Here is a 143207-nt window from a genome sequence, read left to right as displayed (position 1 = left end):
TTATGAAACATATAGAGAACTTGTAGAACTCTGAACTAAAATAATTACAAATTGGTTTGCAAAGTTGCCCAGAAAACACGTATGCAAGTCTGACTTAACTGTACCGCATTTGTGGCACATTGTACAAAATAACAACCGGGTTGAAAAGTTATGGAAAATATCTTATTTTTTTTAGTGCCCTTTCATAACACAAGTTGCTGAAACTTAGCCGTCCCGAATGTTACAATGTGGTATTTGTGATTTCACTTTTCTTTTTTTCTTTTTCTTGTCAGTTTAACGCTTGTCTGTTTCTTCAGTCTATGTAGCATTCATGCTTCAAGCTCAAGTAAACCAAAGAAAAACATGAGCCGACAACTATGATGGGCAGCCGTCTGCCTTAACTACAAGATTATTATTTATTAATTTTTTGGGGAAAAACAAAACAAAAAACACACTACTGTAATATAGTGTTAGTAAACAGTAGGGGGTATCTACGATATGGAAGAGAGTAATTGAAAACAAAAACAGAGAGAAAGTGAGGTGCATCATGGGAAATCTTCCAGTCGAGGCCTATGGCAGCAGCATAACTAAGGGATTTCAAAACAAGCCTAAGCCAGCCTCGACCACAAACCTTATCAAAAAGAATGAGTTTAAGTATGCCCCAGAAACAGAATTGGGAAGATATTGCCACAGAAGAGAAGCTGGAGCTCCACTTGCTGTCTGTGACATTTTAGTTTAACAATCAGCCATATATTCTTTCTTTTTTTCTTTTCTTTTTTTTACTCATGAGCATCTCTGCCAAGTCCCAGTGACTCACTTAAAAGTGCTGCGCAGCAGTCAATGTTTGGCAACAAGGTGATGCGTAATTATCTATTTTTGTGGCCCCAGATCGGTGGATTAAGACAGCAGCGGCCATCTGTTGGCGTCAATATTTAAGCGTCTGCTGGCAGGAACGTAATCACTTTCGCACTTTCAAACGCCCACCGTGAAAAGCTCGACCATTTTTTGCTTCACAGACTGTGCAAGTCGTCACGGTGGCTCGATGCGCCGGCTCAGTGACTCGGTCCCACAAATTGGGCCTTTTCAAAGATGATGCTTGCCACTCTCAAAGACGTATTCAAGTGGTTCTGGTACTGCAGCGCTCTAGCAAAAAAAATTGCCCCGACTTGCAGACGTTTGCATAGGTCAAACATATTTTGGTACGGACACCGAGGGCTTCTTGCAGTTGTTATCTGTGCCAGGCAGGGGCCAGATGGGACCCAACCTCAGCTCGTTTCCCACCGGGCATTCATTTTAGCGCTAATTAGCTGCTTTTTAGAAGCTTGCTTGGCTAGTCGTCTCCCCTTCCAGACACAAATAACTAAGTCTCTCCGGCCAAGCACTCTCACATTAAAAAAAGCACAGGCTGTGCCCGGAATATGAAATCTGGACTTGACGCCTGCTGGTTAACAGAATGTTAAGTGCCTTAATAAACCACATGTGAAGTAATGATTAATTCAAATCCTTTTTTTATTTGTATCATCAAAACTACAGAAGTTACTGTAAAATGAAAAATTCTACTTGCATTTTTTTTTTTTTTTTTTTTTTTTTTAAAATAAAAAAAAAATAAAATAAAAAAAAAAAAAAAAAAAAAAAAATTCTACTTGCAGACATCCATCCATTTATCTGCAACGACTTTCCTCACGAGGCTTTCTTAACATAACTTAACTTGGTTTGGAATTAACAGGGAGAACCTGAAAACTCCACAAGGGAAGGCAAGAGTACCGGTTTCGAACCTACGAGTGGTTAGACGATGCGCTAACCCGACTTGCAGACGAGACAAAAACACACAATCTTTTTTATGCATCTCAGTCGGAGCACCCTGGCATTCAGAAAAAAAGCTTGAAGGGTAACCCTCACCCTGCAACGGGATCACCAGTTGGCATTGGCTATAAATTCTGAGACTCATCCATAATGGATGGAATTCAGGGGGAAGCATGCTTACTATAAAATGTGACAAGCTCAAGCTCTGTGAAATAGTTGATCAAATAACAGGTTCGCTCTTCAATTCTCCAAGTGTCGATTTCAGATTTCAAGCGAGTTTAAACGCCTGCAATTGAAAATCATCGGATGACACCATAAAGACCAACTGTGAGGCACGACTTAGTCAGTCGATACGATATGAACGCATTTCAGACACTCATTTTTCGATGTGCCAGAAAAATCACCCGATTAACATACGACCAAACGGGAGCTAAAATATAAACTCCTCAATTCTCCAAGAGTAGATTTTTTTATTTCAAACAAGCTCATTGCCTGCAATGGAAAACCATTAAATGATATGATACAGACTATGAGGCACGACTTTGACACATTTCTGACCTGCAAACCGGAGCTAAGATGTAAACAAATGATTAAACAAGCTCTTAAAACACACACATACACTTGTGGATATTTTCATTGATTCAGGTCATTTGGTTCCCAGGGTATCGAATCGATCGCAACTGAAACGCTCCGCGGAAGACGTTCGGCCTCTCATCCGAGTAAGGCTCGGTTTGGATGGACCAGCCTTGTATCAACCTTGTTCAGAAAATGGATGGGTGGATGATTGATAATGGTTAAGGACACCGAGTTGTTGGTTCCATTGATGCAGGTGGCCTTTTCAGTCTCAAGTACTTGGTCTGCCTCACATCAAGGCACAAACTGCTTGAAGTCCGCCTGTAATTGGGCCACCAGAGCATCGATTGGAATGATGGATTATTGAGCCGATGGATTCTCAGCCATGGAAGAGGCAACACGTGACGTGTTCCGTTAAGACTGAAAAATCCATTAGAACCTCCTCCTTTGTTCAGCTACTTGTCGTCTACCTTTATCCATCAATCTTTATTACCTCTGCCAGGGTGGTAATGCTTTTGTTCGTGTGTTGGCTGGATAACACGAAAGCCTCTTAAAATAGTTTTACTTTCTTAGTCAGTGTTATTCTCGGGCCAAACCAATATGTTGGTGGATGAGCCACTAAAGAATCCGTCAACATTTGCTGCAGATCCAGGATCCCCATTTTTAATTGACATTGTCACAAAGGACATTTTTGATTTTCAACGTCTCTTGAATAAGGTGTGACGTCGCCAACCAGTCAAGGCGAGCAATATGCCAAACAAATCAGGCGGTCTTCCTTGGATTGCCGGCAGCTTGGCGTGAGTCTCAAAGGGCACAACTGTCCAAATAGCAAAAGGAATTGAAGAGCTTTGCAAACAAACAAGCAGCTGGAGACCGCTGCGAACCATCTAACCCGAGTCGTGTACTGAACACTGAAAAGTCTCACTTGTGTGTGTGTGCGTGTTGATTTCACTTCAATTGGGCTGTTGTGACGGCCTGACTGAATGCCCGAGGTGGCTCCTGTTAATGACTCTGGTTCAAAGGCAAGCAACGCTTTCATGTCTCCTCTGATTTGTCGGCTTGTCTCCGAGCGAGAGAGCACTTTTGAAAGGATGGTTGTATCCCGTTCGTGACCCTGGATCAAATGTACTGCTGCGTCTCTTGGAGTTGCAAAGATTCTTCAAATTCACACTGTTGCTATTTGATAACAGAGCAGTGTTTCCCAAAATTTGACCCATGGACCACTGGGGCAACCCCGTGAAACCGCAAGAGCATCTTTGTGGTTGAATTATTCAGTATTTGAGATTCTTTTGGAAACTATTTTCCATGAACGGATGGAACCATGGACAGTAGACCTGTTTACAGCAGAAGGTTGAATTGTTGTGGGAGGGGGTGGGGGGGGGGGCATGGACATATTTTGGATAGCCTTGCCTTGACTGATGATGAGCCATGAATTGAAACAAATCTTTAACTGTGTTTTTTTTCTTCTTTTACTCGACAGTCATTTATTATTCATAGTGAATGACATTGGATAAGATGACCATTTTTCTATGATTCCGTAATGACAAACAAAGCTACAGAAGTGAAAAAGTTGGTCTGCATAGACATAGTAACAGCATGAGTTATTTTGCTCTTTATGGAGAATCATGGAGCATTAGAGATGAATGGGACTATTATTAGTATTCTGGGATGGGGAATTAATATGGTAATGACTCAAATGAGAAAGAGAAAATGAATTATTCTAATGGTTAAAAAAAAAAGTCCTTTTAATTGTCCTTAGTTGTCCCATTACAGTAGGCTGCTTTCTGCTTCATGGAAAATGACAAAGACGACTACCATTTACATGATGTAATCTGTGGGGGGGAGGGGGGGGGGAATCCACTCCCATTCAAATGAGATAAAGGATACATTTACCAAATAAAATCTTTAATGTCCCCCACATAGTTGTAGTAACATAAAGTAGGCTCCTTTGGGGTTCATCGACAGTGATTCTCAAGGTCACTTCCAAGTTAGCAAACTAATGGAGACAGAAAGTCCATAATGTTGATTTGGGTTTCAAACCTTCAAGTGTTTTCGGATGAGGTCCCAATTTACATTCACAGCAGCAACACCTGCCTGGCTCCATGTGAGCTGAATTCGACTGCCACCCCGGTGCTCTGCGCTACGTTAGCGTCATCATTAGCATAAGGCTAGAGACTCACTTAGGAAAAGATAAATGACTTCAGCAAGTGAGACAAATTGATGGGTTTTTTTATGTGGCAGAGAATAAAGGTAGCAAAAGCAAAGTGGTGGAATAAATCGCTAGAAATGTTTCATTCAGAACTCGTTTTCCTTAGCATTATTTCACGCATCCTTTCACCGTGCGTAAAGTACGTATTATATGGCCTCAATGAATGCATGTTACATATACAGACCATACAGTTACAAAATCCCACGAATGCTATCAGTGACATGCAGATTTTCATTTCCATAATTTCCAAATGAGCGCGCTCGTAAAAGGATTGTTCCACATGACGTCGTCAAAATGTCTTTGCGTTACGTTTGAGCCTCAAGGAAACCAATTGGGCACGTTTCTGCTTGAGCAAGGTCAATGCGGGAAGCTCTCCTTTCAGATTCCTTTTGATAAACGTCCTCTTTAAGTAAGTCATAGAATGTGAATTGGCTACTAATTGGAATCAGTCAGTTAGCCTACTGATTTCGGCGGAGGAATAACATGCGGCCGTGATGACATTTGGCATCGTTTTATGGCGGTTACGGGTTTATAACGTCATTTTATGCGATATCACTCAAGCTACGCAAGTCAGACAAATTACCATGTTGATTATCATGAAATGAAAACGACTAAATTGCGGCGTTCTGAAAACAGTGTGTGGCTATTTGTCAGTTTTCTACAAACGGGATGTCATTGTGTTGTTGCCATTGTTTTCTTTGTCCTTGAATTATTTTCCGTTTCCAAAGTACAACTTTTAAAGAGCAAAGGTTTCATTTTTGTTCGAAAGGTGTAACCTCGTGAAAATGAAAAGAAACGGAAAGTCCAAACGAAATGAACTGAATTGATTGCTTCAATAACTTTATCCATCTTTCTATTCAGTTCTTGCACCTTTCACTTTCATTTTTGCTCCATCAGACTTGTTTTGATTTTTTGCTAGATTCAAGTAGCATCATCACCAAAATTATGAAAACGTATTCCCGATGGGCCCGACGGAATGGAGATTGATGCCTCGTTAATGGTCAAGCAGGCGTGCTGAACGTTAAGGGCGCGCCGAGGGCAGACCCGCACTCGTCAACGGGTCCCATTTTAAATTGGTCCCGTTTGAAAAGCAACACCTGCTGCCGCGCAGATCAGTCACTAACACCGATTGTGCGCGCTTGATTGTCTCCAAATTGCCGTTTTCTTGACTTTTCCCACGGAATGCGGCAGCTCAGGCTCTGACACATTCGGAAATAATGGCAAGTTATTCATGATAATGGGATGATATTTGACGATAGCCATGTGACTTTAGCCAATTCAAACTCCAATTCATATTCCTATGTGCGTGATGATCTGCGCCGATTTTTTTAATCATCATGTGTGGAGGGCCTCTCATATAAAAACGGGTATTGAATAATGCACCAGTTGAATGCCTCGAATTGTAACAATTACATTTAAGGAATTGGTGACCATTCTCGTGGGACACACAATGTTATCTAGCTAAGCTAACGAGGCTAACTGCGTGCTACTAGTTGCAATGTTTGTATAGACCCATTGGGGTTTGATTGCGATAACAAATAGAAATTAGTTGAATATCGTTCCCCGTATGTAAAGTAAAAGTCAAACTCATAAAATGATGTGTTGAAGGTAGGGGTGCACATTCTCTCAGGATGAAATAGGTCAGACCTGCCAAAGGTGTAATCTTGCCACGATATCGAGCGGAACGTAACGGACGAGCGAGTGAAAGATGTGCCGCTCAAACGTGAGATGAGGTCTTAGGAAAATGTGTGAAATCATCAGCGCGTTTAACGTCTTCCCAAAACATCGCACGGGAGCAACACTATGTGCAAATGGTGGGAATGGATCCCATTTATTGATGAGATTAAAATTCCCATCAAAACTAGCCAGTTCGGTCGATATTGATTTCACCAATCTTTTGATTTTCTTACATTTTTGTATGCACTTTGACGTGACAGCGTGGGCTTCACGTTTTTTTCTCAGCGTTTCCCTTGCCAATGAGTGAATACTCGTACTGGTATCAGGCAAAACATATTGACGGATAAATTGTGTCTTTTTGATGGAAATTGTGTGCGGAAACGTGAGATGCAAATGAGGCAAGACGAGGCTCAATCTTATTCACTTGTGGGGTGTCTAAAGCCGCTCCTTGTGGAACACCGTCCGTAGACGCGTGTAATCAAACTGTTGCGCCGTTGTTTCTCCTTGGGAACTATTGATTGTTGCTGGATTGACTCCCGCAGGAGAGTCCACAGTGCAGGCGCTTATTTATACACAACCTACTTGTAGTTATTGACAAAGCAGGAACGCAACATTGATCCTTCTTTGTCTTGTTAGAGGCCCAACACTGTTACAATATCCCAAGGGCTGATCTCTTCTCTTAGGGTCCTTTTTTTTTCACTTTAAATGAGCTCTTGTTATAGCAGTGTATTCTTTGAATGACTTTTTCTTGCCTCTAGCATTTTATAAATAAAACCTCATCATTAAATTTACATTAGCATAGAATCTATAGAATGTTGTTCTTATACAATGTTAGACGTGAAATGAATAGCTACCCAGACACGAGGGCCAAATTCGGAAAAAGTCATCATTCAAATATAAATAGCGGATATAAAAAGTCTACACACCCCTGTTCAAATAACAGATTTCCACAAACTGTGTTTCGACAGATTTTGTTATGTTACCATGAAACCAAGGTTGAACCTTTGGAACTTGATTTGAAAAGGTATGTTTGGCACAAACACCTAAGCAAAAGTACACCAAAGCTAACGTGAAGCATCATGTTTTGAGTAAGGCTCTGATATCTGCAGACTCGGGTCATGGGGTCCAGGTTTCAAAGCAAACATGGTGAAGCGCCATTAAGCAGTTATGCAGCACACACATGGAATAAGTTGCCAACAGAAGTGAAGTCATCCCCATATATAAATGCTTTTGAATTTAAACTACGCTTCTTCTTCTTTTTTTTACTTTTAATTAACTCATTCACTGCCATTGGCGGCTATAGACACCAAAAATTCATTTTAACAATTTCTATTAGTTTTAAAAAAAAATCCACTTTTGCTAACAAGAGTATGAAAACCTAGAATTTTTTTTTGTGTAAATTTAGAACAGATTTAAAATTTGTGATTAATCGTTAAAGTCATGTGATTAATTACAATAAAAATTTTGAATCGCCTGACGGGCCTAATTTAAAAAAAACAATCGTAATTAATCGCATGATAATTTTATATATTTTATAAATGTGCAATAAAAAACATTCTAGGTTTTCATAAAAAATGAAATGAAATTAAAAAAAATTCAACTAATAGAAATAGTTCACATGAATTTTTGACGTCTATAGTCGTCAATGGCAGTGAATGAGTTAAGGTGTCATAAACATGTTTTAAATCAATTTCACTGTACGGTCTTTCTTTCTTTTTCAATGTCTTAAATACGTTTCAATGATGTCAGTGTATGTTTTTTTTCATCACTTTAATAATACTTTTGTTCTCTTTGCCCACCTACTGTGCATAAATGCTTTGTGCTTCCCCATTAAGGACAAAACCCTAAAGAATTGCTTTAAATACTGACATTTTACACAGCATTAAAAGCCGCAATCAGCTTTCTCCGAGCTGCTATATTGGCTGTTAAGAGTGCTGCTGCTCGATGCTTGTCAGGCGTTAATGGCGAGCCTTTTATATGCGTATTACACGTTCAAAATCATCACGCCGTCCATTAGCTCGACAGCATTTCTCCCTCTGTGGCATAAGTGGCGGCCTTAAATATGCTTGTTTTACTCGCCGTTAATTGGGCGGCCATTTAAGCCACAAACATTTAGCATCTTTTGTTGTTTTACAAGCTAATTGGAATCGGGTTTAACTGCGTTTCTTTTCGGATGCTTTGAACGCACTGATGTTCATTCTTATTAGGTCGAAGGGGCAATTTTAGGTGTGCGTCTCTTGTCGTGGAGAGGGAAAGCATTGTAAGCAAAGTTGCGCAATTAAGTAGAAAGATAACTAAATTAAAGCAAACATCTTATCGTCCCACTGAGGCTCAGGCAGGCTGTTAACTCGAGAGGGCAAAAGCTGATAATCGTCTCTTGTTAGCTTCTGTTTTTATGTGGCTTTTTTTTTGTTTTTCAAATATACACCCAACATTTCATTTCATGTTTATTTTCTTAACTGTCGCAGAATTCAGCTAACTTTATTTTGTATACTAATTACTGTTACATTTAGCTGCAGTGTTACAAAACGAGATCTACCTCATGGTCATGAATGTACAATTGTGGACAGTCAATTACCGAGCATCTCCATGTAGCAACCTGTCCTGGTACGGTAATTACCCAGTAATTACACTCCGATTTGAATAGTTCACTTCAGGCAAGGTTTACTTCAGCATACAACCACCAACATCACCATATCTCCAGGGTGTGTATAACCAAAACAAGCATTAACACAACCACTGGGGTCACTTTGACAGCTGCCGGCATGTTTATCATCGGACGGTCAAAACATTACATCGCAAGAGTGACGCAAGACAAACCAACGCTGCTTTCATTCTGTGTTTAGAAGACTGATGAATTTTCGACCGTTTGGTCAATAGCGATCCAGCTCATGACCAGAAAATGAGAAACTATGACTCCCATCACGTCTGCTCGCGTGCGTGTGCGTGAGTGCGTGTGTACGTACTCACTGAGCCGTTTCCGTTTGGCTCATCAAAGGCCTCAAACTTGAGATGGTTTTAATGAGAACGTCTGGCAGCCAATTATTGGAAATGACCTAATTGCGTGAGATACTTCTGATGCGCACATACACACACACACACACAAGCCTCCCGTCTACTGGTTTGTTGATTTGCCTGTCGCCACGCATCCGTCTGGCTGGCTCCTCTGGCCATGTCATCATTTTTAATAGTGGGGTAGTCTTATCCTCGTTTTATCTTCCTGTTGCAACAAACGTCCATCTAGCGCGTTGCTTTCAATGAAGCCAGCTCTAGCATATGCAGTAATTTCTGGACTAAAAGCCGCTACTTTTTTCACTTGCGTTCGACCCTGCGGCTAATACAAAGGTGCGGCTTATCCATCAGATCACAAGGGGGGCGCAATATAAAGGAAGCACAAGAGCGCCAGCCAGAGCAAAACAAACCAAGTGAGACCAAATACAGTAGGAGAGAGAACGAGACAATTTGCACCCTCGTTATGGAAAAGAAAGTAGCGGGAACCCGGAGCGGTAACATTCAAACACCTGTGGCTTACAGTCAGGTGCGGCTTATATGTGTAACAAACTTGAGTATTCCCCAAATTTAGGTGCGTCATATAGTCCAGAAATTACTGTATACATCAGACACAAATTTTAAGGAAAGGACAAAGCTTGTACTTTGACAAATTCAAACTAAGGAATTCATTCAAATGAACATCGATAGCGGGTATCCAAGCTAGATAGTGGAGGCTAAATTGTCAAGTTTGATTGCCTATGCGGTCTAATTTTGCTGGAGCATGCCGTGACTTAGCTTCTCCTCAAACAGTTTAGCAACTTGGTGGACAAATCTGTTGCGAATAGGTGATTTGAGTAGCAAATTGGTCGTTGAAAACGAAAAACTCAATCAAAATGTTCTAATTCGAATCAGAATGGGTGATAGCATATTGTCATCAGAGGATAGTTTGGATGACTCTTACGTCTCGCTACGTAATCGGTTCATTTCATTCAAGTAGATGCTTGGAAGTAGTGTGGGATTATTTGGCCGGATAACACCTCACCGTTGTCGCGCAACGCTAAGCTATCAACAAACAAAAATGAGTTTGCAAAGTTGTGACGCTGGACCTGAGAGAAACAAAGACTGTGTGTTTATGCACTGGTGTGGGCTACACCCCGATATACAAGATTTGAAGATGACTTTGTAAACATACGATCAAGGTAAGTGCACTTATCATTTTGATGAAATTGGATTTTTCAATAATTGGACTATTCAAGTCAACACAAACAGCAAATGTGGATCGAGCTAGAAAAACCTGCAGGCGCAAATATATTATGTTAGCTCAGCAAATTATCCGCCGGCAGAGCAACATCGCCTGTCACCAAACATAATGACTCGCATTGCTGCCCGGAGTGACGAATGCCTCGTACGCGCGCTTTCCGCGTCGTACTTCTTAAATCATGCGAGAGAGAGAGAGAGAGAGAGAGAGAGAGAGAGAGAGAGAGAGAGAGAGAGAGAGAGAGAGAGAGAGAGAGAGAGAGAGAGAGAGAGCAGAGCAGCTGTACTCAACAAACATCTCGAAAAAACGCCACGGCGAGCGGCCGGGAGTGCGGCGGGATGAAAAGACAGCGAATGCATCAAACACGCACAGAAAGAGAGAAAAAGAGGCTATTATGCATGCATGTGTTTGGCAGAGGCTCGATCCCGCCCGCGCTCTAATTTGCTGTATGAATACGCGTGACAGATATGTAAATGATCTCGGGATGGATGCGAAACTCGAGGCAAGCAATTTGTTTTAAGTGCGCGCTCTGCCGTGATTGGAGTGCAAAGACAAGAGGACGCGTATGAAGGTATAGCTTTAAAAAAACAAAACAAGAACTTTAAAAAAGTATTAAATGAGTTCATCCAACTGAAAGGAGCAAGAGCGCAGACCTCCACAAAGGCACAACAAATACAAGCTGTATTTGTTCCTGTGCAGCCTGATGGGACGTACACATCTGAATATATCTCATCATTTCCCATTCGCATGAATGCAAATGCCACTGTGCACACATTAGCCAATAGGGGGCAGTATAACACGGACATATAGAATGTATACCTGTGAGTATTGTTTGTCTACGGGTTGCTACACCGTTTGTGGGCCATGCTAGTTTTGCTAGCCCACGTTTGATGTTTCGCATTGTCTGATAGCATTAAGATAGTGTCCATGTTTGAATGCCCAATGTGGCCTATATTGTTTAAACTAAATAAACAATATATAATTAATGTGTCATTTTTGATTAAAAACTAGCATGATTTTTTATTTTTTTTAAAGTCTCCATTTTGGCAATTGTGTAGACGATACAAATGTCTGTGTACTTTCCAGCTTGCTGTCTTTGCACATGTAACCAGCAGTCGGCGAGGTCACGTCAACATCAGCAAAAAGCAGTAAACAAAATGTTGATTTTGTTTATCAGCGCATTTGAATATTTCCCCCATCTGCTGTTTCAGCCTCTGTCCTGCCTTGTTCAGGCTTTCGGCTGCCATTCGGCTACACGCTGCACCCGCATGGACAAAACATATAATAACAATAACAATAACAATACCCTCTTCCAATGACCTCAGGAGAAAATGCCGTATATTGCCATTGAAAAATTAAAAGCATGCATATCCAAATTTGGGATTTTTTTCTTTTTAATCGCTCTTTGAAAGATATCCTTGTCGTTGTCCTATGAAAGCATATTTCAAAATTCTCTCTCTCTCTCTCTCTCTCTCTCTCTTTCTCTCTTTTCAGCCAGTAGTAATTACGAATTTTCTTCCAAACACGTTTTTTTAGGAATACTCAAAAGCGGCGAATGCAAGATTCCGCTAAATCTGCTGTGACTTAATGAGCGTGCTAGTTGCACCATCCTAAATGTAGGACGTTTTGCGTTTTGAGGTCTTTGTTTGCAGACTAAAGATTGATCACAGTTCCGATCGTAGGATCAGCCGACGCGACAGGCATCATCAAAGACTGACTTCATGTCTTCTCCACACACATTTCCAAGTTGTGAAAAATGGATTTCATTCACCTGCAGAAGAATCGCATACGCTCCAAATGAGGAAGCAATAATATGTCATGGCTATGTCAAGAAAGTGAAGGACTAATCTTAGTCTGATAAATGGGTTGCATGCTCATAAAAAAAAAAGAGCTTGGGATCTCTTTGGACATATTTCGTGAGGGTCTGAAAGGACTTTGCTATGAGACTTCAGTGGCAGGTTAAATCCCGCTATGGATCAAAAATGGAGAAGAAAAAAAAAAAAAAAATAATAATAATAATAATAAAAATAAAAATAAATAATAATAATAATTAAAAATAATAATAATAATAATTAAAAAATAAAATTACAAAAAATGGAGAAGACGTTTGAGCAGCTTTTCTATGCTACTTTTCCTGTTCATGGTCGTGGGCAGCTGGAGTCTATACCCCATCGGATATCGGCCAAAACGGGGGGGGGGGGGGGGACCACCCTGGATTGGTCACCAGTCAATCATAGAGCACATATACAGACAGACAAGAAGTAACATCACATCCTCTCCTTCAACATTCTCCTTGAACCTTCCGTTTCATCTTCTACTAGGGGACCACCCTTCTCATATTGGCTGGGTTTTAGATCGAAAAAAATCCCCCGATAGATCATTACAGGCCTTACCTTGCCTTCACGTGCTATGGGAAAGATGGACCGTACCACTTGTTGTTATAGCAAAATTGTGTATGCTACGTAATTGTGTATATTCTAAAACAACCTGCTGTGCTAGCGGACGTTAACGTCCTTATAAGTGTTCATATTTCTTGCCATTCACAAATCCTTCGGCGCGCTCCGCCATGTTGGAACTTGAATAGTTCTTCTCTCAACTCGGAAAGTCGGGTATCAAAATAAATTCCCAGTTGTCCAGTAGAAGATACGACATGAGGGGGCGTTCACGTGCAATTTTCTACTCGACGTGTGTAAATTACCATAAAGTTGATATCGCATGAAGGCAGCATTAGTCTAAGAACTGGAGTTGGGTAGCACCAGTGATCATTTCGTCGACCCCAAATTTTCGGCATATTTCTCGAAAAGAAAATTTCAGACGAAAATGAAACGAAAACTAAAAAACGAAGCCATACATTGAGACGATAACTAAAACTGACTGACAATGTCGTCGAAAATGAAAACGCCTCAGTGACTAAAATTCACACAATCCAATCAAAAGGAATGAAACGCGGTTGGGAGAAAAGAACCACTCAGAAACTGTTCACTGCATTTTATTTTATTTTTTTAAACATGTTTACATTCATTGTGCAGCTGTAAGATTAATCTCAAGCAATGATGCACTTTTTTTTTATTCAGGTAAAAACTAAGTTATATTATTGTCAGTTCAACATGTTTCATTGAAACAATTAATAAAGACACCGTTGGATTAAATGTGTCTCGCGCGTTAAACTACAGTTACGAATAGGTGTGTTATTTTCTGTATAAAAGTTTAAATGTATGCTGAAGGAAAATATCGACTAAACTGTCTATTTAGTCGACTAAAATTGCTCTTTTCTTCGTCGACTAAAATTGGATTATAACTAAACAGATGACTACCGGTAAAACTTTTAATTCATTTTAGTCAACTATAAGTAAAACTAAATAAAATTTTCTTGTCAAAATGAACACTGGCGAGCACTAGCTTTGCGTTTCCCGCATTCTCACATCACCCTGGCAGTGTTTGAAGATTTGATAAAATCTTTGATTTCTTTGCGGGCCCCTTTTCTTTTCTTTTCTTTTTTTTTTCTTAGTAAGACGGAGAAGATGAAAGCAAGGCAGAAGTGGGTTGATGATATAGAACCATCCAAGAAATGGAGAGAGACAGCACGAATGAAAGCAAATGTGCTCTGCAGCTCGGCCCACATCACGTCTGCCAGGTCGAGCGGAACGTTCATCTCCTGACTTTTTCACACATACACACAAAGATACACACCACACAAACACACGCTACACTTTTGACATCACTTGTGTTGCTTGCAGTTGTCGCCATGATAGAAACCAATGTCGGCTTTTGTTCACGGCCAAAGGGATTAAAAGCCCTCCAACCTTCCTGATTGAATCCGTCGATTGTCTACGATGCTTAGCTGGTACTTGTGGGAGATGATCCGCAAAGCGCACGTATGCTTAAAACAAAGGATGTCTGATTTGATGTCTGATTTGTTTTTTAATCGTAATTAATCGCATGACTTCAATAGTTAACTCACGATTAATCGCAAATTTTCTATCTGTTCTAAATGTACAATAAAATACTTTTTTCTAAGTTTTTATACTCTTGTTAACATAGAGGTGGAAAAAAATGTTAGACTAATATAAATATGGTTGCATCTTTTAGTCATTGTTACAGTAATTTCATAATAATTAAGAGTTAAAATTAAAAACGTGCTGTATTGTAAAAAAAACAAATGTGATATTGATTTGTGTTGGTCATTTTTCTGCCACTAGGTGGCATAATTGCATTTGTACGATGTTGGTGACAGCTCAGTGCATCTTTTTTTAATATTAACTCATTCACTCAGTCATTGACGACTATAGACGTCAAAAATTTATTTGAACTATTTCTAGTTTTCCACTTTTTCCACTTTTGTTAAAAGTATGAAAACCTAAAAAAATTATTGTACATTTAGAACAGATATAAAATTTGTGATTAATCGTGAGTTAATTATTGAAGTCATGTGATTAATTACAATTTTAAAAATGTAATCGCCTGACGCAATTTAAAAAAAAAGAAAAGATTATTAAAAATTAGGGGCGTCAGGCGATTACAATTTTTAATTGTAATTAATCGCAGTACTTCACTAGTTAACTCACAATTAATCACAAATTTTATATCTGTTCAATAAAAAAATCTAGGTTTTCACACTCTTGTTAACAAAAGTGGAAACAAATGTTAAACTAATAGAAATAGTTCAAATGAATTTTTGACGTCTATAGCCGTCAATGGCAGTGAATGAGTTAAGAGCTATGAAGCTATGTTTTGACGTGGACGCGTCTGCTGCAGTAATTGCACGTAAAAAAAATACGTGGCGTTAAGCAATATTAACTCAAAATTAACACACTAATTTTGACACCCCTAGTGTATACATGTATTAGGGATGCATATATATCTCTAATAAAAGACGAGTGTATACGTATCTTGATATATGGGGTACGATTCAACTCAAGGACGGCTCAATTTTCAAGTGGAATGATTGGTTTTAATTTGATGACGATGCAATACGATATGGCTCAGTTTGAGATCCAATTCGTTTCGTTTTGTCATTTTCCATGCATATTAATGAACTTGTCAGTACTGTAAATGTGGCGTCTCCTTCGATGACAGCCTATACTTCTCCAATAAAAGACTATTTGATACGTATCACAAAATATTTTCAAGTGGAACAATTCAATTCGTAGCACAGATTCAATTCGTTCTTTGTTGCACCCTAAGTACACACGTTTTGTGAAATTAGGGTCATTAGTGTTCGAAGGTTCACAAATCAAAAGTTGACATAAAATGGAGCAAATTACGATTCACATTGTTTTCTTCTGAAACTAATTGATCTTTATTCAATTTGTCACCATTTCTAAGTGAATCAGTTTTATTCCACAAGTTAGATGCTGCATGTTCTCACCTCTGTCTCACCAGTGCGCTTTTGAAATCCGAGCCTGAATGTTTTTTTTTCCCCAATGAGATCATTTCGGGGGGGGGGGGGGGGGGGATGAGCGCAAGCGCACTCATCACCTGTGGACAAATTATGCACTCTCGGAAAGCAGCCAGATGGAACAGCAAAGAATTGAAGCTTGGTCTTCCCATTTGGTTTAGTGGCATGACTACAATTCCAACAGAACCACCAGGCATCACAAATGTGCTCGGTTTGGTTTTGATTGACACCATCGGAGACATTTTTGTTGTAAAATATGTTTTTGATTGTGACGGTGGAATGGTACTGCATCATTCTGGGAGACTTTTGACGTGGAACCTCCAACGTTGGTGCCTTGGGTGGAGGTTGTGCCTTTTAAATTTAGGGTTGGATTTCTTTTCCTTTTTTCTATAGATAGATTGTAAACTTTTTGAGCATGTTCCCACACACCGGTTTGCAACATCTCGAGATCGTGCCAACCAATCACACGGTAAAAAAATTAATTAATAAATAAATAAAAAACATTCACACTCACATTCAGAACTTTAGACAATTTACAAAGTCTCATGAATCTAAACCCGTTTGGTAGGAAGCCGTGAGACTTGTAGCTTACCTTTTACAAATAGATTAAAAATAAGCAAATAAAATTAATGAAAACTAAACTGACGCATTTTCAACCCCCCCCCCCCCCCCCCCCCCCACACACACACGCCCCCCCACCCCAAAACTAACAAAATCCTGGCAAACCACCTTTTAAAAACTGTGACAAAAAGTATAACGTGAAATAATGATGACTTCATCTCAATGTAATTATTGTGTGAAATGTGCGCTTGTTTAGTTTGACACAAAGCTATTATTCTGCTATGACATAGGTTAATTGTACCCTCTGGCATCTGCTGAAAAATCATTTAAATGTGCCTCCAACTACATTTCACTGGGATGCATCCCAAAAAACATATTTTGGGGACCAAATGCAATTGGATGTTTTCTGCATCGACTTCATTAGGTAATGCAGGTGTAGCCAGTTTTGTGACTGATGAGATTAGAATTCTGTTCCGTCTCTCTGGCCGTATTCAACATTTAGAAAGAGAAATGATGTCGCCCTGCACGGCCCCCATCTGAGTGCTGTTCCCCGAGAAAAAACTAAAACAATGCGTCGAGCCATTGTACCACATGAGTTTTGGTAAACAAGCTCCCTAATTAGGCTAATTGATTTCACACACCTGGCTGAGCCTCCATGATGGATGGACCGGCCGACTTTCCCTGCATTGTAATTCCTACTCGGACCGCTTGTGTGATGCATGTTGGCTCGGAATAGAAAATCATGATCACAGCCACACGCATCTTGAACCTGAACATGGTCACTTGGTCCATTTCTTACTTTAAAAAAAACATTTTTTAAAAGAAGCTTTTCTTCAGAGTGTCTCCATGATGAAAGTCCAAAAATCAACTAAACTAGTCGGCTGCCGCAGCATGCAAACGCATCATGTGTGCTATCAACAGTTCGGGGCTCTCTGCAGGCCCACTTTTAATGTCAAATGACGTCACACGTATGAGCCAACAAGAGCCCGTAATACAAGCCATCATGCTGTAAACAAAACATCCTTGTTGCTAGGCGGCTAATGCTAATGCTATAATGGTCAGAATTATTTTGCACATGCCATGTTTGAAAATCATCTGTTATTATTATTACTATTAATGCTAATAAAAAATGTTTTATTATTATTAATACTACTACTACTACTAATAATAATAATAATAATAATGATTATTATTATTAAAAAAAATTAAAGGTTAAAATCATTAAAAAAATAATAAAAAATGAAATGAAAAAATAATTGCATTCAAGTTCCCGTTGGCATATGGCATATGGAAAAAACATATGGCGCCAACTCATTATTGGCCTTTAATTTGGCACATCTTCACCAAACCCGATTTTCACAATCTTTTCTCCATTAGTAAACATTTGTATTTGCAGGGGATAGTAAGTAATTGACTCCGCCCAAAAAAGGTATATGATTGACTACATATGCTACAAGAAGCACTATTATTCTTATTTTTCTTTTGTTATACAAAGCTATAGCCTGACTCGATGAATCTCCTCCCCTCACTTCAATATAGTTGTCACCCAGATGACAGCAAAGCAATACATTAATGTTAGACATGGTTTTGGCCTGACAACAGACAGCAAATAGTCGAGTATAGCTCAATTTCAGGCCAATTGTTCGTACATTTAGACCCTGTATGACTGTCTTCTTTTAATCCTCTGCTTTGGAAACTACAGTATGTAAACATATCCATATTCACTGTCGATATTGAATGCATTTTAAAAGTAATTCAATGTCCACGTCATACTGCAAAATACATACATACATACATATACTGTTTATATATTACAGCTGTCAGTCTATTGCAATTATCAAAGTTAATCTCATGATTTCCATAGTTAACTCGCAATTAATCGTAAAACTATTCTAAATTTACAGTAAAATGTTTTTCAAGTTTTTCATGCGCTTGCTAATTAACATACAACTGGATAAATATGGATCCCAAATAAAATGTGTGGTTGTATCATTTAGTTCATTGATACAGTAATTTTATAGTAAATAATTCATAAAGTTACATTTAACAAAAATTAAGTCATAGATTTGTGTTGAGTTAATTTTCTGCCACTAGATGGCATTGATGTTTCATGTTGGACATTGGTGACAGGAACACTACCTTTTTCTTTTCAAAATCAGAGCAACTGATATTTTGAACGACTCGTGGAGTCCAGACCATTTTGTTCATTGTAAATTACTAGTCACCAGTCCGCACGAATTATTATTATTTTTTATCACATTGATTATTGCTAAATTATGTTATGGTGTCTCTGAATAGTGTACATAAAATAAAGCATGAACAACAATTGCATTTCAATTTTTCATGCCTCTCGACATCTTACTTAATGTGTTTTAATGCCATTTTAAGGCCTCAATTTAATGCTTTCTAATGAACCGCGGAATTCACTTGAGTTACCTTCGTCAAGTCACTGTGCGTTAAAATACATTTTCCCAAACTATATTTACATCTCCTTCTTAGAGCCAACCTTTTGTAAAATTCTGGTTTATTTGCGCAAAATCTCATTAATTCTCGTGAACACTTTCCTGCTTTGAAAGTTCATGAACTTTTTGCCACCCTCACTCAGAGACAAGCATGCATTTCCCACGTCGCATTATCACCTCGCTTTTTCCCCTTCCCAAATGCGCTGGCGACCCCCCGGCGGCCATCTTACTGTGAAACACAAATGAAGCATGACACGCGCCTTCAGAGGCTGCAACGCTTCTCACACCCTCATCGAGAAAAATACTCCAATATAATTGAACACCCTCTAGTTGATCCCACGCACTCACGCGGCGGCCATTTTGAGGGGAGGTAGGCGGTCCACTGTGTGACCTGGCGGGCTTCACACATGGCTGCCGCCGTTGAGTGGGATGCCAAAAGAGGCGTGTTGTGTGCTACGCTGCTCACAAGGGCGCTAATGGAACGACAACAAAATGTTGACAAAGCTCGGGGCTGGAAAATATTCTTTTGTTGCTTCATTCAGTTGCTCAACAGGAGTCTTCATCAGACGGGGAGGGGGGTAGGGAAGTAGGGGGGTGGGGGAGCATTCACGTCACGTCACTTGACAGTTCACTTGTTGGGGTCATGATGTGGCATGCAGAAAATCTCCACCAGCTTTGTAGATGCGAAATATGCATCCATATTTCATGGCCATGCTCGGCTGCCCTTTAGCCCAGCTGGGATCGGGGAAGACAGCCCGTCGTCTTCCACACTGTCGACATGAAGTCATTTGAATAGACACAAAATTAATTTTTCCATCACAAAAACTACTGTCAAATATATATTTATAGTTTTTCACATTTTAAACAATCGGTCTTGGGTCAGGGATTTGTAGCTGAACCGTTTTATTCCTAAAAAGTGTATTTAACTCATTCACTGCCATTGACGGCTATAAACGTCAAAAATTCATTTGAACTATTTCTATTAGTTTAACATTTTTTTCCACTTTTGTTAACAAGAGTATGAAAAACTAGAAACAAAATATTGTACATTTAGAACAGATATAAATTTTGTGATTAATCATGAGTTAACTATTGAAGTCATGCGATTAATTACAATATTAAAAAAATAATCGCCCTGACGAGATTATTATTAAAAATTAGGGGCGTCAGGCGATTACAATTTTTTATCATAATTAATCGCATGACTTCAATAGTTAACTCACGATTAATCACAATTTTTATATCTGTTCTAAATGTACAATAAAAAAAATTCTAGGTTTTCATACTCTTGTTAACAAAAGTAGAAAAAAAACGTTTTAACTAATAGAAATAGTTACAATTATTTTGGGGACGTTTATAACCGTCAATGGCAGTGAATGAGTTAATATTGTTGTAAGCCATTGTAATATTTTCAGTTTGAATGTTAACACTGTTATAAGAAAATTGGAAACCATAACTTAAATAATGATTCAATTAAGATGCATTGTACATGAATCTTAAATAAAAATTGTACCTAAAAAAAAGTTTTTCAACAAACAGTTTTTGAAGATTTAATGATAATTGAAATACAACTCAACTGTGCATGGGCAGCAATTATTTTGTGTACCACTAGAGTTAGCCCGCTATTAATACACAAAACCATACTTTAAGAATCATAGAAAACGTTAAAAAAAATAAAAATAAAAATGTGCATAAAGTTTTGCTGCATTCTTTGAAAGGAAAAATATAACGCCATCTGGTGGACAAAATTAAAATTAAAAACTGGAACACAGGTAACTTGAAATCTTGGTTATGAAATTTTTTTTTTTTTTACATTTTATTACTACATTGATTTGAATTATTTTTATTTTTTTACTTTGTTAAAATATTTTTAATTTCTTATTGTTTTGTATATATATTCGGCCTAAATTAAATCAAACAAGCCAAAATGAGTTGGATTTTTTTGGGGGAATAAAATTATATATTTTGTGTGCTCCACTTTTAGTACACTATTAAAATGAAGCACTAGATTCTTTTTGCAGTTGAACTTGTCTCTCCAACCCCCGGCAGGCTTCAGTGCCGGCACACGTCGCCCCCTGTGATGGCCCTCCAGTACTACAATCATCCCAGCCAGCTGTGGCGCAATTCATTTCTCATTAGTGTAGACAATGACGATCACACCACCTTGCTTGCAATCTTTTTCTGTCTCTCTCTGTTTGCCTAGGCACCCCCCCCCCCCCCGAATAACCTCGACCCGCCCCCCTCCCAATCATCATTACCGCCGCCGCCGCCGCCGCCATCAGCGACACCCTGCTGGCGGGAAGCGTCGCCGGCAAAAGAGAAGAGAAAGCAAACAACAATTAGCTTCCTGTTGACACAGTGAATGGTAGACGACACTGTACAAATGAGCTCTCGCTGAGGCTCAGGCAACGGGGACTTTCACTTCAGGTCTTCCATAATTAAGCATCTTCACTTCCTAATTTGTTGACATACAGCCTTTGCATAGTCATCACCTTCGAGAGGTTGCATCATTGATAACATCCCTCTGGCAACCGCACTTCCTGCTTGCTCCTATGTGGATTTTAGTAATGCTGCGTGTGGAGTTGGGCGCTTTTTAATCGAGTGCATTTGTTGATCACAGTTCGGTTGTATTTGACTTTGAAGCATACGTTTGGACTATTAGAACACTTTGATGTATCAATTTAGGTATGGTTTCATTTATCTTTCAAAATCGGATACATTTTAGTTGACTGCAAGTACTTTTTTCTTTTCTTTTTTGAATTATCTTATATATATTATATTTAAGTTTGACCTGCTGGTTGATTTTCAAACCAGGCAGGTTTGTGTTATTAGGCCATGAATAGTCCCCTGTAACTTGATGTGACAGTCCACATCAAAGATGCACCGAGCCAAAGATGGTCTTGTGGATGGGAGATTGTAATAAACTTGAGGCTACTGCAACATTTGGGGATACGGTCAGCGCCGACGCCGACTTTGATGGATCGTCTCTCTTCACGGGCGTTAAAAGCGCCATTTCAGCAGTGGCGGCGGCCTCCGCAAAATATCCCACGGCTCAGAGCTTCTGCTATCTGCTTAGCGAGCAGATGGGCATATAATAGAAGATTGTGTGGTCTAAATTGTTTTGCGAAAAGGAAAAGTGCAGAGCGCGCCGACCCGACACCTGGGGAACGAAGCTATCTCATTGTAGGGAGATTCTCAAATCGAGTGGCATCACATTAAAAGCCTGCGTTTCCTCAGGCAATCACTTTTAACCTTGTCTTTCAATTCCTTGTGTACAGCTATCAATATATGTACATGGTAATGTTCCTATCAGTTGCATTTGCACTTGAGGGCGTACTCACACGAGGCCAGTGGTTCCAAAACTTTTTAAATCAAGTACTGCCTAAGAAAAATACTGATATGGTGCTTCAAAAACCATAATGACCAACATAAGAGTCGAGTAGAGTACTGTTGTGTGATTGTTGTCTTACTCCAACTATCGCCCTCATTTTAGATCAATCTCAAATCAACGCAGACAGATGAGCAGATGGCTGGCGACAAATGTACAAGGAAAGCTTTTAAGCTAGTAAATCAAGTCAATTAAATAAATAACGTATTTAACACAACTCGCCAAGTGTTGAATCATCACATCGTCATAAATTATGAAATAAATAAACATGTTTGGACTCAAGTTACAAAATGGCACAATATTGATATTGTTAGTTGCACAAAGGTATTTTATTTTAAGCAGATAAACAGCTTTATCATTCAAGTTTGTTGTTTTTTGTATGTATCTCAATACCATGTGTAAACATGTTTGTTTGTGCAGCTTTGGCTTCAAAGGCTAGTTTAGCTTTAGTTTAGTTTAGTTTAATAATTTAAATAAACAATAGCAACACTTATAATAAGCTTTATTTATTACACAAAAGATTACCAGAAGAATGCGTGTGATATTCCTAAAAGACGTGCAGTATATTTGTGTAGCTTTCGTTCTTGAAGCTAAATTAGCTTCCACTAATTTAACTTTAGTGTAAACTTACTATTTAAAAAAAGTGATACTACTCAATTTGTTTTATTTATTCAGCAGAAATTGGTGACTGTAAAATAAATGTTACGATTTCTTGTTTTAATGGAGCAGTGTTTTGTTTTTGTTTTTGGGAGGCTTTACTTTTGGTGCTAAACGAGCTGCTTAAGCTAAAGCTAGTTTGTTTAGCTTTACTATTTTGAGTAATACTACTAAATAACCCATTGCACACACAGCATCTATCATTATTTTTGCCTTCTTTCCTAGATTTTGCTACACTTTGGGAGGCAATATACAAAAGAATAACCAACACATTTAAGCCATTTTTTATTAATTTTGGATGAGCATACTGTATGATCACTGATGGAAAGAAACCCCTTTACAACAAACTTTTTTAATATTTAATGCAGCAATCTAAACAATTTTTTTTTTTAGAAACAAACTATCTGAGTTGGCAATACCCTGAGAATTAAATCTGAACTCTTTCATTTCAAAAAGTTCATTTAGATGTCATTTTTCTCTCTCAATTTTTTTAAAAATGACTTCAAAACTCTCTGTGCGTTGATCTTATTCCTCATAAACATGTGAATAAGCAACATTGGATTCTGGTGCAGAGAGCTAGTGTTAGGATTAATGCCATAAATAGGTTCCTACCAGGTAAAATGCAACCGTTAACGTTTGCCTCTTTTTAATTAAGGAGAGCAGAGATGCAAAATAAAGCGACTAGCAAAAAAAGAGGGGGGATTATGTTGACAGCACACAGTAAAATGTATTTTACGGGCATGCTTCAGAGTCGTAATTCCCCTATTCAGCCGTGAATTACGCTTGAAACCCCGCCATGAACATTTGGGATTAAGCAATAGTGTGGCCTGGACACACACTCGAGCGTTAAACACACTTCCGTTCACTGGCTGGCCGGCTCCCCCCCACGCCGGGTACGAGCGCTGGGCAAAAATGGCGACTTGCCGGCGCAGGCCTGGCACCTCTGAAGGCCGTGAGGGTAGCAAGCCTGGCAGCGCAACTCGTTGATGGACTCGTTGAAGCGGTTGGCCAGCATGGACAGCTTGCTGCCGTGACACAGCGAGCACGGCGTGCGGCCCGAGCCGCCGCAGACCTGGCAGTCGCCCGGCTCCTGGGGGGCATGGGGGAGACACGTGCGAGCATTAAGTGGCGGGGTAGGTGGAAAATACAAGTGAGAGCAAGAAGCAAATTGATTTGGGATGAAATTGAAGAGGAGATGTAGCACGATGACCTACTGGTTGGCACGTCTGCCTCAGTTTGGGGCTCAAATCTCAGCCAATGCTTAAATACAGTAGCTAGCTAGCTAACAATATATCTAACTAGATAGCTAGATACAGTATATATACATACATATCTAGCAACCTAGCTAGATATACATCTATCCAGAGCTGGGGTCGGAAGTCCTGGCGTCGCTCAAAAAGTCACACCCTCTTAATGGCACACATCACACAAATACTACAGTGTGTGTGTTAAGAGTTTGAACGACTAAAGATTTTTTGAAGGTGACAATAAACGTGATGAAAGTCGAATAGGCTACAGATAAATTTGCTAATTTTACAAGCGACAATGCTATTACAGATGTAACTTTTTAAGATTAGCAAGAATTGGATTAGTTGAAGCTGGCGAGGCTAGCCGCTATTCTCATTTATTTTGTAATTTTCTGACCCGCGCAAGTGGATTAAGATTGTGTTGCTGCTCCAGAGTGTTACGAGTCCAGTCAAGTCCTCTTCTGAAAATGAGCTAACTGGAAGAAGATTTGTGATTGTATATGAGAGACGTTCTGATTCATAATAAAAGCAATTAATTTATTTTTATTCTCTTTTATTATGTTTGATATTGTCACACTTCAATTTTCTCTATAAAAAACCAAACACACCCCAAATTGTGCGGCACACAATTGGACTTTTTTTCTAACCCAACAGGTACCTCGGTGTACTTTTTATTTGCGTATATGCCCACGTCGCTGATGTTCCTTGCTTCAGGTTCTACTTCCAGCAGCTGCCAAAATTTTGCAAGCCAAGCAGTAGCTAACATTTGTGTGTACTATATATACACATTACGATAAGGAGCTGATGTGGTGGCCCTAGAGAAATGTAACTCCACAAAATGTAAAGTGACTGCAAAGCTATTGAAACTCGATGCTTGGAATGGAGAATCGCAAAAGAAGATTAATTCCTGGACTTGACGCAGGCGAGACCAAGAGAAAATTGGCAACTTGAGGGGGGGAAAAAAACAAGCAGAAATCAAATTTTTCTTTTCTGAGAAAAATGGGAAAGTAACAAGAAGAAGGATGAAGGCAAAGAGACGGAAAATCCCTCAAGCAGATGATGAGAAGAAAGGAACTAAAGCACACATACCAACAATTGGGAATAATTGGAGAATTTTTCCTCCCGTCCAATAATAGTCAGAAAAGGCTCTTACTGATTATCATGAGTGATTATCCTGTGGTGTGGAGTGTGTTAGGAGTGATTCTTCCCTTATAATCTGCTCTGAAAATGGTCGAAGCCAACAATAGGGAATGTTAAACCTGCTCACTATTTACGATTTGAAATCCTTATGTGTGCGGTGAAACGGAAAACCTCCAATTTAAAGTGTAATCGTAAATATTAAACAAGTTTAGGATTGTCGACCAGATCTGGAAGTAAAACTCCCTCTTACACAACGCCCAGCACAGGATCATCACTCAGGATAATCTTTCAGAGAAATCCGATAATCGGGCCGATATTATCGGTATATGAGTATCCCGCTTTCGTTGTGGGCTGATGTCAATCGATCTGAACTTGTAGTATGTCACAATCATGAATATAACAATTTGCGATCATAAAATCTGAACAAGCTCAACATTGACGAACGTCGGTCCGGAATGTTTTCTGAGAAAATTAGGGAGGGAAAATCTTAAAGAGAGAAACGAAATGAGAAACACAAATAAAAATGTTGGTAGTGGATGATTACCTGCGCGCCCACATGCGTCGCAAGAGCCTTGGCTCGCCTCCTGCTGCCGCGCTCACGGGCCTGTGGGTAGCCCTCCGGGGACGCAGGGGGCGCTGCAACGTGGCGCAACGCGTCGGCCTTCCTCGCGGGCGATCGGACGATGCGCAGGTTGCTGGTGTAGATGATGATCTTTCCAAAGTCCAACGTCGACGACTGAGGGGAAAACTTGCTTTAGGATATCTATTTTATATATAATACAGAGTAAAGAAATCTCAAAAACATCTAAAGGGAAACAGGAAATATGAATATGTTTCTTTCATGTGTGTTTTGTATATAATGAGTAATTAACACAGATGACTATTTACTAGGAGTGTCAAAATGAGTGCGTTCATTTTGAGTTACTTTAAAGTACCTTTAATGTGGCTAATTTTTTGAACGTGCAATTAATGACCACCTCACAAGTTACTTCATGTTAAAGATTAGATAGCTCTTAATGCACTGAGCTGTCATAAATGTCTTACAAATGCAATTATGCCATCTCGTGGCAGAAAAATGACCTCAACACAAATCAATATCAAACCCGTTTTTTGACAGTACAGTACATCTTTTCAATTTTATTTTTTTCCCCACTTTATGTTAACAAGAGTATGAAAACTTTACATTTAAACTGTAGATTTAATTGTACATTTAGAACAGATATAAAATTTGCAATTAATCGTGAGTTAACTATTGCGATTAATTATGATTAAAAAATGTAATCGCCTGACTTACATTCTGATCATTAAAATTGTACAGCTAACGTGTGCGGTATTAGCATCAGTCAAGCAGGGGTTTAAAAACAATGCCGTCTGTGTATGACTTCCTATTACTTATCACTTCCACTTCCTTTTTATCCGTTGGTGTTCAGATATGTGCAGCCATTTGCATTTTTCAAACATGGTGAAATCAGATAAGGAGCATTCATTGTGCTGCAGTTCAGTCTCTCTTTTGAAAAACGAGTGGGGGTGAAGGGGGGGCAGTCAAGTCCCCCCCCCCCCCTTCTCTCTCTCCTGTATAAAATCCACATCACTGTCGTGCGCTGATAAAGGTGATAAGATTGCAGCGTGTCAGACAGCGCGTGGCGTTTTGTGTGGCGGATGACATTGATGCTAAGCCAACAGGCCTCCCTGATGTTGTCGTCTTCGAATGGTAATTGACATATTTTTCCCCTTCTCACTGAAAGTCACGTTAATTGCACAGGGATTTGTCACCTTTCCTATTAAAGGTCTCTTTTTTTTTTTTAAGTACTCGAAGCGTCTTTATGAAACATGACCGTTGTTTACTGATGCTGTTTTAAGTCATTCTATGCAGGACGGAAACATCTAAATACAAGCAGTGTTACAATCCTAATATGATTCCTTTTTTGTGATTTACATAATGAAAATACAATGAGACTATGCAGCTCAATTAATGATGGTTCAAAGGTCAAACGGATCATCAGAATCCTCAGTCATCCATCTTGTGATTACAATTGTTGATTTAAGTACTGTACAGCAAAACTTACAATTTAAAAATTATGATAACTGTAAATATAATGAAATCAAAGAAAAATAAGCCAAATAAAAGATAATAATTTTTTTAAAAAACTATACAAAATATGTTATCCTAATATTAAAAAATGATGAAAGTTCAATCAAGGTCAAGTTTTTGCTGTAACATCAATATTAGTCAATAGTTGTGCATGTGTTCCTAATAAAGTGGCCATTGCATAATCGCCAACAGCGGCCCCTAGAGGTTGAACGACTACTTTTTTTTTATCGCCTCTAACGTGATAAACTACAAATCAATTACAAAAACACGCCCTTAGCAATTAGTCAGCTTCAAAGCTAAAGTCGACTTTTAGACTAGTCGACTAATCAGAGTCCATTTGAGTAAAATCCTCTTGCCGATAGTTTCCTCCCCTTTCTCTTGTCAAAAAAAAAGTAGTAATTAATGATTTCAATTTATAAATGCCACTGTCTACATTGTAATCTGCTGATGCTCTTGTTAACCAAAAGAGCGGAACAAATTAGGTGCAGTCTGCTCAGCATTGAAGATGACGAGCGCTCCACAATGTCGCGTGCAGTTAAAACTGATGAATACATTTCACTTGATGTCACCGGTGCTTACTTTAGCGTCTCCATCTGTTTGTTTGGTGTGGCCCGCAGCAGCTTTGTAGCTTGCCATTCCTCTGTACACGTTGATTCTCTGGGCAATCAGCCCTGTTGGAGGCTCCGCACCTGGACGCACAATAACAACATGATGTCACGGTGGCCCCGCTCTCATTCAATTAGCAGTTAATGATTTTATTTTTTTTTTTTTAATAATCTTCCTTGAGGTAAATCAATGGATTATCATTCAAAACGATCCAGCTTTCTCAGCTGTTCCAAAATTTAATTAGATAAAGTAATTAATTTGTGTGGAGCGTATTTAAGAGCAATTCACTTTTATTTCCTGAAACTAAACTATTAACCTAAACCGCTCTTGTCATATCATTATTTATGGTTGTTATGTCCTTACAGCAGACTATTCAGTGCACAATATACAGTGGACACCCCCCCCCCCCCCCCACACACACACACACACAGAGTTTAAAAAAGATTAATAAAATAAAGTAAAAAGCTCAATTCACTATTTTCTGATAGGCCTACTGGAAAAAAATATTTAAAAAAAAACATCACTAGTATTTTCTGATACTATTTTGGGGGGGGGGGGGGTACAAACAAAACACTTTTTTCCCAATGCATTTTAATTGGTGTCAGTCAGTTACATGAGGATTTTGCCTATTAGCCTGCTGGCCCAGTCCCTAAAAAATATATAATTAAAAAATTTTCCCTAAAGATGCCTTTTTAATTGATGCCAGTTACATGTGGATTTTGCTAGCCCAGTCTCTTAAAAAAAAAAAAAACTAACTTCACTATTTTCTGATACTTATTGGGGGGATTAAAAACAAAACACCTCTTCCCTTTTAATTGAAGTCAGTTACATGTGGATTTGTTTTAGCTATTAGCCTGCTAGCCCAGTCCCTTAAAAAAAAAGCTCACATCACTATTTTATGATACTTTTGTTTTGGGTTTGGGGGGATGGGGGGGGGGTAAAAACAAACGAAAAATTCCCCAAAATGCCTTTTAATTGATGTCAGTTACATGTGTTTTTGTTTTTGTTTTTTTAGCTATTAGCCTGCTATAACCTTGCTCCCGCAAGATGTATTCTCACGGTATTTGTGAGTTCACAAACTCCCGAGAATCCATCTTGTACCGCTCCCATTGATTTCCACTGACACGAAACACTGGTGGTTCGGACCAATCACAGAGCGACATTGTATTTGGGGGGGCGGGATATGCAGCGGTGACGAAAAACAAGAAGCGGCGAAACCGTGGAAAGAAACAAACCAAACATGGCTGCAATTAATTCTGTTCTCGCTGAATTAGTCTCTTGTACCCGCATATCAACATTGCAAAACCGATCAGCTAGTCGCATGTCGGTGACGACATCCTTTGTCATTATTTGGTCTTAACAAAAGTTAGGTAGACAGCATGCCCCGCAAAAAAAAACAAAAAACGCGTAGCAGTCCCAGACTGATATTGTGGAGAACTCCCTGGAGTGAAGCAATCAATCCCAGTCCCTAAAAAAAAAAAAAAGCTCACATCACTATTTTCTGATACTTTTTTTTTTTTTTTTTGCCTCGACTCATTGGATCATGAAGCTAATAAAGTGGGAGCGTACTGCAAATCTCAACTTCTGATCATGACGATCCATGCAAACCTCCATCAGCTGAGATAAAAGTGCACTTTTGTGATCTCTGATGCTTCCGTCTCTCTTGACAGAGGCTCTCCCAGCCAAGCCAAGTGCACGCATCCGTTTTCCACGAGAAAGCAGAACCCACCGTGCCGCTGGGACGAGGAAGGCTCCTGGAAGCCGCACAGCTGCTCCATCTCCAGGTGGCTTGGCGAAATGGTGCCGTGCGGGAGGAAGCTGTGAGGGTACGTCTCCTCGGGGCTGTCCAGCTCCTGGCCGTCCTCGTAAACGTGCTTCAGGACTCGCCCGCTGTACGACGACGCCAGTTTGAACCGGACCTGGTGGATGGGAAGCGGAGTGCTGCTTTGACAGGGATATACAGCCGCAGCTTGGCAGCCGAGAAGAAGATGAGAAAAAGTGCACGGGTTTGATCTATTATGGGAGATGCGAACGTATAATCAGAGCGTGTCGACGGAGTGGCAGTTCTTTCATGCCGGCTCTTTTTAACATGCGTGCAAGACAGAGTGGGAATAAAAATATGAGAAATGTCAATCGCGTTTCGCAAACTTTTTGCTCCAAGCAACCTGTCACAAAATATTTCGCTCCTCAAGTGCCACCATCCGCAAACACTTGTACAGTAGCGCAGTAGGCCTAACGAGGCTTCACTTAATTCAAATCTACTGCACACAATTAAATACAAATTGTATATTTTAAAAACAAATAGTTGTAAAATAATAAACGCAACAGTGTTGAACGGAAAAGTTCAATACAACTGTACTAAATTAATTTAGTGTAGTGGAATAAGTGATTTATAAAAGAAATCAAATGTTTAACGTAACATCACCAAATTTAGAAGATGAAACAAAATGTAATTTTATAATTAACAGTGGAGCTTTATTAGATACACTTTATTGTCGTTAAAGTGAAAGGTTGATTAACAGGTGCAAAGCTAATGCTAATGCTAACTTTTTTGGGCAGCTTTACAAGGTTCCCTGGGGTCACGTCAATAAAAGTAAACATCCCCTCACAGGATGCGATCAGGTACCGATTTATAAAATAATGATATTTAAGGTTATTTTTTTCTGATTACGTAACAAAAATAATGAAGTAAAACTAAAATGTAATTGTAAAATACAACTTGACCCCAGTCTCCCCAATTATATGCATTTTTATTACATTTATTACTGCTAAATGTTGACATGGGCGTGCGAATGGAATTCCGCCAGTACAGGCATTCCAAGTAAGGGGCGATCATTAATTGTGCGTTAAAAAAAATGTAGTGCCGTTACAGGAACTTTAACTCATTCACTGCCATTGACGGCTATAAACGTCAAAAATTCATTTGAACTATTTCTATTAGTTTAACATTTTTTCCACTTTTGTTGAAAATCTAGATTTTTTTTATTGTACATTTAGTTTTGTGTGATTAATCGCGAGTTACCTAGTGAAGTCATGCGATTAATTACGATTAAAAACTTCGCCTGACGCCCCGAATTTTTAATAATATTTTCTTTCTTTCTTTTTAATTCATTCACTGCCATTGAAGGCTATAAACGTCAATTAGTAAAAACATTTGTTTCCACTTTTGTTAACAGTATGTATGAAAACCTAGAATTATTTATTGTACATTTAGAACATATAGAACTTGTGATTAAACGTGAGTTAACTAGTGAAGTCATGTGATTAATTACAATTAAAAAAATAATTAATCGCCTCTTGCCCCTAATCATTTTAATAATTTTATTTTTATTTTTATGAATAGATGGCAGTGAATGAGTTAAATTAACTCAAAATTAACGCACTAATTTTGACACACCTAGTCAAAACAAAATAAGAACTAGCCCCCTGAATCCGTAAGATCACTTAGCATTACCAAATGGGCCAGCGGGAGGTGGGCCCAATCCACAGTGTGCCAGCGACGGCAGGATCTTTGTTCACCTTTTGACAAGAAGCATTTGGTGATCTCTCCCCGTGGAACTCACCTTCATTTGCTTGGTGCCTTCATGTCGCTGACTGTTTTTTCTCTGGGTTTCCTCCATGACGGCTGGTGGGATGCAGAGAGCCGGCGGGTCGGTCCAGAAGGCGACAACGTCGGCATTAAGCAGTCACAGTTCTGTGATGGACGGCAATAGACAAGAGCACAGCGGCGTTGAGAGTCTCGCTCAAGAGCCCTTCATTGTCTTGTGTGTGCGTGTGTGTGTGTGTGTGTGTGTGGTGCCTTCCTGTGCTTAACAATGAGCCACCATTGGCCCACCTTTATTGGTAAGCACGTTGAATTATTCACACCTGGATCGTGTGTACGTACCAAAGAAGAAACCAGAAGCTCTGTCATCAAATAGTTATGACTGCTAGAATAGAAGCGCGTGTGCACGTGTGCGCACGTGCGCGCGTGGGAGTCGTTACACAACAGACGACAGCCTGTCAATGGAGTGGGGTGTCCGTGTTGTAAATATGTCAGCAGGTGCAATCATACTATAATGCAATGTTAGTTCTTTATGGAAAAGGAGCGTTCTATAATATTGTACATAATATGCAGTAATAGAATTATAAGAATTGGGGGCTGCTGTGGCCGCCTAGGCCACCAGGGGCAGTATAAGACAGACAGACAAAAGTACTGTTGAAGATATCGCTACTCCTCTCTCAAGTCATCAGTACGGCACTAATATTAGTTGTTCTGCGCAGAGGATAAAGACTATATGACTGCAGCCCTTGTAGTCAATCCTTTGCCGAAAAGCAGGGGTCTCAAACCTGTGACCCGGGAGCCATTTGTGGCCCACAGGATATTTTGCGGCTCCCTACTTGATATCAAAGTTTAATGTTAGTGCGGACCACCATTTTTTTCCCACGGTGGTTTCGTGTTTGTTCTTTTTCCTCTCACTTATGGGCTAGCATAGCTTTGGCTTTTGACCCCTTTTGGCGAAATGTAATTCTGAAGTGACGCCAAGTGGAAGGAAAATATCCTGTCACCCAGTCATGTATTTTCTTTTCTTTTTTAAGAGTCAATTTCAAAAACATCAGGAGACGGAATGTTTTTTTTGTTGAGTACAGGGGGTCACTGACATGTCTTGAATGCACAAAAAAAGTTACAGTGATCAAGAAATCGGACATGCTGAGGACGGAGTAGTATATAAAGTAGCAGGGACATGAGAGAGAGGACTGGGTCAACAATCTTGTTCACAAGAATTGTTATTCATCAATAAAGATTGAGAAGACTGGATTAGTCTTGTGGGAGGTAAACTACAAAGCACACGTATGTCTGATTTGGTTTTTAATCGTAATTAATCGCATGACTTCAATAGATAGATTAATCGCAAATGTTATATCTGTTCCAAAGGTACAATAAAATACTTTTTTCTAAGTTTTTATACTCTTGTTAACATAAAAGTGGAAAAAATGTTAAACTAAGAAATATGGCTGCATCTTTTAGTCATTGCTACAGTAATTTCATAATAATTCATAAAATTGAGTTAAACTTGAAAAGATGTACTGTAGAAAACGTAAAGTGGGACATTGATTTCTGTTGATGTCATTTTTCTGCCACCAGATGGCATAATTGCATTTGTAAGACGGAGGCAGCGCTGCATTTTTCTTTTCATATTGAGAGCTATCTCATCTTTAACATGAAGTAACTTCTGCGCCTTTTTAAAATTGTAAAATACAACTTGACCCCAGTCTCCGCAAATATATGCATTATTATTAAATGTATTACTGCTAAATTTGGACGAGGACGTGTGCGCTGCGTTGCGACTGGAATTCCCTCAGTACAGGCTTTCTAAGTAAGGCGCGGTCATTAATCGCAAGTTTAAAAATTAGTGTCATTAGAGGAAAAATTAAAGGAACTCAGAATTAACGAACACATTTTGACACGCCTTGTCAAAAATCAAATCGACGACATCCGGGATTTCACTTATTGCGGTTATTTCTTTGGAACGTAACGCCAGCGATAAATGAAGGAAAAACTGTACATTCAAACATTTACAGAAGGCCAAATTCATTTGACATGAAAAGGCCACAGTGCATTTTAGTCGTTCTCTGGAACAAAAAATGCGTGCGTGATTTCGGAACGAAAGCGGCCATCGTCCACGTAAGCATTTCACGCTCCACTTCAGTTCCATCACCCGCATCAACATTCGACACGAGCTTCATTCATTCATCCGTCATGTTGTGAAGTTCAGCCGGTGCACGCGTGCCGAGTCGCCGCCTCTCGTCATGTTGTTTACGCCTCCATACAAAAGCCGTCACATCAACACGGTGGCATTATTTTCTGTTCTCTTGGGGTTTGTGTGTGTGTGTGTGTGTGTGCGTGTGCGTGTGCGTGTGGGTGTGGGTGTGTGTGTGTGTGTGTGTGATGCTTGCAAAATGTCAAACGTCTTTCCGGATAGCTCACAGGTCAAATGTGACAGGAATTGTCAAAAGCATCATGAGCGTCAATTTAAGGTGGAAGCGTTGAAGAAGTTAACGTCAAACTCAAATCAAGCGTCTCCTTCTGTGTCAGCCAATCAGTTTCTGACTCCTGACCATCCGTTCATCTGGGAAATTGTTACGGTTTCCATGACAACTTCTTCTCCTTTTTGAGCTTCTTTGCAACTCCTTGAGGGACTTTTGTCTGTATACTTTTCATTGCGGAAAGGCAAAAAAGAAGAAAAAAAAGGGCCCTACTGTGCTATTTTGGGCGCGTTCTCAAGAGGAATGCGAGAGCGCGGTGCAGTGAGAACCTGATTGTGAAACCAATATTGAACATTCTCGTCTTTACAAAGAGGAAATGTTACGTGCCTGCAAGGAATGCGAATCTTTGACTGTCTCACGATTTTGTTTCTATTCCGAATTTTGGGTCTGCGATTCGATTCAGAATCGATTTTACATTCAGAACGGTTTTTGATTCAAAATGATTTGATTGACAAACATTTCTGCTTCAATTTAAAGATGTGCGAAGAATTGTCATGATCTCCTGCGGTCTGGTTTGCAAGACAGCTAATGACAAATGGAGACATTAAAATGTACCAAACACACAAAACGAAGAAAATGTCACACAATGCAAATGCACTTTGTTTAGCTTGTATCCCGAACGGAGCTAGCTCATGGCTAACGCACAATAGAAAGTACCGTTGACTCGCTAACGCTAAATAGCGCGCTACTCGCGGAAATTTTATCACTCAAAAGAAAGGCTAGTCATACAAAACGTGTCAGGAATGTATAGAGAGAAGCATCTTAACATTACTCACCGGCATATGCTCTTCCGACGCTGCAAAAAAAACTTTTATTTGCATAACTTGATCGTGACTTCCCTTCTAATTTAATGTGGCTACAATTTAACAGTTTATCAGAACGCGTGGAACCACGCTGCCCCTAAGTGGCCAAATCATGTACAACACGAACAGCACTCCCAATAAAGGCACACACAAACAAGGGCAAGACAGTATCAAATAATTTACATAAAATGGATTCTGAATCGTACTAAATGAGAATCGCGATTCTTATGACAATCGATTTTATTTATTTTTTGCACATCCCTAGTGCCCGTGTCTCTCAAGTGTGAAAGTAAACAATTCATTATTTTATGGTGGGAATATTTGGTACATGACACTAATCCTCAGGCTATTTTGACACTTGCAAATGTTCAAAATTTTGGAGAGAAAAAAAATGCTTACAATGTCACCTTTAAATGCATTTGCATTGAATCAGATTGGATGGTGCAGGTGTAACTAATGAAGTGGCCTTATCCCCCCGGCACCAAACTTGACTTTCCAACACCGGCTCTGCCTTCAGGCGGCTCCGTGACAGCAAGGAGGAAAATGAGTGAGGAGTTGAAAAGAGACAGACGAGGCTACGTAGGCGGGCAACCAAGGGGAGGAGTGATGAAGTGCAGATTGACGGGAAAGAGCATCCGTGTCTCAAATCATGTCAGCGGCTGAAGGTTACGTGAAGAAAAATAGATCAAGTCCATCGCTTGACATGAACTACACGAGAATATACTCTTCACATATTTTTAGCAGCCAAAAGGCACACCTGTGCAATCATCATGCCGTCTAATCCGCATCATGGGGTGGACGGATCGTCTCGGCAAAGGAGAAGTGCTCACCAACACAGATTAAGACAGATTTGTCAAGAAGAATTGAGAGAAAGATTCTGTACATAAATCTCTGAATTCAGCTCGTATATAATGTTGTTGTAAATGTATATTGTGTTAGCTTTGTTCAGGAAATGATGACTTTACAGGGTGCTGTGGATGTAATAACAAGTCGTCATATTCACATGCTGAGGTCCAAGTTTATGAAGTCTAATAATGGAAAAAAAATATAATGACAATGCAAAAATTGCGGATCAGATTAAGTGGCCATTGAAAAGAAATGTGCTCTACGGCAGGCAGCAGCTTTTTTTTTTTGCTTTTTTTTTACAGCAGCATTTAAACGTCATCATCTTAATTAGAGTATCAATCAAAAGCGAAAGCAAAGATAGCAAGCTAAGATTTTTGTTGAGGGCTGATTGACGTCTCAATTAGCCGAAGAGGGCGACTCGTGACTTGCAATGCATGCAAATTTAAAAAAACGAGTGGCGACTGCCAACGTCGATTTCATTTCAGGACCTCGAAGAAAAGCGGCATTGTAATTGTGATGAGTGCTTGTGTCGTTGCCATGGCGACACTGGATCACCTCTATTAGTGCTCTATTATAGCATTATTATTATTTTTAAAGGCATTAGCTTAAAATCTATTTTTACAGTAAAAAGGGGCCCGGGGCTCAAATGTGTATTTGATCAGATATTTATATAATTGCTTCATGGGGTTGGAACAGTTTTCTCATAAAGCAATGTAGATCTTTTTTTTTATTTTTTTTATTAATTTGAACTATTTCTATTAGTTTTCCACTTTTGTTAATAAGAGTATGAAAACCTTTAAAAAATATTGTACATTTAGAACAGATATAAAATTTGTGATTAATCATGAGTTAATTATTAAAGTCATGTGATTAATTAGAAAAAAATATTAATTAATCACATGACTAGTTAACTCACGATTAATCACTAGTTTTATATCTGTTTAAATGTACAATAAAAAAATTCTAGGTTTTCACACTTGTTAACAAAAGTGGGGGGGGGGATTAAACTAATAGAAATAGTTACAATGAATTTTTGACATCTATAGCCGTCAATGGCAGTGAATGAGTTAAATCAACTTGGACTATCAGAGGAAAAGTGTTATGATAACAATACAACCAGGAATGGCATTTTTGCAACTTTGGAACTACCCAATACAATATGATAATTAAATAAATACATGATTTTAACTAAGGAATTTGATTTAGAATCAGCTCCTAATGCCACTAACTAGGCCACACCCATTAAAAAGCACACCAACACAAACGAATGTGTGTTCAGCAAAGGTTTTCCGTCCTGATACGGCCCCGAAGCTCATTTCATCCACGCTACTCTCAAGATAAGCTTCCGTGTATTAGAGAGAAGGAAATTGATGAATTACACTATTAATGGAGAAAAAGCCTCCTGGACTAGCCAAAATGTGGAATATTTATGACTTTGCCTCGTCTAAACATATTGCCGCAACTTTATTTTCCCCCCGCTTTGTTTTTCAATGATTGTTCAGTCAACGTTGATCCAAAATGTCTATGAGCAAATGCAACACACAAGAAAGCAACTGATTGCTAAACCTTCAGGGAGCTTTTTAATTCCTGCTTTCTTCCTTTGTTACTTCCACATTTAGCTTCGCAAATGTCCAAGCTTCAATTTGATACATTTACGAGATCTTATTTGGAACGGACAAATCAGGTGCAATTATACAGTAAAATTCGTAGCCTGCGAGATATTCGAATGGAAAAGACTGGGAGCAAATAAACTCGTGAAATAAATAAGCTAAACCCATTTGTAATGTGGAAGCGAAGACGTCCTAAAGCTCCAAACGATTTGTTTCTTTGTAGCTGTTGCTTTGCAATGTTGTCGTCGTTGGCAACGATGAGAGCATGTCAGAGCTTGAAAAAAAGCGAGCTTATCGTGATATCGCGATATTAAAACTGCCACAATATCGTCGGAGTCAAGTCACGACATTAAACGCAGCACATCTGTTAAAAAAGTCCGGTTGATTTCCATTTGTGCAGTTCTCGCACCCTCTGGTGGCAAGGTTTTTTAGTGAAGTTTAATTTTCACAAGGCAAGTTTTTTGTCCCTTCTATGTTTAAAATCCTCACATAATATGCTTGTGAATCGACGAAGAAGAAGAAGTTGTGAATCAACTAATATTATGCTTTTTTTTTTAGTATGAGCACAATAGTGTGACCTTTTCTTTTATATCGCCAACCTCCCCACAACATTGTGATAATATCGTACCCTTCCGACCCATCCGTCATGTGTGATCTGAGCTGCGGTGAATATTTTGGATCTCGTTCGTTTTTCGGTCCATTTATTTCATTCACTGCCATTGACAGCAGATAAACGTCAAAAATTCATTTGAACTATTTCTACTAGTTTAACATTTTTTTCCACTTTTGTATGAAAAACTAGAAAAAAATTCATTGTAAATTTAGAACAGATATAAAATTTGTGATTAATTGTGAGTTAACTAGTGAAGTCATGCAAGTCAATTAAAAAAATGTAATCGCCTGACGAGATGATTATTGACTCATTCGCTGCCATTGACAGCTATAGACGTAATAAAATAATTTAAACAATTTCTTTTAGTTTAAATTTTGTTACCACTTTAGTTAACAAGAGTATAAAAGCCTAGATTTTTTTTTAAATTGTATTAGAACAGATATAAAATTTGTGATTAATTATGAATTAACTAGTGAAGTCATGCGATTAATTACGATTAAAAAATGTAATCGCCTGACACCCCTCATTTTAATAATCTTTTCTTAAAAAAAAAGAAAAGATTATTAAAAAAATTAAAAAAAAAATTTAAAGAAAAGATTATTAAAAAATTTGGGGCATCAGGCGATTAAAATTTGTAATCGTAATTAATCGCATGACTTCACTAGTTAACTCATGATTAATCACTAATTTTATATCTATTCTAAATGTACAAAAAAAATATTTCTAGGTTTTCATACTCTTGTTAACAAAAATGGGGAAACATTTTTAAACTAATAGAAATAGTTCAAATGAATTTTGGACGTCTATAGCTTTCAATGGCAGTGAATGAGTTAAAGATTAGGAGCGTCAGGCCATTAACATTTTTAATCATAATTAATCGCATGACTTTAATAGTTAACTCATGATTAATCACAAATTGTATATCTTTTCTAAATGTACAATACTTTTTTTTTTAGGTATTTCATACACTTGTTAACAAAAGTAGAAAAAAAAAATTAACTAATAGAAATAGTTAAAATTATTTTTGGGACGTTTATAACCGTCAATGGCAGTGAATGAGTTAATTTAGCATAAGTCTTTTTGCTCACTGCGTCGCTCTTCTCGTCTTGGCTGCTCCCTTTGAACAACCACATGCTCGTCTCGAGCATTTGTTTACTTATCTTTATCTGTCTTTTGTGTCCTGTCGTTTGTCTCTTTCACTTGTCTTTTGTCTCGACATGCTTCCGTCTTAAGATACTTTCTGGGGATTTTCTCACTGAATCCTGCTTCCTTTTGCCCCCAACCCCCGCAGGCTTGTAATAAAATAGAAAACTGTCGGAGATGTTTAGCGCACCATAAATTCCCAGATGGGCCCTGGATAACAGGACCATTTATGTGTGTCCACTCTTTATTGGACAAAGAGACATATTTGGGGACTTGGGTGGGTGTATCTTGCAGATGCAGGGACGGACGGATGGACCGGCGACAGACGTCAAAAATTCATTTGAACTATTTCTATTAGTTAAAAAAAAAAATCCACTTTTGTTAACAAGAATATGAAAACCTAGGGGGAAAAATATTCAACATTTAGACCAGATATAAAATGTGTGTTTAATCGTGTGTTAACTATTGAAATCATGGGATTAATTAGTTTTAATTTAGTTTTAATTGTAATTAATCCCATGATTTCAATAGTTAACTCATGATTAATCACACATTTTATATCTGTTCTAAATGTACAATAAGAACCCTTTTCTAGGTTTTCATACTCTTGTTAACAAAAGTGGAAAAAAATGTTAAACTAATAGAAATAGTTCAAATGAATTGTTGACGTCTTAAGTCGTCAATAGCAGTGAATGAGTTAAAATCTGGTATTTTTTTCATATAAAACCAGAATAATGGCAACAGCAGCATAATAATAAAGGTACTTTATAGCTCATAAAAATACAAAATTGATTATTTAAGAAGAATAAAAAGGTAACAAAGTGTCAGTCTCTCTCCTGGAGAACGTTTTGCCGCCTCGTTGCATTTGCTTGCCTTGACTAGTTGTCTCGTCATGTGATCTTCATCATAATCCTGTCTTTGAATTAAGCGACGTTTTCGGCGCAGGCGGCAGCGCAGGCCGCTCGTGTGGCTGTATCAACGTGCAGGCACAAATTTCCGCGTCCGTCGTCATCGTGCTGAATGAAACCTCCAGCAGTCGGCTCACTCAACGCCTCATCGCGCTTCCTTGTATGTGTCGGCCTTTGAGTGACGTGTCATCCTCTCAAGACGCTCGCTCGATTGGACACGCTCGCATGGGCACAGACTGTGTTTGTCTCTGAAGGAAGACGAGGCCGCTTGGTTCTTGATTATTTTTTGATTTCTAAAGACTTGCTCACATTCCGCATGCTTTGTTTCAAGAGATCCCACTCTAAAAACTGTTGAGTCAAAAATAACCCAATATGGGTCAAAAATGGATGATCCTCTACTTGGCTAAAATTGACCCAACTTTTGAGTCAAAACGTAGGGAATTTTGTATAAAGCAATCCAGGAAGTTAGGTCAGGTCATATCCTTGGGCCAGTTTGACGTGCCTTTGGATGAAAAATGGGGTCATTTTCTCTAAATGAACTTTCTAGGGGTTTTTTTTGTTTTGTTTTGCTAAAAAAAAAAAAAAATGTTTGGGGGGGTAATTCTGTATAAAGACAAAAAAAACATAACGTTTTGGTCGATCCTCTACTTGGGTTAATTTGACCCAACTTTGGGTCAAAAATTGAGTCATTTCATATAACAGAACCCAAAAAGTTGGGTCAATAAGACCCAAGAGGTCGTTTTGCAAAAACAATTTAAAATAAATATTAAATAAAAAAGTAATTGTGTATAAAACAACCCAGAAAGTTTCGGCAATTCTGTATAAGACAACCCATAAACGTTTTGGTCACAACCTGTACTTTGGGTAAAAAAAATAAAAAAGGGGGGTCGTTTTTTATAAAACAACCCAGAAAGTTGGGTCAAATTGACACAAGTGGTCGTTTTGCAAAAAAAAAAAAAAGACCAAAAAAAAGAAATTTTGCATAAAACAACCCAGAAAGTTGGGTCAGATCCTCTACTTGTGTCAATTTGACCCAACTTTGGGTAAAAATAAATTAGATCATCTTGTATAAAACTGAAATTTGGGTCAAATTGACCCATTAAGTGGATCAGTGCATTTTTGAGTGTAGACTTTTCTTCTTGACTTCTTGCTTGCTTGCTGTCCTGCGCATGTTCTATAGTTGGTCCCTTGCTTGTCTTCTGTCAGCCAATCAGCTCCAGCCAACTTTGTTACAATTAGCAACATCACGGAGACGAAAGCAAGGACAGCCTCAGCGGGGGACGGAAATATCATTTGAGGACTTTTCATCATCACTTCTTGCACTCTCTTGCCATCATTCCGTACGCCACCTACACACTTTGCAATGCGCTGAAGCCTTTGACATGCAGTGTAGTAATAATCCACGCGCACACACACACACACACACACACACACACACACACACACACACACACACACACACACACACACACACACACACACACACACACACACACACACACACACACACACACACACATACGGACCCAACTGACACGCGTCCATGAAATGAAAGAACACCTTCATATCAACGGCAGGTGCACGCGTGTGTGTAGTGGACATGAAAGCATTATGCAACATTTGCCAACATTTTAGATGCCAGCTAACATATGCACAAGGGTCAAAAGGACATTTAATGGGATGTGACGGATTGCAAATGGCCTGCAGGTCTTGTTTTTTTTTTTTTTTTTTTCACACTAAACAATGATGACAAGGTGTAATCATGCAGCAAGAAAAGTATTCAATTAAGACTTTCAAATAGGGAAAGATACATTTTCGTGAGTATGGGGGGTGGGGGGGGGGGGGGGGGTTTGCAGATGCTCACCAGACCTAAACTTGCTTTTAAGTTTTAAGCATGATAGAATTTTGATGCAAAAGATTTTTGTATTTTTAAGTATATGCATAAAAATAAGTACATTTCTAAGAAATTACAAACTTTTGAACAAATAGTGTATAAACTTGAGAGTAAGTGTTTGGAATATTACGCTATTCTCACGTGTCCTAACTGACCCCCCATAAATGAACATTTGACTCATTGAAACATTTTTGGAATGATATTTGTATTCTAATTGATGAAGTGTCAAATCTAAAGCAATCCATCAACTGGCGGCAAATTAAAATTCATTTGTGTGGCAGAATGAAGCCACCAAATGTTTTTTGCCTTGTCAAAACATTGCTCTAAAGTGTATCTTTTGCAAAGTGACAGCAGAGAAAAGGAAATAAAAAAAAAAGGCTGTGTTTGCTTTTGCCTGCAGGGCACTCACTGACTTAACAGCAGCTTTTCCATTTCTGTCCTGAAGGCTCACTGGTGGGAAAAAAAACTCGATTTGCACATTAAAAAAAAAAAAACTTTCCATTTCATTTTGGCCCTGCATAGGTCATAAGGGACTGAGCTGCTACTGGAACACTGCTTGCATTGCCTGCAACTTTTGTTACCAGCTCGCAATATCACACCATTGCCATAAGAAATATGAGCAGGTACGGTACCGCGCAAAAAAACACTTTTATATTAAAATAATTAAATGTTATTTTAAATACTATAGGCAACGATAAATTATCATCATTATTATTAGATTACGTTACAGCATGTGATGGTCAATGGTGGAGGCACATGGTGGTATGAACTTCACCCTGGCCACCCCAATGAAAAAAATTCTGGCTACGCCCCTGGTGATGGTATATGTTAAATAAAATACATAAAATGAGGTAAGGCTGTGCAAGATTAGTTGTAAAAAGCCGACTCACCCAACTGTGTACAGTTCCCGTTCCTCCGATCCATGGAAACCTCCAGGATCCCGAAGCCACCCAAGGCTTCACAATGCAACAGATAAACAAATAGTCCTCGTAAAAATTCACTTTGAAACTGTCACATGAAAGAAGCGGAGATGGCACATTCAAAGGAGACTTTCTCCCCCTTCTGCTTTTTCTTCAGATGCCAATAAGGCTCCACGTCGCCTGCAGAGAGAACAGTTAAGCACTTAGAAACTGCATTTATTCACATCAAATCAATGAATGTTCCCCGTTGATGTGAATTGAAAGGCCATTATGTCTGATGACGTTTTGCCGGACGTTATGGATGGATGCCACTTCATGACTCGAACCCGCCATGATGTGTGCATGTAGCACATTTAGACTATTTGCAATTGTCTATGCCAGTGGTTCGCAACTTTTTTACACCTAAAAAAAATTATTTGCTATCCGAGGAGCACCATCATGACTGGCATTAAAATACAGTAGTTAAAAAAATTAATAAAAAGCATACTATCATTGAAAACCACTGTAACGTAATGCATCTTGAATATTAAATAAATGAAACTGAATAAAAAAGCTTAAATGATTCTGTTTTTAAAAGTTGAATACAACTGTACTTGAAAATGTATTCTACATGAAAAGAAAACAATTTACAAAAAAAGAAAATTTTAAGGCTACATTTATAGGAAGATAAAAGCAATATGAACTTCCTGTGCCATAGACTGAATTGTAAACAACGCATACCACTAGAGGGAGCCGACATACCATTAGCGCTTCACTAGCCTATGCTTTCGCTGTAGTTTAGATTGACCTTGATCAGTTTTTAACTTATTCACTGCCATTGACGACTATAGACATCAAAAAATAATTTTAACTATTTATATTAGTTTCACATTTTTCCCACTTTTGTTAACAAGAGTATGAAAACCTAGGGAAAAAAATATTGTACATTTAGACCAGATATAACATTTGTGATTAATCGTGAGTTAACTATTGAAGTCATGTGATTAATTACAATTAATTAGTTTAGTTTTAGTTTTAATTGTAATTAATCGCATGACTTCAATAGTTAACTCCATGATTAATCACAAATTTTATATCTGTTCTAAATGTACAATAAATACTTTTTTCTAGGTTTTCATACTCGTTCACAAAAAACAAAACTAATAGAAATAGTTCAAATAAATTTTTGACGTCTAAATCCGTCAATGGCAGTGAATGAGTTAACGTGTTTATTTGAATGGGTATATCCAATCTGTGCCTTTATGTTATGTTACATCGCATTGGCAAATATCTGAAAAAAATCGCATTTGCATCCATATTTGAAATTGACCTGGTTCCGATGTTAACCAAATTTACGCTGCTAGAACTCGATGTCCTAATTGTGACACTTGGGATATTTTTTTTTTAATCTGAATGGCATCGCTTGAACAATGCAGTATTAATTCAGCATTATATCCTCTTGCATGTTCCAAGAAGCAGCTAATTAACTCATTCACTGCCATTGACAGCAATAGACATCAAAAATGTATTTGAACTATTTCTATTAGTTTGAATTTTTTTCCCATTTTTGTTAACAAGAGTATGCAGGCCTACATTTTTTTGGGGGGTACATTAAGAACAGATTTGTGATTAATCGTGAGTTAACTAGTGAAGTCATGTGATTAATTACGATAACAAATTTTAATCTCCTGATGCTCCTAATTTTAAATAATCTTTTATTTTAATATTTTTTCTTTAAATTTTGAATAATCTGTTTTTTTAAAGAAAAGATTATTAAAAATTAGGAGCTTCAGTCGATTACAATTTTTAATCGTAATTAATCGCATGACTTCACTAGTTAACTCACGATTAATCACAAATTGTATATCTGTTCTAGTACAATTTTAAAAAATTATAGGTTTTCATACTCTTGTTAACAAAAGTGGGAAAAAATGTTAAACTAATAGAAAGTTTTTAAAAAATTGCGTCTATAGCCGTCAATGGCAGTGAATGAGTTAACAAATGTATATCCGTGAACGAGAACTGAGCAAGTACGAGTTAACAGACCGATAAACACAAGAATGAGCTTGCTGTAATAACTTTTGTCACTTTTGTTAACAGTTCAACCTTGGCGTCGGTCTATTTTCCGTCCCTGAATGCAACACGCCTCCTTTGTCATCCCATCGCAAGCAGAAAAGGTGAACTCACAAAAGTCCGTCGTTTTCTCTCAAGTACTGCAAGTTCGTCAAAAATCTAACGTATTATAGCTGTGCTGTGTGCAGTTTATCGATAAATCAATGACACTGTCCTTGGTGAGAACATTCTTTCTAACTACGCCTTTTTCCCCCCACTATCCTCCTACTCAGTTTCATCTGGGGTGTCTTAAAGCACAATTTGCACTGCACAAGCCTCTCTGTATACTCCACTGAATAGCGAGTCACCCCTGTGATCAAAGTGATAAATGTGCACCTCGCCCTCATTATTTGGCTGCTGTCTGACTTCATTTCGGAACGGGGAAAAAAGATGACACAGCCGCTACTAAAATTGGTGACGTGTGTTTGGCCTGAGGCTGAAATCGTAATTAAATAAGAACAGAATTTAATATCATAAATAGGACAAGAATGAAGCTAATTTTGCAATGCTGCTGGTAAGTACAGAAGTGTGTGTGCGTCTTCTTGTCACCCTGTGCTTATCAGGCACAACCCTTGACATCAAGGCATGTGTGTCTTGTGCATGGGTGTGCATTTTGACTGGTCCACACACACAAAAATGATACAATCAGCTCAATTCTCACACATCCAGTGTGTCTTGACTTGCCTATGTGTGAATGAGTGTGAGACAGAGCGAGACAGAGCGAGAGAGAGAGAGAGAGAGAGAGAGAGAGAGAGAGAGAGAGAGAGAGAGAGAGAGAGAGAGAGAGAGAGAGAGAGAGAGAAGAGAGAGAGAGTGATGGACAAAGACTAAGAGGGCTTAATAAGAAAGGATAGAGGGAGAACTGGAGAGAAGAGAGCAAAAGGAGTGAGGGGGTAGAGAGAGAGAGAGCAGGGAGAGATGAGAGGAAGAGAGAGCAAGAGAGAAAGAGGGAGAGAGAAGAGAAAGAGTGGGAGGGAGAGAGAGCAAGAGAAAGAGTGTGTGAGGGAGGCAGGAGGAAGAGAGAAGAGAGGAAGAAAGAAGAGAGGAAGAGAGAGTGAGCGAGCGAGAGGGAAGGGAGAGGGGGGAGAGAGAGCAAGAGAGAGAGCGAGGAGGGAGGAGAGAGAGAGAGAGAGAAAGCGAAAGCGAGAGCGAGAGCAGGAGCGAGAGAGAGATCAGTTTGTAACTAAAGACTGTCAGTGAGGATGTGATATGAACGGAGTGGAAGTGTGTGTGTGGGGGGGGGGGGGTGCGTGTGCGTGCGTGAAGTCCAGGTGCTACATGTTGTAATCACCAAGGGAGCAACTGTTCCAGCTTTGCAGATTTCACCCCACTTTTCCCTTTTTCATATTTCTCCTTGTCTACTTTGTCAGTGTTGTATGAAGAAGACATTTGAACATTCTCCATCTTACGCGCCGCATGGAATTACAAACAAATCGAGCCTTTTAGGTCTTTAACGTGAAGTAATTACAAGTTAACGTTGCCTGCGCCTGACGGAAGTCCTCCCAAAAAACGGATCCACGTAAAACTAGACTCAGCAAAAGTCATTTATATTTTCCAACTGAAATGATCAGCACCATATTGATGATCTTGCTGACTGATACCTCGATTACCACTTGCGCCAAAACATTCCTCAAGATGCACTGCCTCGATATGCATCAAACACTTAATTATTTATATACTCCTGACATTCTGCTACACTGTGCCTGTGTGAACTTGCCATCTGTAACTTACTTGTCAAGAAATTGCATCTTACATATTAGTTGTTTTTAAGTTCTTCATACTTCTGTTTTTAATTGCGCATGAGCATTTTACTATTTTCTGTCTTGTTTTTAGTCTTGCTGACACCGGGAATGCGAGAAACGGAATTTCGATTGCTTTGTATGCCTAATACATATAAAGAAATTGACAATAAAGTTTGACTTTAAAAAAAAGAAAAGAAAAAAGGTTATCACGGGACTTTTTACATGGCAACAAAAGGTGCTAGCCATCAGCTAGCTCAGTCGCAACTCGCAAGCTAACATGCTTGCGGGGCTCAGTTGATCCGCAGCATCACTTCCTTGCTTGGGAATTGAAATAAAAACTCCAAACTGTTCTGAAAATTCTGCCATCCAGTGAGGTTAGCTTAATACATCTACGATGCTAACTAGCTAGGTTATGGCTCTGCTTTTTGACTAATTTTAAAAGCCCCTAAAATAGTGTAAAAGTTTTTTTTTAATGAACTCAAAGGGGCTAACTTGCGAGCTTTTGTAGCATTTCTTGTGTTTGTGTTTTGTTTCCTGCTTGTTTAGAAGCTAGTGTCTGAATTTTGCACATTAGCTAACTGCCAAGTTGGTTACCAGCTACAGCTACATCGCCATGAATGCTGACGGCGTTAACCAGTCTGCTGTTATTTTCTAGGGGACCTTTAAAAGCAAACGAGATTCGAACAGTTCACCTGTGACCCGAAAAAGGGCACACAAAAAAATAGAAACAGCAGTGAAAGGTGATCAAATAGGAAGGGGGAAAATGAGTGGCGGTTGGTCTACTTTGTCGCCTCATCATCTTTACAAAAGTGGTGGTGGGAGTGCAACTGGGGGCTCTGATGTGCTCCCCCTTGAGCCATGTTTTGATTTCATCTGTTTGCAAGTGGCGAAAGAGTGCGATGGAGCCTAAATGACTCATACACACATTTCCCCAAAGGGCTGTTTTCTATAAGCGCGTGTGCGCATCTGATGCATCTGTGCGTTTTGATGCTGAAAGTGCAGGAAGTAATATGAGCGCGCACGTTTTATGGCCCGCCTGCTGACTTGAGATGCGCCAGGACTGCTTCAAATCTTGACCTCTTCTCCCGCTGGGGGAATCCGGATCTGACCTCAGATCAGCACACTGGACTGACTACTTCTCCCTCTGGGCAGCTTCACTCACAATGATTATTATTAGAAAACAGTCAAATCGCATCTGCAGCAAGACTGCCCCCTGGTGGCTGAGGAGGCGGAGGCGGAGGCGAAGCCCCCCCCCCCCCCCCCCCCCTCTGGAATGGCACAGCCACAAGCCTTTTTCAGTCACAACTGGGAAAAATTCCCAAGCCACAACTGGCAGAACCCAGAAGTGGGAGGGGGGAAAAAAACACTTTTCCCAATGGCTTTTTTCTTCTTCTTGTTTTTTTTACATCTCTGGCTGTGACAGATTCGTGTTCCAGGACTGCACAGCCCTGGCTGTAAAAGTCAATAAACCTTCTGAAGTCACAGAAGGGGACATGGACAGACCCAGAAATGACCTTAAAATCCAATATTTCCTATTCGTGGGGTTTGCCATGGTTTTGGTACTAGATCAGCTGTGCAGTTAAAGAAGAGTGATGGAGAAACCAAGCCAGCCAAACTGGCACATGAAATCAATCAGTTCACTTTAAGTGTTTTGGGGGGAGGGGACTAGGCAAAATTCTGTTCCCACAAAAGCCCCACAATAGGCACTTTGCAGTCAGCAGGCACAAGAAGCTTTCCAAACTAGAACCTGGACCCAAAGATTGCCTTTTACTTACTCTTTCCTCCTGGCTCGCATGTATTCCTATTGAGTGTCCAGTAACATGAGGCCATGTAGAACTGGCACAAAATCCAGTGATATAGCGACAATTCCATCATGTAAAATTAGATACGTTGGTCAAAAATCTGCGATACAGTGAGACCGCAAAAAGTGGCGAGTTTTTGGGTTACAACATTTTCTCTTTAACAACAGGAATGCGACTTTTCCCAAATTGCTGCGAATTAGCTGCCAGGTAGTCAGCCACCTCCACTAGATGGTAATTAATGGCATGTTTGCCCTTTGAGCACCCATCTGCTTTGTGTATAACGATGTTTTCACACGCTTGCTGGCTGGCATTTCAAACTGAGCGAAGCGCAGCAATCAGGATTAATAACATGATTGAACGCCCGCAGGATGGGAACGTGTGGGCAGGGATGCGTTAAAAGGCACAATTGCAAATATGAAAACGCAATTTATTATCAACATGCTTTCGGCGTCTGAGCATCTCTCGTCAGGGGTCCCACTGGGCACTTTATTAGGTACTGGCACAATCTAAAGCATAAAGGGCCAACATTTTTCCTCAGATGGCCACATACCACATGACTGCTCATTTCTGAATACAAAAGGGTGTGCATACTTGTGCAACACCATTGTCATTCATGCCCCCCCCCTCCTCCCCAATTTACAGTATGTTGCACAGGCTATTAGTCCATAATGGTGGAAAACGTTTTGTCTTGTTCCCATTTTTCATATTCATACATTTAAACAGGGGTGTGAAGACTTTTTATATCCACTGCATTGGCTCAGCCGATGCCCATCTTTGCTTTGCGCCCGCATTGCTTCCACGCTTTATCTCGCCGACATGTAGCAGAGGGGGATTACATTTAATGTGTCAGCTGACCTTTGGCGTACAAGACAAAAATCAAAAAGCTCAGACCTGCAAAATCCATAAAGCATTACAACGCGGCGGCTGCAAAGATTATGAGGCTCATATTTCTGGACGTGCTGTAAAATAATATAGATCATTTTTCTTTTCTTTTTTTTCTACAATGCATTTTGATGAGAACCAGACAAAGCTGATTATGGTAGTAAAGATTGCACATTTATAGCACTTGTCTTTCAGAATTTGGAAACACATTTGTTGAACAGTATACAGGTGTACTCATAAAATTGCTAACATTAGCCAAAAAGTGTCCACTGTCCGCCACATATTTTGTATTTCTTGACAACATAACACAATTTTCATCTAATTAACAAAACAAATATCAAGTCTCAAAATCACCTTATGGTCATACTTGATGCATCATATAAATAATAACACAGGCTATAATTTACACTAAATTTAAAGCTGTTCCTAATATTTTGTCCTCTGCATGTTGACAATTAGGTAACCAAAGTCAGAATAATCGCCAAATGTCATGATAATGCTTAATTGTGATTGTCATGGCAGAGTTAATTAATTGTGCATTAGTATTTTTCTTTAATAAAGACAATTGCTGCAATAGATTTCCGATGGTGCAAGTGTACCTAATGAAGTGGCCAGTAAAGGCTTCCTTCAGGGTCCCTCCGAATGAATGAGAGTTCGAGTGCGCGAGACGGCCGCGGTAAATTCCGACTGCTGTGGCGGTGGTTCCAGTCAAGAGCACTGCAGCGCGGTGGCCACGTGGTACGTGCGAGTCAGCGTGCGCCGCTTCATCTCTCGCGCCATCTGACACACGGCCAGGGAGTAACAGCAACATGCCGCGCTCCAGTCCTCGCACATGTTCCCCTGTGGAACACAGCAAGAATGCTATTCATTCGGGATTTCGCAGTTCCACATTCACAGATCGGAATATCAATTCAGCAGAAAAACACACCTGTCTTAAAAAATATATATATCAATTTCAGGGGGCGGACATTTTGTCCAGTACTTAACACTGCCACTTCCTGTCGAGTGAAAATGACATCACGGTGTCTAAGAGCTGGGTTTGGTCATGTGACATCCACAAGCTGAGCCATTAGGCTCCATGATGTCATTTTCAGTCGACAGTAAGTGGCAAAATGGCCGCCGCCTGAGATGGGGCCTAAAGAGGGAGCTGGAGGGGCCCAAGCTTTGACAGGAAATATTGACAGCAATTTTCAAAATTATGGGTCCGCATCCCCCCCCCATGAGACTCACTCGTATCTTGTAGCGCTCCCTGAGTGCGACCCTCATGGCGAAGGTGGACCCTGGCAGGAGAGGCAAACACAAACACTCGCCGTACTGGTTAGCGAGACTCAGGTCCAAACAGCACGGCGCCAGCGCGCCGACGACACCTGCGCAGGGAGAACGCATTCTCAAGCACCGGAAGCAAAGAAGGACAACACTTCCATGAACATCTGTTACATGTCCACTTGTCCCCGCAGATGTCAAACAGGCCGCTGGTCCAGTCGCCGCCCGACTGCGTGATGGTGGTGATAGTCGTGGTGGTGACGCCCAGACCGGGCTGGGTCAGCGCCGCTGCGTAAGGGCCGTTGTTTGACCTCCAGTTCGGCTTACTTCCTGTGGACGAACTTTGATCCCCCTTCTCCTGAAATCCTGATAGAGAAGGTCTAGTACATGTTCAGTTAGTAAAACACTTTTATTGTTCTTGTATTAAGGAACCCCGACTGTCATGGCAAGTTTGCACTATATTATTTATTTGGTTGTTACTAACATAAGTATGAGGTTCATCTTTCAAAAATAATTTCCAGTTTAATAACATTTTGTAGAAACTTTATTTGGACGTGCCCCGTCATTGTATTTACGTTGCAACGCATTCTGTGCGTAGTGACGTAGAATGGCGGCAATGTGAAACGGGTATGTAGCGTTTGTAAAGGAACGATCAAAACTCTTGAATGCGCCTGGTGAATGACGAGAGCGCGGCGTGAGGGGAGGGTGACGCCCAATGACTGCCGAACGGACGCGGTGCGTTTTCCGTACGGCCGCCGCAAGGGATAGAAAGCATTCAAAATTACACGTGCTGGACCGGAAGTCGAACGTTGGCATCAAGGTAGATCCGGTATATTTAAAAAATAAAACTCTTTGCGAACTCTTTTTTTGGTGACATTTCAGTGCATTTTCTATTCAAATTAAGAGAAAGTGAAATTGTACACATTTTCAAAATTGTAAAATACTAATTTATTACTGCTAAATTTTGACGTGGACATGTCTGCTGCATTGCGACTGGAATTCCCCCAGTACATGTTTTCCAAGTAAGGGGCTGTCATTAATCGCGGCTATGAAAAATTGTGGCGTTAAAGGAACTTTAAATTAACTCAAAATTAACAAACACATTTTGACACCCCTAGAATAAATACAATTTCTACCAATTCCCAATGGGGAAATTAGCCACAACACCATTGAATCAAGTGGTGTCTCGAAAATTGAAAGCGTGTATGCATCTCTTACATTGGATGATGATCTCATTTGATTAAGTGAGTGTACTGAATGTTGTGGCTTGTGAATGTAACGCCAAGAAGGAAGGCAAGCATGTAGCGGCTTATAGCCAAAGACTATTTGCTGTAACGCTGAGTGGTGAACAAGCCAAACACTTACTGGCGTGTGACAACGGTCTGCTCCATCACTCCGAGTTGCTGGCATCCAGAGAGGGACAGGAAGGCCTGTGAGATGACGAGGATGGGGAGAAGTGACACTCACCAAGTGTGAGGGAGCATGTCAGGGGCAGATAACGCACAAGTTGAAAAAAAAAATGCTGTCCAGTAGAGATAAGTCTTCTAGCAGTCCTCTGCACTAAACGCTGCAAAAGATTTACATTAAGGTAATGTATGGATTAGCATACACTTAACAGAAATGTACTATTTACAGGTTAATAATTAAAGATCTCGAATTCTGTAAATCAGGTTTGAATGATTGATAACATTTTGGGGATGTAGTACAATGATGAATGTCTGACTCTTTACTCTCCACAACCAAAACGTGTTTACAAAGCAAGCAGCTAGATACTCTCCTTCACGCTTTCAAGTCTATCATCCCTTTCAACATGACAACATGACTCCCTCCCCTTCCTTAAAGTCACAGGTTCATCAAAGACACACATTCATATAGTATAATAACTGCATACAGTACATTACAATGGTAATTTTAACCAATCATTCATTGACACACAAATATTGCTTGTGACGACATTAGTCACATTAAATATTTTTTATTCATCAATCTCAAGTTTGGACTTATTTTTCCTGTAAATTGCATACAACTAATACAAATGTTTTTTTGTTTGTTTTTTGAATCACCTAAGCATACGATCAATTAATATTTCAATAAGAAAAATTTACATTTAAGATACTTAAGTAGATATTCATTATATATATTTTAGTTACAGCATATTGAAAAAAAATCAAAGGATTACATATTTATAGTGCAACAGGGAAAGTGTACCAACCTACATACGAGTTGAAAGTACTTTTAAAAATATATATACATATTTGACAGAGCTCTACAAACCTTAAAGCTTTGTCCCAGTGGTCGCCTTGCTGATGCATCATCCCGTTTACAGCCACTTCAAAATAAAAGTTCAATATTTATGGTGGTGCCAGCCTTACATTTAGGAAAAGTAAACTTATGGACAAAAATGTTGTAGTTATTTTAACAGCTTTACAATTGATGTTTATTCGAAAGACTTCAAACTAATTCTTATTATGATAAAGCATTCGTTTTAACTCAGAGCCACATAGGGACACATTTTTGATGTTCCTTATAAAACACAAAGCAAGCAAATGTTACACTCACCCTTGGGCGTGCAAACAAAATCTGACTCCAACAAATGAGGTGCAGGCAAGGGGAAAAGATAAATCAGGGAGAAAATGCCTACAGTTGATTTATTGGTTAAGTTAGCTGTAGCATGTTACCCGCACAATCTAAAAAAAAAATACTCAAGTAAAAAAGAGAGATTATAAGATTAGAGACACCATATTTGGTTTGTATGACAGGAATAAGCATCAAACAGGAGAGATTTGAATAATAGCCATCCCTCAGTTTCAAGGATTAACTGTGTTGCCTTGGAAGCACTGAACCACGGTGGGAAAAATAAGCTATTTATTTGAAAGCCAATGTCATTTTTAAATAGCGTAATGGTGGCCTAGTGCTGTCGCTAATCATCATGGGGACAAAATACATACTCGCCACAGGCTCAGCAGTATACGAGTCAGGTTGCGGGGCACGCTCTCAAATAGGGCTGGTTTCAGCAAGACAAGAGACATGGTGCAAAGTGTGCTGTAATTCTTGATATTTGGGGCACTTTGAAGAAAGTGTGTCACACATTCAGAAGGGTTTTTAACTTGTGAAAAAATGTTTCCTGGGAAGAAATAAAACAGTTATGAGGGTGGTTTATGGAGAAAAAAACCCTACAAATACTAAACATTTCATTTCACAGGTTTTATTATTTCTCTGGGGGAAAAAATAGCGCATTAGACAAACAGCATTTTTCAAGAAAACACGAGGAGGGACCACGACGATGCTTCACCTTAGATGAACAAAACAAGCCAGCAGATGAGAGTCTACCAGTATGAAAACAACAGGAGTCATCTAATATCTTTATGATAAAAGTTGCTCCAAAGTTTTTTGTTTTATTATGAAAAAAGATTCCAGATATCAAATGTTGATGGCCTGTTGTGTCACAGCATTTCATGATGACTGCGTGCGTGTGTGTGTTAAATTAAACCAGGTAAACCAGCGTGTTGCCGATGTCGACGGTGAGGCCGCTGTCAGCCACACTGACTTTCTTCTCGTCCAGGTTGATGCTGAACACGGACTGAGGGGAGATGACGACTTTGTCCAGCTCCTCCTGTCCCAGCACGGGCACCCGGCGGGGGCCCAGCAGGGGGTCCTCGTACCTCATCAGCTTCACTTTGGAGAGATCTGGTTAGAGGAAGCCAAGCGTGGCACCGGGAGGTCAGATTATTATTGTACGCCCCTTTCAAATATCTTCCAAAAGGGTTTACAGTTCAAATGACTCCAAGGTCAATATGGATGGCTTTAAAAAATAAATAAATCGACTAATCGATATTGAATCGATTTTCCTTTTTAGCGTGATATTGAGTCATAAAACAATTAATTAATTATTTTAATATCAATTTTTTTCCCCCATAAATTAACAAGAAAATAGAAATGTAAAGGCTTTTTTTTTAATCGTACTGTTTTCTTGATATTTGCTGTTCAAATGAATTTAAAAGTATTTTCTTACATTTATGAAAGACATGACTTACTGCACTTTGACAATTAGAATCTTTTTTATTTATATTTACAAGTATTTTATTAGAATTATGAAAACAGGTACGGCCTCCGCAAAATGTTATTTGGAATTTAATGTTTGTGGAGTTTTTTTTTTTAATTATGTCCTTGATATTTAAGAACAAGTGATGTTCCATAATTAATCAATATTGGATTTAACTGAATTGAATCAGAAACAAATCGAATCAAACTGACCTCTGAGGAAATTAGAATCGATACCCAGCCCAATGACGGACGACTGACCTTTGATCAGTCTGTTGACCTTGGCGAGCCTGCGGACCACGTTGTCTCCGCTGTCCCCCTGTCTGATTTCCAGCTTGGTGGTGAAGAGGCCGTTGCACGGCTGAGGGTTGACCAGGGTCACGCAGACTGCCGGCTGTCCACAGGCAAATTATCCATTTCAAATTCAAGCCCACCTCAGCAAGCACAAAGGTGTCCTTCCTTGGCACGAGCGGTCACCTCGGATCTGAACACGCAGTACGGTTGCCCCGGGCAACAGTCCTCCTTCACTTTGTCGTCAGCCTCGGACGCGAACAAGATGTCAATCCGCTCCAGCTGTATTGAGCATGAAGAACATGTTGAAGATTGTGTGTCGTGCCGTTTTTTTTTCTTGTGAGGTGTCGAGTTTCATACCTCGAGGGAATTGGTTAAGTAGACCAGGTTCTCCATCAGAACTGCCCGCTCGTCAAACTCCAGCTCAAGGTCCAAAACCCTGGGCCCGTTTTTTTCCAGATTCTCCTACGGAAAGAAACACGTGTGACCCACTGACGATTTGTCACCCACGTTTATGGGAAACAACTTGGACTCGATCTTTAACTTCATTGAGGATTCAAATGAGTTTTGCAGTACAGTTTGTGAAAATAATTTAAACAAGACACAAGAATTTAACAAAACACAATTGAGACCTGCAAAATGAATATTGATGAAAAGTAAAAAACAACAACAAAGATAAGGAGTGGCACAATGTTCACTGAATTCAAGTAACAAAATATGGCACAATTCTATATATGTCATGTACTGTTTATTTATTTATTTTTAAGTACAATATTAAAGAGTGTTATTTTCCTTCTTTTTAAACCCATAACAATTTGTTTTCATTATTTATCAGGTTGTACAATGAGCTAAATTCATATCTCACTATTTCTTTTTTTAATTGAATGTATATGAAAAATGGTTCATATGACTCATAATTCATATTATTTGAAGTAAATTAAGCACTTATTTAAAGACAATAACCAATAAATGAAAAATAAATTTTTTGACACTTGATTTAAATACAATTTGATTAATTTGAGGGAGGGGGAAATCAATCTAAATGAAACCCAAATTGCCTCAATTCTGAGTGAGCTTTTTTTCCAAGAATAGAGCGGCCATTTTGCCCTCGACTAACTATGATTCGAAACAAATGGCCTGCCGCCGGGTCGATGGTGTACCTTGATCATGGCCACAAAGGGCATGACTCTCTTCATGTACTTCTTCAGCTCGGGCAGCGCTCCAAGCTCGCTCGCTATCACCTTGTTGTCTGGAAGGACGCCATTGTTGCTCTACACCAACAAAGACAAAAACAAAGGCGCAATGTCGGCATCCATCTATCGCAACATGTATAGAATGTGCGCGTGTGTGTGTGTTGCTGACCTTGTAGTGCTTGCCCAGCAGGGATAAGGCGCTGTGTTGCCATGCCGGGTAGGTCTTGGCCACGTAGATGGTGCAGTGGGAAGGTTTGGTGGGGGGCTTTGTGTCACCTTTCTGTTCAATGAAAACAAAGCGAGTGAATAATATTGATCATTACATATACACCGGCTACTGAAAAGAAACATTTACACATTTTAGAAATGATCCGATTGTGTCTATGCAAGTGCTTCTCGATGAAATTAGAGAGTTAAATGTAAACAAACAGCAAACTCCTTTTAAACAGATTCATTAAACACGTAAAGCGAGTCCAATTCCAGCCTAATTTTGATATTTAAGATAGAACAACTATGGGAAATATTTTATACTAATAAACACAGCCGACAGGAAACCATAAATGGTGGTGAGCAATGGGCAGAGATCGTCTATGCCGCTTCCCATCACAGGAAGTCAACTCTGTCACACGGTACCTTATTTTTGGGTGGAAGCATGTATGCTTTGAGTCTGAGTCGGAGGTCGTGCGCCGTTTCCATCAGGTACTGAGACGAGCGCATGAGAATCTCATCCACTGGACCGGCGGTGGGCCACGGCGCCTTTGTCACCGAAGTAGGCTGTCAGGGGAGAAAGAGCGAGATGGTGGCAGACAGCTTTAATTGGACTTTATAAAACCACCGACATTAGAATAACAAAACGCAGCAGGGTGAAAATGTTGGTGCCTGTTCGCTTTTTAGCCAGTGCAGGAAATCAAACTTGTCAGGCTTGGGTTGTTGCTAGGTGATGAGTAAAAATACACATCTCCAGCACAGCGGCATTCTTTTGTAAACGTACATGAGAGTGTTGAAAATATTCTTGGCCCTCTGTGTTGTTAGGAACAAGCACATTTAAAAGCGGCAACAGGAGGAAGTGTGTGTGTGTGTGTGTGTGTGTGTGTGTGTGTGTGTGTGTGTGTGTGTGTGTGTGTGTGTGTGTGTGTGTGTGTGTGTGTGTGTGTGTGTGTGTGTGTGTGTGTGTGTGTGTGTGAAGACAAGCTCCTGGTGGTCACAGCGAGGAAGAGTGTTAGAAGAGGATTAAACAAGCCGGGCCGATGGTGGGTGTACTCATGAATATATATTAGCACTGCTCTTTTAAAATGTCCCTTTCAAGAGTACAAAAGGAGGAAAGGATGAAAGTCAGTCAGGTTTGAACTAGCGGCCAGTATTGCGAATGTGAATGCAAATTTGCAAACGGCTTACCTTGCCCAGCAGAGCCCAGGTGTACTCGCACAGGTGTGGACAGATGGGGGCCAACAGCAGCGTTTGTTTCTCGATGAACTGGAAGACGAGTTCTCTGTGCATGCCTTCAATAGCCAACTCCCTGTACTTATCTTTGGCAGCCTGTAGGAAGCATTCTTCATATTAATATCGGTCCTGGATGGATTTGGGATGATTTTTTTTGTGGGGGGGGGGTAAACAATTGTGAATTGCTTGTGAAGATGACAGACTTTTATTTACCTGGAACTCAAAGAATCCACACTTCAAAGCCTCTTTGAACATCATCCTGTCGTAGTGTTGCTCCGTCTTCAAAATTCCGGAATTCATCTCGCTGGCCAACACACAAAATCCTTTCAAGTTTCGGCTTGGGGCTTCTTTTAAAAAGATGTTTTTTAATGCAGCCTCTGAATCGCTTCCAGACTAGCTCGCAACCAGCTCGAGTGTCTCACCATTTATTTTACGGCAGCTTTCATTTGAAATTTCAAATGAATATTGCACGTGTGCCCACTGATATGGTCAGTGAGGTGAGTGTATACTGTTTTTAATAAACAAAAAAAAAATTGTTTTAAGTTACTGCACTACAGAGATTAAAGCATTGGGGAAACTTGACCTTGAAGTACATCCAGTGCTTGTTTTTTTGCTTTACAGAATTCACAGCAGGCGCGCTACATTGCATGCTCACTAAAAAAAATGCTGTTGGTAGGCATGTTGCATGTGATCTCGCAGGAGAGAGATCTTTTACTAAGATCCCAAACAAACTTCATTTATTTCAATACGCTACATTTACTGTTTAAAAAGTTGTAAAAGTGGTGGAGTAATAAAAAGCAATGTTTTGTCTGGTTCAACTTGCACTAAGTGTGTGCCTATTAAATACATATGTGTAACGTTGCATTTCATATTTGGGACAGCTAACCCCCCAAAAAAGAAAACTGCTTTTGGAGAGGCCAGTGCCAATTGTCACAGTGCGATGAAATAACCCAGACACAAGGAAATGTAAGTTTTATCATAAGCATGACACCTTCTTGTGACTGGTCATGTCAGAGCTTTCAGAGGCTCCAAAATCGCATTGTGGAACAAGCTGCAATAACAAAAATCTTTATCTTAGGCTTAATGTTAATTTTTTTACAGCGGGGCTTGTTGCTGTGGTACTAGAGTGGCTCAAACTACTTGGAGACAAATTCCAATTTGAATGCTTTTCACAAACTTGGCCAATACCTGGCGAAAACGCGGTCGTTGAAGGTGTCAGCAGGTCCGGTCCTCAGGTTGTTCTGGTTGGCTATCATCTCCTTGACCCACTCCAGCCAGGTGTAAAGGCGCAAGATGCCGGCGTCCGCCATGGTCTCCACAAAGTTGGCATCCTCCACCGTGTCACCTGCGTCGGCCAGGGCCAGACGCATACCTAAGCGAGAGGAAGACGACTGGAGGTTGAGAAGCTGGAGTTTCTCCGTTTTTCACAAAAAAAGATTGCAATCAAATGATGAATAATAAACAGGAATCCCTCGCTATTCATGAGGACCAAGTCCTATAGTGGAACAAGAAAAGAAATTATATTATTCATAGTCTAAGCAATAACTATAGCACAAACTATGATCCAAAATGGTTTCGAGGTCAACTTCCATTACCTTTCTAAATAAAAGGCTTACAAACAACTTGATATTGATGAAATGCACCTGAAGTAACGATTGTTGAAGAACGAGGCACGGCGTCCATCAGAGTGTTTGCGAAAAGTCACTAATTCATGCGCAAGCAAACATGAGGACAAGTGACTTCATCTCTTAATTAGCAAAATGACTGTCAACTTGAGACTCGTGCAAATACCCAGCAGACACCACTTCCAGCTAGGAGACAGCTTCATCAAGAGATGCCTTAATTAGACGTCATTGCGATGCAAGTGATGCCATAAGGAAAAAGGGAGTTTTTGCTCACACACACACTGTTGATCCCACAGCTGTCGTGCTAGCCAACCGCAACGCAACAATGAACAGTAAGCTGTCTTGCAAGCCCTCTGTCTCCATCTGCAGGCGGAAGCCGTCAGTCAACGCTCGACAGGCACCAGTGAGAGGTGCAAGACGGGTTGTGAACCCAAAATGCCTGTCTGCTGTCAGAACATGAGCTTCTTTACTCCTACGCAGGCTTCCAGACACACAACGCAACACATCTATTATTCAACTGGCTCAAACCAAAAGGAAGTTGCAGGAAAACAAGGTGTCACAGGGAGATCAAAATCAAGGCAACGCTCTCTTCCAAGCACAAATGTGGAAAAATTCATAGCTAGAAAGAATGGAAGTGAGGGAAACATTAAACGAGGCAATTAACTATATTCTAACTTATTTTTCTGAAGTACTTTCCATATGGAATCAGAGCCATTTTAAGAACTAAACTGTGATTAAAATAAATTAAATGATCATACAGGAAGTCATTTCTAATCGGGCAGTAAATTATATCTGGAAGAGGCCTGCATCTCATTAGGAATATAAATGAGGTTGTTTATTTTCGAACAAAATATTTATTGTATAATAATGTGTAATGACTCATGCGCTCGGCAGATGTTTCACTTAAGCTTAAAAAAATGGGAGGGAACTTAAAAGTCACTTTAATGTAAATTGCTGATGCTTTAAATTAAGACAGCAGATTGATCAGAAACAAATACATTTGGAATGTCTTATTTCCATTTATCATCACTCCCAAATTCAATTTGTCAAGTGTCTAATTTGGAGAATAAAAAAGCTGCAGAGTCAAAATTATACCGCAAGAAGGAAATCAGCGTACCGTCTGCTGAGAACTTTTTGATGGCTTGGCTGAGAGTGAGGAAGTTTCCGGTTGATTTGGACATCTGGTAGACAAGAAAAGCAGATGCTAACACACCATTCCACAGAGAATTCCATCAAAAGCAGCGCAAAATCGCTCAACTGTGATGAGTTTGTTTGATTTAATATGACAAATCTGGCCATTCAAATTTGACGTACCTTCTCAGAGTTGAGGAGCAGATGCCCATTGGCTCGCACAGCCTGTGGCCACTTCGCGCTGTGGACAACAGAGGGCGCCGTTGGTGGTGGTACAAAAAGACAGTTCAAAGCATTTTCTCAGACACTTCTGGAAGCAGTTCCTTTTTCTAGTACAGTAAACCCCCAGTTTATTGCAGGTAGTTTGAGTGCACCAACGGCTGTGGCTCTCCTTTCCCAAATGCAAGGGCCTTACAGTAAATAATTACACTGAAAAAAAGATCAATAAACTGTAGATTTATGTGATTAAGCAGGGATTTCTACTAAGACATGTCCCAGAAAAGAATGTGCATGTAGTGGAGCCGTGATATAGAAAGAGAACATTGTACTTCAAGATGACGTATACACAAGCTCACCTGTCATTGGGCCACATGGCCACGTGGTTGTAGAGGTAGTAAGACAAGTGGTTGGGCACTAGGTCTTTGCCAGACACACGCACGTCCACCGGGTACCAATACTCAAACTCCCTCTTCAGCCTCTGAAGATGCTCTTTGGGGATATCAGTCTTCGGGAATGGGGACGTTTTGAAAAAGATGAAATCCCACACCTCCTTGGTCATCTGATGTGGTCTGAGAGACACCCCCCCCAAAAAAGGACAGAAATGGTTACATGATGAGTTGCGTGTGTATGAGATGTTGCTTTGCTTCCTGACACACTTGATGCCCAGCGGCGAGGCGCCCTGTCCGTTGAGCACGCCTCCCTGGAGGAGGTGGGCCACAGTGTAGTAGGCCATGTAGATGGTGGAGTCCGAGAGGGACTCAATCAGCCACTGCTCGTCCCAAGGCAGCCGGGTTCCTATGGCAACCAAACACAAACACGCGCGACACAATAACAAAAGCACTGAGAGGACAACAGGCTTATGGAAAAGTAAGTGAAAAAAAACAAGCTTAAGAAAACCATAAAAAGGAAAAAATAGAAACCTGCAAATTGTTTTAAGAGTATTTCTGGCTAAGGATGATAAGCCGCAGTCAGTTTGTAAAGCGTCAACGTACAAAAAAACATTCACTCTCTTTCAGGTGTATAAAAACATGTCAGCTGCATTGTCTGGCCTGACAACAGCCTTTAAGTCACTTTCAGTCAGCAGTGACTCTGCTTGGTGTAGTCAGTCACTCAAAAAACTGAAAAACAAACTTTGTGTCTCCTTATAGTGATGTAATTATGCAGGGCATTGATGAATGTTGATCAACTACACTAGACTATAAAGGAAGCTCTCATGAGACCTTTTTATTTTATTTTATTTTTTTTATCAACTTTCAAGGCAAACTGCTCTTGATGAGAAAGATGAGCATGTCAACAAAGTCTGAAGGGACCAACACTGTAGGGATGCAGAGGTACTGATGCACTAACCTAAACAGGCTTACACTGGAGGTGGACACTTACCAAGGCCGTAAGTGCGGGAGCAGGCATGCTCCTGCAGCCATGCCAAAGTAGCCTCAAAGTTTCTCCTGGTCTCGTCACAAAAGCTGTGCAGAACGAAATCGATGAGCAAAAGAAAAAAAGAAAAATACAATTAGCATAAAGTGTATGCTATCAAATGAATTGAGCTCTTCTTACGTCTCCAAAGACTTGAGGACTTCATTGGCCTGCTGCTTCCATTCAGCGTCGCCGTAGTCCAAATACCTGAGATGCAAATGAGCTCATTTGAATATCCGCACATTACTTGCTCAGTTGCCGTCACTCACCACTGATCGCAGAGCGCCACCACACACTCGTCAGCCGAACGCGACATGACTTGTTTTTCTGGCTCCATGTATATGCAGGCCTCGCCCTGGAAAGCCAAAGGGTGCAGATGCGTTTACATTTTGGGATGCCAATTCATCAATGAGTCTACTTACATTGTATACATTATAATGTGTAGTATCCAGTATGACCCACCTTTTCTACCATCATCTTCTGGATAGGCTTCTTCACATCCTGGACCTTTTGTCCCTTGTAGCCATCAACCAACATGATCTGAGGAGATTCATTCATCAGTATAATACACATTCAAAATTGAACATGTGATCCTTACTTTGCAACTGGATAATTGTCAACAAAAATTATTATAATAATGTTCAGAGACATTTTCGTTGCATATGTGCCTTGTGAGAGACAAACAGTATCTAACATGAATCCCATTAACATTAGCTAGAGTAGAGTCCGTCAAGGTGGACTAACCCCTTCATAGAATCCCTTCAGGTAGACTTTCTCCTTGGCCTCGGCCAGCTTTTCCCGGTCATTCTGGCTTTGGATCTTCAGCTCATCACAGACCAGCGGAGCAGACAGGTTCCCATAACCTGGAATGTCTATAATGGGAATCTGAAATACAAGACAGACAGATAGCGGATTTAAAACTACAATTGATGGGTTTAAGATGACGTCTGAAAAGATGATCTTACTGGCTCAAAAGGCAGCACCATCTTGTCCTCGATTCCGTACTTCTCCCTCAGGGCCTATCGAATAGAAATCATCCGTTTTAGCTTGCCAAGAGCATTTATGTTATTTAGTTGCAGCTGTGTGCCAAAATCAGCAACTGACTTGTTTTTTCTTGAGGTCTCTGAGAGCAGTGATGTCATCGGGGGCATCGGAAGGCACGCTGGTAACGACCCCCGTGCCTGATGGAAGCCAAACAAGAAAGAAAAGGTGTTTATATTTAGGGCAACTTTTAAAGCTGGACTACTTTCCCAAGATGAGCTGCCGTCTAATTGTATGATGAGCAAGGAGGAAAAGATCATTAAAGCTGTTTGGGATGCCGCTGAAATGTCAGTGCACGAAAGCCATCCGTGTTTAACACACCTCATTGCGTTCCCTAACCTTTAAAAGCAGGTGGACCTGAGGGTAATTACCAGTTGGATTCTGACATTTAACTTTTTCCAAAATGAAAAACAGCCGAGTGTGAACGTGAAGGCTTAATTTTGGCGGATTAACTTTCTCATACCTTTGTCCTCCTTGATGGTGAGCATGGGCAGAGCGTAGATGAGCTTGTAGGACGTCAGGGGAGCGCTCAGGGCGCAGCCGAGGATGTCCTGCCAGCAAAAATGTTTAGTTGGATGAATTGCAAGTAAAAGGCAATTGTTTTCAAGCATTGGATAGTGATTAGTCAGCTACTTTTAAATTCACCAGACGAAAGTGTTAACCCAGTCAATGCCATCTACGATGGAGTATCTGCACACCTGTCCCAGTAATTCCATGACCACAGGAACCAACCCGTTGTCTTTGGTGAATCCCTGGAAGGACATGTTCCTGGCAGACCTCCTGCTACAGATGAAGACATCTCCGCTGGTGGTCTCAAAGGCCACGTAGTTTATGTCAGGCCTCACCCAGCAGTTGGTTTGACCGAACATGGTCTCGGGTCTCAGGGTTGCGGCCACCAGATAGATGTTCTTGCCTTTCATGGCGCTGCAGGAAGGACGCCGTCAATTGTTTTGCTTCGCTTTTAATACGACTTACTTTTGCTCACAGCCACACAGCTGCAAAGTTTGTTACCTGCTGAAAAAAACTTTGGACTTAAATTTGGCCGTGTACGGCTCAACAATCTTCATCTTGATGAGTGTGTATTCTTGAGGTCCTACTCCCTACAAGTGAGGCGAAAAGACATTTTAAAAAATGTCATCATACAAAACAAATAGTATTTCATAAATCCTCTCGGTTCATACACCTTTCTCCCAGGTGAATTTCAACCACTATGGGAACTTTTCAGATTCAATTTTAAGATTTCACTCTTATTTTATTGACAGACAGACAATAAAAAGGTTTTACAACCCCATGAATGTTATCATACAATCTAGAATGTCAAGCACTTTTTAATAATCCTGAATTATAGTGATTAAACAGGATAAACAGGATCATGTTTTTTATTGCACCATACAAGCGTACCTCTCCTGTCTGCCTGTCATGGTCCATACATGGTTGTCCATCCTTGGGGGAGTAGATGGTATACCTGCAAAAATCATCAAAATATAAATGAACATCCAAAAAATGTTGAGCGTTTTCATCTCACCTTTTCCCAAAATTAATCTTTTTTCTTTCCTTCAGGGTGACAAACTGCCAACGGACAAAGGAATCGTAGAAAGGGTTGACGTCTGTGGTGATGAAAGAGCGGCGCCAGTCCACCTGGGAGAATTGAAATAACATTTTAATATGTGTTGTTTTGGGTTTTTTGAAATGATGACATAAAAGATGATTTTGTACCTTGACGCCCATCATTTTGAGATCTTTAATAGCCAGGGGAGGGAAATATTCCAGCCAGTGTTCAGCATTGGCAAACTTTGTAATGTCGTGGTCCCTTAGGCCTAGAGACCTCATGATGTTCCACTGGAATGTGGCGGAACCCGATTTGGCTACTGCTTTACTCTAACAGGAAAAGACAATTACAAAATGGCAGAAAGTGGCAAGACATCATAATAGGAGTTTCTTTGGTGCCATCTGGTGGCATTTTGATGTCAAGGAAGTATGTAGAAGTGAAATCAAGTGTTTCATTGAGATAATTAGTACTTCGCCATAGGAAATTTCTCGCAGAATTTTGCTATTCATACAAGACGTGCCTATTACCTGCCAACAGTTTACCATGGTATTGTTATCATTTATATTGATGCTATTTCATCAAACTGAAATTGATTGCAGCAAATTGTAGAAGTCAGTAGGTGCTGCTGTTTTGGTTAGTGACTAGTTTGTATGGGCTTAGCAGTTAACTATTTAGTTATCTCACGTCTGTGTGTTACCAATACAGTTTAATAAGGGAGATGATTACAGTTGCAAACCATTTTTTCCTAGCACGGAAAAGGGAGGCATCTATTTCAAGCAGGTGTTTATTTGTCTTAACTGGATGATGCCTCCATCCAAAGACTAATTGGGACAATTAAATGTCATACAAATTTTAAAGCATGTCAAATTCAGACCTTCTTTCCCTTGGCTTTGTCCTTGATGATGATTTCATCATACGTCACTGGCTTCTCCTTCTCCTCTTCCTCTTCATCCGGAAACTGTGGTGGATTTCCATACAGTTCCATCTCCCGCTTGAGCTTGTCCGCACAGGCCTTTGCAAAGAAGATTGATTTTTTATTTAGCAATGCTACACACTGCATGTATGATGCGATCTTAAAAAAATATAAAAACATACTCACTTTGATTGGCATGCCTGTACAGTGGAGACCAAACGGGAAAAGGCATTTCTTCCCTTTCAAGGACTGGTAGCCAACCGCAAACTGAGACAGCATAAAATACATGAGATGTATTTCCATGTTCTTTCCCTTCCTAAATAATTTCAACTTACCTCACACTTTGACAAGCTGAATGTGTGACCAAGATGCAACCGCCCATTCATATAAGGGTAGGGGAAGGTGACAAAATACTTGTTTTTGCTGTGAAATACATTTAAGGTAGGAAAATTATAAGCCATCGCATTGCATCATCATGCATATAAATGCCCCAAGAAACACTCTTCCAATCCCAAATGCAAAGAGCTTTATGTAATTTGGCGTGCGTAAATGCATCTTCCATCCTTTTGAGACATTAACATACAGGCATTACTTACTGTGCACTTTCCCCAATTGTTGTCGCAGCATTATTCTCAAATGTTTTGTCTTTCTCCCATTTAGCCTGGATTTCGAGCTCGATCTTTCTCAAAAAGTCCAACTTTGCTGTTCCCTTGCGCTCCTGGGAGGACATGGTAAGCAAGATGTACATAAAAGCAGTGGCAGCTCCAAATTCAACAACCAATGCGACTCTAAACGTCAACGGTGGGGATGGAACTTGTGACGCGGAATACAAAAAAGTAGCGTCGTACTTTATTGAATGTTCCTGAAGTTCGAGTACTTCTACTGACAAGTTGTTTGCTAGCTGACTTGCTAACAGCCACGGCATGTCAATGTAGTGCAAAATTCCCACGCTCGCTATTTAAGCCGATATTTCAGAGGAAGGACTTCTTAGCAAAGAGTTAACTTACTGTCATTTTGGCACAACCGAGACGTTATTCCGTTGCTTCGTCAAAAAATAATAATAAACTCAAGCAAGCGCTAGACAGTAGACAAGAAGCAAAGGCAAGGGAAACCCACGCTACCGCTGCCGGGCTGATGACACCACCAAGCCACTCGCAATGAATTCTGGGAAACGAAGTCCATCGGCCCTGTCACATGCTATCCAGCAAAGTTACTTGCTTCAATGTATCTACAAAATGCGGGCAACGTGTTATGTTTTAATAGGCAAATTATAAACCTCTAAGAATATTTTAGCGACTTAAGGTTGGCTAAAGACACGACTAAAGTATAAATACATGCGACGCCTGCGTGCACGACTCATGCTTTTACGACACCAGGAGTGAGTTGACATGCCGTAAAGTGCGTCGGCGCGACCTGCCAGTGAGAGCGAAGGCCCAGAAAGCTTCCAATTTTATAGACGATGAAAGTAGTCGTATCGGGTCTCCGATTCATTTTTTAGACCGCTTTATCGTCCTCATCACGATGATTATAGAGAATGTGGACGCTCTCAAGTCGTGGTTGGCAAAACTTCTGGAGCCAATGTGAGTGTTTGATCGGAAATGTCATTTAGCTCGCACTCTACGTAGCGAGCTAGCGTGCTAGCATCAATGAGGGGGGGTGCTGGGATTTGCTAGAAACTGACCACCTTGGCCGATCGCTTGCTAGGAAGAAACTGTTTGACTCTCTGCTGACTGGGAAAATAACATGCTCACTGTGTTCCTCGCAATGGTTGGACGTTCGAATTGTATAACTTCATTGGCAACTTTACTCTGTAGCACTCCTACAAAGTGCAACACAGCATGCACCATCCTGTTTGCAATTCTTCAAGGATCTTGGAATCTTATAAATCTAAAAATGCGTAAGCATGTTTAAGAGTGGACACTTGCCACGAGTGTTACCATAGTTACCATGTCTCGCGTGAAATGGATGCTTTAGATGACCCTGTTTATAGCAAGATGACATACACATAAATTGCCATCAAGTGTTGAAAGCTTCTTTTGTTTACAGACAGACTTGTGTTTGGATTTCCACTCAGTTGCCACAACCTTAGGCACACACAACAAAATCACTTGCAAACAGGCTTTTAACTAAAATGCTAAGCCCATAACATAAGAATGTATGGCCGGCGCAATACTTAACATTAGTAACATTAAAATGTTGTAACGCGCCACCAACCAAACATAAATAACACAAAAAATGTGTACAGCACACTGCTCTAATTATGGTATCTGCCACTATACGTCGCTGGCATAGATAATATGATCACATTCGGACAAACTAGTCCAATGTTACATGGGATTTTTCTTGTTAGTTTTACTATAGTGTCACTAAAGTAACTAAGGTTTGAACATTGTTTTATGTCCTTATTCGCAGATGTGATGCTGACCCCGCTGCGTTAGCCAATTATGTTGTGGCTCTGGTGAAGAAGGACAAACCGGAGAAGGAGCTCAAAGCGTTGTGTGCCGATCAGCTCGACGTCTTCCTGCAAAAAGGTATTGCCGGTACACTTCCTAATACTCGCTCGCGTCTTTTATCAACAAAACATGTCAGAGAAAAATCGCAAATGTTCGAACTGTGAGGCACACGTTGTAGCCACAACGTACTGCCGTGGTAACGAATCCTCCTGGAAAAAACATAGTTGGCAAGTGTGTGTTTATGGGTTGAATTTGACAGACAATGATTATGATAATTGTGAAAGACACATCAGCATTGATTGCCTCTAATATGCCATTGGAGTTGTAATGATTGATTAACCATAATTTGTTTATTGTTTGTGTGATTCCAGAGACTGTGGGCTTTGTGGATAAACTTTTTGAATGTCTGACGAGCAAGAACTACCACGGTAACCCCGTTGCAAAGGAAGCTCCAAAAGAAGTGGTTAACATTCCTCCAGCTAAATCAGAGGCAGTGGAAGTAAGAAGCAATCAAGTTTCTCCATGTCCATTTTCTGAACATACGAGAGAAATCATTGATTTTGGTTTTGTTTTGGTAAGATTGACACTCCAGAGGAGGAGAGAGAAAACAGGCGGAGGAGAAGTCCTCTGAGGAACCGCTCCGACTTCAACGAGTCCAGGTTTGATTTTTGGGCTCCAAATAAATCTCAATGCTGATAGAACTGCCATTGTGTTGTTGTTATGTGGCCGTATGATTGCGTGAGGGCTTGAACCTATGCTCCTATGGGCTCTTTTGTTTCTAACTGTGGAGAATATCATTTTGTTAGCCTTCTGCAACACAACCTGCTTACCTGTCTCAAACGCTCCAATTGAATTGCTTGTGATTGGCATAAACATTTCTCATGAATGTCCAAAAAGTTGCGCGGGTTAAATTGCAAGCATTTGTCAAAGTAATCTAAATATAAATCCGGGTTTTATACAAACTGCCTATTGAGGACTCCTTGTTTATTGTTTTGAAAATGGGTCTCTCATGTCTGGCATTTAAACGCAACTATAGGATTCTGGAAAAAAGTATTTGTGGGTTTTCATTGGACAGCTATAGCATTGCTTGTGTGTTTTTAAACCAACATTTAACTCACAATATCGTGGAAAACCTCATTTATGTCAGTAATTGAACACATGCATGAAATCTATCTTTTTGTAAACCTGCACGTTTGGGACCACGCAGGAGTCGCGACGACAGGAGGCGGGACGAGCGCAAGAGGCGGGACTTTGATCGTCACGGCAAGAGCAGCGGCGGCGGCGATTCGCACCGCGAGCGGGAGCGTCACGAGCGGCGCAGGGGGAACTCCCGCGGGAGGAGCAACAGCCGCAGCCGGAGCAGGAGTGGCAGCCGGGGGAAGAGCAGGGGACGAGGTGAGCAACAACAAGCGCAGCTCAGCAGATGATATTGTCGTTATCAGGATACAATGTGGACCGCTTTGCATGTACCTCATTTGGGATTTAGCAACACAGGCTGGAATGTGCCTTACTATCCTCAAGGTCGGTTGGTGCGATGTGGCCGCAAGATCGTCTACGTTGTGTTGTGATCCTTTTCTGTCTTTCCGCCAGACTTCAAGTCAAAATTTGAGTTGGAGAGGAAGGACGCGGACGGCTACAACTTGTCGGCCCCGGGCAGGCCCCAGCAGCCTCCCCAGCTCACATCGCCCCTTTTGCCCACCCCCCTGCACCCCTTCTCCACCACCAGCGGCGGGCCGGGACCCTGCGGCGTCCCCTTAGCAACGCACGCGCACATGCCGGACGGCACCACGGACAGCTGGTCCGGCTACTACGGCAAAGCCAGGCAAGACGGCGTCGGCAAGCCCTTCAGCAATACGAACCTGTCACGCAAGCAGCGGTGCAGATGGTACGATGGTAAGTAAACACACACTCATACTTTATAGAATGCATTGAAACTGAAAGCTAATACGCGTACAAATTCATTTGTGATAAACGCTTTAATAGATGGCTGAATTAATCCCGGATCGCATGATCAACTAAAACAAGTGTTGCACATCAAATTTCTTTCTACAATAACAGGTGGAAGTTATGCACTATGACTGATGCCACTATGTGACACACTATCAGACACTTTATTTATTTTTCAATGTGTGTGTGCTGTGGATATGAGTCTACTGCAAACTAAACACACAAATTAAGACTATGGAAGGCGAAACAAAATTGTCAAAAAGTTGGCGTCACTTGATAAGGCCATTATTATTATTATTATTATTATTATTATTAAGCTCTACCGATGCCATGTCTGCTTTACAAGTGGTGTGTGTGGAGGTCAAGACATAGAATATTGCAAAAAATAATAAATACATTAAATAAATAATAACATTTCAATGAAGATAACAAATTAATCAGATTTGTTTTTTTAAATAATAGAAACCCTTTATAAGAGACCCCCAAAAATCTGAACTATAGTACTATGTACTGTATCCAACTTGCTGTTTTAAAAAAAATACAAAACATGAAATGTCAAACATATATATACTCAACAAAATTATAAACACAATACTTTAGTTTTTGCTCCCATTTTTTATGAGATTATTGTGGGTAATCTAAGGGACACCTGTGCCCTAATCATGGTGTCTAATTAGCATCTTGATATGGCACACCTGTGAGGTGGGATGGATTTTCTCAGAAAAGGAGAAGTGCTCACTTAATAATATATAATTTAATACATTATTTTATTAAGTATACAAAAACAAAATGTTTTTTGTATTGGAAGTCTTTACAACAATGCATTCAGGGCAAATACTTATTTGTTATAATATGTTGTAAGGACAGAAAAAAATTGTATATTTGTAGTACCGGTAGTCTTTTTCCGGGGGCTAAATTCACTTGCCCAAATAAAAGCCCTATCTATCCCTAATGAGACCCCTAGTGTGCCCACTGGTCAATATTTTCAATGCGTTGACTGTAGTACATGCATAAGCGTTTATTATTTTTCTTTCTTTCTAATGACACGATTGTAGTTTTCCCATAGGGCTTATTGCTGCTCGTGTTTTCATGACTAATGATCACTAATGTTGATCACTTGGGCTATCGTCCCCAGTGGGGGGAAGGTTCAAACACACCTCTCCAGAGGTAAGCAGAGTTAAAATATCCAACGCCCCTGAAGGCCGCTGCTGGTGTCACTGTCACAGTCGTCAGCCACGAGGGAACGGTTCCGTGCAGTAAATACTGTCTGGCTTAGCCTCTCCGAATCATAAGCAGCCACCATGAGGGCAAATCTTGTTCAGTACAGTGTACAAGTACAGTGAAATCGGCCTTTAGCAGGAGATCAAGACCGAAATAACCAAAAGTAATTGACACCCTACAAAAAAGGTTTAAATGCCACAAGATGTTGTCGAAGCATAATTTTTATCGTAATGAAACTCCTCAACTCACTTCATCCTAGTTCCTTTCACCAAAATGGTGGCATAGCCCGATCCCCCCCCCCCCCCCCCCAGTGGAACTGATAGTTCCTTTAAAACAAGATGGTGGCCAAACACAATTTTTAGTCTATTGGAGCTCCTCAACTTACTTCAACTTGTTCCTATACACCAAGACGGCATTCACAGATTTTTGTAGACGTCAACCGATTTTTTTCTTTTCTCCCGCAATGCAGAAAAAGGATTTTGCGTCCGCGGCGACCTGTGCCCGTTCGACCACGGCAACGACCCGCTCATCGTGGATGACGTCAATCTTCCCAACATCATCCCTTTCCCGCCGCCGCCCGTCATCCCGCCCGGCGGCCTGCCCAAACCGCCGCCCATCACCGAGCCGCCCCCCTCGCTCAGGATACCGCCGCCGCCCTACGGCCAGCCGCCGCCACCTGGCGTCTTCTCCTTGACTGGTCAGTGTGATGTTGTTTTGGAGGCACTTTGCGTGGTGGTCAATTCTACAATACAGTCTAGTTCAGGAGGGGTTATGTTGTGATTTATGAGAAGTATTTAGTTGTGAGTGTATGGGTTTGTTGTGCGCACAATAGCAGAAGCCGTAGTTTGTTCCCTGTATTTCCGCGAGTGTGTGAATGAACCGCTCACGCCCGGCGATGAGCGAAGGCCTGGCTGTTGTGAGACATCAGCTTGGGCTTGTGTCTCCATCAGGACCCCCTCCACTGATCGCAACCAGTGGGATGGAAGCCCCCAACCACCAGTCGGCGATCACGTCGTCGCCTGCCGTGGGGCCGCCTGGCGTGAGGCTGCCGCCTCCTCTTCCTCTGCCTCCTCCGCCGCCACCGCCCTCGTCCTCGTCGGTGTCGCTCCGTCCCCGATATATGCCGTCTGAATGTAAGCAGATCAGAAGCTTGTCACGGGATTTCACCTTTCATCCCTTTCTGCCCGTCCAATTTTCAGCCAGCCACTTGTCTTCATTTATGGTTGTATTTCTGTTTGGGGTTTTTTCACCATGATTTTTGTTTTTGGTTGTTTTGTCTTCAGCAAGCTGCAGTGTCGCCTGTTGACCTGAAAGGGGCAGTGCTACTTTATTTTTGTACATAGTTTTTGGTTTCTGTCAATTGTGTTCTCCCTGCTGTCTCTTTTCATAAATAAGTCAATTCATCAATTTCATCATTTTGGTACTGTCCAATGAAAGGCACGCATCTGGAAGTTGGAGTTTTTTTTCTTATGTGTAACAATTTTTTTAATTTAATGTCACCAAATTTAGAGAGCTTTTCATTGGACAGCCATGCCATGGTTGTTTGTCAGCATCCTATTCGTGATGTCGAGTTTGATTGAAATGACAATGTAAATGCATGACCACGTTTGCCTCCTAATTGGAAGGTTACAGGTTTGAATCTCTTCTGCGTGGAATTCTCCTGGATGAGAGAAATGCGTCGAATCTCTTTGTGGTATTTCAAAGCACCTTTTTGTGTTGTCAGATAACTATGATCCCGAGGCCTACAACCCGGAATCGCCCGGGCTGACCGGAGCGGGTCGTAACCAGTATCGCCAATTCATTCCCCGAGTACAGACGCAGCGCTCCAACCTCATCGGCCTCACGTCCAATGAGGGACAAGGCTCCAGAGGTGCCGAGTAATATTTGACATTCTCAGTGTTCAAATCGTCCGTCCGCCCTTCACAATAGAACACGCCCAATGTTAAAGATTCTGCTTGTTTTTCCCCTTTAGCTGCCAATATTGTGATCCAAACAGAGCCCGCCACGCCCGCCAGCACACCGGGAAGCAACATGTCCTGTTTCAACTCCGAGCAGCACAACAGGAAGAGACCCCTGGGCTGTATGTTGGCTGAGGGATCCTTGGCTAAAAAACCTTGGATGCAAAAGTAAGAAAAGTCTTGTCTTTTGCCTTCCTGTAAGTTTAAGCTTTTTATGCAAAAGGCGACGGCTTACCGCGATTATCAAGCAATAATGGTAAATGTCGCTATTATTTTTGAAAACTTTGATGGCAGTCATCAGGCCTTCACTTGATGCTTATTTGTGGGCCTTCATATGGTTTCAGACCAAACTAGTGCCGTTACTATCGAATATTTTTTTAATCGATTATTCAATTGATTAATCAACTAATTTGATTCATTTTAATTTTGTATTAAACTATATTAATAAAGCCATTTTTATTTTTCCAGATTACTGTTTATTAACCAGTGATTGGTGTTTATTTCGTACTTCATATTCGTATAGTGAATAAAAACCAGGGGGATTGATGTTGTACTATGTTACCGGTTCAGTCTTTGTTTTCCAAAGTAAAAACAGATGTTTGCAAATGTCCTATATTGTTAATATGCTGAAATCAGAGGATTTGGACCGTTTAAAATAGAAAAATGATGCCAAACGATTACACAATAATTTAAATAGTTGTCGATTAATTTGATAGTCAATTACTTGTCGATTCATCGATTAATTTTGACAGCTCTAGACCCAACTTCAACAACAAGGGCGGTTTCCCGAAGAGGAACTTCCACGTGAACACCAAGCTGGAGGTGCGCAACATCCCGCCCGAGCTCAACACCATCACCAAGCTCAATGAGCACTTCAGCAAGTTCGGAACCATCGTCAACATCCAGGTAACGTTTGAAGCAGGAGAGTGAGATTTTGGATCCGCATAAAAATAAAAATAAACTCAAATAGAGAGCATACCTCCTCCAAGGCCAAAAACCCCTCCCTGATTTGTACATTGATTTCATCCATCCAGGTGGTGTTTGGCGGCGATCCAGAGGTGGCGTTAATCCAGTTCACATCCAACGAAGAAGCCTGTCGGGCCATGTACTGCGTGGAGGCGGTTCTCAACAACCGCTTCATCAACATGCGCTGGCATCGCAAGTCCAACATGCCGACCATTCACCAGCTGGAGCAGGGCCCAGCGAACCAGTTGGCCGTCGCCGCTCAGGTAACGAAGGCCCAGTAATGGAGTCATTATAAAAAAAATAAAAAGCATGAAATGGTATTTGGTCAAATGAAGGCCTTAGATGACATTAAGAAGCAACAAATATGATGTGGAGTGGCATTGAAATTGTTTTGTTTTTCGTTGTGCTAAAGAGTCACTATAACACAATGTAGGAAGAATGAATGTGATTAAAAATAGTTGTATTTGTGGGGACTGGCGACTCGTACAGTAATTTACAATGAACAAAGTGGCCTGGAGTTGCTTCATGTTCCAAATACCAGCTATTTGAAACAAAAAATGTATATAAATGTTCCTGTCATCAACGTCCAACATGAAACATTAATGCCACCTAGTAGCAGAAAATGAATTCAACACAAATCTATGACTCAATGTTTCACACTCCTTTTAGCTGTTATCTTTTTAACTTCAAATAACTTGTAATGAATTAATTAGTTACTATAAAATGACTATCAAAGAACTACCACATTTGTGTTTGCTAACCATATTTGTCAATTTTAAGCGTATGAAAAACTTGAAGAAATATTTTATTGTACACTTAGAACAGATATAACGTGCGATTCAATTACGAGTAATAGCGAGGTTAACTATGGAAATCGTGTGATTAATTACGATAATTGTAATCTACTGATAGCCCTAATAATGTATAAGCAGTATATGAATATATGCAGTGTTTGCCACTTACAGTTCAAGTCCAAAATCTGAAAGTCAACAATAATCATTTGTATGCATTGAAAAGTTTGTCGCAAGCCGCATTTAGAAGTAGAGTCTAGTTTGCAATGCACAATGTCTCCCAATGTCTGACCTAATTGTGTTGCTGTGCGCGGCACTTGGGTGGCGCCGGTGCTGACAAACACCCAGAAGGGCCCCTACGTTTCCGCCCCGCTGAAGTCGTCCTCCAAGTGCCCTGGGAAAACGGCCAAAGCGCTGGAAGCACAAGAAGCCCTAAAGAAGAAACAGGCATGTTGCTTCATTTTTTCGTACCAGGGTTGACGGGATGGCGGCGAGGCCGTTGGATGTCAAATGCTGCAATTCGCTTTCCCAGTTGAATGATTTCTTCTCATTCAGGAGACGTTGAAACTACAGCACGACTTGCGGAAGAAGAAGCAAGAAATGTTGAAGACGCAGATTGAGTGTCAGAAGGTGAGAATTACAAGTGCAAACCACATCAGAAGTTGATTGGTCTGTTCACTTCGAACCAACTATTGATTTAGTTATTTTTTGCAAACTGAGGCATGCTAATGTAGCAGAAATATATGAACAAAAATGCGACACGCGTTACTTCCATTTCTTATCAGGCGCTGATCAACCGCCTGGAGAAGAACCGCGGGATGAAACCGGAAGAGCGAGCCAACGTCATGAAGACGCTGAAGGAGCTGACAGAAAAGATTGCCCAGCTCCAGAATGAAATGAATCCCGCCTCCCAGGTCTCCAAAGCCAATCACAACCAGCCCAAGACCAAGACCGACGTGAGTGTTAAAGCTTTCGTAGTCTGGGAAAATGAAACCCTCCAAATAGTCGCTGATGTAGCAAAACGGAAACATGCTAACATAGCACAGCTTCAAGTTAAAGCCACTTTTCAATTCGCACGTGCAGGCCCAGAAGGAGCTGCTGGATGCTGAGTTGGACTTCCATAAGAAGATGAGCTCCGGAGAAGACACGACAGATCTCAAGAGAAAACTGGGCCTGCTCCAGAAGGAGGTAAAACTGCACCGCAGGTTTTTCGGAACCAATTTCTGCTTACTTGGTTTTACCCACGGCCGCAATTCAGTTGAAGCTGCCGTCACGAGAGTGCCTGCTTGGGGTTAGCACTTTGCTAAGGTTCACCGTCTTTGAAAGAACGGGTCTGCAGTAGGGCTGGGTATCGATTCTAATTTCCTTAATCGATTCGATTTCTAGAGTTCAGTTTGATTTGATTTGGATTTTTTTCCAATTTGATTCACTTCAATCTGATATTGATTAACTCATTCACTCCCAGCCATTTTCACTGAAGCAACCCCCTTCGCTCCTGGCTGTTTTACTGGATTTTGACTGCTTTTTGCAAGACCCACAGGATATTGTGTTCTATTGCTCTAAAACCCTGGAACCTACCAAAAGAAAGATTACCGTCTCTTCTTTCATCAGGGAAAAAAATATATTTCTATTTGTTTCCATTTAGCAGCAATTAGCATTAGATTATACAGTAATTTCTGGACTATAAAACGCACTTGACTATAAGCCGAGCTAGCTAAATATGGGGAATACTTGAGTTTGTTACACATATAAGCCGCAGGTGTTTTAATGGTCCTGCTACTTTCTTTTCTTTGAGGGGGCAAATTGTCTTGCTCTTTTTCTTTCTCCTACTGTATTTGGGCTCGCGTGGTTTGTTTTGCTCTGCCTGACGCTCTTGCGCCCCCTTGTGATCTGATGGATAAGCCGCACCTTTGTATTAGCCGCAGGGTTGAATGCAAGTGAAAAAAAGTAGCGGCTTATAGTACGGAAATTACTGTAGCTAAGTTTCATCATTATTCTCAAATCTGTTTAAAACTGTGGGAAAATTAGCTTTTTTTCAACATGGCCCTGGTTGATCCCTTATACTCTGCTGCCACTTGCCGGCCGTTTTTGTAACAACTACCATTTCTTCAACCATTCTCTTGCATCAAAGCCTTCTCTTTGCAAAACATAACAAATGTATAAATACGTCTTTGGGAGCACTGTACTATAAAAAATTTAACGTATTTATACGTTTTTGGGAGCAAATGAGTTAATTTTATATAACGTCAATTCTTCTTAAATGTCAAGGACGTGATAAAAGCTCCGCTAATATTCAATCCCAGAGTAAATTTTAACATTGAAATCAGCAAGGATGAGATCAAAATATATTCATAATTGAAATTCAATAATTGTAAATATAATTTGGAAACATTCTGAATTGTCTAAAAGTGCAATAAGTCAGGTCTTTCATAAATGTAAGAAAATACTTTTCAATTCATGTGAACAGTAAATTTCAGGAAAACTAATGTTGACCTTTAAAATTCTATTTTCTAAAGAATTTATGGGGAAAGAGATTGAATTAATCATCCATCCATCCATTTTCTTAACCACTTGTCCTCACAAGGGTCGCGGGGTGCTGGAGCCTATCCCAGCTGGCTTCGGGCAGTAGGCGGGGTACACCCTGAACTGGTTGTTAAAATAATCAATTCATGGTTTTATGAATGGAGATGGCGTATAAAAAGGAAATCGATTCGATATCCATTATTTTATTTTTTATTGTTTTAAACCCAACCCTAGTCTTTAGTGCCAAGGTTCCAGATCTTGGAGGGTGGCTCTGCAGTGCTCGTTCTCCACTAGGATGGCGCTACAATTAGTTTTTTGGGATTCTTTTCCACATGTTAAAAGATCACCTTCAAGTTTCAGCTCGTTTTGATTGACAATTTCAACTGTCAATTATCACTTCTTAGGTCGAAGTCGAAAATCCAAAACAAAAATAAAGAACAAAGAACTGCACTCTATTTAACAGTCAGTGGGAGTAATAAATGAGGTTTGAAGAAGTTCAGCCATAATGGTCCCTGACTAAAATGGTCCCTGGCCTGATTGGGAAAATGTTTGCTCTTAAGGAAGCACTTGCGTAGTCATCTCAACATGCGCCGTCCCGCTCAAACACAACACAGACGAGAGGCGAGGCTTGTTGTGTCACAACATGCGTCCAACAGGAACGCGGCTTTTGATAGTAACACCCTTCCCAACATGTCTCCCCCACTCCTTCCCGTGTGGGTTCTAAATTAGCTAGTGGTTAAAAAATGCATAGCCCTCCCTCAACCCGAGCACATTAAAAGCGCAGCCACTTTAGCAAGCCCAGAGGAAGAGCTAAATGCTAACGAAGCCCAATCAGACACTCAAGGCCCTCTCGCACCGATGGAGGCCATCTCATTAAAGTTGAAGCCGCCGTCGGCTACAGAAATCAGTCAAAGTGGAGGAGCAAATGGAAGCAAAGGTTTCCGAGAGGTGAGCAAGTAAACTTAACGCACGTGAGATAGGAGCCAAGAAGAAGAGTTTCTCAAAGTCGGGTTCTCCAAAGGGATACGTTGATCAAAAATATTAGGGATGTTCCGTAGGCACTTTTTCTCACACGGCGCAAGTATGACTAGACAGGACTAACAAAGTCCCAAAAATCCATATCTGAAAAAAAATGCCATTTTGTTTTGAAGCGGCCATTTTAGCCATTTGTCATGCTTCTTTAAAAACAACAATTTTCTGATTGCTAGAAAATTTGAGCCCGATAACAAACTTGTCCAAAACTGTCAACTGCATATACAAGACAGAAATGTTGTAAAACAAAGAAATAAAACAAAGCAGAAAATTCACTCCTGAATGTCCGTTTGACTAATTTTGTCTCTAAAAGCCATCCCTTAAAAGAGACAGGATGTCCACCATTTTGTTTTGCAAGCAGCCATTTTGTAAAATTCCAGGGGTCCTTCAAAACTAAAGATTTTGTTCTATTGATTCTAAATTTGTAACACATGATGGTCATTGCATGTGGGTGGAGCATTACAATATATGCCCCGACCCCCACCCACACACACACACACACACCCTCATGGATTTTGGGGTAAAATCCGCCCTCAAACTTACTTAACTCAACTTAGCCAATCAAGTATGTTTTGGTTCTCAGACACTTCAACACTAACTCAACGCAGCTCTGCTTACCTATCAGATTCAACACGATAGCAGGTTTGGAGGAATGTTGATTGCTTCGGCCAGCGCTTGAAAGTGGCGTTGGATCTTGGCCCTGAAGTCTTTTTGTGTCGCCCTCCATGCAGGCAACGCAACTGGGCATCCTGCGATCGCCGACGTGTCGGGGCCGCGGCCGGGGGAAGGTGCCGGCGGAAGCGGGCGCCACCCGGGCCAGGGGCCGCATGGCTTCCGTCAACCGCATGGTGGTGGACCACCGGCCCAGGGCGCTTTCCATCGTGGGGGTCACCCAGGAGGAGAAGGAGGAGCTCACCTCACATTTTGTGGTGAGGACGCAACACAACGAAGGTTGTTAATTGCGGGGAGTTGCACATTCAAAGTCTTTTTGTTTTGTTTTTCCAAGAAATTTGGTGATCTGGAGGATCTGCGAGACCAGGACGCCACCAGTGTCATCATGACCTTCAAAACTCGAAGTGAAGCCGAGAATGTGAGCGGTTGCAAATGATTTCCTGGCTTGTGGACCGCACTTCGCCAGCGTTTGATCTAAACCTTCATTTTTCCACTCGCGTTTGTCTAGGCAGCCAATCAGGGAGCCAAGTTCAAAGGTCGCGTGTTGCAGATTTCCTGGTACAAGCCCAAGACGCCCGCAGTCACCACAGAGCCCGAGGAGGAGGAGTCCAAAGACGACGGCAACACAGTATAACTTTCCGCTTTATTCGCAGAGCTCTACTTTTGTCTAAATGAGGTTCCTCAATTCACATCAACACTATGATGATGTCAAAGCAATACTTGTACATGCATTCAAGTCATGCTGTATGGAGGACCAAAACTGCCAAATTTAAAAATAAATAAATAAATAGGAAAAAAAGAAAAGAAAGAAAAAAACGGATGTAAAAATATAATTTCAAAGTTAAATATAAAAAGTTAAATATAAAAAATAAATATGAATAGAAATAAAAAATAACTATATATATATATATATATATATATATATTATGGTTGTCAAAATTATCGTTAACTTAAAGTGCCTTTAACGGCACTAATTATTTTTTTTATGCTCGATTAACGACCGCCCCTTATTTGGAAAGCCTCAAATAAGGGAATTCCAGTCACGACGCAGCAGAAACGTCCACGTCAAAACTACCCAAGAGAAATGCACTAAAGCTATAAAACTCAATGTTTAAGGAACAGAATGTTAGCTTGGAGGAGCCATTTGGACTGTGTAGCACTTCCACCCGTTCCCTGCTTTGAAAGAACGCACTCGGTTAGCCGTTAGCAACAAGCTAACCGTTGCTCCAGCTCTCCCAAGAAGTGTCCATGGGCGAGATGAGCCGAATGGACGCCGTCTTGTCACTTGGAGTGACCCCAAGCCACTTGATCTTTAGATGTGAAGCATGTTTTACCCAGCAACTCCACAAAATAGCTCGTAAGGGTTAAAGTGAAAGGGTCGATGCGCTCGCTTACAGTAGAGCGGCGTCACATATCGCATCCGAGAACGTATCAAAATAAAAGCATTCAACGTCGTGAAAAGGAGTCACTATAACACAATTTAGCAGTAATAGATTAAATAACTGCATATATTTGTGGGAACTGGTGTCAAGTTGTATTTTACAGTTTTAAAAATGTGGATAATTTCACAAGTTAAAAATGTGTCTGCTCTTAATATGAAAAGAAAAATGCACTGAACTGTTTTTTTTTACAGTACATATTTTAGATTTTTTATTTTTTTATTGAATTTTTATGAAATTACTGTATCAATGACTAAAAAATGTAACCCTATTTAAATTTGGAAAAATTTACATTTTATTGTAAATTTAGATTTAAATTGAGATATTAATGTGCGATTAATCGGCAATTAATTATTGATGTCATGCGATTAATTACGATTAAAAAATGTAATCGACTGACGCCTCTAATATATATTTATATAAGAGTGTTTTCCATTTATGTTTATTTTTTGTATTTTTCAATTATTTATCCCCACACTTTTATTCATTCATTTATTTATTTTTAGTTTTGGTCCTCCATAGTGCTTTGCAACGTTTGAAGTGAAGTGAGTGCAACTTTGGGACGTTTGAGTTGTAGCAGGGCGCTCTTGAATTTTTCAAGCTCAGAGTGTAGCGGCTCGCAGCTAAAGAGCGTCTTTGACCTCGTGAGGGAAGCGACAGGGCTGTCAGGAGGAATCCTCTCCCGAATGATTTTGAGGCCACACTCGTCACCTTAGGGAGCACTTTGTGAGGTCATGTACATGGGGAGGCGTCGTTCCTTCCAGGAAAGCAAAGTTCAAACGTAATTTGTGCGGGGAGTGAGACGACGGTTAACTTTTAAGTTGCTCCATTGAAGGGATAGAGACATATCGGCATCGGCATTTCTTTTTTGAAAAATCTGTCGGCCCGTATTTAAAACTTTGGGAACGCTTGATTTACTTTTCCAGTTAATTCTGTTTTTGTTTGAAGTTAAAGCTGCTGAATGCAGAAAATTGAATTGCCAATCGCGACCGCCATGTGGTCCAATTTGGGAGCAAGTACTGACATGCTTTGGTTTTATCAGCAGAAGGAGGCTCGCTCTTATCTGCCTGGCGAGGAGGAAGAAGAGGAAGAGGACGACGACGAAGATGACAAGTACGAAAGCAGATCTTGGAGACGATGAAGGCGTCCTCACCACAGCGACAAAAGTGCAGATAACCCAAAACGGACCCCCCTCCCCCCACCCCCCTTCCAAGTATTTTCAACAGTCATTTTAAGACTACCGGAAGTAAAGCGTTTGGTTTTTGGAGGCTTCCCTCCAGTCAACAAAACAATCTCACTTGAGCTGAGGAAGGTTCGGTTGTTCGAGATCATCTCGGAGATGAAGTGTGCTTACTTTAACGTTTGGTAATGCACAACATTTGCGTCTACTGTGAAAAGCTATTTTTATACATTACTGTATTTAAGTTTTTTTTTAAAGGAGACAATGTGGTCTCTGTTCAAACACCCAGTTTAATTTATTCCTTCAACTCTTACCTGCTTTTTTATTTGGATGGCTCAGACACTCGCTCATTCAAGTCACTGTTGCAGCATCCCCTGCAGTCCTCCAAGGTGTACTGCACCAATAGGGCGCCAGCTATTTGATTTGGAAATTCTAAAAAAAAAACATTGAACCCACAAATGCTTCTAAAATATATTTTCTCTATTTTATGAATTCATTAAGACCCTTGGTGGACTTCATCGTGTAATCATTTACTGTAAATATTACATCTTTCATTCCTAACCTCGGCTTCTCATAGAAAGACGACACAATAATTCATAAATATCCATAGACAAATGTTTGAATGTAAAAATCAAACCCTTGATTTTAGCATCTATATATTAGAGAGAGGGAAAGAGAGAGAAAAACAAATAATAGAATTTCTTTGCCTTACATCCTTTGGCACTATGACAGATTTTTTTTTTTTAAGGTTTACTTTGTGTGTGTGTGTGTGTGTGTGTGTAAATGTTGTACATTCGCTTTAAAAAAATTGGTAATGTTGATTTTTCTTTTTTGGATTTAGTTTTTCTGTTACTTTAATCAGGAAAAAAAATAATACAGTCCCGTTCAAGTACATCTGGCCCCCTGGAGGACCCCACCCCCCCTCCTCTACTGTATCAAAATTAAATTCTAGTTGCTGTTTACACACACCCTGATGTGGAGTAACTTGATTGCATTTTTTTTCCAGTAGTGAAAAACTAAAACCAAAAGAATATTTATTGATCTTTTCCTGCATGTAAATACACTGACTGTCATTTGGAGTCATCATTGCACCTTGAATACTTTTCTCTTTCTCACGAATTCCGAATTAGTTTCCATTTGGTTTTGAAAGAACAAAGTATCCGGGTTCTTGTATATTCTGAAAAGTTGATCTCTATCCCACTTTTGTTTTGTACTCGTGTGCGCTAATACACCGTAGTGTAAAAAAAAAAAAAAAAACAATGTAAGTTTATCGGATAATAGTTTTGGATTTGTTACTGTTTATATTTACAGGATATGGTTGACGATGATGTATTTTCTTCATGTCATTTTGTTTGTAAAAAGATGGTTTTCTAATTCAAGAGCATGTTTGCTTTTGCCAATAAAGAAAGGAATGGGCCGCTTGCAGGGGGGAAAAAACGAAAGGGGGAAAAAGAAAAACAATTTGATCTTGGGCTAAAAAAAAAAAAACGTTAAAAAAATAACTAAAAAAAAAAAGAAAGAAAAAAACTATTGGCAAATTTGAGGAAAAAAATAAGCAAAAGCATTCCAGGAAATATCATCTTAAACTGCTGTGTTGTCTTGTCATTTTGCACCTCACTTTTTAAGGAGGGGGGGCATTGTACATCACACCATACAGGTGAGCTAACCCAATTTGTCTGACCGTGATGTAGTCCATCACTAACCTTTCCTAGTACAATGACTAAGTCAAAATGGAAGTATTTGCATGAAACACATTGAAGAAATTATCTTTTTTGATCTTTTTTTTTTTGACACAATGAAAACGAAAAGCAGTCAGCTAAATTTATTGTTACCTCAAAATTATGCCATGAGCAGCTAAACCCCTGACAACAAAGGTGAGTGCACCCCTATGTGAAATTGTCCAAACTGAGCACAGTTCCATGTAAATGTTTACTTTGGAGTTGCAGTAGTCATCAGGAACAAGACCCAAAAGCCACACAACACGCCATGACAGCTCCCAAACAATGAGCAGTCAATAATGAATGACCCTGGTGCCTAATAGTGAGGGTGAGAAAAGCGGGAGTTCATGCTTTATTCACAGTCAAATGGCGCTTGGCAGCTTGTGTGTGTCTCAGTAGAGCACTGGAGGAGGAGATCAGCACTCGTAGATTGTAGTCCGTCCTCCGATACTAAATGTCAACTGTGGCATCCATTTTACGGCCCGTGGCATTAAAAGGGTGATTGGGTAGGGGTCAACCACGCCCCCTGGGACAACGGAATATCCAAAACCCTGTTACAGTAAGTGTGGTTGTCCGCCTCTTGCCACCAGTGTCATGAATTTTATCCCTAGTGTGGTAATGGATGCCAACCTGGCCGCCATGCTGCTTGTTGCATTATTGACAAGATGAAAGAAGCGGACATGTGAGCGGCGGCATCAGATGGACTCAAACATACTTCAGGGATTCGCACTTTTTAAACCAAGTGGCTCTGAAAAAATACTGATAGCGGTTTGTACTTTAATATTACGTACTAAAAAAAACAAAATTGTACTTCAAGTATTTACTGTAAGCCACTGTAACATACACAATGGGAACATTTAAATTCAGTGATGCTTTCACATGCCACTAGAGGGAGCCTGCGCCATACTTTGACCATTGCAGATGGGGTTCATTCACGTGAGAGGGATCCAAGAAGCTTTCTATGAAGACTTATTAGGGCAAATCCTGAAAAGCTGGGGGGGGGGGGGGGGGGGGGGGGGGTGATATGAAAATTAAAGTCATAATCTTATGAGAATAAAACGATTTTTTCGGGAGGAAAAGTTGTATATTTGTTCAGAGGAAGGTTGTAATATTACAGAAGTCATCATTTTCAAGAGATTGTTAGATAATGACAAAGGTGCCGCGTGAAGACTTTCAGCACCATGGACAGCTCATCAAGCTGCTCTCCAAGTCACCGAGCTCCCCGTGAAGCATCACTGGCATTGTCATAATGATGATAATAATAACAATAATAATAATTAGTAAGAGTGAATGAATGCTTTACCTCATGAGGATATGAAAAATGGATGGATAGAAAAAATGGGGTTGCACAAGAAGTCTTGAAATTATGAATTTTGGTCTCATTATTATTATTATTATTATTATATATATTTTTTTTATTCTGCCAATTGAATAGGGGTGTGCAGACTTTTCACATCCACCATTCAACTTCATTAGCCATCAAGCAGTGCACATGCTGTTGTCGAGCATGCGCAGACTGGTCCACCTGTTGTAACCGTAGCTGAGTAAACCGTAGCTGAGTAAAGTGCAAGAGGAGGGAGGTGGGGGGCGGGGGGGGGGGGGGGTGTGCAAAGAGACACGCTCAGTCCAGAGCGGGACAACCTGGGGAGAGAAGACGAGTGAGGAAGAAGGCGAAAAGATGATGATGATGAGCATGGACGGCAAGCAGCACTTTGGCCTTCACGAGGGCATGCGCAGAGTGTGCGCGCAAGGGTCCCAGGTAGGTCCGACAACGGGACGGGAAAGGGGGGTAGACGGGTCGGTGGGGGAGAGAGTAATCACAGAGGGAAAAATGTGTAAATGTGATTTGACATGACTTTGTTCCTCCTCCCTCCCTCCCTCCCTCCCTCCCTTCCCCTGGCATCCATGTGAATCTTTATGACCCTCCTCTCCGACACAATTCCCCACTGACTCCCCCACCATGCCGGCAGCTCCAGGCCAATATATTGGGGGGCGGCGCGGAGGAGAGCCTGCTGGCTCGGGCGGAGGCTCTGCAGGCGGCGGCTGACAGCATCCTCATCTCCCAGGCACGGAGAGACGCCAGCTTCCATACCATGAGCGGCGTGGCCTCCTGCACCGCCGCCGCCGCCTCCCCCTCTTCGTCCTCCAGCGTCTCGGCCATCATCGCCTCGCACCATCACCACAACTTCCAGAGCCAGCAGCTGGGACTTCCCCTGGAGGCCGGGGACCTTCTGGAGCACCTCTCCAGCAGCCTGGGTGTGAGCGGGATGGGCGCGCCCGAGCCGGGCGTCGTGACGCACCACCACCAGCACCCTCACCACCACCATCACCACCACTTCCAGACCATGGGCCAGCTGCACCAGGCCATGGCGGCCATGGGCCACCCGCACTCGCACCCGGCGCACGGCGACGTGGAGTCGGACCCGCGCGAGCTGGAAGCCTTCGCCGAGCGTTTCAAGCAGCGGCGCATCAAACTGGGCGTGACCCAGGCGGACGTGGGCTCAGCCCTGGCCGACCTCAAGATCCCTGGCGTGGGCTCGCTGAGCCAGAGCACCATCTGCAGGTTCGAGTCACTCACCCTGTCGCACAACAACATGATCGCGCTCAAGCCCGTGCTGCACGCTTGGCTGGAGGAGGCGGAGGCGGCGCACCGGGACAGGAGCGCCGCCGCGCCGGAGCTGCTCGGCGCGGGCTGCGGCGGCGCGGACGACGCCCGGCGGCGCAGGCGCACGTCCATCGCCGCCCCGGAGAAGCGCTCCCTGGAGGCCTACTTCGCCATCCAGCCCAGGCCGTCGTCGGAGAAGATCGCCGCCATCGCCGAGAAGCTGGACCTGAAAAAGAACGTGGTGCGCGTTTGGTTCTGCAACCAGCGACAGAAGCAGAAGCGCATGAAGTACTCGGCCGTGCACTGACTTCAAGAAAACACCTGGGCTGATTATGACGCACTTTTTCATGAAGGCAGCTCTTCACTTCTGATATGCGGGATTATCTGCTCCAGTTTGCTTCATTTTATTGCACTTCTTCTGGGGGTTGGCAAACTTTGGGGGTCCAGGGAAAAACCCAAATTATTATTCCTAAACCTTTCAAATATAGGCGTGGCAATTAAGACTAATCTACGACTACAATCCATTATCAAAGTAGGCTCATCGACAACTACTTTGATAATCGGTTAATCGCCTCTCAACAGTCTATTATCTCTGACTTATGTAGTTTTCCATGAAAGAAGATGGATCATCTCTCTATTGAATCAAAGTAAGACATCTGACATACTTTGGAAAACAACGATCAACATTTTTGCCAATTTTCCAACAATCCAAATCAATCCATAATCATTTGATATTTGTGAATTTTCTGCATGATTTTCCAATTTAATTTAACGGAAGGTTTCATTTGTCGATAAATCACTAAAAAAAATTGACAAACAAATCAATTATTAATCTTCAATAATAATACATTTAATTTAATCTTTCAACCTAAATCATTTGATCTGAAATTCAATGTATTACTTAAATATATAATGAAATTCAGAGGCAATTGTTAATAATAGTCATGTACAATAAACACTTTCGGAATACGATTGTGTTGAGTTGATGTGAGATTTGGTGAGGAGACACTTGTCGTGTCTGTACGGAAAGGAAAGAAAAAATGAAATTATGCAAGAAAGCAAGAAAGTGGCCTTAAGATGGACACCTGTGGTTCACCCACTTACCACCACTTGATCAAGTTGGCCTATTTGAATCTTCAAAATCATTATCAGAGATTTGAATTGGCTTATGTTTGTTTTATTGTCTCACTTCATCGCTCAGTCCTCACGAGTACTCACTTTAAAAAAATAATACAAAAATGTATTGCGTATTATTCCCCAGACCGCTAAGCTATGGCTCACGGACCCCAGTTTGAGAACCTCCATTTTGAAAGCATTAAAAGGGGACTTGCTGAAGACACGATTGTGCTGTATAATATTTTCAACACACCAGGCACTTTATGTCACATTCAGGGATATGATGTCACTTTAGGTTGGACGAGGGGGTCACAGAAATGTTTGTTTAACAACATTATGGGGCGAACCACGCACGTTTTTCATTCACTTATTCCTTTTGCAAGGCGTCAGACTGTACTTGTCATCATCTGAAAGATCATTATTTTCCACACGTAAACAAAAACGGACTTGTCTAATAATATGCAAAAGCAAATTTACATGACGGCCATAGACGTCAAAACTTTATTTATATATATAACATTTTTTTTTAACTGGTCTCGCAGTGCCATTGGCTGCCACAGAAGTCAAAAATCCATTTGAACTGGAACGGCAGTGAAGGAGTTCATATTAAGAGGAGCAACAACATAAACATCCAAAACGCATCCACAAATACATTTACGAGGGCATCAATAGGAGGTTAAACAGGGTCTGGGCCGTGTGAATAATGGATGCGTTGCTTGATATGAGAAGAGGCTGTGCTGGTAAGTGGAGCTGAAGGCGCGCGCGCGCGCGCGTGTGTGTGTTGTGGCAATGGAGGCGCACTTTAATAATTTACAGGGCAGGTTGTCATGAAACAAGCTCTCATTAAAATGTTTTTGTTTGGGGGGGGGGGGTCTGGCAACTTCCAGCAAATATTGCAAAGCGAGGGGTTGTTGACAGAATAGGAATAAAAGTTACTGATTTTTTTCTTTTTGTCGGGGGGGGGGGGGGGGGGGTCAAAAAGACCCAAAATATTGAACTCATAATTGATCAAATTCAACATAAAGGCATCATATTTTTGTACCCCCAGATGGTTTTACAATAGGCTTAAATAGTGTACAATTGCACTGGCACACAAAATGGCTGCCGGGGTAGGGTAAGGGAATGCAAGAGGGGAGAGTAACCCCCCCCCCCCCATCCTATCAATAATTCATTATAGCCAGTAGCAACAAATGAGAATGAGAAAGACAGCTACCTCGCTATACTCTATTAGTCAGCTTCTATCACCATCATGACAACTCACTATCAACACACGCACACACACGCGCGCGCACGCACACGCACACGTAACCTGAGAATTGAATGATGGATGTCTTCTGAATGGAGATGATGTCCATCTGTCTGAAACTCCCGCATGGAGCGGATAAACGGCATCTACAAACCAAACAAAGCATTTGATTGGCTCGGAAGGGTTCCTAATATTGTGCCTGGATGTTATTCTTTGAGCAGGTGTGCCATTTGTTGCGGTGGGTGGGTGAGAGATTCAAATGGCTTCTTATTGCATGCTGATTTTTATTTTTTTTTAGAGACAAAAAATTTGCGGCATGTGATTAATAATAAATAAATTAGTTGAATAATTAAAATGTAAAAAAAAAAAAGTGCAGGCTGAAAGAGATTTAAATTATTCACTTATTAACTCATTCACTGCCATTGACGCCTATAAACGTCAAAAATTCATTTGAACAATTTCTATCATTTTTCCCCACTTTTGTTAATAAGAGTATGAAAACCTAGACATTTTCAAAAAAAAAGTTTTTTTTTGAAAAAAGAAAAGAAAGGATTATTAAAAATTAGGGGTGACAGGCCGATTAATCACAAACGTTATATCTGTTCTAAATGTACAATCATTTTTTTCTAGGTTTTCATACTCCTGTTAACAAAAGTGGATTTTTTTTTAAACTAATAGAAATAATTCAAATGAATTTTTGACGTCTATAGCCGTCAATGGCAGTGAATGAGTTAAACTGAAATTCAGAGCTCTAACATGCATCTTCAGAGAGGATCAAGAATACCTGCCTGTGAGTATTGCTATATCGTCTGTCTGTGTCTATTGAGCCAACGATTGTGTTCAAATAGCCATTGCTTATAGGGTTATGCTATACGTTAGCCAGTCTTGTTCAAGGAATCCCCATTATGCAAATCTAGGACGAATGTGGAATCCTGCCGATACAGGACAAGGGGAGGAAAGATGATATTAGAGGCGCTCTTGCTTAATTCACCCGGGCTTGCAGAACACTACGATCCACGCCATTCATAATTTAAAGTGCTCTCCATTATCAAAGTGCCTTGAGGAATAAGATTAGCCAGCCAGAAATAATTCACAGCGGTGTGATTTTTATTTATTTTTTTAGATCAGGTGATAGTCTGAAGAGGAAGCCAGCGCAGTTCATGATCCTCTCCAAGAAAATGCCATGAGGAACGTCAAGAGGAGGAAAAGGGAAGTAAGGATACAGCAGCGGAAATACCAAACGGGACAAGTTTGACATTCCGTCATCTTGACTGTCCAAACTTATTAAGGTGAGCGCACGTCCCGTCCCGGCAGTCTGAAACCAAGCTGACGCTGAACCACTGTGACAACAGGGAGTCCCCGTGAGACCCTCAACCGCAAGACACGGAGGCCCTCGCGTCTTGCATGCAAAAAGGGCGAGGCAAAAACACTTGGAAGATTCAGAAGCGGAACATTTCGGGAAATCTTCCGCAAACTGGAGAATTGGGGAAAAAGATTGAGCTCATTCCATCCATCATCCATTTTCTTACGTGCTTACTTGGGGTGGGAATCTTTGAATGTCTCACGCTTCGATTTGATTCCGATTTATTGGTGTGCGATTCGATTCAGAATCGATTTTCTATTAAGAACGATTTTGGATTCAAAGTGATTTGATTGACAATGATTTTTGCTTCAATCTATAGACGTGCAAGGAATTGTAAGGATCTACTCCAGCCTGACTCGCTAATGCTAATTAGCGAGCTACTTGCGGCACTTTTATCACTCAAAAGAAGGGCTCCACGCAAAAAAACCCCAACTTTTATTGGAATAACTTGATCCTGACTTTTTCCTTCTACTCTCTAATGTGGCTACAACTTAACAGTGTATTAGACCGCGTGGAACCACACTGCCCCCAAGAGGCCAAATCGGGTACAACATGAACAGCGCTCCCAATAAAGGCACACACAAACAAAGGGAAGACAGTATAAAATAATTCAAATAAAATCGATTTTGGGACATTTAAAATCGATTCTGAATCATACTAAATGAAAATTGCGATTCTTATGAGAATCGATTTTTTAGCACACCTCTAGTGCTTACCCTCATTAGGGAGTCTGTCACTGCTGAATCTGAGGTTGGAGACATCCTGGTCGCTAGCCAATCGAATGTCACATATACACAAGGAAGTACATACATATACCCATATACATGTGTATTTCTTTGAGTTAACACAATGGAAAATTATGAAAGTACAGTGTAAAAGGTCTAAGCACAACGTAAATACAAATATTTTGTAATTTTCCAAATGAAGGGAAAATTTAAGAACAAAGTTGTATGCTACTTTTCTACCAAAAAGGACTTTGGCTCCATCTTGTGGCATTTTATAAAAAAAAAAAAAGAATTGTACAGCAACAACATGAAATGAGTACCGTATGTATCTTAAAAACAAAACAAAACAACCTTTAAAAAACAATAAGGTTAAAATAAACAAAATTATAAATGCATAAATAATAAAGTAATAATATAATAAAAATGATATAATAAATTAATAACAATATCACTAATAATAATAATCAGTACAAATAAATTCATTCACTGCCATTGACGGCTATAGACGTAAAAAATTCATTTGAACTATTTCTATTAGTTTCATTAGGTTTTTTTCCACTTTTGTTAAAAAAAGTATGGAAACCTAGAATTTTTTTATTGTACATTTAGAACCGATTTGTGACTAATTGTGAGTTAACTATTGAAGTTATGCGATTAATTACAATTTAAAAAATTAATCGTCTGGCGCCTCTAATTTGTAATATTTTCTTTTTTTTTTATTACATTTTTTAATTGTAATTAATCACATGACTTCACTAGTTAACTCAAGATTAATCACGAATTTTATATCTGTTCTAAATGTACAATACATTTTTTTCTAGGTTTTCATACTCTTGTTAACAAAACTGGAAAAAAATGTGAAACTAATAGAAATAGTTCAAATGAATTTTTGACGTCTACAGCCGTCAATTGCAGTGAATGAGTTAAATGCTTTAATTAAAAGAAAAACAATGCAACTTTTGGGCCCCATGTTTATATCTCCAGTAATGTTCCAAAACACAAAAACTGACACCTACAGTAACACCTTTGATAATCGCAATCATGCTTCTTGAAGGATATTTTTTAGAAGACACGGCTGAGTCTTAAAGAGCAAAGCATGGAAGAAAGGAAGCTGGCGAGCGGAGAACACAACAATGGCAGCGACCTCCTCCATCCTCCCTTTCTTTGAAGATTCACATAAAACGCAGAGCCGAGGCCCCTGGAGGACGGCCCCTGGCGGTTGCGGCAACACCACCACCCCCACCGCCAGCCCCTCTGTCTAATCCCAGAGGCCCCGGGCCCTCAAGTCAGCCCTCAGGCTACTGGACCAAAAGCAGCTGACTGCACATGAAAACAGAGAAAGGAGGTTAGAAACAAAACATCAATATACATAAAAATGTATTTTAACGCCCGATGTGCCTGTTGACACAGTGATGGCATTAAAAGGCTGATACAAGCACTGACTGAAGGCTCTTTTGCCTGATATATTACGACAATTCAATACAAAACTATCTATGGTCTCCCACAAATGTATTAAAAAAAATAAAAAATAGCCAAGTTGTACAAAAAAATTATGAGCAAGCTGTCAAGTGCATGCCACAGCAACAGGTGGCGCTACAACACCAAAGTGCAAGGACATTTGAAACAACCAAATACTAGAAGAAAGTCATTTCCAGAGGGGGAAAAAACATTTATATCAATAGTTACTGATCCATTTCAAAATGAATCAGAAAATAATTTAACATATAAAACGGTGGATATTTTGACGTCATACAACTGAAGACAAGAATGAATGAAATTTTAAAATGTCCTTTAATTCCCCACAAAATAAAGAAAAACGTATGTTCAACCCCCAGAGGCACACGGGAATAAAAAAATATGCTAATTAAAAAATTAAAAAGCAAAAATAAATGTTAACAAAATATGAAATGTATAGTAAAATTACCAAAAAACTATTAAAACTAAGCCACAGTCAACCTTTTGGGGGCACTTGGAAACAGACAATAGAAAAATCAAATAAAACTAAATTATACAATAGTTAGACGTGATAAAAACATTAGCTTGAATAAAATGGATTACACAAAAACGAAAACATAAAATCAATCCAGGAAAACATGCAGGAAAATGAGTTGACCCACTCACAAATCTCACAATAAAAACCTAAACAAATTCAAAGAATGAACATAAAAAAACAAACAATTAAATAAAACCAAATACCATCAAATTAGATAGATAAACATGATCAATGACTGGATACATTAAATTAGAAAATAAATAAAAACAAAAATAAATAATGAAATAAGTACATGCCTTGTATTCTAGGTCCCATTCAATCATGTAGCTTGCTCTTTTTTGGACATTTCTGTACATTAAAGTAAAACACGAGAAGTTTTTTATTTTTTAACTATTAATGAGCATCACGGTTCAGTAGCTGAATTTGGCACACGTGACCACCAACAGGAAGCACATCGGCTGCACCCCTCCCCTCCCCTCCTTGCCCTTCGAGCGCTCGCATTGCATCACATCAGCGAGTGACGGCTGCAAGAGGGAGAAGAGTGCTGAAACGTGTTCATCCCGGAGATCAGTGCATCTACACCGGCGTGTATTTCTGGGGACTGGCCCGGGTGGCGCTTTGAGTGCTCCCCGCCCAACACAACACGTTCTTTTAGACTTCTTTCTGGGCTGAATACTTAAATGGATCTTATTCATATTTGATTAGCGCTTCCCGCATGTGCATAAGTAGCTAATAAACAGATGAGCTGCTCTATAAAAACGATGCTATGAACGGTTCTTTAAATATATTTTGTGACCAAAGCATAAAAGGATTTAGACGACAGATACAATCGAGACGGTGGGAGTTTGGCGGTTAATGTTCGGGTACGGTGGAGATTTTTGAGATTATAACCCTCATCTGACTAAGTTTAATATCGATTGACATATGCCCCATGAAAGTCCCCCGTTGATACACTCGCCATCAATGTCCCCGTTTTTGGAGGGACGTCTGGTCATGTGATTGTTGTACTTTTTTTTTCATTTGACAAGTCTTTACGGTTCCGTGGCATAATTATTGCCATGAAAATTCTTCTCCTGACTCTTCTCTGCAGATCGTGGCTTCTGCTATATGTGACAATGTTGGGAAAATGGTTAAAAATGTTCATAACCTCTAGTCTCCACTTTACAAGAAAAAGGTACACATTTCATGAGTTGCCAATACGATTTATTCTCTTTTATTTGGTGTCAATACATTAAATATGCCACTTAAATACACAGTATATAATAAATAGATGAATTCCAATGATCGGGACTGCAGCGACTTCAAGGCTTGAAGATTTGATTAATTACAGTAGCTGTTTTGTAAACCAGGGAGATGGCATGTGAACACATTTATTACAGCGGAAAAACATCCATCATGTAAAAAAAAAAAAAAAATCCCCACATGACCTGTGCGTCTAGATTGACGGCTGGGTTGCATTTGTGGGAGGCGTGGTGGTGTTCACCGGGGTGTGCATGATTTTGTATCGGATGCATCCGATGATATGCTCTTTAAGAGGTTCCATTTGGTATTGGTAGCCTGTTGGTCGCACTTCCTTCAGCACTTCTTTGCATTTAAACTGCAACAGGAGAGAAGGGTCAGTACGTCACAAAAAAAATTAACAAATAAGGCACTTTCAAGGTTTCCTTACTTCTTTCTGTTTATTGTATTTGTTTAGATACATCGCAATCTCCTTTGTCGCTTTGTGCTCGTCCAGGAGCTCGTGAACTTTGCAGAAGAACTTGGCCTACAGGGGCAGAGCAAAATTGTTTTGTTTTTTTATAAAAAAAAAGACAAATAAAGCGCTATGCTTCATCAACATGATATGGTGCCCAAAAGCTGGCTGCTGCCAAGTCCACTGGGAGCAAATTAGGGTTCAGTGTCTTGCTCAAGGACACTTCAACATGGTCACAAGGGCTAAGAATGGAACCCGCAAACGGTGTTGCCATGTACCTCAACATCAAAAAGTATTCACTCACCCCACATTTTCTGGGGCCTTCTGCCAGATCGCTCAAATTATCAAAGTCCCCCTGTTGAGAGACAAAAATAGAAATAAAAAAGAACCATCAATATCGTGTTTTTGAAGAATGATGTGGTCAGCTTACCTTGGGTAATGACATGCTGCGATTGAACAGGTCGATGACGTGTTTGAGTGCAAGCACGGGTTTTTGGTCAGTGGGCTTGGTTGCAGCAGGATGGCCCAGCAAGGCCATCATCAAGAGCGCCGTTGTCATCATCGCCATCATTTTCGCTCGTTGGTCAAAATCAACTGAGAAACCGCTTCAATTGTCAGCTACTAGCTCGTTGTGACACCTCAATGGTGAGCACGGCGACTTATACTCTTCGCACCCCACCCCTTCAAAAAGTGACGCAGCTTCACGGCAGTACGCAGGAAATAAGATTTGTTTGATTATGCTTCCAACAAGATGAGATATGTTTCTTTGAATTTGTGCATCATGTTAGGTCAAAATTTTCAAAAATGACCATCAGAGCATATTTTTTTTCCCACCTCCTCCCACTATTAGAATTGCAATCAAGTTGTTAAAGCAAAAGTTTAAGTTAAAGGGGAATAACATCTTGGCGTCACATTAAGGGTATCAAATCACTTAATGAAATGATTAGTGCTGTCAAAGTTAATGCGTTAATTAATTAATCACAAAAAATAATCGCATCAATTATGAATTAACACAGATTAATTTTGACCATAGATTATCCTTTAGCGTGACAGCGGATGGCTAAATTTAAATTAGCACAGGTTTAAATGTGCGTATCACATTTAAAATATTTGTTCATGTCAAAAGATTGGGGTCATTTCTGCCCCAATTTTAAATTATGCAAGTAATTAACTGACTAGAAAAAGAGGAGGATGAGCGTGTGCAGTGGGTCAAAAAATGTTGAAGACGTCCTCATAACATTAAATGTCAAAAGAATGAACACATAACCGGTCTTCAAATTTGGCGGGGAAAAAAATGCTGCCTTTTTTTATTAAGCGATTAATCGTGATTAATCAAAATTCTAAAATGTGATTAATCTGATTACATTTTTTTATCGTTTGACAGCTCTAAAATGCTACTAGTTTGGGAAAATCTAAACGTATTGAGTACTTTTTGAGGACCTGCAAACACCTTCTTAAGGGACTTGAAGTGCAGAACTTGTAATGTCTCTGTTTTTGGTTAAAAAATGAGCCAAACCAAAAACATTGAATTTTTATTCATCGAATGATCTTTGCATACTCAGGTGTTTTCTTCTCTAATAAACAAACACTTAATGGCACAGCAAATGGGTAATGATGAAACTGAAGGGGTGTTACTGTTACTGTATGCTCAGTGCAGATAGGAGGAGAGGGAGCTGATGCTGCACTTGGTGATCTCGGAGTTCTGGTCCTGGTTCTTGCGGATGCGGTAGAAGTGTTCGATGTAACTGGAGCGGCCCAGCAGCTCCACAAAGTCCTCGTCGTGCGTGATGATCAGCAGCTGGAAGTTGCGCTGGCGGGAGCGACTCTTTATGATTCTGTTGCGATCAGAAAGGAGGAAAAGCTAATTACAATCAAGGAAGGACGATACAATGATGAATCAGTACGAATATTCCTGTTATATCGAACTTTTGCTATTGCTGCTGTTGGGATCTACAGTAATCCTGCGCATATTTGCAGTGTTGTGCTCTTTCTGAAATGCTGCCAAAGGTCCTTTCGAAGCAGTAAAGCAGTAACCGTGGTGTATTGTGCTTTGAAATGTACGCTGTAGCTCTCTCTCTCTTGCACGGCAGTATTGACTGAGGAAGGCTTACCTAACCAGCGAGAGTCAGCAGACACCAAGTCCACTATCCAGCGCTTCTGAATGGCACAATCACGTTGGCAAATATAGCTGAAATACGTGATGCCCGGCATCGCGAATGTCGTTTACAATGTGTGAGAAAATGCACAAGTGAGCATCAAGGACGAATCCCTGTACACACTGTGTCAAGAAAGTATGTTCAAGTGATACATCACAACTGAGACAAGTTGTGTACACACAGACTTGTTCAAAATCAAATGATTTGTAATCCATTTGTTTTTACAGCTAGTATTCTAAGATGAGTTTGAAATTATACTAAATTGGATATATTTGGAACAGTTTGTTTTTAATCATCCAGTGCAAAAATACTAGTTAAGAGCACTCCTCTTGAGATGATCGTTGACGACTGCCTCTGGCAGAAGATCCATTAAAATATTAGCGTAGCACTCCTATTATACAGAATTTCTTACATTAACATCGTTCTTCTAATGTTTCATTCGATGTGTTTAAAAATATGGCAGAGCCTCGAATTGACATTGGAACCTGTAGTAAGGTGTGTGTGTGTGTGTGTGTGTACTGACTCGACAAGGGCATGTGCCAGAGACTCAATGTTTTCTCGGTCCAGGTTGGTGGTGGGTTCATCCAGTGCCAGGATTCCGCAATTCAGACAGAACGTCTCCGCCAAGGCAAGACGGATAATGAGAGAGGCCAGCACCTGCGCGCACACGGAATCAAACTTTAACACCGTGCACAAGGCAAAAAAAAAAAAAGACGAAAAAGAAGAAGAAGAGGTACCTTCTGCCCAGCACTGCAGCGTCCCCTCATATCCAAAGCGGTGTCTCCTTTTACCATGACTACTCGATAGTTGTAAACCCTCCGTCTCACTCCAGCAGACGAGTTCTCATCCACGTCTGAGCGGATTTCCACGTACTCGATGTCTGGAAAGATAGGACGACCGAGATGTGGACGGATCAGAGTGAACCTTTGACCTCAAGAGGGTCAGGTCACTAAATTGACAACTATTTTAAAAGTACATTAATATATATTTTTTATTTATATCAATGCAATGACATACTTTTCTTCCTTTTTTTGCAATGCCATGGTGTGAAATTCAATACCCAACGTTCGTTTTGAATGCAACAGTTACGACAATATCACGCATTGCTGGCAGGCAAATAAATGTTGCGTCTTCTGATGTGGAAATTTTGCGGTACCTTTGTTGTTTACATGAGGCACAAGCCTAACAATCTACCTTGTCCTCGGTAGGTGCTGCGCCAAAGGTCTCTGATGATTTTGTTGATTTCGTCCATCTTCATACTGTGGAACTTCATGATGGTTCTGAAAGGATCAAAAAGAGAAGTGCTTATTCATAGAAAAAAAAAAAACTAACCAAAAAATCTGTTAGATATCAATCAATCTTCATTTTTATTCCATGACTATCTAAGGAAACAAGAGATGTAAACGTATAGAATTAACGTGCTACTTCTTTGTGTGTGCAGAAAATGCACACAAAATGAGTTGTAATATCTGCAAAATATTGTGCACTAAAAAGACAGCATATCAATTAACACAAATGTTGAAGCATCACAGTGTTCAAATATTATTAGCAGTGCAAAAAAAAAGCAACGAAAAAAAGCTGAGCTTTAATTTCATATCCTGGCCAAACTGAGTTTTATTTGTTGAATGTTTATCTTTTAGATGCAACAAAATTGCTACTAAACTCTTGTGGGAGGCGGCCCAACCAGGATTTCTTTTTTTTAAGTTTAATTAAGGGTCAAAATATTCCAAAACATAAGATATTGTAATCTGTGTCATATTGATAAACAGTAAAAAAGGTTGTTGATAAGGGCGATATTTGCAGCTAACTGCATGTTGTCTTCCTGTGTGACGAGAAGTGTTTGGTCAAACTCACCTACTGATGATCGGCTCTAATGTGGTCAAATATATCAAGTGGAAATCAAACGCCTTCTTCCGGTGCCCATATATGGCAAGTGAAGACGAGAGTCATAACGAAATAGGAAAAGTAATTCTTATCTGGCTGACTGATTTGCTCACTAGAAAGATGTTTAGTAAGGGTTTTTGATTCTCTATGAGCAAGTTATTGACAATTGGTTTTGAACAGATAAAATAAAAAATAATTCATGAGTATTATTTGAGGACAATGTATCAAAAAGTTGTGTCGATATTTTTGAGAACTCGTTGCACGTAACTCCCGACCAAACAAACAAACAAAAAAAAAAGAAAAAGAATTGGTGGCGGTGATTTTCCTTTTTCTGTTGAATATGAAGTGCCATGTGACGGTCGCTATTTTAACAACATTTGATGTCGAGGGTCGAGTACAATTTTTGGCAAGAGACATATTGTGAGACCACTATGACAGTCAGCAACTGGGCCACACCCCCCCATCCGCTGGAAGGTGGCCAAGACCTACTTGCTTTTCATCTTGATAATACTGACGAAAGAGCTGACTCAACCCATGCAGACGCGAGGCAAAGAACGCTCTCACAGTTTCACTTTGTCATTATGATTGCCTGACAGCGACACACAGCCCCATAAAGTCCCTGTTACGCAGGTTTTTTTTTTTTTTTACAGATTTATCAGCTGCTTGTGCCCAGTGTTATTATTTTTGTTCAAGCTCAGACAGCTGCTGAGTTCTATAGTTTAAAAGATCTGTCAGGTTACACGGATACATGCCGACGGTGGTGTAATTATTACTTAACAAGCATTTTTGCAACATATTTGCTGTTTTTATGCAAAGACCAAAAGAATACAAGTTTGGTACAAACTTTGGTGGTATCTTGGTGCTAATGAACTATGTTGAAGTGAATTGGGGAGCTTCGTTTAGACCAAGTAGTGCTATGTCGCCATTTTGTGACATCTTAGTTCCAAGGAACTGAGTTGAAGTGAGTCTAGGTGTTTTATTTTGACAAAACTTTGGTTTTGCCACCATCTTGTGGCATCTACAGGCAATTACAGGACATGAATGACTTTTTCTTTCTATTTGCGGCAGGGATCACTCCACTTCAAAACACTTGACCAAGAAACATACGGTATATAACCTCAATTTTATGTTTGCTGGGTCTGAATTACACTTGCTGCAAATTGAATGACACTTCTATTGCTAAAGTGGGGCACGCACATGATGTAAATATAATGGGGCATTTGAAAATGTTTCCTCTCTTCTGAAAAAAGGCCTGGATGTAACGACAAGACAAATGTGGTCTGTCATGATTGTACTCTTGTCAGACCACTGCCATAAACCCCCGCCGCGTTTCGGTCAACGCTGGCTACACCACACGACATATATGATTTCATCACCGTATTCCATGACGTCTTTTACTCACTGATCGAGGGCTTTGTAGTAGAGATCCAGGTCTTTGATGACCAGCTCCGTCGTACGCATTATGATCATCTTGTTTTTATAGAGCTCGTCGGCTTTGTGGTACTGATCTTCTCGCAGCTCTTTCCTGAAAGTGAACCATCCGGAGAGGTCAAGGGCAATATGGGCCGTGACGATCGACGGCGAGCTCGGTATCCTCGCGTCGCTCACTTGTGATGCAGCAACTCCTCCTCGAAGCCTTTCTGGCGACCGAGTGCTATGCTGCGGTTCTTCTTCAGGTCCTCCAACTTGCGCTCGGCTTCACGTCGTTCTCTGCACGAGCACAAATGCAGGTGAAGAGCAACTAAGAGCAACTTATCCGTGGATGTAGGGCTCTTACTGGCGTAGCTGCATCACTTGCATGTTGCCTATGTCTTTGCAAAGGGCCTCCCGCTTAGCCACAACCTCTTTAAGCTCTTCAACCCGCTTTCTTAAGGTCAGGTTGTCCTGTAACCAGCGCTCTTGCACCTGCAATGTGAAAAAATACACGTTACACCTAAACTCAAGTGATTCCCCAAGCACAGTGCATTTATACAAAAATTAACAAGTTCATTCCCATTTCTCAAGGCACCGCTATAGGCTATGTACTTTTTGTGCCTTTTTTTGGGTGGTGCGCCATTTCTTATTTAATACGTCAAATGCGATGTTTAAATATGTGCCTTTGCTCAATAAACGTTAGGAATCACTCTTGGACAACCACAGACGTGTTTACCTTCTGAGTGTCTATGTCCTGACGGACGTTTCCCATATCTTTGCTGATCTTCTCTTTGTGTCGTTCGGCCTCATGGAGCAGCGTGTTGGTTTCTTGAAGTTCAGACTCTTTTTGCTGCAACAACACGTCATAGGTTTGCTTAAACCTAATACAAAATGTTTTGAGTGTCTTTACCTTGAAAATTTGAGGACCATGTGTCACTTTACTGGACGCAAGATTGAACAAATTATACCTCCTTGTATTCATGTTTGCCTTCTTCAAGATACTTGTTGATGTCCCTTTCCATGGTGGTGATGGTCTTTACTTTGTCTTTGATCGCGTTGATCTGTCGTTGACAAAGCGTAAAGTAGATTAACATAATTTCATGAAGATAGAATAACATGTGGGTGTCGACTTGTGGGTTTAACATGCGTCCACCTTCTCCTGTCCTTCCTCCTGCTTCTGCCTTTTACGTTCTATCAGCTCCTGTTTCTCCTGCTGCATCTTATTCAAGGTGGAGGACAACGGAGACAGCTGCTCCTTCGCCTCCTGGTCGTGGCGACAACGCGACATTTAGTGTTTTTTCCTGCAAAGCCTGGCATTCAACTGAAAAACAAAAGACAGGACAATTGCGGAAAGATGATGAAAGTACCCGGATGTCCCTGGTTAAGGCCTGAATCTTAGCGGTGAAATCGACACACTGCTCCTCCAGCTGCTGCTGCTTCTGCATGTCGCTGCTCAGCTGGAGTTTCTCCGCTTTGGTCTCGTTCACACAACTCTTCAGCACCTGAATTTGATCCTGCTGGTCTTGGATCAGTTTACGTTTCAGCTCCATCTTGCTGGACGCTACGCAGGGAAAATGCCATGAAGCTCTAATAAAAGCATTGATAAAACGTAAATCATTTAGGAATTATAATGTGAGTGTAGTATTTATTTTTGCTCCGTTGTGATTCATGGGACTGTATAGGATAGGCAATAATAATCCTGGTGCTTCAGCCTATTTCTTTCTTGGTTATTAATTGATTTGTTTAAAAGGATGTTTGTTTTTGTTTCTGTGTTACGTATGGAGCTGAACTATTCATTCATTCACAATTTTGTGTTTGCTGGTGTGCTTTGTGATTGTAAAATACGTGCCTTGGCTCAATTAATGATTGAAAAAAAAACAAAAAACGGAGCTAGCTAACATCATCTTACTGGTATCTAACTTGAGCTGAGTCTCCTGCTTCTCCTGACTGACTTGTTGGACGGTTCTGGTCAAGTCTACTCCCTGGAGTTTGGTTGCGTTCTGAGCTATTTTCCTCTCCACTTCCTTCAGATCCATCTACAAAGAACAACAATTCTGAATTGTCAGGAGCCAAGTCCATTGATATGATCGTAGTGGCAAACAGGAGAATAGTACCAGGAATCTGTCCATGAGAGCGATGTCCTGCTGACAGGCCTTGGCGGTTTCCTCCTCTGACATCAGCATGGCAAGCAGAGTCTCCTGCTCCTCCACATCACTTTTTAGCCTCTCGATGTCTCTGTTCACACTCTGCAGTCGATTTTTCAGCTCAGGCAACTCCTTCTCCTGTAACTGCACAATGGACTGCCTGTGGGGACGGGTAAACATTTTAGTGTGATTTTGCTGAACATACCACACATGTAAATGTGTTGAAGTTTGGAAGAGCTTTTTTCCTTTTTCTTTTTAAATACGGTATGCCTAAAAAGACTAAAGCTAAGTATGTGAACAGAAATATCAATTAACGATATTGATGTCAAAATGTTACCTAAAACATTGTCCATACAGTCAAAGGTTTTATGACCCTGCAACTAATTAATTCAACTTACATGATTTCCCATGGTATTTTTTTCTGCAAATTTTACCACCCAGCTTCACAGGACAGATTGTATTTGATTTGAGAGCTTCCAGTCTAACTCAGTTATTTGTTTTTCAAGATATTGTTTGTATTTCTCGAGCCGTTTCATGATAATCTTGTGCCATCTAGTGGACTAAACCATTCCTCTTTTTCAGGTAAACCAAAAGATGAAGAAAATCACTTAATGGCCATAACATTTTACTTGCAATCACTGCCTTTCTGCTGATATGCAATGTATTAAAGTCATGCCAAGTTACCACCATACAATCTGTTTTTTTATATAATTGTTTTACATTCATGTACTACACATTTTTTTTTGCATAATATTATTGACCATAATCGTGCCTTTATGTTTACAGTACCACTGTAGGTTAGTGATAAACTACTACTTGTATTGCTGGCAAAAGAGCTATAGTTGAGGTCTTATACCTGACTGGTCTTAGAGTCATCATCTCATCTCGCCTCCTCTCTTTTCTCTTCAGGTCCTGCTCCGTGTTTTTCAGCTTGTCTGGAACCAGACGCAGTTTGGACTGCATGTCACTGATGACCTCCTGTAGGTCGGGCTCGGCCGGGAAAGTCCGCTGGCAGACGGGGCAGCAGGGCTCGCTTTCCTCGGTCAGCTGGCTGATGAACTGGGTATAGACGGCAGTAGCTCCAGCGAGCATGGCTTGGAAAAATAAAGGTACAACTAATCTAACTCTGCAATTTCTTTGCTTAAGTGTGACTATTGGTGCAAACGGCAACCTCTTTGTTTGGAAATTTTTTCCAGGTCCTCCTGCACTTTGCTGAGGTCCTGCTCCAGATCTTGACTGCCGCACACGTTGAAGAACTTTTCTTCATCATTGGTTAACTGCCCCTCCTTTTTACGTAGCTCGGCAGCAATGTGGCTCTTATTTTGCTCGCTGGAAGCCAGGTCCTTACTGCGAGTTGTGATATCGCAACAGATTTGTCATGACAAGTAAGGTTCAGTAACATGGCCAAAACATAGCATCGCGGAACCTCCAAAGTGTAACAACAAAACTGGTTGACTTCCACGTTCATTTTCAATTAAAAAAAAAAAGTTTTTAATGGACAAAATAAATCTTTCTGTGCTATTATAGCAAAGCAAATGCAAATCCTTTGTCATGTCATGAAATTTTGGATAAAGTCCAATTTGTAGAAGTTTTAGGTTTTCAACTTTGAAGGTTCCAATGCATACGTGAGTGCTGCTATAATGAGATAACACACTTGATTTTGGCCAGTTTGTCCCTGGTGCTGTTTATTTCCTTTGACTTGGCGTAAAGCCAGTCGTCCAGCTCTCTTTTGTTGGGGAAGTGGCCCAGTAGTGACACCAGATCGTCACTGTGACGTGACTTGATCTTGCGTACCTGCTCCTCTTTCTCTTTCTACAGGACCAAAAAAATAAATAAATAATGTTATGAGGGGAAACAGCAGACATGCAGGAAGACGAGCCCACGCATGCATTCAAAACACCACCTTGTCCTTAGTCAACATGTCCATCTGTGTGCGTGAAGTGGTGTGCATGTTGAGCACTCCCATCTCTTGGTCCAGCTGCCTCTGTGTGCGGTCCAGCTCTGCCTTTTCTCTCTGGAGCTCCACAACCTCCCCCTTCAGCTCCTCTACGTTGCACGTCTGGAGGGTGCTCTGCAGCTCACGCTCCTGAAAATACAACAAATTAGCTTGAATGCCTGTTCCAAGATTTTGTTGCTGTTTTTTATGCCAACCATGGGAACACGGACAAACTTACCGCTTTGGCCAGCTCGTTTTCCAGCTCCTGCATTCTGCCGGACGAACCTTCCAGCCTCTGCAGCTCAGTGCGGACGTTACGGAGCTCTTGCTGCTTCTTTCCCTGCAGGTCTCGCTTCAGCTCCACTGTACTCTCCAGACCCGTCTTCTTATCCCTGATCTCATCAATTGACTGTTGTTTCTGTTGCTCCTTTTCCTGCAGGTCTGCCTGGTTTAAGGAACGACAGGTGACGCGATGTAATTCAACAATCAACTGACCTGAGTGGTTTGACTTTTTCATACCATAACCTGAGCGACTGTCTGTTTTTCCTGCTCCAGTCTCTGAGTGATGTGACGTTGAAAGCTCCCGAGCTGAAGCAAAGTGAAGGGCGGCCGGTCGTAACCTTCCACCTCCAGTTGGGTCGACAATAAGCGGACCTGCGACAGTAAAGCCAAATTCAGTCAAGATATGCTTTCAATAGTTTGATTAAGAGAGCACTGTCCCAATCCCCACCTGACATTTGAACTGGTACCTGGGAGAAACAATTAGCGTTATGCTTTTCCTTTCAAAAACATTGAGGACCGATGTGTTTGGCTATGAGTTTTGCTCTCACCTGAGTGTCACGGTTCTTGATGTTTTGTGTCTGACGGTCAGACTCTAGCTGGAGACGTCCTGGGAAGGCCAGAGGACACGGATTTTTATCTTTTACATTTTTGTCCACTCTTTCATAAACCAAACTATTGTTGTTTTTATCTGTGTACTCAAATGAAAATGAATGGTCATGTGTCAATAGCATGTGACGGTGTACCTTGTTCCACCAGGAGATCGGACTTGACCCTGTTGAGTCTCTGACACTCCCTGCCGGCTCGCTCCAGCTCCTTCTGGCAGTCGGTCAGCCTGCGTTCCTTCTCCCTCACTGTTCTCTGGTGGTTCTGGTAACCCTCCTGCAGCTGCTCAGTCGAACCCTGGAACACCTGCAAGCCAATACGGACGACAAGCTCGAGGCTGCTCTAGAGTATTTTGAATGATTACTTTTTTTTATTGATCTTTACTGGTGTATGTAATAAAGTGTCAGGTGAGTATATATTTTATGGTTATGTGAAGCATCTGTATCATGCACCTGTTCCATCGTTTCCTCAAGCTCCTTATTGTCCTCCTCCATCTGCTTCTTCCTACTGTCCAGAGCCTTAATGTCATTGTCCAGCTTCATCACCTTACCCAGTTTCAAGTCGATGTCTGCCAGCCGATTCTGACAAAATAAATGAATACATCACTTACTTGATATAGCATTTTATCACTGTCTTTGATACAAATCCAACTCTGCAACAGCACACACTTCCAGTGGATCGATTTGGCTTTCAATCAGCTGGATGTTGTCCTTGGAGGCCATCAGCTGAGCCTCCTTGTTTGCAACAAGCTCTCTAATCTGCTGGGCTTTCTCCTTGTTCTGCTTCAAGAAGCGCAACTCCACTTGGCACTCTCTCACAGTGTTGTTCTGCTTGAGACGCAACTGACGCATCGTGTCCAGAGCTTTGATGTACCTTGAAGGTGATGAGAACGTCAGATACAAATCTACTGGACTTGAGAGGAAGAAGAAAAAAGTGCAAATGAGTTGGCTTTTACTTGGTTGCAGCGAAGATGGAATCAAACTTTTCTTTGAGCGCCTTGCCCTCACTAAGCGGCCAGTTGGAATCTTCTTGATGGCAGAATATGACGTGATTCAACACGGGCTTGGATACGCCGAGTGCGGAAATCATTTCACGGTCCAGCTCGCCACACTTGGATGACAAGCTCACCTTTTCCCCATCCCTGGATGAATACATGAACCAGTGTCACAGAGTGAATTACGGGCCTCCTTCGAGGTACCACAAAAAAACAAAAACAAAAAAAAGGAGCCAGGAGCTTAAAAACGTTAGACTTACTTTATCCGAGTGATAACCTGCTCTAAGCTTTTAAAGGAGTAATTCTTCGCTTTCTGGGTGCAAGACATGGAACGATGGATGGTGACTTTCTCCCCGTTGACATCAGAGAACAGAAGTCGAATCTGCGCTCGCACGTCCGTCTCGTGGGCATCCTAGAATCACATGTTAATCAAAGCTCACATTAGAATTTAGGGTGGGAGTGAGGACGAGCATTTATCTGGCTTGCATTGCAAAACTATTAACAACAAAAAATATAAGTGGTAATGCACATAATATACATAATTTTTTTAAATAAATTGTTATCATAAACATTTTTCATTCCATTGGCCTAAGTTTAACTTTGACCCACACACTTCATAACAGTGTCCTAATTTCAAATACAATTTACCTTTGGGTCATGGACAAAAGCACCTCCTTTAGAACCTGGAGGAAGTTCTCCTGCAGTTGCATACTTGAGGCACTCAATAATGGTCTGAAAAACATAACATATACAACTCATTTTGGTTCCAATATATTATCTTGGTTCTCTACAGGGTCTGTGGAAGTTCTTGTACCGTTTTGCCTGCTCCATTGGGACCAACCAGAACCGTAAGGGGCGTGAAGAACGAGATCACTTGTTTGTCTTTATCCTCGATCCCAAAGCTTCGCACCCCCAGGATGCTCATCTTGTCTATTTTGGACATGTTTGCGTTCTACAACAGGCACACACAAAAAAAGTAAGTTTTCTTGGAGAGCTGTTTTTTTTATTTTATTTTTTTAAGTTTTGCATTTGCAAGTTGCATTTGTCTAACTTTCCTAACCAGCTATTAGGGACATAAAAGTGAGAACCTTTCAAATATAGTGACACCAGTGTCAAGAAGATCCACTTAATTTGACAAGAACAGCAAGACCTGCACGCACTGTTTAAAATTTCAATTCTACAGAAATGCCATTGATTTGTCCACATTGTGGTAGGGCCGGGCGACCTACGTATTCATGAATCAAAGGTCAAATTAAGTTCACCCGTTAAGGTTATAGTGCATTTAGTGAAATTTCACCTGCAACCCCCAATTTTTTGTAACTAGTATATAAACTTATAGCAACTGTAAGGCATCAACTTTTCTGCCCCATTTTACTAACTTTTTGAGTCATTTTGAGGGAAAGACCTCACATTTTAGGCTACACGAATAGCAGTGGGTTCGTTCAAAGCATTTACAACGAACCGTTAACAGGTCAGAGGTAATGGTAAATGACAACAAGAGTCAACAAATATTTACCTCAAAACTTTGGACGGCTTTGTAGACGTTTTAGGGCCCCAATACCTGTCCGTATTCGAGTATAAACTACTGTACTTTTGTACCGGGCTAACCTCACGCTCACAAATTAGTCTTGTCGGTAAGCTAGCTATCAATATTAACGTACGTATGGTTGGGTTACGCTAGCAAAAACAAACAAAAAGTGCCAGCTCAGGGCTGCCGACACGTCAACGCATTCCACGAAATAAGAAAAATAGCCACGGTTCGTAACTACATGCTCTAAAGTGGCATTGCGTCCAGAAAACACACCTCCTTCGCTTGGAATGGCTCTCCGCAGTTTACGCTCCAAGCATTCGCGCCCCGCACAGGAAAGTGACGTCATCGCGTACGACGTTTGACTTCCGGGTGTGGAACGTAAGCTTTATTTTATGTACTGTATACAGTACCATTTATTTTTTATGTATTCGTATTCGTGTACGTTTTGTACTATTTGTGTGAGTGACTGACCGACATTTATTATTTGACTTGATTTTTCTTACCACTTCATTGTTTCTGCATGCAGGTTTTTGTATGTTAACGAACTACTATTTAATTTGATTGTATTTTGTTTATTTTACTATTTATTTTTTCTTAACACATTATAGTTTTTCACTCTTTCATTCTGTTAACGTATGAATGTTGTATGTATTTATTTATGTTTTATGCTAACTCAGGAAAGTGGTGATGATTCCAATGAATTCTCTTTCACAAAAGTAGGAATGTTCATAAGATTTAAAATTTTTTAATGTACGATTATTATTAAAACTTGTTGCACTCTGGGTCCAGATCTTACATCACCACAAGAGGACAGTATTACATTACATTTGAAATGGCGTTCATGTATTTTCCCTGCATCACTTTTGAGTTATTGGATGCTATTGCATTATGTCACAACGTGAGAATCTTAGAGAGGTCAATGATATACTTTTAATAGGGAGAGCATTCAATGTAAACTGACACATAGGCTACAGTACACACCGTATGAATCAAATGAATACAAATCATATAATTATCCATTTTCTATAGCATTTATCCTTTTAGGGTCGTACGTGAGCTGGTGAGTGAACCACTACAGTATTAGTGCCGCTAATAATGATTACTAAAACCTTTTTCTTCCATTTAGATTGTTTTCAATTATTATTTTCAAACGCTATTGCAATTACGTTCATTGTCCATTATGACTTTTTTTCCCCCCATGCTGGGTTTATAGTGTTGACCACCTGCAGCACTGGAGCACTACACCACTAAAAACCTGGCAACATCACCTCTGTGAGCCTCTCTTTGTTATGTTCCACATGACCACAAAGCAATCTACACACAAGCACACGCACGCACGCACGCACGCACGCACGCACACACACGCAAGTTTGTTTTACTATCTTTGTGGGGCCCTCTCATTGACATAATGCATTTCCTAGCCGCTTGCCCTAACCCCAACCATAAAAAATGATTGCCTACCCCCAAGTCTTGACCTTCAAAATGGACGGGTGGGCCCCACAACTCTGTTAAATCCCGAAATGTTGGCCCCACTATGTTCAAAAACAAGATTACATACACACACAATCTTCTACTTTCAGTCCACTGACTCAGCCTATTTATTTTATCAGACCACTGACTCACTGACTGAGCCTCATCTGCCAAGCTCATGTCCCCCTTCCTATTTTCGTCTCATCCTGACTTGAAAATGTCAAGACCTTATGTCTTGGATTCATGGAGGTGTACCGAATGTGCTGTTGTGCTTATACGGAGTGTGTGTGTGTGTGTGCACGCCTATTTCACACGCTTGGCCTATGAATTGTAACATATCCAGGTCTTCTAATTTTTTTTATACATTGTGTAAACAGGAGACAAGGCTGGGAATCAAGTCATATGGCTTACTTGACTCGAGTTAGGCTGGTTGCCATTTTTAGGACTTGTGACTTTCTTGCCAAAAACTTGGGAAATACTTGACTTCAGACTTAAACTACATGACTTGACAAGTCATCTTGAAAATTAAATGGTGGAACTGAACGGTGCATTGCGGAAATATTAGCAATGCACAAATGTTCGGAATAGTTGGCAAATTTGTATTTTAATTGTTTGCCGAAACACAAGTGATAATTCATTCGAATTAATGGATTATTTTGTCGATAACCGTTGGCAAAATGACGATATCCTAGTTAATTTGTCAACGGCCATATGGCAAAACAACAACGACCAGGTCTAAACTTCATTCGTCACTACAAAACCCATAAAAAAACAAAACAGGTAAGCTAACATCACAGCTTAGCTAGCAATTCAAAGACTTCTTGGGACCATTTTGAGTTGCGAACCGCCTACAAACAATTAATATAGGTGAAGCGATGTAACTGTCACCAAAACACCTACGCCACCCGCTGAAGTCAAAAGAAGCCAAGAGGTGTCACTAGCAGTCAGTTGTGGACATTAAAAAGGAGAATCTGCCGCATATACGCGCTAGTACACTTTCAGTGCTTCAAAGTCAAATCATCTGTAAGTCCGAAGTCGTTCAATTTTACATGCGTTTGAATAGATTTCAGACTTGGTCCCTGATTACTGTAGTTAATTCCAGAGGACTGTAATAAATTCCATCATAAAACCGTTTATTAACTGTACAGGAAGTAAATCACAACCACAGTAAATTAAAATTTAAACTTTGAGGATGACTCAACAAAAGTGGCGATTGCTGTTTCATCAGCGATAATGTCACCTTGTGATATATTTTTAAAGAGTTTTCTTCGATTTTTTAGGTATTACGGCTAAATTACACTTTTTTTTTTCCATTTTATGTGATCCTGCTTATATCAATTCCGCTCCTGTATTGCTGGAAATTCATGCTTTTGGATGACTAAAGGCTTTATTTTATTTTATTCAATTCCATTCATAGGAGGGTGATATGAAATGAAATGACAGTGGATAGGGGTGATGGGGTTTCATAGTGAGTCCCTGGAGCCAGCAGTGTACAGACTGCAGCTGAAAATATGCCAGAGGAAAGATCATCTCATCGGTGTAGTACAAATACTTAGAGAATACACTTGTGTGCATAAAAAAATAATTTATACTTCATTATTACTTCACTGTTAACAAATACAATATATGTAATATGCAGTGTCTGTCCATGCAGTCCAACTGTTGAATGTGAGAGCAAACAACGTGGCAGACTTCAACTGAGAGCCACACGAGGCGTGGATGAGGCAAAGGCAAACAAGAGGATGCGCGCCACTCAAAATCCGGCTCTGGAAGCTAAATTTGCCTTTTACTGCTGAGGTGTAGTGCGGAGCGCAGTTACGTGCGTCATCTGTGTGGGCAGTCGTGCCGCTGCAGTGGGGAAGCTAACGCGGAGAGGAGACATTGCCAAGTTCTTTTATGACACACACACACACACAGTACATTTCATCACAAGAGTTGTGGACTTGAAAAAGATGAGCAGAGAGACACGGCCTGCGTTACACAAGACAGCAAGTCTGCAAGTCTGCAAGTCTGCAAGTCTGTCTTTGCTAAAGCAGCGACAAGTCGTTCTGTAGCCCCCACTGTAATTGATCTTTTTAATCACCAGCCATGTAAATAATACCCCTCCCAAAATAGAGGAGTAAATAAATACATTTAGTGGCTTATTTGGTACTCTATATTAAATGTAATACTAAAAATAAAAAAAAGCACTTGGAGAACTGAAATCAGAAGGAAAAAGTGACCCAATACATTATCAAAACCAAAAAATTACAAAATTCAATTCATATTTCTTAGTCACAAAGATGTCTGTAATGTAGTCCAATAATGGTAGCTATATTTATTCATTTTTTAAAATCAATTTATTTCAAGAAATAGTTGGTTAATTGAATTATTGTAGGCCTATATGGTAAATAATAAAACACAAACATTTTAAAATATATTCGTTAAAAGTTAAAAATGTAAAATGTATATTAATAAATACTTGGTCAATTAATCATAACAGCAACAAACGTTTTTGCGATGTGCTTTTTAAATACGGACAACAGCTCTCTGTAATATTGGAACTTAGAAAAATACACGATTAAATAGACTTGAACAGTTTGTCCATCATGATTAATTTGTTGCGTTTTTTTTTTTTTGGGATGTGTGCAACTACGCTAACAGGGGTGGTAAGACTGTACATTAATGCTGAAACAGATGAAGAAGAGTTTCACAACTACTGTAAATGACGGTCGGTTTTCACAGAGGATAAAGAATATATGCTTGAAAGTATCATGATATTGCCTGTCTATGTGTTGCTGTACAACAAGGATCTCCAAGTCCGGTCCTCAGGAGTCCCCATCTAGCCTGTTTTCCATGTCTGCCTCCTCCAACACACCTGAATCACATAATCAGGATCGTTATCAAGCGTCTGCATAGCTTGCTGATTAGCTGATTATTTGATTCAACTGTGTTGGGAGGAGGGAAATGTGGAAAACAGGTGGGATAGGGGCTCTCGAGGACCAGACTTGCCGATTGCTGTACAATCTCTGCTCAAATATTCGTCACGTAAATCATACATAAGATGCTATTAGTTATCCTTTCTACGACATTTTGGATGGCTTGTTATGAGTAAATGATTGGGACCAGGTATGGACAGAAGAACACATAACTTGAGGAAAGGAAGCATTTAAGAGGTTTTTCTTCTGCCTTCCACTGTGTACAATGTTGCCACTTTCATGTAATCGTGCTAACAAGCGCCCCGACACGTCAGCAGGCAAAAAGCAGTGCAAATTCCTCAAGCGCTAAAAACAAAGAAGTACCACTTCAGAGGGTTTGGTGATGAAGTTCCATTTTTGGGAAAAGCCTTTATGTATTGTTTGTTCTTTTCACCTTATCTCAGCTGCCAGCTTGACAACTCAATTCCTTGGCAGGCACCGAGTGAAGAATGTGGTGTTGCCTGTTGGAAGATCTTTTGTCTTGTTGTTGTTTTATTATATTAGTATGCAAAATTTTCGCTGCAAGGCAAAATGGAGAAGAAATGAAACAACAAAAAATAACCAATGTTTCCTTGGTTTAAAAAGTATTATTTATCCCACGAGCTGCGTCTTCTTTCAGCCCCCCAAAATTCCTGGGAACTTTATTTTCGGAAGCAGTTTCTGTGGTGGGAAAACAGAACGTACTCCCAAATGCGCCTAGTAAAAAAAAATGGAGAACTTTGGATCCGTTCTAAAAAAAGTAATTAATAAATAAATTGATCCTCAGAGGAACCGCATCAAATATTTGCACTAGAGTAATGAGGCACAAATCCACTCCAACCTGAGCGTTTTGCAAGCATTTTATCGGCTACTGTATCCAATCCAAAAATTGCATAGATTAAAAAACAGACCGCAAACTTATTTTAACATATCCATCAAAAGTGGAAAGAAATTGGACTGGATGGATGGACGGTCACCTTTCCAAATGATCCTATATGAAAGGAAACGTCCCACTCATAGAGACCAAAGTGTGCCCCGAGAATGTGCTTCACTGGTCAACATGAAAAGCCGCAATTTCGCAAACAAATTTGATTCATTAGTGCCAGAAGTTAATTGTCATGTCAAATTTGTCGTTAAAAGGTCAGCATGCAGTGAATGAAACACCAAAAAAAGACATATCCGCATCACTATTCTCTTCTACTCCCATTCTATTTTGTTTGCTTTTTGGAGCAGACATAAATTAGCCTGCATGGCTGCGTGCGTGCGTGCGTGCGTGCGCGCGCGTGTTTGTGTGTGCGTGAGCCGGCTTGTGTGTGTGTTTGTGTCTAACATGGTCTTGGTTTGAACTTGGGCGGCTGCACGCATAGCCTGGCTCAGAGCTGCGGGGAAATGTGGGCGTTGTGTCTGCCAGGCCTCTTACACTTGGCTTGTCTACATGCATTACGCTCTCTCAAAACACACACACATACACACGCACACAAACACACGCGCACACACAAACACACACACACACGCTTCTCACGACACGTGCCTAGTCATGACACGTCATACAAGCATACATGCAAAGGCCCGGAAAGGGAGACTTGGTGTTTTTAACCCTCCTGTTAGGTTGGTTTCTGAGGAACAGCAATAATGTTCCCGGGTCAATTTGACCCAGGCTATATTTCAATATTAAAACACATCCCAATAAGCATTATTAACTGCTTTCATTTAATTTCAAATGAACCATTCTTAAGTTTCATCGTGAAATACTACTATTTGTAGTTCTTTGACATTGAAATTGGTCAGTTTGACCCGGGCAATGTTTCGTTTAATATTCCAAAAACACCATGATAACGAATTATAGCTCATGATTAACAGTTTTAAATGCAAACATGTCAGAATGAACCATTTTAATTGGCTGTTGAATATTATTATTTTTTAAACTACTCATTTTAACATGGGTCAATTTGACCCGGGCTATGTTTAATGTTCCAAAAGCATCCCGATAAACATTAAACATTAAATTGAAAATATGTCAAATTTGCAGTTTTAATTGAGAAGTTTCATGACAAAAAACTAATTTGTAGTTATTCAACGTTAAAATGGGTCAGATTGACCCTGCATTCGAGGTTGGTCCGAAGTTGGATATATCAGAGTTGTTTTTTTCCCAGTTCTGACCTGAAAGCGTTTGAGGCGAAAGTAAACAACCAAAATGGCGGATAGTGATAAATTGTTTTTTGTTTTGGTCCTCAAAACTCATTTTGACCTCCAGCAAACTTACCTTCTCGCAACTTTGCTTCATTTAGTGTTTTTATCTTATTTCATAAGCATTCCATACAGTTTAGTAGTTCACCGTATAATTTCATGCAGGGAGATAGCGGCATACTGTCATGTACGTTGTGTTATGTGAAGTTATGTCAAATATTTATGAAAGAAGAAAGCTGTCTAAATTTAGAGAGACGTCACTTGTAGTGCGTCGGTGAAGTCGGAGTCCTTTTTTTTTCCGACTTCGCAAGTGGAATTTCCGAGTTCCAGTGGGCGTTCCCGTACACACTTCGTGGTTTAAACTTGAAAAAAAGTCCGACTTCCGACCATCCTCGAAAGCAGCATATGTTTAAATTTCGAAAAGCACCCCGATAAACATTTAACATTGTAATTGAAAATGTCTATGGGTCAATTTGAACCGGAATATTTAACAATGTGATTTTTTGGTTTTGTAGGGGTTGGAATTTTCTTTGTTTTGTGTGTGTTTGTTGTGTTTGTCTGTGATTGGTGTTTGTCATGTGTTCCTGATATCTTCCCGTCTTGTTATGTCTGATCACGTCCACCTGTGTGTCACTTCCCTTCCCAGTGTGTGTAACCAATCAGTGCCCTCAGCCTATTGTGTTCCCCAGGTGTGTGTCATTAGTGTTGGTGTATTTAGTCTGTTGTGTTTTTCCAGTCTGTGTTTTTGGTCTCAGTTGAATCATCTACGTCGTCCAGATGGCTTTGTTCCTCAAACAAATCTCGTACACAGAAGCATTTTAAGACTTGCGAGTGTCCAAAAGAAGACGCTGAGGACGTTTAACGGCTGTAATGTATATGCCAAGTCTGGAGTGGCGCTGTAGCGCAGCCACAGGGAGTTAACGGAAAGCGTAGAAGAAGAATCAGCGAAGAAGACAAACACTTTTTTTTTTCTAATTTTATTGCAATCTACAGAACAAACATGGCTTTGCATGTATGAAAAATGGCGGGTGATTCAAGTACAACACCGCTTGTTGAACATGGGAATAAAGAAAGCAAAAGCATAAGCAAGCTAAGGAGGCTGCGCAAAACGCCTACGACACGGCTATCCGCCATTGTTGAGAGACTGACAGTTTGCGCGCAGTTCCGTGAGAATTGGTATAGTCGTCCACGTCTCGGTCTAGTCGTCCACGTCTCGGTCTAGTCGTCCACGTCTCGGTCTAGTCGTCCACCTCTCGGTCTAGTCGTCCACGTCTCTGTCTAGTCGTCCACGTCTCGGTCTAGTTGTCCACGTCTCGGTCTAGTCGTCCACGTCTCGGTCTAGTCGTCCACGTCTCGGTCTAGTCGTCCACGTCTCGGTCTAGTCGTCCACGTCTCGGTCTAGTCGTCCACGTCTCGGTATAGTCGTCCACGTCTCGGTCTGGTTGTCCACGTCTCGGTCTAGTTGTCCACGTCTCAGTCCAGTCGTCCATGTCACGGTCTAGTCGTCTTCACTGCCAAGCCTTCTTCGTCCTCGTCCTCACTGCCAAGCCGTCTCTCCTGTCTGTACTTGTTTTAATAAAGTTCCTCACATAACTCTCCATCCTTGTCTCCCTGCTGTTTCTCCCCGCATTTGGGTCCACGCTCTCCGACGCACACCCACAATAAGCATTTAATTAGCTTATTAACTGTTTTCATTGCACATACGTAGAAAGGAATGTTGGGTCAGTTTGACCCGGTGTATATACTCACTGTTCCCAAAGCATCCAGAGAAACATTGTTATAGCTCTTTACTGTTTTCATTGCAAATATCTCAAAACGTTTTTTATTGTCTGTTGGTGTCATGGTAGCGAAAAGCACGTTTGTTCTTTAACTTGAAAGTGGGTGACACTCTCCACTAAAGGTGAAATGTAATGGGGGTTGTCGAGTGGGGGTTTGGTTGAATTATCCAGTGGTGGCTTCATGCAAGGTAAGCAAAGCTGTATAAGCCATAGCTGACAGCATTATTTTCTGATAAGCGCCACTTAATTGCTCAGTGACCTTGTGGTGGTTCCCATGCACCACATACACACAGTATAGTGCAGTGCTGAGGAATTATGTCGACTGGGATTACCCAACATCACTTAATTGGTCCAAAAATCATTTATTTGAACAATTAAATAGTTTCCCACTAGATGGCAGCAGGTACAATTCATCAGTGGACATTCACAAATTAAACAGCACCAGCTTTCACACAGAGTAAGCACATTTGTGAGGAAAAGTGTGCACTTTTGTGACATTACATGTTTCCAAGATGTTTCCAATGGGAAATATGTGCTTTGCCTCAATCATTGAGAGCCATAACTGCCGCCTGCCTCCACGAATGGAATGGCTTTAATTGGCTTATCATTATTTCATTGTTTTCCCCCTAAAATGAGCTGATTTCAGCAAGAAGTACACGTATAGGCCAACTAATTGTTGATCCTTGGGGCGATTTTAAATAGTCAAAACAATAATTGCACAATATGTCATTTTAAGTGAGAATCGGGTTGAATGAAAGAGATCCATTTTTCATTATTTCATTTCTCCACTCGATGGCGCCTTTGAGCCACTTGTATTGCCAGTTCATGTCAGGCCACTGAGACGCCTTCTTTAGAAGCATCGCCGCTCTCTCTCTCTTTCTCTCTCTCTCTTTTTTTGTGTGTGACGGATTTAGAAATAAAATAGCACTTCATATGCGGACTATTAAAAAGTGCATAGCGGGTATGAATGTAATTATTTATTCAAAGTGACTTTAGTGAGATTATTGGACAGTCTTGTTTCTCAAGCAAGTTTTCATATGAGTAAACTTCAGGTGGCTAAGCGCTGTAGTAAATTAAATGTGCTAGTGTATTTGTAGTGGGTTTTTTTTCTCAACGCCCACCCCCCACCCTCTTTCCTCACCCACTACTCCCTCGCTCCTCGCCCTCTTGGATGGTCGAATGGTGCGGCAGTGAACGGAGAGAGAGGCACGCGCACCTCTCGGTGAGCCTCCACAGTGAGATGACACTCTTCCTGCTCCACGCGTGGGTCAAGACTGCAAGAGAGGTTCACCTCCCGCAAAATACATAAAGAGGGAAGAAAAAAATCAGTTAAGTAAGGAGGAATAAAGAGGAGCGTCGCAAGGAGGAGTGACTTGCCTCGGAGAAGTGGGCACGCGTGGGTGCAAGACGCACGCTGAAGAATGCAAGCCAGGATGTCAATTTTATTTATTTAATGGACTATTTTAAAACCGGATTTTCCAACCACCTATGGATTGCACAACAAGGCAAATCCGTCATATTGGAAAGTGACCTTGATGGAGGATTATGTGATCCTGACACTTTGAAAATGATGCTTTCAACCTATTGGTTTTATTATTATAAGTACATAACTTGAGTCGATTTTTTTTGGGGGGTACCAAGCACCCACGTGGAAACATTGGCAGGCTTTTACCAATCTGCATTGAAAGACATTGAAGAAATATAACAGACAGCAGTGGTGGGTTTCGATCCAGGTGGCCGATATAGTCAAGTGGAAACGCCCGGAGTACCATTACACAAATCAGATAAACGCAGTGTGAAAGCCGTCGATAGCCGTTATTGACGAGGAGCTATATAAAGCTAATGACCGGACCTGACAGCCAGCACTCGATGCAGCTCGGCAACAAACGTGGTTGGGAAACTTTCCCAGAAGGTCAACGGTAGAGTAATAGCAACCTTTTCTGTGGTCTTTGAATGCACCGTGTTTTGAGCACACCACTCACTGGACCAAATAATATGCGCAGAATGTGTGGCGAGTGCTGATGCCCTGAGAGTTGGTGAGATTCTGACCACCGCAAGCCAGGATGGCGGTTCTGACCAGGAACATACGGGTGACCCGGGTGACTGGAGAAGCGGCGCAGAGACGGCCGACCTTTCAGTCCTGAGATCCGTCCGTGGAGCGGCGCAGCTGCAGCGGGCCGGGGGATGTGATGGGGTGACGGCTCACGCCCTCCCCCCACCCCGATCCCTAAAATCCCACCCGCCCCGGATACGGTCTGGCTTAAACAATGGATCGCAATTTATCGATGGTTGAAGACAGCAGACAGACGCTGCCCGAGCGCGACTCGTCCAAACGGGTTCTGACGGGATGCTTCCTCTCCCTCCTAATCTTCACCACGCTGCTGGGCAACACGCTGGTGTGCGTCGCCGTCACCAAGTTCCGCCACCTGCGCTCCAAGGTCACCAACTTCTTCGTCATCTCCCTGGCCATCTCTGACCTCCTGGTGGCCATCCTGGTGATGCCTTGGAAGGCCGCGACGGAGATCGTAGGCTTCTGGCCCTTCGGCGCCTTCTGCAACGTATGGGTGGCGTTCGACATCATGTGCTCCACCGCCTCTATCTTGAATCTTTGCGTGATCAGCGTGGACCGCTACTGGGCCATCTCCAGTCCGTTCCGCTACGAGCGCAAAATGACCCCCAGAGTGGCGTGTCTGATGATCAGCGTGGCATGGACGCTATCCGTCCTCATCTCCTTCATCCCCGTTCAGCTGAACTGGCACAAAGCTCAGCCTGCCAGCTACGCCGAGCTCAACGGAACGTACGCGGGCGAGCTGCCCCCCGACAACTGTGACTCCAGCCTTAATCGCTCCTACGCCATCTCCTCGTCGCTCATCAGTTTCTACATCCCGGTGGCAATCATGATCGTCACGTACACCCGCATCTACCGCATCGCCCAAAAACAGATCCGGAGGATATCCGCCCTGGAGCGGGCCGCGGAGAGTGCCAAAAACCGCCACAGCAGCATGGGGAACACGTCCAACATGGAGAGCGAGAGTTCGTTCAAAATGTCGTTCAAGCGAGAAACCAAAGTGCTAAAGACGCTCTCGGTCATCATGGGGGTGTTTGTGTGTTGCTGGTTGCCCTTCTTCATCCTCAACTGCATGGTTCCCTTCTGTGAAGCCAACCTGCCTGAGGACGCCGACGACTTTCACTGCATCAGCCCCACCACCTTCGACGTGTTCGTGTGGTTCGGCTGGGCCAACTCGTCGCTCAACCCCATCATCTACGCTTTCAACGCTGACTTCCGCAAGGCCTTCTCCATTCTGCTGGGCTGCCACCGCCTCTGCCCGGGTAGCAACACCATCGAGATCCTCAGCATCAACAACAACGCCGGAGCGCCCCTTCCCAACCCCGCTTGCCAGTACCATCCCAAAAGCCACATCCCAAAGGAAGGCAACCACTCTGCGGGCTGCGTGATGCCCCACAGCATCCTGTGTCAAGAAGAGGAGTTACACAAGTTGGATGGAGACGCCGTGGACGAGATGGAGGTAGGTGTTGTGAACAACGCCTTGGACAGGCTGTGCCCGGCCATCTCGGGGAATTTAGACAGCGACACGGAGATCACTCTGGAAAAGATCAACCCCATAACGCAGAACGGACAGCACAGCGTCATGTCCTGAACGCTTACGACGGACATCTTGTCTGACGGCGACATAGTGAGTGTGTTACATCCTGCGGGACCTTCGGCCTGTCGTCACCAATCCACAAGGAAAAAAACCTTCCGAATGTTTCCATGTTAAAGGCACTTTATCCTTGGTAAACACATTGCAAAATTCTGACGTATGCGTCCTGTACAGTACAGACTGATTTGTAACAGTATCTAGCGCAGAAGATGTAGAAAACGTTAGCAAATTGTGTTGTTTGACGCAGTTGATATCTGATTATATTTTGAATTGCAGTATAAACATGGCAGTTTTCTTTGGAGAGACAAGCTTCGCAGGCAGCCAAAAGATTAGGGTTCGGCGTGCGTTTTTTCCACTTTAGCTCTATTTGGCAAGGAACCTTATTTGGTAACCCAAGTGTGAGTTCACAGATGAAGCAGTAGAATGTTTTTTTTTACTCCTTAAGCCTGTCTAAAGCCTCTCAAAATCCATGTACGGTGAACCCCGTATTCGCCGTTTGGCATTCGCAAAGTTACCTCTTCAAAGATTTTTATGTAGAACCTAATAAGTGATTATTTGTGTTTTGTTGGCACCGTCTTTTGGCATCTTAGTGTCAAGGAACTGTGAAGAGTTTAATTTAGACAAAATTTGGGCTCTATAATCAATTATAAAGGTTTTAGGGGAAGTCATATAAATCTAAAGGCTATCATCAGCGAATAGTCGGGGTTCACTATACATCAATAAGTAGTTGTCTAAAACGGGGTACACACACACACACACACCGATTTTTTTGCTGTGAGCGGAATCCAGACTGCTTTGAAATAAAAACCAAGAACCAGCAATTCTAGAAGAACAACTCGAGGAAGCTAGGCTAACTGTTAGCTTACACTATCTGAAGTCTACATTGCAGTGGCAAACACCACATTTTTACCGTGGTGAGTGACTTGGGAGCCACGTTGTATAGCAACACGCAACACGCGCAGATACTCCTCAAATTGTGTTGTGCGTTTGTTTGTTCAGGTCACTTCCTGATTTTGTTTCCTTTCACGTCACAACCACTGAGTGAGTGGCTCAGCTCAACTCGGTGTGGACCAAACATATTTACGCGTGTTTATCATTCAGGATTGGGGGACCCTGATTTGTTGGGGATGAAAAATCACTCTAAACTCACCCTTCACCGCAGAATAACCGCTCAGGATCATTTATTTGGAGACATCTGATAATTGAGTCTTTGCTGATTTTGGATCGGAATATAGTCGTTAGAATTCTTAAATTACAGATTATCAGCATGTGTGTGCCCTGCTTTGGGTTTGGATCTCAAAATACAGTATCCCTGAGTGGGGTTCTCCGTCCGGCTTTTCACCAGGTACCAAGTAGATGAAGGCCCCTACTCTTATGTTTGTTGACCCCTCTTTCCTGTTTTCTAGCCTCTTTCTCCCTACCCACTCCTCTCATTTTATTTATTAAAAAAACTAAACAATTTAAGTCTCTACCTCCGTTTAGTTTCTTTTTCTCTTAATCCCAAATTAGGACTGTCTCCTATGTTTTATTCCTTCCCTTTTGGCGTTTAAAGTTTTTCAGTTTTTATCAAATTCCACCAGTCCTCAAATGTTAAGTCTCCAGATTGAAACAATAAGCAAAAACAAACCAGCACTTAGATGGAGGAGGAGGGAGTTGGAGTGCACTCGACCTTAATAAGTGAAGTTGACTAATCTTTTGCAAAACATGTAAATATCTGATTTCTTCAATTGCTTGCGCTGGGAGACGTGCTGTGCTCCGGCGGCCATGTTGGATGCACGCTGTGTTGACAGCATGGTGACTGACCGATCAGTGCGGGTAATTTGTCATTACTCCTCATATAATGTTCAATCGATAATTGAAATTAGCTTCTTTATTCAATATAACAGGCACGCAGTAACAGCACTGCAACACCTTGTTTTGTGATCATATTTTAAGATGTTCTTGGTAGTGCTGTGTAACCTGATATGGTTGTCCTGGATCAATAATAATGTATGATGTTCGAAGAAGTGCTCATGCCTAATGAAAGGGAATTTGAAGAATACAGTGAAGGAATTTCGACCAAATCCTGCTTCGCATAGCCAAAATCGGCAATTGACACCTTCCATTAGTTTATGCTGTACTGTAATGGCCCATAGATACCACAAGATGGTGGAAAAGAACCACTTTTGTAAAAAGAAAAAAGAAAAAGAGCGCCTCAACCACTGCACCGAACAGTCATCTGATAGCATAATAGAAAAACTGATATTACCTTAGTCTGAGCACAAAACAGTGATGGAGGACAGCCCCCAATCCCGCCCCCTTCAAAATCTGTGAATATGTAAATTTGTGAATGCTGAAGCATAAATAGGTGGAGGTTCTCTGTACTGTACTGGAGGTTCTTGGTTTACGACAGAGATCTGTTTCTACTGCACCGATGTAACCGGAGTTTGTACGTATGTTGTAAACGCACAATCCTCTATTACGTATCTTATTTTGCGATTCATTTTTGTAATTATACACATAAAATGACAGTTTTGCATAAATGCTCTAATCAAAAACACATTAGATGTTTAATACTCGGTTATGTTTACCTGACCTGAACCGAAAGTTTGATAACTAGCAGATAGCCTTAGATGTCAGACATATGGAGCTGAGTACAGTATCGCTTCAAACATGTTTGTCCTTCATACAATATGGCTAATTGATCATTTGATGGATAGTGGTCATGGTTCGGCCTGATTGTATTAGCAAACAAGCTAACATTGACTTATGCTTACAATTAAATTTCAGAAACCAAATTCAGTCATGTGATCTATTTTTATACTCGGCCTAAAATGAAAGTAAAAAAATCAAGCATATTTTTGGGGTGTTTGCAAAAACAAAATAATTGGTAAATTTTTGGGGGATTTTTGTTTGCCAATTGAAAATGACAAAAAAATTATAATAATACAACATTTTTTATGCCAATGTGTGCCATATACAACCTCAACACAACGTAGGTTGGTACTACCGTAAACCAAGGACCCTCACTTATGCATATGCGAGGTATATCTTGGACAGCAAGTAGCCAAGTCAAAGGCTTTCGTGGAAGGTTTACATGGCCATTTTTTTAAATGCAATTTTACCAGTTGATTTGTTTTTGGTTGAATGGTTGAATTTGACCATAAAATAATTTATGACTCACTAAAAGATGGTACCAGCTTCTTACCAAAATCACATATTTAAAGGTGAAATCAGGGGAGTGTTAAACAAAAACAGAAAAACAAGGTGAAAGCTGTTAAAGCCAAACCAAAGTTAGATTGGAGATTGTGTGTTGTTGCACTAAAATGCAAATACATCTCTCCGGTCAAAGTCAAGTGTTTGGTTGGGGGTAGGGTGGAGGCCGAAAGCGCGCTCGAGCAAACGTGTAGTCCGACACCGCTGGCTGAAACTGTTGCGCACATCAGTGGAAGAGAAAGACGATCGGACAGAAAGCAATTGTTCTTGAACGCGGCGTTTGATTTTCCCGTGCTGGAAAATCCAATGCTGTCCATATGGGCAACGTGGGGAACTTGTAGCTCAATATGTGGCACACAAGCAGCTCATTGTCCTCTCTGCCTTGTTCTCCTCTCACGCTGCTCTGTTGGCTGAACATGGATTAGCAGGCATTTGCTGTCAGCTCATTTCAATTTCAAACAGCCCTAATTATCTTTCAAGTGCCACTGCCTCATGCGTTTTCTCCTCGTTTTTTTTTTTTTTTTTATCTGGTGCTTCCCCCAAACTAGAGCAGTAACCATAAACGTGCGCAGTTTAGTGTGTCAGATGGACGAGGATGCACGGGAAAGCGCCTCGGAGAAAATCCCTCCTCCGACTCGCGCTCACTCGCTGGTTTTTGTCTCGGCTGCCGCTGTCGCCCTGATGAGCATTCCAGATGTTAACACGGTTGAATTTAATATTAAACAGACAGGGCCTACTGTTCCCCTGCTGTACTCGAAGTCACGGCACTGAATCAAAGCTCGCGGATATTTCGGCTAGATCACTGAATGTAGAGATGTCGTCTTTCAAGAAATCTGGGAATATAGAAACTTGGATACACATTGCGTATGGGAAAACTTGGAAATATCTTAAATATCCTTTTTATCTTTCCCAGTGGGAAGTCTGGTATTGACGGCATTCTATTGCTCTTATCTTAGTCTTTTTGAAAATGTATTGTCAATGTGCTATATGGATGTGCCTCACCTTCGTTACAACCAAACGAGGTCATAAGGTAAAGCACTAGAACTTTTATTTTTGTTTCATTGTTGACTAATGGCTGACTACTCTAAGAGAAATCAATTTGCTTAACTTCACAAAGAGGCTCTCTGACTTCAAACGGCATTGAATTCCACTCATCCTATCCTCGAAGTCAGAAATGTCAGACTTCCTTCTTTTCGTTAGTTTTTGTTTGAGTCTATTCCAAATCCATTTGCTTTACTATCAAATAGGAACTCTGGCCTCAAGTGGTATTCACTTCCCCTCATCCTATTTTAGAGGCCAGAAATGTTGGACTTGACGGTTGTTGAGTGATGCATCACCGGCCCTTTGGAATGCCTTGCCTCCATTGTTGTACAATGTCACACTGCTGTAACTCAAGTGGCATTCTTTTCCATTCATTCTATTCTCGAGGTCCAGAATCGCTGACTTCAAAGTTTTCCGGAATGCAGTAATGATCTTTTGCCGTGTTTTTGTTCCCTTTTTCTCCAATGACAGACGACTGTAACTCAGCACACCAAAATGCTCCAACTTCATTGCACTTTTCCTCATCTGATGTCAGGATTTTCTGACTTTACGGTTATTAGATATTTTCTACATTCCATTATCAAGAATTTCCCAGTTTTCTGGAACGCATTATGTCTTTTCGGACATGTTTGTGAAATTGTTGCGTGACGCAGTTGAAGTCAGGACAAGTAGGAACGACAAGTGATTGCACTTTTCCTCATTTGACTTCCCAGTTTTCTTGACTGCAGCAAACGTTTTTCCATCACTACATCAATTTGCGCCAAATTTACAAGTAGTAACTGTGACTTTGAGCGGCATCCCATCTCCCATTTCCAACAAGGATCAGACATTTCGTACCGCCGCATATGATTTACAAGGCTTTGAGATGTTGTTTGTACATGTTTCCGTAAATGCATCTGGAGCTGCGAGTTGGTCTCTGGTGTATTTTGGCTCCATGTTCAAGCCCCCTCGAGGTCCCACCTTGCTAATACGATGAGTCATCCGCGCTCACGTCACCGCTTTGATTCGTAAGACGGCTGACGTCAGGCCGCGGCCCCCTCCAGTAACACGTACGCTTTCATCGGCCCGCGTGTCCTCCAGTTAGGTGTTAGTGACAGAACAAAGTCTCCCAATCAGAGTTGACGTTTGACGACTTAAGCAAAACGACAACGCCGGACTGCCTCTCTGAAGCTCTCCTCTCGAGTGTCACGCTCACTCCTGCCATGCAGGGGCCAAAGGTAAACCAGTAGATTTTGTTACATCGGCTCATAAAAAAAAAAAAAAAAACAGCAACAGTTACAGTGGCAGTATTTACATATGAGGGATTTGGGGATTATGTATTGTAAACAAATGTCTCTTCTTTTTTATCAAGTGCTTTTTATCTCAAAAGAAAAACTTAGCGTGTGTAGCAAATGCTGTTTGTCTTCTTCTCCATTGTTTGTACTCAAAATGCAGGTGGCTGGCCGGTGACTATTTATATATTTATTGACCTGTTTCTGGTGTTCTTTCTTGCAAGTGATGTCAAAGATTATACTCCTCAGACTTATTACTGTATTTAGTTTACTGTTTGTACAAAGCTATAAATAGATGATGTGCCCTTCTTGTAAAAAATAAAAATGTATGGCTTGTTTTTTGCATTCATGCTCTGTGAATTGTGTTATTTTGTGCATGTTGTATAGCGTGTGTGTGTGTGTGTTGTACCTTTGACACTGTGTGGCTATCGTCGTTGCAATGGATCGATTTGGAACAGTGACGTATTTTTCCCTTTTTTTTCCCCTCTCGGTTCCAGTTCCCTGAGCGTGTTGTCCTGGCTGTCTTGCTCGTGCATTTACATAACCTGACAGCCACTTGACAGCTGACACATCCTCGTCCCGCTACACCGCCCCACCACTCCGCTAAGCCCAGCCTCATTTGTTACTTTAAATGTGGCAAACGCTCACATTGGTTTTTCTGGGGATAAATGATGCATAAAGTGTAGGAATAATATAGTGACACACTCACTAGCAGCGCTAGCAATTTTAAGCTAGCATTAGCATTAGACGCCAATGTTAGCCACGGTGGCTATTAGGGGTGAGAATCTTTGAATGTCTCACGATTCAATTAAATTCAGATTTTTGGTTCTGCGATTCGATTCAGAATCGATTTTCGATTAAGAATGATTTTTGATTGAAAATGATTTGATTGACAATGATTTTTGCTTCAATCTATAGATATGCAAGGAATTGTAATGATCTACTCCAGTCTGACTCGCTAATGCTAATTAGGGCGCTACTCGCGGCACTTTTATCACTCAAAAGAACGGCTCCACACTGCAAAAAAACAACTTTTGTTGGAATAACTTGATCGTGACTTTTTCCTTCTACTCTCTAATGTGGCTACAACTTATCAGTGTATCAGACCGCGTGGAACCACACTGCCCCTAAGTGGCCAAATCGGGTACAACATAAACAGCGCTCCAAATAAAGGCACACACAGACAAAGGCAAGACAGTATAAAATAATTTAAATAAAATCGAATTTGGGGCATTTAAAATCGATTCTGAATCGTACTAAATGAGAATCGCGATTCTTCTGAGAATTGATTTTTTGGCACACCCCTAATGCCTATGTAGGTAGCATGACTTATTCGTAATGGAGTGCGTTAGTATAGTACTAAATGTTATTAGTTTACAGTTTGAAGTTGAAATAACATGAAATATGTTGCACAGAAATATCTATGAGTGAAATAATTGTTGGTCTTCACATGGTCTGTGATTGGTCAACTGCTGGTCACATGACATATGGACGCCATGTTGTTACCGTGCTGAAACCAAGTTGGCCAAACTCTCTCTATATACGGCTCTGCTGTTGCCCTAAAGATATTGCTCCCTATGAAAATTTGGAACATTGCAAGTCAAATGATCAACACGCCATTGCATTATCCTTTGCAGGCCATGTGAAGAACAAAAATTATTTCACTCATAGATATTTCTTTACTTCAAACTGTAAACTAATTGGGTAACAGGACTAGGTAAAAACCCAGGGACATGAAAGTGTACATTTAAAGTAACTATTATTAAAATAAACTTAAATTAAAAACATTTGGTTAGGATAAAGTGTAACACAAATATGTAAAACATATATTATTATTTTCCATTGTAATTGTGAGTGTAGTTTATCCATGTGGAGCACTTGAGCACTGAATCCTCTGTGATTAAGTGCTGTGTACGTAAAATATATTTACTTACACTTTGGACTGGCATTTGACTTTGGAGCTTCCACCATAAAAACAAACTGTATCAGTGTAATTAAACATCTTAATTCAAAGCACAAGTATTTGTAATCTGGTAGGAAAGGTTAAAAATAGCCTTTAAATATGCAATGCAAAGGAAGTAGTGCTCTCTTGCCCATTGTTGTCCCCTGCCGCCCGAGCAGATATTGAATGGATGACTCTCATAACACAAGCACATCCAAATGTGAAATTGTGCCCAGCCAAGTGCATGTTTGCCATATGAGCTAAGAAGCTCAATTCAAAAAACTGTGACTTGAATTATTCAAATATTTGGCTTAATGTTACATGCATTCTGCTCGATGCGCCGTGTAATTTGCCTCAATCAACTCACCTGATGCCACCTTACTGGAAGCATGTTAGCGCATGAGCGTTTGCTGTCATCCATCTTCTACCGCTTAGCCGAGGTCGGGTCGCGGGGGCAGCAGCTCCAGGAGGGAAGCCCAGACTTCCATCTTCCCAGCCACTTCAACCTACTCCACCGGCGTGATCCAAAGGCGTTCTCGTGCCAAACGAGAGACAGTCTCTCCAGCGTGTCCTGGGTCGTCCCTGGGGCCTCCCGCCTGTGGTACATGCCCGGAACACCTCTCCAGGGAGGCGTCCAGGAGGCATCCGAAACCAGATGCCCGAGCCACCTCAGCTGGCTCCTCAAAGCGGAGGCCGTATACTCTCATTTGTTTGAAAACCCCCCCACAAGTTTTCTTACATAATTCTGCCTGTATTTTTGACCTGTGTGAAGAGTTCTCTTTGAGAGCAACATGCGAAAGGAGCACTAAAAAAAGCATCCAATAAAAAAAATCAGCCAATAAAGCCCATCACGGCAGAACACACATGGATTTGAAACTTTTCCAAAAGTTAAAATGAATAAATAAATAAAACACTGTTGGCCAGTGTACAGCGAGGGATCCTGGAGTTTAAAGTAAGCTTCTTTTTTTTTTTTTTAACTAAATAGGAAAAACTTTCAGAAGGTTGCACGTCAGTGTACATACACTATAATATGTTTTCGGCTTTTCCCTTCAGGGGTCGCCACAGCGAATCAGTCGCCTCTATCTAACCCTGTCCTCTGCATCCTGTGCTCTCACACTAACTACCTTCATGTCCTCTTTAACTCCATCCATAAACCTCCTCTTTGGTCTTCCTCTAGACCTCCTGCCTGGCATTTGGAAACTCAGCATCCTTCTGCCAATATACTCACTATCTTTCCTCTGGACATGTCCAAACCATCTCAGTCTGGCCTCTCTGACTTTATCTAACATGTGCTGTCCCAGTAGTCATTCTATCCATCCTGTTCACTCCCAAAGAGAACCTCAGCATCTTCATCTCTGCCACCTCCAGCTCTGCCTCCTGTCTTTTCCTCGGTGGCGCTGTCTCCAGACCAAACAACATCGCTGGTCTCACCACAGTTTTATAAACTTTTCCTTTCATTTGAGCTAAAACTCTTCTATCACACATCACACCTGAGACTTTTCTCCACCCGTTCCAGCCTGCCTGCACACGCTTCTTCACTTCTTTTCCACACTCTGCATTGCTCTGGACTTCAACTCCTCCACCTTCTTGGTCTCTTTTCCCTGTAACCTCACTCTTCCACTTGGGTCCCTCCCATTCACACACAGATACTCCATCTTGCTACAGCTTACCTTCATCGACCCTCCTTTCCAGGGCGAACCTCCACGCTTCTAGCTTCTCCTCCACCTGTTCCCTGCTCTCACTAGAGATCACAATTTCATCCGCAAACATCATAGTCCATGGAGATTCCTGTCAAACCTCGTCTGTCATCCTGTCCATTACCATAGCAAACAAGAAGGGGCTCATAGCTGATCCCTGATGTAGTCTCACTTCCACTTTGAACTCCTCCATCACACCTACAGCACACCTCACCACTGTCTTACAGTCCTCATACATGTCCTGCACCACTTGAACATACTTCTCTGCCACTCCAGACTTCCTCATACAAAACCACAGTTCCTCTCTGGGCACCCTGTCTTAAGCTTTCTCCAGATCTACAAAGACACGATGCACCTCCTTCTGACCTTCTCTGTACTTCTCTATCGACATCCTCAAAGCAAATACTGCACCTGTAGTACTTGAAACCCTACTTCTGCTCACAAATGTTCACCTCTGCCCTCAGTCTGGCTTCAACTACTCTTTCCCTTCATTGTGTGGCTCATCAGCTTTATTCCTCTGTGGTTGCCACAACTCTGCAAAATGGGCACCAGCACACTTCTCCTCCATTCCTCAGGCATCTTCTCACTATCTAAGCTCCTGTTGAACAACACAGTCTGTAATTCTACTGCTGCCTCCCTTAGACACTTCCATACCTCCACAGGTATATCATCAGTGCCTTTCCAGTCTTCATCCTCTTTAATGCCCTTCTCACTTCATCATCCATATAGACACACATCGACTAATATAAGCGATCATTATGCTGTTTAAAGTTGTTAGAACATACATTGCAAGACATCAGATAATGATTTGCACGGACGGCAGTGCACATTTTTGCCTTTGAACAGATAAAAGCAACATTTTTCATCCTGTTAAATCATTCTGACCTTGAGGCGCCGAAGGAAGCCTTGTGAGCTGCAGCTTATCGCTTCATCTTCCCACTCCTGCCCACTATAGCATGGATGAAATGAATGGCTCTGATAAATGTACTTGACAAAGAAAAGTGTCTTTTCATATCGACAAGCTTTGCGAGGGTCATTAAAAATCATTACAAGCCATTAACTGGGATTTGCTCAAATTAGGCCCTAAATAGCAATAAGAAGCAGTAAATATGATGTCCAGAGGAATGACAATTTTAAATAACGTTGTTGTTTTTCATGCTTTATTTTGCATGAAACGTTGTGCAAAGAAGTCACGATAACACTAACAATTTAGCATAATAATAATGTCATGGAGTCCACAACTTGCTTCATGTTCCAAATAACAATTGCTCTAAATTTGTAAAGAAAATGTATTGTTCCTGTCACCAATGTCCAACATGAAACATTAATGCCCCTTAGTGGCGGAAAAAACAATCTCAACACAATATGACACTCTTAACTGAATGTTGCTGAATGTAGTTCAGTTGTTTGAAACCAAGAAGTATACCATTTTCTATGGCACTATGGCCGAGGTCACACACCCCACAAGGCCCCACCTCTTAAAGGCACATACATTTGCAAAGGCACTGCAAAAGGAACTTTATTTTTTATACTTTTTGCGCTTGTGATTTGTGTGTGTGTGTTTAAATATATTGACTATAATATAATCAAATAAAAAAAGCCTTCCCTGACTTTTCTAGAATGTATCCACTGTAGTGAACGGGTTTCACTGTAGATAATAACAATAATGGCAGCCACAGATGGAATCTTGTGTCCCTTGCACTTCATCAATGATAATCAGGACGTGTCATCTTAATCGTGAACGGTCAACTGCATCATCTGGTTGATCATGTATCACATATTGATGTACCCGCGGTAATTGCTCGCCTGCGGGGTCAAGCTGGCCAGCTTGGGGGGGTGGATGCACTGGTCCGCATTGACCAGCTGATTGCATAATTTACATTTCTAATCTTCGTTATTCGATTGAGCGCTCGTCGATTCACATATGCATTGGGACCACCGAGCGCCAACACAAAACATGTTTAGAAACAGATTTTCCTATAGGTAAAGTGTGTGACAGATAATTTAATAATAAGAGAGACCTATTTTTTTCCCCTTAAAATTGAATGAAATTAAGGAACATTTTCTATTGTTCTAATTTCTATTTCCCAAATGGCGCGAGTACCAATACCTTGAAATAAGGTCCATCCCTAATAAAAATGTTACAACATATTTTCTTGCAAGTTCTATGGCATCTACGGCGTCACCTCAGTTTGAGAAGCACTGCCTTAGAGGAGGTACCACTGTGCTTGGCCTTTTATTTTTTATTTTTAGACTTGTTAACAAGCGTCAATGACACAAAAGTGGCACTAAAACAACCCCGTTAGCCAAGTCTGGCTTGTGTAAGCAGTAACTGCACACAAGCGTGTTCTTCACCTTGCTGCTCCAGCACATTTTCTTTGCTTCATGATTAATTGTCTCCAAGCGGCATGCTATATATGTTTTCTCTGCAGAGGATGTGGCCTACCTTTGCATACTTTTTTTGGTGTAACTTCCCGAAGACCTTTTCACTAGTGGGACATTCATGGAAAAGAGTTTCATACTGCTTGGGGTGGTTATCTCATCACATCAACTAGGTGCTGTTTGCTAATGATACATTCCTGCAGAGCAATCACTCGTTTGCAGCGATCAAAACGGTCTTTAAGTGCGGCTATGCCTCATCATCACCAGTCGTGCCGCTATCGACCCGTCGTGGTTGTCAAACATTGTGGAAGCCGATCGATTATCCCGAAGCAGGGACTTCCCTTCTGCTTCAAGTGTCTCGCAGGGCTGATAATGACAGGGAGAGTAGAATCAACATTCACATGCTGTCTTGTTTGTGCATCGAGAAGAAATGGACAAAACCATGGAGTTGGTGGAATCCACTCAAAAGGCTCAAAACGGGACTGTCCCGTTCAAAGCGGAACATCTGGTCTCCCTAAGAAAAGCACAACTTGTTGACTTAAATCGGTTGAGAAATAAATAAATAAATAAAAAATCAATACATGTGTATGCCAATAAATAAATAATGGAGCAGTGGGCATTGGAAATGCCTGTACATGTCCGTTGATCTTTCCTATCCTGCCCTACATCTGTCAGGATTTCTTCTAAGCCTAAGTGGAGTACTTTGGCAACCCGCCCATCTTATCTGTCCATCCTAACATCCGTCAGTTTTCCATACCCGTCTATCACCTGTCTCGCCTCTGCTCCCCCCACCCCCCCGTGCCCGCATTTACATTCCTCTTGGTGCTCATTCAGCCTGATTGCAGAGTGGCTCTGACACACGCGCACACACTGGAAGAGCCTGGCAGCAATGTGGCGACCGGGGAACTGGGAATGTTAATGAAATGCGACCACTCGCGGCGAAGTCAACCAAACTTATCTCTACTTTGGAGCCGCTCGTGTGAGGTGACTACTGATGCTGTGAGGTAGTTTCAAACCTCCATTTCTTTTAAAACAACCCCATTAGGGACACCTGCGCAAGCTAATCAGATCCAACGCAAGAGCTATTATTATTATTTTTTAAATATTTTATATGTATATCTGAGGTCATGTGATTTATTTGTGAGATTAAATGAAAGGGTGCTTGAGTTTGTATTGATTGAACTGCAACTAAACAATAAACCCGCAGGTCATATTGATAAAAGTCACAGGTGTGCAACAACAAGAGTCTGATATTGCTGTTGTTTACAGCTTATTGAATTCACCAATTGACTTTAGTTTCTCATTTCGAAAAGATAAAACATTTATGGTTCAGCGGATGACTTATCCACTGTCACTCATCAAATGGATTTCTTTGACTATCCCGATCAATGGCAGCCCGTAGATAAAGCAAGGGATTAAGCCCCTTGGCCTGGAGATATCCACAACACACAGGTTGTAGTAATTCAAACTATCTGCGTGATAAGCTCGAATGATGAAACCGCGTGCTGGTCCAGCCGACATGATTTAATATCTTAATATCTTCTGGCAATCCAAATAAGCAGCTAGATTTTTAAAGAAAGTCTAAAAAGAAAAACAAATTAAACACAGATCTCACGTCTTATCAAGGCTTGCTAAGGATGAAAGGTGGATGCTAAGCACCTTTGGAGCGATTTTGTAGCACTGGCAGACGTGAATGTTGAGTCGGGCTCCAGAGTTGGCATCAGGGACGTCATGTACTGAAAAATGCCGCTTAAATGTTTTATAATAGTAATTTTCTGCCAACAACTAATTCACTCATCCATTTTATGTGACAAGCCATGCCAAATAGCCTGTTATTCACATACACACTGCACAGTTGTCGCTCTTTCTCATATAAGGAGGTATGCCTAGACGTGCATCGGGAATAAAAACTCATTCACTGCCATTGACGGCTATAGACGTCAACATTTCATTTGAACTATTTATTAGTTCCACATTTTTTCCACTTTTGTTAACAAGAGTATGAAAATCTAGATTTTTTTTTTACTGTACATTTAGAACAGAAATTAAATTTGTGATTAATCGTGAGTTAACCAGTGAAGTCATGTGATTAAAAATTGTAATCGCCTGATGCCCCTAATAAAAAAGAAGAAAAGATTATTAAAAATTAGGGGTGTGAGACGATTATTTTTAATTGTAATTAATCGCATGACTTCACTAGTTAACTCACAATTAATCAAAAATGTTCTATCTGTTCTAAATATACAGTTTTCATACTCTTGTTAACCAAAAAATGTGAAACTAATAGAAATAGTTCAAATTAATTTTTGACGTCTATAGCCGTCAATGGCAGTGAATGAGTTAAACAGTTAGGCTGCTAGCATTTAACCTACAAGTTTCAAACGTATTTGCGAGTATGTTTGAGTGTGTTTAAATACGTTCAAACATTTCGCTAGTCAAATAATGTTTACTCCACATTGGCAGTTCCACACTTCCGTACAATGTAATGTTGATAAAGTCGCAATAGTATATCCACAGAATTACCATCCATTTTCCTTCTAAGCGTGTGAGCGTGTGTGACCTATTTTGCACAGACACATGCTATTCCACGTTTGTTCAAAGGTTAAAAATTGTTTGGAAATCAGACGAACCCCGGAAGTATTCATTTCCTGTTTGGAATAAATAGGTCACATGAGATTATTGATGAGACGATGAGGGCGGAATGCCGGGCTCAGTTTACGTCTCAACATTGTGTCTGTGAGAAAGGCAGATTATAGCACACTGGATATGCTTCATTCGTCCATTGTTACTTTCCTTTTCTATAGCCCCTGTTGTTCTCGCTACATTGGGCGAGATAAGCATGTTATGCTGCTGGTGGCCTGGTAAGCAAAAAATAACACCCACAGTAATTTAACATTTTTATATATTGCCTTGTGAGGCTTGCATAGATCAAACCTTCCTTTCTTGAGTTCTTGACTTAAATTAGTTGAAATTGAACACGGAAACGCTGCTTATCAAGGTGGCGTTGGCTCTGCTAACAAGCCAAGTTGTGCTTTCCCTAACAATTTATTTTGGTGTCATCCTCTCTCAGAGGGAAAAAACGGTGGTGCCACACACACCTGAGGGCGGATTTTGCTTTTCTCAAACTCCATTAGTATGTCAGCAATTCAATACGACACTTCCTTAAATAAAGACACGAGTGGCGTGTGGCCGCCAGTCCTGCATTAATCCTGCTGAGCGTTCATAAAAAATGAAGACGGATTGCAGTGAGGGAACACATCTATTTCTGCCTGTTCATTTCGTAGGCGCGTCTGCCACTGAGGACATCAATCAATTTAATTGCGGGTTCCCAAGTTAAGCCATTGATGATTTAAATCGGCGAAAAAGATATCATGGCCTCCATCCATCCATTTTCGATAGCAATTGGCCTAATTAGAACAGCGCCGGAGCTGGAGCATATCACAACTGACCTCGGGTGTGAGAGGGAACCTCGGACTTGTTGCCAACCAAATAAGCATTCAGACACACACCTGTGGCCAATTCAATGTCTTTGAATGTTTGTCTGTCAATGTGCCCTGTGATTGAGTGCCAGTCCAGCATCTGGTCTGCCCTACCAGTCAGGAAAAGCCCACTAGAACAGCTGACATTTATTTGTACTTAAGCAGAGGTTCTTTCGGTGGTACGTAGAATTTATGGTCTAACTTAATTTGGTCCACGTCCCTAGTTATCGGTGTGCACACTAAAAGACTAAAAAGAGTTGTCCATCTTAAAGTCGCATTAATGGAGGGCAAAGTAATTTTTTTCTTCCACAAAATTCTGGCTTTCAAACAAATAAGAGTGTGTAGAGTTTTTGTATTCGCTGTAAACCAGTGTCGAAAATATGAACTAATTTGCTCCCCAAAACGTATGTAAACATTAAATTTTTTTAAAAACGTATTTATTTGTTTTTTATGTTTTTTTTATGCTAGACAATACAGAAGGCTTTGATACAGCCTCTGATCTGAAGAGTTTGTTTAAAACAAAGGTAGCGATTACAAAAAAGGCCAGCAGGTGCAGCAGAGTATAAGAGATCAACCAAGGCCATGTTGCAAAAAGTTCTTTACCCCAGTGTTTTCAACAGGTTTGTGAATAATGATGAAAATTAACTATATTCTAATGCTATTTGCTACAAAAAGGAAACAGATACAAATAGAAGAGACTTTACAGGAATATTTATTTTGGTGGGTTTCATGTTACATGTTTTTATAGCAATAGAATACAATCTTAGGGGCCTTGCAAAATCAGTCAAAATCCAGTAAAACAGCCGGGAGCAAAGGGGGTTGCTTCAGTGGAAATGGCTGGGAGTGAATGAGTTAAGTACACATCCGTATTAGATACGGTATAACTTTGGCCAGAGAATTAGGCACATCCAAAATATTACGTACAAGTTACAGTTTAGGTATTTAGGGCCTAAAATATTAGGTACATTCAAGCCAGAATATCATGTGTTGATGATTCTCAAGTCATTTTCAGACACAAGTAATGGGAGCTTAGTTCTCTGAAAGTTCCCATAATTATCGTTCCTGTGTTTAGTGGCACTGGCAAAGAAAAAAAACAACAACACTTTTGAAACTTTGAAAAAGTTCAATTTTCTGTCTAGCCTAATTTGCTGAGTGCAGGTCAGCTTGATTAGTGTTTGTTGACTGAAATTAAAATTGAATTTTTTCCCAAAAGTATTTGCCCAGTCACAATACAGACTTGTTATGATTGGTGTCACGTCTTCTAGGACCTTGGATATGTGTCTTTATTTGACCTGTCTGAGAACAGTGATTTAAAAAAAAACCATTTCATGTCAGTAGGTCATTGTGAGTTCCCTTCGGATCAGACTGTCGTGGGAACGGCAAGATCCCATCTGTGGCCCGGTGGGAAATCCCACTGCTACTAAAACATGTTTTCACACTCACTCAATCTTTCCTCTTGTAATGGAATGTTCATGTGCTCCCCAACATTTCTACTGGCGGCTTTCAGTCCTCCTTCAGTTCCAATGTCACACTGCAAGTCGACTTTGTTTTCATTCACTAATCCATTATTGTAATACGTATTCAAGTGCTTAATGATAATATAATAAGTACATTGACTTTGGCAACAGTGTTTAAAATGACATTATGAGGACGTTGTGATGCATTAAACCGCATTACCAGCGTCAACTATTATATCAGTCTTACAGTGTGAATTAATGAAGGCAGCCCAGGGGAATTTAACAATTAATCAGAGAGTCCTTGGATTACGACGATCCCGACATCCAACAGTTCGACTTTAAGAATGGTTTGCAATAAACTAGTTTACGCACGGGTGTAAGAACCAATATTGAATTGAATTTGTTCTGTGGGCACGTCTCAAATCATCTTTTCCTATTGAAATGAACGGAAATTCTATGAATCTGTTCCAGCCCCCTCCCCAGAAAATACCGTGGTTGAATGTGTATTTTAATGAGGAATTGATATTGCTCTTCATAAAAACATTTAGTTATGGCCTAATTAAACTGCATCAATTAAATGGCCATTGTGCTGCTCGTTTTTGGCCAACTGGGAGCAATTTAAGACAAACATGGTGAAGTCCCACTCGACCCTGCTCCTCATTATGGCACGTATATTAGTCATTGTTCGTAGAAGATAAAGAATGTAATGTATGACTGTGAGTCCTGCCGCATTGTCTCCATGTTTTGATGCACTATTTCTGTGTAATGTGTTGTTTTACATATTAGAGCACCATAAAACAGATGCTAATTAGCGTTAGCATTGAGTTACTGTAGCGACTGAAAGGCTATGTGTGTCGTGATTTGTGTTTTTGTTGATTCCGTTTCAGCATGTTCTCCCTCTGTCCCTCTTTTTATGTGTCTCATATTTGTGTCCACCTCTTCTTGTCAGCTTAGTCCCCTCGTGTCTTCCAATCAGCTTCCTCAGCCACTCGTGTGTTGTCCAGGTACGGGTTATTCTGTTTAGTGACCACCTTGTTCCTTTGAGAAATACTGCTTGATATGGACTGTGATCGACAGCATTAAGGATCCTAAAAGTTATGATTCAGATGGATGCTAGTTCATTTCAAGTGTGCACTGCAGTGAAAGAAGGTGGCAAATTATAATAATTAAAAAAAAACAGCAGCGGGTGGCTTATCACCATTTTAGAAGAGAGTGAAAATATGCGAATAACTATACCATGCCGGAGGAGAGACCCCAGGTAATAGCGCTCAGTAAAATTCAAGTGCATTGGAGGAAGAAGGTACTGAGCCTCTTAAGTTTGGAGAGAATCGTTCAAGTGACCTGAATAAAACACATAAACTCTTCCACAAATCTGCAAGAAGGAAGACGATGGGAAAATAAAAAAAGGGAAGGACAGAAAGAGAGGCACATCCAGGGAAATTACTTTTGGCAGCCGGATGTGCTTTACTGCAATTTCCAGCTGTGATATAATTCAAAATGATCCGTGGCTACATCTTGAAGGTACTGTGGTTACCGTTAAAGTGCAACATCACTTAATGAGATGACAATCCCACTAAGCGGTCCATAGCGTCTTTTCGCCTTACTTGAATTGTGTTGAAGATGGAGGAGGTAGTGGGAACATGTGTGAATTTATCCAATTGATGATTAACAACTGATTTTAGATATGACATAAAAAAAAACCCTTACTTGTCAGGTTGACACTTGGCTAATGCAGCATCTGTGTTTGATCTTTGGATCACGGAGCATTGAGGACTGCCACTTCACATCTATTTTGAAGTGACTCGTAACCGATCACTGAGTTTGTATCCTTTGTAGATTGTGGTTCATTATTTGCAACACCATTATACACTCCCGTAGTTATGCTGCATTCAAGGAAGGTGGGACGTTGGATATATCCTAATTGGATTCTCCCAGTTCTGACATCAAAGCGTTATGGTGATGACTGATTCTGATTCTGATGAATTGTTTGTTGTTCTGGTTAACGCAGCCAGTCCAAATCATGTTGGATTATGGGATATTACTTATTTCAAATAACTCATAAATAAATAGATACATATGTTTATAAATGTTTAAATTATGTTTGCCATTCACAGTCTTTGTCTCTACGGGGGTCGCCATTGCCATCAGGTTGAAACCGGTTGCCGATATTGGGATCCTTTTTTTTTTTTCAGACTCCGCAACTCAGATCTCTAAGTTGAAAGGGGCGTTCATGTACACACCTCAAGTTATGAAGTCGGAAAATTCAGACTTCCCATCTTTGTCGAGTGCAGCATTAGAGGTTTTTTTTTTTTCATTTACTGCGGTGTATGTCATATTTTCACATTGTCAACATCACATTGACAGTGTATGTCCAATCTGCTCATTTAAAATGCAGTCCTATTGTCAGAGATCCAATTCGCAGTCACATTTTAATCAACAAGCACCTGTGACCTATCATCTGTGCACAAAAGCTTTAAGCGACAGATGATGTTGAAGACAATATCCCCTTTCCAAACTTTCCATGTGAGATTCCTCCATTTTTATCAAATCTTTCAAACCTAATCCATATGCATGAAACTGTACAGCTGTTTAGCCAGCATGCTAGTAGTCTGTGCCACAGAAAGCAGATGGGAGTAGCATGGAGGTGTCCATTGAGGCCAAGCGGAATGAAACCCAAAAGATTTTTTTCCTGCCTTTTTGCATCTCCACCGAAGGCTATTTATAGCAGGCCGTACATGCTATCAATTTGTCATGTGTCACCTTCAGCAAACCGGTATGGATGGGACCTTCTCTCATTATGCCGAGGAGGTCCTTACTGGGAGTTGGAGAGCAGAGGAAGAATTAGGTCAGGGAAAGGACAGGAATACCGAGGTTAGGTTGGATTTGTGCTTTTATTAACCATCCCAGAGAAGGCTACATGTCCATGTACATGTCGTTGACCTATTGAGTGTTCTTATGTAGCTCCATCCAGTTAGGATATTGCTGTCAAAGAAGGTCACGTAGAGATAAATCATAGGCATATTTTCAGGTTGTTTAAATGCCCATGGCCTGGTTTCTTCATGGTGTGAAATAATGTATGATATATATAACATGGGTAGTGCCGTATACTTAAAAGTGGTTTTGAGGTTTTGAATCTCTGCTCTCCCATGATTCTAAGTGGGTCAACAAGATCTCTAACCTTTCCATAGAGAAACCTGAAGAAGTTGGTAGCAAAAAAAAAAAAAAAAAAGGTTTGTTCCCCAAAAACGTCAACTGGTTTACATTCAAGCAGTAGGTAAACATGTTCAGTCCTCATCACCATCTGCCTTTTGTTGGAAAAATGAGTTGACTTTGTATGTATTGAAACCGGTCTCCAAGCAAAGTTTGCTCTATATAATTTATTTAGTTGTTACTAACATAACTATGAGATTCATTTTTCAAAAATAATTTCCAGTTTAACACATTTTGTCGAAACTTTATCTGCCGAGCAATGTGGAACGCCTATAAAGAAAGCAAGGTAAGTCTCGTAGCGTTCCTAAAGAAACATGCGATCGAGAGAATCACCCTCCCCCACGCCGTGCTCTCGTCATTCACTAGACGCAGTCAAGAGTTTTGATCGTCCCTTTAGGAACGCTACGGAGGCTTACCTTGCTTGCTTTCACATTGCTCGGCAGACAGACAGCCGCCATTCTATACGTGACTATGCACTGAATTTGTTGCGATGTAAATAACAATGGCGGCGGCGTAATAAAGTTTCTACAAAATGTACTAAACCGGAAATGATTTTAGAAAAATGAATCTCATAGTTATGTTAGTAACAACCAAATAAATAATATAGAGAAAACTTAATACAGTCGGGGTTCCTTTTAAAGTTAAGTCCCATCAGACTCAACCATTGCAGCTAAAATGCATGATAGGTCATCTATGGGGCTACATTTATCTACTTTCGCATCATTTCCCCATCATCAGAGTTCAAGTGACTGTGCACCATTCTTACTCCAACAAAATAAGGCCAAGTGGCATCACCAAACGAAATCGTCAGATGAGAGGCAAGAGATTGTGTCGGTGAAAATTCTCAGGGGGGGGATTACTCATTTCATTTTCATTTGGTGTGATTTCAGCATGATGCTGTGTTTAATTCTACCCGCACGGAGAGCTGCTCATTCTCAGTGGTGGGAGAGAACCGAAACAATAGCATGGGTTAAATCTGTGAGACTTTAAGTGATTTTGCTGTGCCAGTCTCATTTCATTCCTTGTGCGCCTGTGAAGTGAGAGGGAGACATGCAGAGCACAGATAACTTGGATGAGGCAAAAACATGCAAAGCAAAAGTTGTTTGATAGCTCAGACTTTTCTTTTCTTCAGAATGCTGCTGAAAGACGCTTGATGGATTATTTGGATAATCCGCCTGCTTCATGTCAATATTGGCTCAATCAAATGTCACTGAAACTGTGTAATATTTGAAATGTCTAAAACATTATGGGATGGAATGACACTAGATTGGTTACCATTCAGGCTTATATCCCCGGCTGGGTAAGAGAGAGGGAGAAGTGAGCCAGTACGAATATGGATCATATGGTTTTCCTCAAAAGATGTCACCAACACCAAGACTGTCAACACCCACCCCGGTCAAAAACCCTGACTGAGTCCGGCGGTAAAATCTAGCAAGAAACAGCTCATAACTCGAAAATTCTTAAGCCCGCTGTATCGCTATCATTTGGTGCGACTCGCTGAGACACTTTATAGTGTGCTTGCTTGTAAATGTTAGAGGTGCGACCTCTGCCCCCTCGCAGCATACCCTAGAGGTGTAGTCAGGGTTATATTCATTAGCGGAACAAGGTATCGGCGATGATGAATGGGCTCCACTTGCTCTGCTTCACATGGACAACACACAGAGAAGGAAAGCCATGCCCGCATACTTGTAATTTGGAGGACGATGTGTTGACCTACATTCATTCCTGTAGATGCATTGTAGCGTTACTTCACCCTCCAACAAAGTCTAAAAATAATTGACTTTTGTTGACTGGTTTCCAGGGCGTGCATATATCATTTGAATTTGGGTGCATATGGGACCCAGTGAAGTAAGTAGTTCATCCGTTTGGCTTCCGTGCAGGCAGTGTTTCGCTCGCGAATGCTTGTCTGGTAGTCACCGATAGCTCAGAGCAACAATGGCTCTAATGTTGTGTTACTATGAAAATTTGGGGAGCGCGAGCACACGTCGGTGCTTTCGCAGACGCTTAACTTGGCTTTCTGTAAAAGCAGCCGTATAATATATGCTCCTATTTTAATCCACACAGGTCTCGCTGCCAGGCTTTGTAGGCTTAAGGAGGTAAAGCCTGACACCGTAGGAATGAATTAACATATGCACATTTTGAACCATACTCTGAATGATTGAGAACCAAAGAGAGACTTGCATATTGAGTCTATTTCGATACGCATGTGTTTTTACTTAAAATAGATACATTTACCATTTTGGGTGCTTTATCTACTCTAATGAACCCCTATGATTTGACGTCTTCTCGTACAAAAATCCACACAGGCGGTACGGGGCCACGGGGCCAATTAGTATAGTGCATGACGCTAACTGCACGCTTGCCTCCAAGACGGATGCCTCGGAAACAGCAGGAGTTGCGGAGAGGATGCGAAGACAATGTCTTGATGGTGTACGTTTAAACAACGTACACACACTGGGCCCGTGCGAGGACGTGAAAAAAAAGGTCACATATACAATCCTTCCGCGTTCCAAAAACAGGCTTTCATTGAAGACTTTGAATCGTATGAAAGTGAATGTCCTGTTTATAAACTCAGCTCATTTGTGGCTCTGAATAAAATAAGCAGTAGAAAATAATAAATAAATGAATATCACTCATTTACAAGGCTGCTCGTTGCTAGGCAGAGTTCATTAGGGTCATCCGCACAAAAGAGAATTAGGATTAAATTGAAAGGGGGAAAAAAATAACTGAAATCACAAAAAAAAAAAACCATCCTAAATTTATACTTGTGCTTTGCTTTGTCTTTTTGTGTGATTGCTAGTGATGGCAAAGAGGACAAAATATTTTTTTTTGTGAAAGAAGTCATTCTCAAGTTAGATTACAAGGAAAATCACAAAATATAAGAATCAGCAGGCCTTCTCAAATAGTGTGTGAGGGAGGGGCGTGACCCAAGGGGAAACACTTTGCTTGTGTCCAAATTCACAAGGCTGTGTCGTCCGAAGGCCGAATTTGTCGGCTGCATGACGTCAGGCCCGACGCGTGACCATTCATGTGTAAATCCGTGCGTGCTGTCGAGTCGCGGGTTTCTTTTCTGCTGTACTACAATTTAGTGTAATTGCACATCCACTGCAGTAGTTGGCAGCGGTGCTTTCATTGCAGAAGCAATTTTTATTAAAGTTATAGTACACTAGCGACAGCCTTTATTTTATTACCTTTTTCAACATTTTACTGACCTTTTCTACTGCTAATTAATTATCTCCTGCGTTTGCCTCCTCCTCCTCCTCCTCTTCATCCACAGGTCTCCTTGCTCCAAGTCTCCCCCGGAAGGGCTTTAAAAGAGGCAGCATGTTGATGCCCAGTGGAATGGAGTGACCTGTGCTCTTTGTTCATACATCATGTGAAACCCTGCAATGTGTCTCCCCCAGTCAAATTGGGCGCTTCATCATCTGATGCAGGTTCTCTTTCCCTCCCCCTCTGCTGTCCTTCCTCTGTGTCCCAAGGAAAATCGTTTTCCAGTTTTTATATTCTTTGGTGTTTAATCTTTTTCAAGCATGAATTGGGTTGTTGTACCTCACTTTACTATAAAATGGAGGGATGGATTAATTCAGCCTCTGAATTGATTGTTTCCTTCCACGTTCGCATGAAGTTACTTTTACCTGCAAAATTCTAATGTGTTGCATTTTAACTTTTAAGGACACGACAATTAAATGTAAAAGACAGCGCCCTGTATTTTATTTTATTTTTTAGCTGTGCAGAAGAATACTTGAAGGCAGCTAAAAGGCACGCTTAAACAGTCAAAAACAATCAGCGAAGCAGATTTTGGATACTTATTCTTAGTAATTACAATAAGCACTCAGTGGGCCATTTCTCTCATCATGTATCTTGCCTGCTATTATATATGAGTCGGTGTTTAAAATGGGTCCCTCCAGCCAAGTGAAAATGAAAATAATTCAGTAGTGTTGCCTATTATCAAGTATCTAAATTATGCATTGCCGAGTGTTAAGGCTTAAAGGAGACATTTGATGGAAAATAGATTTTGTTAATAGCTTGCATATAAATAGTTGGGTCTCCAGAGTGATTTGACATCCAACAAGTGTGAAATTAAACAACAAAGACAATCTTTTGTCTGCACATGTTTCTGAAAATGTGTCTGAGTTTCCACTTTAGCTTTAGCATTTTAGGGAAAATTTACCTCATACACCGAAATCCTCTGTATGAACTGCTGCCTCCTCCACAAGTTAAAATGACAAATAATTAGTGTGTTACCTGTCTAATAATTGGGGTATATTGTCAAAAGCATGTCAGAGACTTGTTTTTAAGACACTAAAAAAATGCATACTCTAATATGTCCCTTTTCCGGTTAAGGCCGGACATTTGTTGGAAATGACCTTGGAAGGGTGTTCAAGTTGAGCATAAGGACAGAGCACAATGAGGGAAAATTGTTACACAACTTTTTGCCCATTTCCATCATTTCTTCAGGGCCTTTTTGCCCATCC

General features: G+C 40.8%; 8 protein-coding genes across 14 annotated transcripts; 3 read left to right on the top strand and 5 right to left on the bottom strand.

The window, feature by feature from the left end:
* Nucleotides 1-23228: 23228 nt before the first annotated feature.
* grxcr2 (glutaredoxin and cysteine rich domain containing 2) lies at nt 23229-42907 on the bottom strand. Of its 3 annotated transcripts, none has more exons than XM_086098532.1 (6): nt 42776-42907; nt 31605-31735; nt 29771-29960; nt 28015-28124; nt 25888-26079; nt 23229-24046 (listed from the first exon to the last, which is right to left on the bottom strand). In XM_086098532.1, the coding sequence occupies exons 2-6, from the start codon at nt 31659-31661 to the stop codon at nt 23819-23821; spliced, it is 777 nt and encodes a 258-aa protein (XP_085954658.1). In that variant the 5' UTR covers nt 31662-31735; nt 42776-42907; the 3' UTR covers nt 23229-23818. The 3 variants fall into 3 exon arrangements, with proteins under 3 accessions (XP_085954658.1, XP_085954660.1, XP_085954659.1); XM_086098534.1 differs by lacking the exon at nt 42776-42907 and adding an exon at nt 34845-34925; XM_086098533.1 differs by lacking the exon at nt 42776-42907 and adding an exon at nt 31928-31958.
* On the bottom strand, nt 42843-52877 carry plac8l1 (PLAC8 like 1). Of its 2 annotated transcripts, none has more exons than XR_015097396.1 (5): nt 51951-52329; nt 50760-50965; nt 50553-50689; nt 49922-50162; nt 42843-42985 (listed from the first exon to the last, which is right to left on the bottom strand). XR_015097396.1 is itself a non-coding variant. In XM_086098536.1 (5 exons), the coding sequence occupies exons 2-5, from the start codon at nt 51974-51976 to the stop codon at nt 50031-50033; spliced, it is 501 nt and encodes a 166-aa protein (XP_085954662.1). In that variant the 5' UTR covers nt 51977-52015; nt 52860-52877; the 3' UTR covers nt 49258-50030. The 2 variants fall into 2 exon arrangements, 1 of the variants encoding a protein (XP_085954662.1); XM_086098536.1 differs by lacking the exon at nt 42843-42985 and adding an exon at nt 52860-52877 and having other exon boundaries at nt 49258-50162; nt 51951-52015.
* Nucleotides 52878-53768: 891 nt separating this feature from the next.
* On the bottom strand, nt 53769-66591 carry lars1b (leucyl-tRNA synthetase 1b). Its single transcript, XM_086098531.1, has 32 exons — nt 66449-66591; nt 66038-66159; nt 65777-65864; nt 65628-65708; nt 65403-65540; nt 64696-64857; nt 64505-64617; nt 64381-64444; nt 63991-64079; nt 63678-63903; nt 63443-63530; nt 63043-63119; nt 62904-62957; nt 62683-62823; nt 62401-62478; nt 62208-62293; nt 62080-62145; nt 61906-61988; nt 61182-61320; nt 60882-61094; nt 60490-60547; nt 60293-60356; nt 58739-58922; nt 57764-57854; nt 57506-57646; nt 56744-56884; nt 56280-56390; nt 56078-56188; nt 55278-55382; nt 55104-55199; nt 54888-55020; nt 53769-54272 (listed from the first exon to the last, which is right to left on the bottom strand). The coding sequence occupies exons 1-32, from the start codon at nt 66452-66454 to the stop codon at nt 54070-54072; spliced, it is 3552 nt and encodes a 1183-aa protein (XP_085954657.1). The 5' UTR covers nt 66455-66591; the 3' UTR covers nt 53769-54069.
* Nucleotides 66592-66837: 246 nt separating this feature from the next.
* Nucleotides 66838-82297, top strand: rbm27 (RNA binding motif protein 27). 3 transcript variants are annotated; one of them, XM_086057677.1, is made up of 20 exons: nt 66838-67021; nt 67854-67972; nt 68266-68393; nt 68474-68553; nt 69102-69289; nt 69485-69787; nt 71532-71759; nt 72013-72195; nt 72786-72932; nt 73035-73188; nt 73773-73926; nt 74055-74249; nt 75129-75224; nt 75333-75407; nt 75563-75733; nt 75861-75965; nt 79064-79261; nt 79339-79422; nt 79513-79632; nt 81486-82297. In XM_086057677.1, exons 1-20 carry the CDS (start codon nt 66963-66965, stop codon nt 81582-81584), a joined length of 2886 nt encoding a protein of 961 aa, XP_085913803.1. In that variant the 5' UTR covers nt 66838-66962; the 3' UTR covers nt 81585-82297. The 3 variants fall into 3 exon arrangements, with proteins under 3 accessions (XP_085913803.1, XP_085913804.1, XP_085913802.1); XM_086057678.1 differs by having other exon boundaries at nt 75126-75224; nt 81489-82297; XM_086057676.1 differs by having other exon boundaries at nt 75126-75224.
* A 2659-nt stretch (nt 82298-84956) lies between these two features.
* pou4f3 (POU class 4 homeobox 3) lies at nt 84957-87283 on the top strand. The gene is made up of 2 exons (XM_086098738.1): nt 84957-85100; nt 85312-87283. The coding sequence occupies exons 1-2, from the start codon at nt 85020-85022 to the stop codon at nt 86251-86253; spliced, it is 1023 nt and encodes a 340-aa protein (XP_085954864.1). The 5' UTR covers nt 84957-85019; the 3' UTR covers nt 86254-87283.
* Nucleotides 87284-93605: 6322 nt separating this feature from the next.
* On the bottom strand, nt 93606-95446 carry LOC147160602 (uncharacterized). Its single transcript, XM_086099155.1, has 4 exons — nt 94513-95446; nt 94387-94437; nt 94059-94154; nt 93606-93986 (listed from the first exon to the last, which is right to left on the bottom strand). The coding sequence occupies exons 1-4, from the start codon at nt 94651-94653 to the stop codon at nt 93825-93827; spliced, it is 450 nt and encodes a 149-aa protein (XP_085955281.1). The 5' UTR covers nt 94654-95446; the 3' UTR covers nt 93606-93824.
* Nucleotides 95447-95601: 155 nt separating this feature from the next.
* On the bottom strand, nt 95602-107378 carry rad50 (RAD50 homolog, double strand break repair protein). 2 transcript variants are annotated; one of them, XM_086099154.1, is made up of 28 exons: nt 107299-107378; nt 106309-106446; nt 106143-106226; nt 105755-105906; nt 105456-105641; nt 105169-105373; nt 104953-105081; nt 104641-104806; nt 104446-104504; nt 104135-104269; nt 103854-104060; nt 103583-103765; nt 103334-103491; nt 102851-103026; nt 102536-102773; nt 101650-101839; nt 101445-101571; nt 100903-101096; nt 100689-100799; nt 100504-100596; nt 100272-100385; nt 99900-100027; nt 99731-99832; nt 99525-99647; nt 97433-97518; nt 96976-97118; nt 96762-96895; nt 95602-95917 (listed from the first exon to the last, which is right to left on the bottom strand). In XM_086099154.1, exons 2-28 carry the CDS (start codon nt 106435-106437, stop codon nt 95731-95733), a joined length of 3939 nt encoding a protein of 1312 aa, XP_085955280.1. In that variant the 5' UTR covers nt 106438-106446; nt 107299-107378; the 3' UTR covers nt 95602-95730. The 2 variants fall into 2 exon arrangements, with proteins under 2 accessions (XP_085955280.1, XP_085955278.1); XM_086099152.1 differs by having other exon boundaries at nt 107011-107361.
* Nucleotides 107379-116558: 9180 nt separating this feature from the next.
* On the top strand, nt 116559-124910 carry drd1b (dopamine receptor D1b). Its single transcript, XM_086098952.1, has one exon. It carries the CDS (start codon nt 117664-117666, stop codon nt 119053-119055), a length of 1392 nt encoding a protein of 463 aa, XP_085955078.1. The 5' UTR covers nt 116559-117663; the 3' UTR covers nt 119056-124910.
* Nucleotides 124911-143207: the final 18297 nt, after the last annotated feature.

The sequence above is a fragment of the Leptonotus elevatus genome, chromosome 16 (genome assembly GCF_054856555.1).
Source record: "Leptonotus elevatus isolate MCC_2025b chromosome 16, RoL_Lele_1.0, whole genome shotgun sequence".
NCBI classification, from domain to species: Eukaryota; Metazoa; Chordata; class Actinopteri; order Syngnathiformes; family Syngnathidae; genus Leptonotus; species Leptonotus elevatus.
The sequence above is the reverse complement of the archived record's forward strand: the minus strand, read 5'-3'. Positions and strand labels throughout refer to the sequence as shown.

Coding starts and splice junctions, on each gene's coding strand:
- rad50 (XM_086099154.1), bottom strand. CDS start 106,437: ATGTCCAAAATAGACAAGATGAGCATCCTGGGGGTGCGAAGCTTTGGG. Junction 99,833..99,899: donor CAAGTGATGCAGCTACGCCA/GTAAGAGCCCTA, acceptor GTGCTCGTGCAG/AGAACGACGTGAAGCCGAGC. Junction 97,119..97,432: donor CAGCACCTACCGAGGACAAG/GTAGATTGTTAG, acceptor CTATCTTTCCAG/ACATCGAGTACGTGGAAATC.
- LOC147160602 (XM_086099155.1), bottom strand. CDS start 94,653: ATGATGGCGATGATGACAACGGCGCTCTTGATGATGGCCTTGCTGGGC. Junction 94,438..94,512: donor GCAGCATGTCATTACCCAAG/GTAAGCTGACCA, acceptor GTCTCTCAACAG/GGGGACTTTGATAATTTGAG. Junction 94,155..94,386: donor AAGGCCCCAGAAAATGTGGG/GTGAGTGAATAC, acceptor CTGCCCCTGTAG/GCCAAGTTCTTCTGCAAAGT.
- lars1b (XM_086098531.1), bottom strand. Junction 64,858..65,402: donor ACAAAGCCAAGGGAAAGAAG/GTCTGAATTTGA, acceptor TTTTCCTGTTAG/AGTAAAGCAGTAGCCAAATC. Junction 56,885..57,505: donor CCTGGGCTCTGCTGGGCAAG/GTAAGCCGTTTG, acceptor CTCCCCTGACAG/CCTACTTCGGTGACAAAGGC.
- plac8l1 (XM_086098536.1), bottom strand. CDS start 51,976: ATGGAGCAGACCGTTGTCACACGCCA. Junction 50,690..50,759: donor CTGCGGGGACAAGTGGACAT/GTAACAGATGTT, acceptor CTCCCTGCGCAG/GTGTCGTCGGCGCGCTGGCG. Junction 50,163..50,552: donor GGGAGCGCTACAAGATACGA/GTGAGTCTCATG, acceptor TGTGTTCCACAG/GGGAACATGTGCGAGGACTG.
- drd1b (XM_086098952.1), top strand. CDS start 117,664: ATGGATCGCAATTTATCGATGGTTGAAGACAGCAGACAGACGCTGCCC.
- grxcr2 (XM_086098532.1), bottom strand. CDS start 31,661: ATGGAGGAAACCCAGAGAAAAAACAGTCAGCGACATGAAGGCACCAAG. Junction 29,961..31,604: donor AAGGCACCAAGCAAATGAAG/GTGAGTTCCACG, acceptor CCCATCCACCAG/GTCCGGTTCAAACTGGCGTC. Junction 28,125..29,770: donor TTCCTCGTCCCAGCGGCACG/GTGGGTTCTGCT, acceptor TTGTGCGTCCAG/GTGCGGAGCCTCCAACAGGG.
- rbm27 (XM_086057676.1), top strand. CDS start 66,963: ATGATTATAGAGAATGTGGACGCTCTCAAGTCGTGGTTGGCAAAACTT. Junction 67,022..67,853: donor GCAAAACTTCTGGAGCCAAT/GTGAGTGTTTGA, acceptor CCTTATTCGCAG/ATGTGATGCTGACCCCGCTG. Junction 75,734..75,860: donor AGCCCAAGACCAAGACCGAC/GTGAGTGTTAAA, acceptor TCGCACGTGCAG/GCCCAGAAGGAGCTGCTGGA.
- pou4f3 (XM_086098738.1), top strand. CDS start 85,020: ATGATGATGATGAGCATGGACGGCAAGCAGCACTTTGGCCTTCACGAG. Junction 85,101..85,311: donor TGTGCGCGCAAGGGTCCCAG/GTAGGTCCGACA, acceptor CCATGCCGGCAG/CTCCAGGCCAATATATTGGG.